This window comes from Lissotriton helveticus, chromosome 8, assembly GCF_964261635.1.
Source record: "Lissotriton helveticus chromosome 8, aLisHel1.1, whole genome shotgun sequence".
Taxonomy (NCBI): domain Eukaryota; kingdom Metazoa; phylum Chordata; class Amphibia; order Caudata; family Salamandridae; genus Lissotriton; species Lissotriton helveticus.
This window is the reverse complement of record NC_136069.1, coordinates 610,350,723-610,494,901: the sequence shown is the minus strand read 5'-3', so window position 1 is coordinate 610,494,901 and position 144,179 is coordinate 610,350,723.

The window sequence follows — 144,179 nt, the reverse complement described above, 5'->3', positions numbered from 1 at the left end:
AATACTTAACAGCAAGGGTATTAGGTGCGTGTAGTACTTGGGTCAATCACCTATCCAGAGGGCACTAAACCACATGCCAAGAAGCTCCTTGGGTCAGAAAAAAGATTGTGGACCAGAAGGAGTTTGTGTCATTCTACAGAACACCGGTACCTGTACTGGTGGTTCAAAGAACAAGAGCAGTACTCCTTCACCCGCTTGCGGCAAAAAACTAAAATAGATTTGTCTCCATTGATCTGACCAAACCATACTATGTGGCTGATTCTCAACAGCAGGCCATGTGGAATCCTGAGTAGCGGCATATCTCCTCTTGCTACTATACAGGAAGTTCAGACGTTTTAATACTCCTCTGCACAAGATGCAGGAGTATCAAATAACAGAGTAAGAATTACACCAGTTGAAGTTGAAAAACAACCAAATACAAATAAAACCCAAATTGCAATTCGACCCAAAAATTACATCTACATCAATGTGCCTTCACAAGAAACAACTGCCAGTTCTACAAACACTACTGAGCCACCAAAGATAGATCAAACTGCGTCTGGCTACTTCATCAACTTCAATGACTTTTCTTTAGATCCAAGTGAACCTGAGCAAAAGCCACCCATTTCTAAAAAAAGAAAAATTACAATAATTCTATCTGTGACTGAAAACGACTTACTTTGTGTCCCCTTGATTGCATCTGTGGTTTGCATTAGGGATCCTGTTCCTGTTATTTGGATTGGTTTAGTAACTGTCTTTTTCCTACTACTGGATGGACATTACCTCCCACAACTCTCTGCAGTAAAGCCTGTGAACGTGGTCTCGAAACCGCACACGTCATCACACTCTGAACAGAGAGACCTGTCCCTAGTGAACATTACAGCAGTTTCAGTACTGGATTGTATAGTTTGGGACAGAGTTTCATGTGATGTATTTGGTCCTACTAAACATTTGAAAATTCCACATGTATTTAAAATTTCATTGAATGATTTCATTACCCCAAGTACACCCTCTGATGATTGGGACATTGAGACTGTAAATACTATGCTCTTAGATTCAGAAAAATCTGCTGCATTTTCTTACCGGGAATTGTATGAAGATACACCTGACTAGACAGTATGCATTGTTACGAGCAATTATGGTAATCACTTTTTGCACAGAGTTAGTGTCCCCCGAACTGTTAACACTTACCATTATTGGGAACATTGCCCAACACCAACTAAAAGGTAGTTCTGCCACCTGCACACAGAAATTTGAATATTTTTCAGGTTCAATATATCGTACCCAATGTCATAATACTATAAGTTAGTACAAACAAATGCAACTGCGAACAAAATGATGCTGTCAAACCCAAGATCATATATTTAGCACCTTTTATCTCCCAACTGTCTATACAAGGTTTTGCCTATTGGAGGGACAGGATAGACACAAAATACATCTGGGGGTTGAAGATTGACTGGTACAGGGAACGAAGGCTTTATATAGAGCTTGCCTCACACCATTATGGATAATATTCCTGAACAGCACAGTGCAACAGACTACCTGCTACGGGTTTGCAAAAATAAGATACCTGAAAACACCACACATCCCCGTACACACACCTATTGAAGGTTTTTAAATGACACACTGATAAATGAGGAGATGCTGGGTGCAATGCAGAATGGTACATACCATTCATCAGCTCTCAATTGGAAGGGATGGTTGGTTTGGCCTATTGACACAAATAGGTGCCAGTAAAGATTCAGGAGTACCACCGAAGGGTTTAGTATCCATAGGCCTGACCCACGCTATGTACCCAATGGTAGTGACTTCTTATAGTTTTGAGAAGTTGTGCCTAGAGTGGCTAAAAACCTCAACACTATTACAGGCGAAACAACACTTATCCCTTCTAGATGACAACATGGGATTTCTTGCTAGGTCCCAAGCAACTGCATAAAAAACGCTTCTTATATGCCACCTACCATGAACTGTGGAAAGTCTCCTAACAGGATGCTTCTAATAGATTACATTAGATTGTTAGACTTAACCTAGAAAAGGCCGTGGTTGTGGTAGACAATGGTATGGCCACACTTTCTTCGCATGTTTATTCACTGGGCAACATTGTGCGTGTGTGAGCAATCAACATAATGGAACACGGTTTGTCTATTCTACAACATGGGCGATCTCAATTGCTCTCCATTTTGCTTTTAAGCTGGGTGCTACAATCATTGCATTCTGGCCACGTGCCATGGTGGTACATTAACAGCTCAAATTTGTTTTCGGCTTATGATCTGACCGACAGACAATTGACCATGGCATGCAGAGATGCAAAGTACACCATGCTGCTCATTGAAAAATTAGAGAAGTCACCTTTTACAGTAGCAGAGTCACCGTCTACAGAATGGTTAATTCATGGCTATATCACACTGCCAATCATGACATTCCAGTTCCAATACTGCCTTAGATACAGCCAAGCAGACAGGTATAAAGGGTTAGATGATGGGTACATACAGGAAACCGGAAAGTTACTGTACAGATATAGGTGTAGAAATAAGGACACTGAAGTCTTCTTAAGTCGACTAGACTGTAAGAAGGTTTTAAGTGGATCTTTAGTGTGTAAGGAAGTCTTACTTAATGGAGTGTGTAATGCTTCAAAAGTGAACTTATCTGGCTACTTGAAGGGCTCCCCAGCTGTAGTGGTTCATCCAGTTTTCAAGTTTTTCTTGAATGGGAGTTATTTAATGCTGAAGGATCAAGGCTGTTGTGGGATGGTGCCAGGCATTGTATATCTTGTCACAGTAAGATTCAGGGTTGTTTGTTGTAAGCAAGTATTGTTTCCCCCGGCTCGAACAGTTAGGGAGGCACCACTGTGGCCTTCATCGAATGTTTATATATAAGGTGATATTTGCTGTGCCGACTGAAAACCATGTTGTTTCAACAAAATGTGGCCTTAACTTCAGCCCGAGAGACTCATGATCTCCAGGTTGCAAGGTCCTCAGCAGAGATACAGGCCCTGGTCCGTATGCACTACCCGATCCATTTTGGAGAAATGATTCATCGTATCCTTATCATGTCTTATATGAGTGGAATCTAACACCTATTAAAGCGTCTTGGATCAGGTCTCTTAGCAACCTTTCAGACAATTTTCGGAGTAATTCCGAATTTCATACACTACGTACTTGGAAGCGTTTTTAGAGGGCTTATTTTGGTTCTGCTATGTGTAGCGGGCATCCTGATTTGAATGCTATTGCCTCGCAATGGATGTCTCAATCTCTCAAGACTTTATTTGATTTATTGGATTCCATCCATCACGGTCGCTCCCCCAGCTCTCCACTCGCTTCACAGAAGCCCTGTGCCAGTTGCCTGCCTTGCCTGCCCGGATTCCTGCTGAGTGCCATCCTGCTACAGCGCTTTCATCATCTAACTGCGCTTGGTATCGTTTCTACCCGCATTGCTTTTCAGACCTAATAACATTAAGTTAGAGCGCTCGTTATCACTAGTGTTCGCATTGCTACATTGTATCTAATTGTGTAAAGCGGCGATTGTGTTTGCCGGTAGAGCGTCTCTTTAGTTCCTTAGTAAAAAGAATCTTTTAGTGAAGCTCCGGCTGTGCCCCACTTTCAATTTCATTCTGGGCGGCCATTTCGACTTGTTTGTAGTTTCACCCGTGTCTCCTCCCAGACCACGCCTCCCAGCTGACCCTCCCACACACTGATACACCACACCAGTCCCGTCCTCTCTTTCCCTGTGACCGTCTGGATTCCATCCATCACGGTCGCTCCCCCAGCTCTCCACTCGCTTCACAGAAGCCCTGTGCCAGTTGCCTGCCTTGCCTGCCCGGATTCCTGCTGAGTGCCATCCTGCTACAGCGCTTTCATCATCTAACTGCGCTTGGTATCGTTTCTACCCGCATTGCTTTTCAGACCTAATAACATTAAGTTAGAGCGCTCGTTATCGCTAGTGTTCGCATTGCTACATTGTATCTAATTGTGTAAAGCGGCGATTGTGTTTGCCGGTAGAGCGTCTCTTTAGTTCCTTAGTAAAAAGAATCTTTTAGTGAAGCTCCGGCTGTGCCCCACTTTCAATTTCATTCTGGGCGGCCATTTCGACTTGTTTGTAGTTTCACCCTTGTCTCCTCCCAGACCACGCCTCCCAGCTGACCCTCCCACGCTCCGCCCCCTCCACACTTCATTTATGCCTGATGCTCCAACGCGCAGCGTCCACGCGCTACGTACACGCCGAAGGTGCGCCAAAGGTAAGCCCGTCTACGCCCGTCCGCGCCTGGACCGCGCCCCGCGCCATACCCCCTGGTCCTCGCTTTGCCCAGCCCTCCCGCATTACCTACGATGCCACCACCCTCCTAGCCCTTAACCCCGGCCGCTCCCCCAACTGCGTCCAAGCCGCTCCTGGACACACCCATGGACCTTTCTCATGCTACTCCTGCAAATTCATCGGTACCGTCACCAACTCCGCTACGATCACACCTCAGATTCCCGACACCAACCACCTACAATGCATCCTTCTCAACACCCGATCGGTCCACAGGCACGCCATTGACCTATGGAATCTACTAGACACCATCTCACCAGACGTCGCCTTCCTAACAGAAACATGGATGAACGCTTCCTCCGCCCCAGACATCACCATTGCCATCCCTGAAGAATATAAGATCACACGCAAGGACCGTACCGGCCACACAGGAGGAGGAATCGCTATCGTCCATAAAAAATCAATCCACATCTCAACCAGCTCTGACGTCAATCTCGCCAACTCTGAACACCTTCACTTCCAGATCCACATCGACCCCAAGACCACACTCAGAGGCACCCTCCTCTACAGACCACCAGGACCCCGCGCAAAATTCAGTGAAGACATCACGGACTTCATCACTCCACACGCGCTCCCCTCCAAAGATTACATCCTTCTGGGAGACCTCAACTTTCACCTCGAAAAGAACAACGACCGCAACACCACCACCCTCTTGGACAACCTCGCCAACCTCGGACTTAAACAACTGGTCACTTCCCCCACCCACATCGCAGGTCACACACTCGACCCTATCTTCACCTCCAGCAATCATATCGCCTTCAGCCACACTACGGATCTCCTCTGGACTGACCACAGCTGCGTTCACTTCACCTACAACAAGCCGAAACCCATCAACCACCCCCAACCAACTCTGCAAAGAAACTGGAACAAAATCACCATCGACCAGATCTCCTCATCGCTCCTTCTAAACACCCCAGCCCACTACTCTAACCCAGACCAAGCCGCCACCAACTTCACCCTATGGTTATCCAACACCGCCGACATCCTAGCACCACTGAAAAAACGTCAACGCAAACCTGGCAGCAAGAAGGCCTCATGGTTCAATGATGATCTTAAGAAGTCCAAGAAACTCTGCCGCTCCCTTGAAAAGGCCTGAAAAAAAGACCCAACCACTAGCTCCAAAGACGCCTTCAAAATCGCCACCCGCACACACCACCAACTAATCCGAAAGGCCAAGAAAACAGCATTCAAGGATCGACTAGACAACAACGCCCACAACAGCAAGGAACTTTTCAACATCGTCAAGGAATTTACCAATCCCTCGGCCAACTCCAATGACATCACCCCCTCTCAAGCCCTCTGCGACTCCCTGGCTTTATTCTTCCACAACAAAATTGCAGACATCCACAACAGCTTCGACAACCAACCCGGAGACCAACCCACCCAACCATATGCTGAACATTCTCCCCCCTTGAACACCCTTAACGACTGGAACCCAATCTCCACTGAGGACACCATCCGCCTGATGAACTCCATCCACTCAGGATCCCCCACAGACCCATGTCCTCACCACATCTTCAACAAAGCAGACTCCGCCATAGCACCGCACCTCCGAGACGTCATCAACTGCTCCTTCAACTCCGCCACCTTCCCGGAAAGCTGGAAACACGCTGAACTCACCGCCCTTCTGAAAAAACCCACTGCGGACCCCACCGAACTCAAAAATTACCGCCCCATCTCGCTCCTTCCTTTCCCGGCCAAAGTCATCGAGAAAGCTGTCAACAACCAGCTCGCCGCCTTCCTCGAAGCCAACAAATCCCTCGACTCCTCACAGTCCGGCTTCCGAGCAAAACACAGCACTGAGACCGCCCTCATCGCAGCAACAGACGACATTCGAACTCTACTGGACAATGGAGACACAGTCGCCCTCATCCTCCTCGACCTCTCTGCAGCCTTCGACACAGTCTGCCACAGCACCCTTTTACAACGCCTCAGAAACATCGGAATACAAGGAAAAGCACTTGAATGGATCACCTCGTTCCTCACCGGAAGAACCCAGAGAGTCCGCCTTCCACCATTCAAGTCCGAGGCCACTGAAGTCATCTGTGGCGTTCCACAGGGATCCTCACTCAGTCCCACCCTCTTCAACGTATACATGAGCCCCCTCGCGGCCATCGCCTGCCAACACAACCTCAACATCATCTCTTACGCGGATGACACGCAACTGATCCTTTCTCTCACCAATGACCCCAGCACAGCCAAAACTAATCTACACGAAGGAATGAAAGAAGTTGCCGAATGGATGAAACACAGCCGTCTGAAACTGAACTCAGATAAAACAGAAGTCCTCATCCTAGGTACATCCCCCTCTGCATGGGACGACTCTTGGTGGCCGGAAGCCCTTGGAAAAGCACCCATCCCGAAAGACCACGCACGGAACCTAGGCGTTATCCTGGATTCTTCACTTTCAATGAACAGACAAGTCAGCGCCGTCTCCTCATCCTGCTTCAACATTCTTCGCATGCTCAAAAAAACATTTCGCTGGATCCCCACCGAAACCAGAAAAACAGTCACCCACGCTCTGGTCACGAGCCGACTGGACTATGGAAACACCCTCTACGCAGGTACTACCGCTAAACTCCAGAAGAAACTCCAACGAATCCAAAACGCCTCAGCCAGGATCATATTAGACATCCCGCGTAACGAACACATCTCTGGTCACCTGAAAGACCTCCACTGGCTACCCGTCAATAAGAGGATCACTTTCCGACTGCTAACCCACGCACACAAATCACTCTACGACATCGGACCAGAATGCCTCAACTCACGACTGTCCTTCTACACCCCCTCCCGCCAACTACGTTCTTCCAGCCAAGCCCTCGCCACTGTACCTCGCATCAACAAGACCACCATGGGAGGCAGATCCTTCTCATACCTGGCAGCTAAAACATGGAACTCACTCCCCACTTACCTTCGCCTTACCCAGAACCACCTAGCATTCAGAAAGCAACTTAAAACGTGGATATTTGACAAATAATCCTCCTCCCCTCCCTAAGCGCCTTGAGACCCTCTGGGTATGTAGTGCGCTATATAAATTCTTTGACTTGACTTGACTTGACTATTTTGAGCATATAGTGTTCTACATGGGTACGCCTCCGTTTCGACAGCTTAGTGAGCATTGGTTCCTGTCTTTTAGACTGGTCTGGCTAGACTGTATCATGTCTGTGTTCTGTTGCCTCTTCTATGGATTTGGCTGCGAGTTGGACCTGTGTCTACACTTCCATCGGTTGCACCGCCGGACATAAAAGTGCTCCTAGAGCCCTTGCATGTCCATGGGTACAGTTGACCATAGCGTATTCCCATGTTGATGACACCATTTTTAGAGCCTCCAAGGGATGCTTCCACTCCTGTTGGAAGGGAATTCGGTTCTGCTTCAGAGGTACAGGCATCCGTTCCAGGGCTGCAGGCATCTAATTCTTCCCCGATGGCTGCTGTAGGGACCAGAGATGACCATCTTTGCTCACTCGACATGATACTGGAAGTTCTGGAGGGATTGCCACTTGCAGATACAATGTTCAGTGATGTTGAGTCTTCAGCGCAGGATTCGTAAACAATCTGGCCTCTCCTGTGCGGGGAACTATTTGGCAACTTTTTAAACATTTACCAAATTGAAGGGCGAACAATGACTTTGTTTTATTTTTCATTCTCTGCTCTAACTAAGCATAGTGACTTTCAAGGTGCTCAGTGAAATAATAACCTCATATATTAGTCTAGAGGACCTTTGTACGCATAAATAGTTTTGTTATGGATATTTTTTAGCAGCTTTTAAGGATTTTAATTATAAAGGATTTTTATGCTTTTCATTGTTTTAGCTTTATTATTATTTAGCTGACCCTGTTGACCTTTTGATGAGGAGTGGGTGTTATGTCCTTTAGGCTAGCCCTGTCATGTATACCCCTTTTTACATACATTGTCCCACCCACACAACACTAACAGTTCTGAACAGGTGTCCTTTTACCTAGTAGCTTGCTCCTGTCTCTTCGACACCAGGCTCTTAGTATTCTATCATAATAACTGTAACTGACATACATAAACAACCCTCAGGCAACACATAATTATTCACCACTATTTTCATCCTTGGCCAACCGCCAGCTGTGCGTGATTGCATTTGTTTGGTAAAACATTTATGATTATTTTCATAACAATAGTGACTGTTTTCAAAACATACTGATTCTAGAAGAAACCCCAGAGTGACCACTCTAGTATATAAGACCCTTATTCCCCCCTGCAAATTAGAGGAGAACTCCTTTGGAGCTGACAGGGGGTCCTGCATGCTGAATCTTCGACATGCAGCGGTCGGACATCCCTTGCGCGGTGTCATCCTCAGAGCAGAGATGGGCTCCTTTGCTCTTTACCATCAGGTGAGGGTGTTCGCTCTTCCCTAGGGGATTCTTGGCTATATACACATGTACAGGCTGCACCTACATACCTAGGTTAGGTACATTTAGGCAAAATATGTAAGGCGCACATTTTAGGAATGTGCAAATGCAACTGTTTTTATCTGAACTGCTTATGTTCATCTTCTTAGCACTATGGTAAAAATGTATCTACTGCTTACTATTTTAGTACTTGCGATTTCTTTCGTATGCTTCTCTATCCTGTTGTAGCAAATACGTTTTACACAAGACTGACGCTGGACAAATAAATACTTATTGAAATTTCTTAATCACAATCCTGTGTATTTTCTGATAATAATTTAGAACGAGTGACTGAGAGATAAGGGCTGTACTGTTTTCCACGATCCCTGAGGAATCAGGGTTGTCATGTTCAGTGATTGTCAGAAACTACTTACACCACTGTAAGATGGTGGTAGTGGCACTGTAGAGCTAGCTGGTATAATGGCTGACATATCCTGCGGGGGTGCTCGGAAGCGGTTGAGACACCAAGCCCTCAGTTTAGGGCATTCAAATCAAAACTCGCAGGTCATGGGGATTCCTAGGAACTACACGACAGTTGGTTGGTAAGCCAGACTCGGAATAGCTCAGTGCGGCCCGTCGGCACAAAGGTGGAGAGGCAGCAAAGCCCCACACAGCTAGCTGGCATGCTTCGGGGGATGGCAAGATCACGGCCAACACGAAGATCTTGGTGACATCGCTGTGAAACGGGCAGAAGGGCCAGTGGAGCCCGCCTTCCAGTCGGAATACAGGACTATGAGTCCTGCTTCGATCGAGAGGTGGGGGGCAAGGTACGCCCCCCCCCGGTAAGTTGGCACACATTCAGTCCATGCTCCCTGTGCAGGTACTGCCCACTTGGTGTAATAGTGGGAAGCTAGGGAATTTGGAGCAAACGGAGGACACTTGACTGGACTACGATCAAGGCAGTCATGAGGCAGGGCAGTTGAGAGATGATGACGAGAGCTAAGTGGATGTGCGTCACTGGTGACGGGAGGGTGCCGTGGGGAGGTTGTCTAACCCATCTGCACTTAATATGTTACAGGATAAAAGGGTTCAGAGGGACACAGGAGTTATGTTATGTTATGTTGTTGGTGTTTTATAAAGCGCATGAATCACCCGGGGGCATCTCCGAGCTACCTAGACCAATTGCCGACAACAACAAAGCCGGAAAGAGACATCAATATAAAAAGGGTTTCAGGTGTTTCTTGAAAACCAAATAAGATGGTGACTTACGCAAAACTTCTGGTAGTGAATTCCAATATTTGGGGCCTACAAAAGAAAAAGCTTTTCCGCCCAGACGAGTCAGTTGGAAGCGTGGAATCGCTAGAAGAGCCTTTCCATTAGATCTTAAGTTACAGTAAGAGGTTAATTTGCAGAGTTTATTTTGTAGGTACTTTGGGCCGGTTTCCCTCATAGCTTTAAAAACTAGACAACATGTCTTAAAGAAGGATCTCTTTTTGACTGAAAGCCAATGTAGTTCCCTCAGTAAAGGGAGAGATGGTGTGCCAGGGGGACGATTTAAGACCAAACCCGGGCGGCAGTGTTTTGGATAACTTGGAGCTTTACTAACTGCGTGTCCCCTATTTCTGCCAGCAAAGCATTACCATAGTCCATCCGGTTGTTTACTAAAGCCTGGACCACCGTCCTACGGTGGCTCTGGGGAAGGTATGGAATAATTTTTCGCAACAGCCGTAGGCTATAATAACAGGAACTAATTATGTTACTGACAATTTTCTTCATCGACAGATTCTGATCCAACTGTATTCCTAGGCTTTTTACTGAATCCGAGGGAGCTGGTGCACTGCCCAGCTCAAGCTGCCACCAGTCGTCCAATATCAGATCCTGTCTTTTCCCCAGGAACATTAGTTCTGTCTTTCCTGGGTTCAATTGGAGGCAGGAATCTGCCATCCACTTTGCAATAGCCAGCATTCCTTGTGAAAAGCGAATTTTTTCCTCCGCCAAATTCCTCCCAATAGGGAAAATCAGTTGAGTGTCGCCTGCATGAGACGACCTCAAACCCATAATGCCGTACTATTCTAGCTAGCGGGGCCATATAAACATTGAAGAGAGTAGGGCTTAGGCATGAGCCCTGTGGAACCCCCCTCTCCAACAAAGACTTGTTTGACCTGAAAGGGCCCATCATGACCTTTTGTGTCCTATCGGTCAAAAAATGGATCAGCCACTTCAGGGCCAGGTCACTGATCCCACAGTCCTGTAACCTCTCCGCAAGCAGTCGATGTGAAACAGTATCGAATGCTGCGGAGAGGTCCAGAATGATAAGCATCACCGATGAATTGACATGGAGACAGCAGGCGATGCCGAAGCGGCTGGCCCCCCAGAGGGCACTGACCTTGGCACCAGGTAAGATTCTGAAATATAGTTCTGACGCCCCCAGGCAGTTTGTGCAATAGGTGCAGTGAGTGAGGCGCAGGGGATCAGGGAGGCCCACAGGATGAGGCTATTGGAGGACCTCAGGGAGTCTCAAGCACCCGAGGGATGCGTGTCAAGCAGGGAGGCCTGCACAGCAATGGTGTCCATTGGGACTGAAGCATGGGTGCCCCAGGACAGCAGGGAGGCCCGCTTGAGGAACAAGAGGTACCTGCGCGACACCAGATTGGGCACGTAGGACCCCAGAGTGAACACTGGTGATTCCACACAGAAGCAGAGAGACAAGAAACGGGACGCATTAGAGCAGGGGGGTGACAGCGGGCAAGGAGGATGCCAAAGGGGTGGGGACCGGAGCTGGTGGGGAGGCAAAGAAGGACATACAGGACCTTACTCGGGACAAGTTAGAGATTAAAGAGGCCACATTTAAGTAGCTGCCTTACATGGGGACGGGTTAGCCTCTGGGGGTCCACCTGAGGCAGACGATGAAAGAGAAGATTTGGAAAGGTGAGTATGCTGAGATGATGAAATGCCTCCACAGAGAATTGAGATGTAAGGAAGGGTCCAAGGAAGAGGAGCTAGAACTCTTAAAACAGCCAAGAGTGCTGATGACTACAGAGAACTGGGCAGCAGCGTTCCTCATGCGAGTGCTTATTGTGAGAGATATCTGGAGAGGTCAGTTTCACTCTTCAAATATATGGATGTGATAAGAAAGGCCCAGTTAAACTACGGGGGGTACGTGTGGGTTCAGTACAATGAGGAGTTTAGGGCATGCATGGTGGTGGACTCAAGCTTACAATGGGGTGGGTTAGACACCGATCTATGGCAACAAACTATGGGCCCAGCAAAATGTGGCAAGACAATCTTTACAGCCAATGATCTGCGGATCATTTACAAGCCCTTTCGGGGGTTCCCCACCCGGAGAGGGTGGGGGATCAGGGAACACCCAAAGTAACCAAAGTGGGGCCTGTTGGGACATCAACAAAGTCCTGTGCACAAGAGAATTCTATAAATTTCGACATGTGTGCTTAAATTGCTCTGGCAGACACCCCATGGTGGCATGCTTTGTGGTGGGCGGGAGTGGTTATTCAACCGGGCAGCAACAGGGGACGTCAGGTTGACCGCAAGGGAACATGCAAGGGGAGACTAAGGCTTTCGGCAAGGAAGGGTAAGACGCCCCTCAGGTGGACAGATTGGTTTCCTGGTTCACCCATGACGACAAGACAGAAGATGCATGTCGCGAGAAGGGTTTATGACTGGGTTTAGACCGGGGTTACAACGGCCCGGGGACACGTTGCTGGGCAGCCAATTTGAAATCGGCAAGGGAGCATGCGCGAGTAATGAGGGCAAAACTGGACAAAAAGGTGCAAGAAGGCAGGACGGGCGTCCCTTCACAGACTGGCCTATGGAACACCTGATTGGAGTGGTACCTAAGAAGGAGATGGGCCAGCTCCATCTCATACAGCATCTTTCTTGTCCCAAAGGACAGTCAGTAAATGACTTAATTCCCCCAGAGCAAGTAGCAGTGACCTATTTTTACAGTGGATGTTGCCCTGGCGCTAGTAGAGTGGGTTGGTCAGGGGGTACTGATGGCCAAGAGCGACATTATTTCTGCCTTCCATCTGTTGCTGGTACACCCTGCTGATTTTCCACTGCTAGGCATTCAATTCAATGGGAGTACGTAGAAAAGCTCTACCCATGAGTTGTTCTATATCATGTGCCCTATTTGAATGCTTCAGCATTTTCCTGCAGTGGCTTTTCACATTGCATTTGGGGCATAAACACTATCTGGACGATTTCTTCTTTGTGGGTGACCCAGTTCAGAGGACTGCCAGTGTTTGCTGGGTAGTTTCCAAACGCTCATGGACAACACAGGAGTTCACTTATTGTCAGAGAAGACAGTAGGGCCAAGCACAACTTTATCCTTTCTGGGGATGGAGATTGATTCTGTAGCAATGATGGCGAGGTTACCGGGTGACAAAAAGCTTAACATGATGGAATTGCTGAACGTAATGGTAAGCAATTAGAAAGTGACTGTGAAAGAGGTGCAGGTGTTGCTGGGACATCTGAGCTTCAGCTGCAGGGTGGGGAGAGTGGGTGGACATTCTGTAGCACAGCTGGATCTGTCACTCACAGGCTTGCCTCTGCCACACCGTCATGTCAGGTTGTCAGCAGGAGTGAAGGAGGACCTGAAAATGTGGAGGACATGCTTGCTATCATTCAACGAACTCCCATTGGCAGCTCTGACAGATCCGGACTGGAGTGCACAGCTATTTTCAGATGCTGCAGGGGGTTCTGGCTTTGGCCAGACCAGTGAAAAGGGGGTAAGCAGAGCATCGCCTTCCTAGAATGTTTTCCTGTTGTAGTAGCAGTCGTGCTATGGGGGAAGCGGCTGGCCCATAAGAAGGTTCTGTTTTGAGTGAACAATATGTCAGTGGTGTACGTAGTCAACAAACAGTCAGCAAGGGAACATCAGTTATGGCAGCTATTAAGGGTGTTTGTTCTGCATTGCTTGAGTCTGGCCATCACGTTCAGAGCCAAACATGTCCCGGGGGTGGACAATGACATTGCTGATGCTTTGTCTCATTTGCAGTGGGAGAGGTTCCATGGCTGGCCACGGAGGCGGATCCAGTGAAGACTCGGATGGCACAAGAACTCTGGTCATTAGAAGAAAGAGGATGCTTCAATTAGTAGTCGGGTCTCTAGCGTTTTCCAAGAGAAAAGCATACCAGCAGGCATGGGCAGAATTCCTGGCTGGGGGGTCACAAAGAGGTTTCGGGAATGTGAAAGGGTGTAGGATGTGGTACAATTTCTACTCTCTCTCATAGAGAAAAGGCCGACAAAAGTTACAATAGCTGGAAAATTGTCCTGTATTGCATTCATGGGTAAGCTTCTTTGGGGCTGTGCTCCATCGGCAGAGGAGCTGGGGAGTAGGATTCTGGAGGGCTGAGTGAAGGAAACTGGCCAGGGGTTGCGTCAGCAAAAGTGCCTGACTTCAAAGTTGTTGACCGGAGTGATTCGGGCCCTTTTGAACGTTTGCTACGGATAAGAGGAAATGGTTATTTTTGGATCCCTCATGTCTTGGATGTTTTTTGGGGCGTTAAGAGTATCGGAGCTAATGGGGGACAAGGGGAGTAGGGGTCTACAGTGGGAGGAGGGTCATTACGGGGAAGAGGGTGTGCAGGTGTGGCTGTATAAGTCCAAGATTGAGCAGAGGATAGAAGGGAGAGCTGTTTTCATGAGAAGTTACCCAGAAAGAAGCATCTGCCCTGTGGGCGGGCTATGGCTTTGCAGCACCAGGGGCACAGGGTAGGCAAGGTATTTAAATTCACCGATGGCAGCCAAGTGACATATTTCCAGCTGTTTTCTGGTTTGCAAGCGGCCTTGAGGGTGGGGGGCTTGGACCCAGCTGGGTTTGGGACCCACTTTTTTGGATAAGGGCAGCGACGGAAGCGGGTCGGTGGGGTTGGTATCAGAAACACATTATGGATTTGGGTAGATGGTCGTCAAATTGCTTTCTCAGATATGTGTGGGGGAGGGCACTGGGGGGATTGAGGAGTAGTTTATCAACTTACTTAAATTGAATTTGATATTTGATTTCATTACCTGCCGGTTTTTACGCTGTGTCATTGTTTTAAACATTTGTGGTGCTGTTCTGTGCACTTCTGGCAAACCGAGCACTAGAGGCAGCTCTCCCCCCGAGGTAACGCCATCTTGGGTCGGGAGACGGACGAGCAGTCTAGTGCTCCGCCCCTCCCGCCCTTTCCTCCTTAAAACCCGAGCATTTCCATACTTGCCGCTGATTACTAGTGCGAGTGTGTAAACGTCCTGAGGCGGAAAGCCGGGACCGTGCATTTTTTAAACACTGCGACTGCTGCTTTGTTTTACTTAAATTGAATTTGATATTTGATTTCATTACCTGCCGGTTTTTACGCTGTGTCATTGTTTTAAACATTTGTGGTGCTGTTCTGTGCACTTCTGGCAAACCGAGCACTGGAGGCAGCTCTCCCCCGGAGGTAACGCCATCTTGGGTCGGGAGACGGACGAGCAGTCTAGTGCTCCGCCCCTCCCGCCCTTTCCTCCTTAAATGGCCCCCCTCACTAGGAAGCGCAGCGGACGAGCGCAGCGGGCGCGCCGGCGGCGCGCCGAAGGCTCGCCAAAGGCAAGCCCGTCTGCGCCCGTCCGCGCTGGACCCGCGCCTAGGGCCAGTCCCCCTGCTTCGCACAGCCTCCATCCTACCTCCAAACATCTATATGATAGAGAGACGCTGTGGGCTCTAAACAAAAAGCCCGCCACAGAGGGCTGCGAAGTAAGGAAACCAGGACTTAAAGCCCAATTTCATCTCTCGTATTGCGCTAACTGTCGTCAAACCCTGCCCAAATCTCTCTGGCAACCTATTGCATCCCAAGAGAACCAAAAAACCATCCCGCCTAAGGGAAAAAACCTCTCGGTCAAATGCCTGCTGCTCAACACGAGATCCCTGGTCAAACATAGTTTGGAGATAGCAGAGGCTGTCCAAGAGGAGGATATTAAGATAGCATTTATCACGGAGTCATGGACTGATGCAGCATCAGGGCCAGACATAGTCAAAGCAACCCCCCGGGACTATGTGTGCCACACCCAAAATAGGGACAAAAGAAGAGGGGGTGGTTTAGCGATCATTTATCATAGCAGCATCAGAGGCTCTTTTCAACCCGGTCCCGCCGGCCTTAATGAATCGCTGCTTTTCAACCTCACGCTCTCAGATCATCAATCCTTTAGTGGTGGTCTGATCTATAGACCCCCAGGTGGGAAAGCCCAATTTTTTACAGGATTAAATAGGGCACTTGAAGCTGCAGCATCTGTCCAAATGTTCACCCTTCTGGGCGATTTTAACTTTCATTTGGAATGTGACGCGGACACAAATTCCCGGGAGCTAATCGACCTACTGAGGGGGATTGATATGACGCAACGGGTATTTGACCCTACACAGAAAGCAGGGCATACCCTAGACGGGATTTTTACAAATCATCCCAACCTAAAAGTGATATCGGTTCTTCCAGTATCATGGTCGGACCACTCTGCAATTTACTTCACGATACCCCCCATCACCCCTAGGAAACCACTTAATACAAGAAACGCCCCGAGACAGGTCAGAAAATGGAAGAACATCAAAGGGGACAAGCTGGAAAATACGCTAGCAAACTCCCTGACCCCGCTCCCTGACAATGTAGAGGAAACGGCCATGTCCTATACAGCCTGGCTGGACCGTGCCTGCTCGCTCTTGGCCCCCCCTAAAATTACCTATTCCACCCGGGCTTCTCCGGCAGCTCCCTGGTTTACAGAACAAATCAGGGAACACAAAACACGGTGTAAAAAATTGGAGAGAATCTGGCGAACGAACTACAGCGAGGCAGACAAACAAACTCTTAATTTGGAACAAAGAAGCTATAGAGAAAGAATATTGCAAGCAAAAAAGGCTTTCCTTACTAAACAGATAAGGGAAGCCAGCAACACCTCCAAAAAATTATTTCAAACGGTTTCACTTCTAGCCAATCCCAAAGCTACAGAAATTCCCCCCAGTCTTCCGCTCTGTGAAAACCTGGCTAGCTTTTTTCGAGAAAAGGTAGAAAACATCTTCTTTTCACTAGACAGTCGAGTCATGACACCCCCCTCGAGGGAGGGCCTGGAGACTCTAGGCCCTTCAGCCAGACTTCAACAATTCCAGCCTATCACTGAAAAGGAAGTGGTAACGCGCCTTTTAAAAATAAAATCAGGCTCTCCTCATGACCCCTGTCCCACTGGTATAGCCAAACTAGCCCCAGATGTCATTGCAAGTGGACTTACTCCACTTTTCAATCGGATGCTGGAGAAAGGAGAATATCCCTCCATATGGAAGCGAGCATCCATCTTGCCACTACTAAAAAACCCAACCAAGACATTACCAATTTGAATAACTATCGGCCGATAGCTCGACTTCCTCTCCCCGCAAAAATTATCGAAGGCAGCCTTAATTCACAACTTAGCGCCTTTTTAAACACAGGGGATTACCTTGACCCTTCACAACACGGGTTTCGGGCGGAGCACAGTACGGACTCCGCCCTGATTAAAACAGTGGAAGACATCAGGCAGGTGATGGACGCAGGAGGCAGAGCAGCCCTGATCCTGCTGGATCTCTCCGCGGCCTTTGATACGGTCCACCACAAATTGTTGGTGGACCGGCTGAGGGCCTGTGGAATCCAGGGAAAGGCACTTAACATCTTACAGGCCTTCCTGGCCGATAGAACCCAGGTAGTGGCCCTAGGAGACTACGAATGCCACCCGTTTGCGCTGCCTTGTGGAGTCCTTCAGGGGTCTTCGCTCAGCCCTACCCTTTTTAATGTCTATGTTGCATCCCTAGCCCTGGTGATACGATCGTTTGGCTTTCACCTCACAGCATATGCAGACGACACTCAGATAGTGGTGTCACTCTTACCGGGAAATGTTCAAAATACAGCAGACAGATTTAAAAACTGCATGCGTGAGGTGGACTGCTGGATGGCACAAAACTGCCTAAAACTTAATTCCACGAAGACAGAAGTGTTGCTCTTCGGAGCCACGGATAACTTCTGGTCCCCGAGCTGGTGGCCAGATGAAATGGGTCCTCTCCCCTCCCCGGTGGAGAAAGTAAAAAACCTGGGCATTCTAGTGGACAATTCCCTGTCCTTTAAACCCCAGGTTAACGCACTCTCCTCCTCCTTGCATTATGTTCTTAAAACCATTAGAAAAATTCTTCCCTATGTGGAGAAGGAACATAGGAAAACCATTGTTACAGGTCTAGTCCTCTCCCGCTTAGACTATTGTAACAGCCTGATGCTAAACGCCCAGCAGAGCGTCCTCAATAAACTCCAACTATTACAGAACGCAGCTGCCCGCCTGATCACTGACACTCCCAAATTCGCATCTATCAGTCAGGACTTGGTGACTCTACACTGGCTACCTGTCCGCAAGCGAATTGTTTTTAAGGCGCTATGCATGGTCTTCAAAGCCCTACATGATATGGGCCCCAGGTATATGAAACTGCTCTTTCGATGGCATATACCGGCAAGAACACTGAGATCAGGGGAACAGGCCCTGGTCATGGTCCCCAGAACTAAAAGAGCTCGCTGGGGAGGCAGGAGTTTCTCCCTTGGGGCTGCCGAGGCCTGGAACAAACTTCCTCTCAGGCTTAGACAATCCCAGGACCTGATGGTGTTCAGGAGAGAGCTCAAAACCTGGCTCTTTACCCACTAAGCCCTTCTACTCATTCCAGCACTAGCAGTCAGCGCCAGGACACCTCCGGGTAACAGAGCGCTCTACAAATGTGAAAATAAAATAATAAAATAAACTTAATTTTGTTGCAGTTTCCGTTCCCGGACGCCTGGAAGCAGGGATGACCATCTGGATAGTCGATCATTTCTTTGTGAAGTGGGTGGAGCGTCAAGCCAGGGACAGCTGCCAAGGCAGGAATTTGGGTTTTGATAACTCTTTGTATACTGTTTCTTTTGTAGGAAAAGGGGGGGATGAGGTGGAATGAACTCAGTCACTCTCTCAATAGTCTGTTGGTGGGCGGGAAATATCTGGTTGTGCTACTGCTTCACCTTGGGGAAAATTGCCTGCTTGTACAGAGGGGGCTGGCCCTCATTAAGGTAATGAAAGAGAACCTCAAGGTCATGAGCCGGATGCTATACAATGTGGACTGAATTTATTCCCAGGAGATGCAGGCATGTGGCCACTAGGTCAGCAGCCACAGATAAAGTGAGGAGGAAGCTCAACAAAGAAATGAGGGAATTCTGCAGGGACTTGGGGATTGGGAGGGTGGAACATTCCGATCTCTGCTACGAGGATGGTGAATTTTTCAGGGTTGATAGGGAACACCTCTCTTTCATAGGCGCATATCTGCTGCAGATGAGGCTGGCTCTGGCTAAAGTGCTAGACACTTCATATGTGTGACATTTCCCTTGGGTCCTAGCGGTGTGCTTGTGGTGGGGTGGGGTGGGGGCAGAGAGGGGGCATGGGGAGGGAGGGGATCAGGTGGGCAAGAGAGAACAGTCAGTTCCCTCCCATCGCCCCTCCTTTCTCTGAGTGGTGGTCAGCTGAGAAGTTGCCATGATTTACGGAAGTTTATTGTTTGTCAGCAGCAGTTCAGGCTGAAAGGGAACAGTTAGGCAAATTCACGCCTGGACGACATAGGAAGTTCAAGTTTAGGTAGGACGTTCAATAGGGTTCCAAGGGTAAATGAGGTAGGAAAACGGAAGGGATCTTAGAAGTCCCAGTTACAGTTGATCAGCTCTGATGCAAGTTTTTATTGAGGTTTGAAGAGTGTTATGTGGTTAGGGGTATATATGGGGTGGATGTAGATTAGCATAGGTAATTAAAGATGTATAGTGAGGTTATAGTTTTTTAAGGCAAAGGTCTAGGTTATGTTGTAATGTGCACCTGTTTCAATAAAGCAGCCTTTTTCACACACAATCTGGTGTCGGTGGTCTGTGCTGCTCTCCTCTTCCCCAATTTTCACATTCTTTCTACAACATATTTTAGGAAATGTTTTTGTAGCAGCTGCATTTTACACATGTTTATGGCTGCATGTTGAATAAGGTCTTACTTTTTCCATGCTTATTAATAATGTAGTGCTAATGGAAAAAAAATACTAAATCTAAGAGCCTTGCCGTCCAAAGAAACCAGTGTTATAATGACTTTGGGTTAGGCGTCTTTATGTTGTTCAAAAATGAAGCATATTTCGCCATTTGAATCGAACCGAGGAGTTTGCAGTCTGAAGAAGGTTGATTTTTGTCACAAACAGCACGCAGACTCAGCCTTAGCCATCCCAGCTGTGATGGCCTGGCCCATGGAGGTGGGGATATTTTGGTGTCCCACCTCCTCAGACTCGCTCATTCCTTTAATTTAGTTACTGGTGATGTCAAACCTTGCCTGTATTTTACTGTTGGGAACCTTTACCTATAAATGTCGGTGTGCCATTAAAAAACACATATGCTACTTACAAGAACGAAAACAATCTTCACGTCTAGGCTAATTCTCTCTTTTATTCAGCATACCTGTATGTTTTTTAAACAAAGCTTCAAAGGCTTTACCCGCCTCCCACCATTCTAGACTTTTTGATTTGCTAATTTGATGCTGTGCGTGGATTAAAATATTTCTGCAGTTAACTTAAAAGGCAATTGTGTTTGTAAAAGCCTTTAGGCTATGTTTAACACGTCTGCACTTTGTGATAAGCTTTCACCCTATTTTTTTTTTAAAACATAAAGATGTCTGCAGTCCTGGGAGAAGGTTGCCTGCTTTGTACTTTGGATAAGAAATGCGAGAACTAAGAACTACACTATATAAAAGGACATTAGCCTAATTAAGAACGCTATCCAGCGGCAGCCCCTCTATGTGGGCGGAGGAGCATCGCCCCACTGCTTTCTCGCAGTTCGAGAAGCAGAAACAGAAAATGGTATTATAAATACCATTTTATGTTTCTGCTTCTCGCACTGTGAGAAAGCAGAAGGGTTTAGTTGGGGGCGGGCGGGTCTGCTTGAGGCAGGGGAGCAGTAGCTAGACCAATGCTGGGGGCCCTGACTGTTTGGTCGGCCCTCTGGGGCTGACCAAACCAGTCACTCACTCTTTCCCTTTTTGCCATGTAGGCTGCATGCAGCCTACATGGAGAAAATGGCCTCCCCATAGACGCCTGTGGGGTCGACATCCCAACTAATCACAGCACTGCCCTTGCAGCATTGTGATTGGCTTAGGGGAGGGGAGGGAGGCTGCCTGCTTCCTGTTCGTGCGGAGGCAGGAAAGCAGGAGCAGACCCAGCAGTGAAGACGCAGGACTTGGGAAAGGTACATTAAAAGATTTTTATTATTATTTGAAACACCCCTCCCCGCATAACCCCTCCTTCCCTCATGAACACTTGCCCATCCTCCTCCATCCCGCGCGACCCCGCGCCCACCCTCCCACCCGTAAACCATGCCGACGGCGACTGATGCTATCACAGTTAAAGTTAGCGAATGTGTATGTTTTTTCACGTAAACATGGTGCTATTTGCCCAATCTCAACGTCAGGCAAGCTTTGCACAGAGACTCTGTTTTCCTTCCTTAAATGCAAATGCTTTTGCTAAAAATGGGCTACACTGGTTTTATGCCTTATTTGAATGAGTGAATGTGCGGAGTGGTGGTGGGTTCGTTTTTGTGGAGTGGTGGTGTGTGATTATTACAGTGTGTAGGTTCAAAGAGTGCTTTTTATTAGTCTAGTGAACACTGTTTGGCATTAAGAGAGTTTTAATTTATTAACATTTTAGTTGGAATTTACTTAATTTTGGGTGGGGAAAACACAAATAAAACTGAAGCTTCTACGAACAAATAGCAACCATAAAGGGTGTGTATGCGTGGATACACACGCGCACACACACATTGTAGAAAATGCGTACAACAGCTTTTACATTGTGTGGAGAGTACATTTGTGTATTTCCCAAAGAGGACAACCAGGCCTTCTCTCTTAGGAGGTTATTTAAAAAGCCCCCTGCGCCGCAGGAACATCACTTTTCCCATGTTAAAAGTGACGCACTGGAGGCGCAAGGGGCTTGTAAATAAGCCTCTTAATTTTAATGGTTGAGCATTTGAGACCCATTGTATGTACTTTAGTATATACTTATATATGTGTGTGCTTTTTGGGCTCTGGAGATCAGCCCTAGGGCATGTCTGCTTCTGCTGGGACTTTTTTCTGTTAAACTGCCTCTATTAAACTGTCTTGATAGAAAACGACCAGTAGCGGTCAATAAAATACCAGCATTGCTTTCTGCTTGTTCAACTGGCTCTATTTAACTGTCTTGATATAAAACGACCAGTAGAGGTCAGTAAAATAATAGAATTGCTTTCTGCTGAGGGACTTTGTTTTTTTTAATTTTTCAGGCAACTGCCTCTATTTAACTTTCTTGATAGAAAACAACCAGCAGAGGTCAGTAAAATACCAGAATCACATTAGCACTCTCTAGATTCCAGTCCATGGAAATTGTCTTCCACGAGCACCTGTAGGCAATAATATTTTTTTCAAATCTTGTATTTTCAATGATATGACCACCGAAGACCCTGATTTCATATTAAAAAACGAAGCTTTGGACTATACCATTTCCTGCTGAAAGGCAATATTTCTCTCCATGTGTTCCCATACCTGGTGCGTTGCACAGTTTGATGCAAACATTTCCCTCCATGTTAAAGAATAGTAGATGTTTCAGCACCCAGGCTAATGTGTTGCATAGCTAAATACATACAAGGTCCCAAATGCGAGACTGATTGCATTGCAAATGCTTGTTAATTTGACAGTGGCTATGATCTTCAGGTCACCAGTTTAACTAATAATATGGACGTTTTAGCCTTCCATCCTTCCACAGACAATATATGGTGTTTACTAAATAAACAACACTACCACTTACTGAACGAATTAATGAATGAATGAATCTTTATTCAATTATACAATAAAATCATAAAATAAATTACCACTTGCTATTTAAACTCCTCAGAAAAGAAAGAAGCCATGCGTGATTTAACATTTTTTTAATCACCATCATGAGGCGTGTTACATATAGGGTGGTGTAAATTCAGAATCTCAAGGTTCGAGAGAGAGGCAGTTTGTCTTTGAGTAAGGAAGGAAGGGCTGTACATAACTCCCCATCCACTCCTTTGGAACCAAGTTGCTTCGGAGGGGAACAAAGCGGACTATCAGTACGTCCTAGAGTAGGCTTCTTGCACGCAGAAGCTTTCTGTGTTTTCGAACATGAGCACAGAAATGCTGATGTGCCATGGCTTCGAGTCTGCTAATCGACGGTCCCTTCCTTCTACTTGAGTGACGGTTTGTATAGCCTTCCTTCTGCGGAGCCCGCACGTCCTTATCCAAAACTCTTTTGTAACTAATATCTGTGACTTTCATGCAAATGACCCTGAGCTTCACTCTTCTGGTATTCACATGATGTCTCATATTTTTGTTCAGTTTTCCAATTAGGGAAGAGCAAATTACAAGATAGTTTGCTTATACGAGCATGTCCTCAAGAAAGCATAAAACCCATGCCTCCCAAAGTTCCTTCGCGATAAAAATAGATAAATAAAATATCCGCTGTCCTCCACTTTGTATATTTTGTCAGTCGATTACCAGAAAAGTGCGCTTGTATAATGTTAACTGCATAAAAACAAGAAATTCAGTAGAGAAAACAGTAATGTTATCTTTCTAAGCTGGAAGCGGTTCGTTTGAACTCTGCAGGGCTTGTGTTGCTCATCATGATGAAATATTCCATCCCTCCTGGTGTTTCTCTAAAGTGGGCCTTCCTTGCCCTCTTGTGGCAGGTCTACGTCCCTTCAATCTCTGGACTGTTGCAGGGCGCACAGTGCAGCCTAAACATCTTGTCGGTCCAGAGCAGGGAGGTTGGACATTTGGTCTCCCCTGGCACAGCAGTGTGCAGGAGCAGGGTACAGGGTGCAGAGATGTAAGGAGGCAGCACTTCTGACTCCAAGGAAAGATGAGACCACCTACTCTTTCCTATAATGAAATTACCCCTTACTAGGATCACTGCTAATGGGGGCGTGGCTTGCAGGCTGATGGAGGCAGACGTGTGAGCTCCGAGCTCTGCACCGGCCCCTTGATTTATCCCTGTTAACGGCGGTCCTGACCCCGGGAGGACATTGTGGAATGCTCCCACCGCAGTATGAAGCCCTGAGGAGGTGATTGCAGCCCCTGCCTGGCCTGATTGAGGTGCGTAACTGTGGTGGCGGCCTTGAGGGATTACCGGCCGCGGCAGGCAAGATGGCGCCACAGTGTTGAGCAAGTACGGACTGTCCCGCCGCTCGAGGATCCTGCTCAGGATGCCCTGGGAGCCTTGGGAGCAGGGCTCGAGTTGGGGTACCACGCGGGTGGACGGCGTCCCCCCACTTATTTTACAGGGTGGACGCCGTCCCCCCTGCCAAACAGCTGTACTTCACCTTTTTGGCCTCTCTGGGACGAGATCGGAGCCATCTTTCGCGACGTCACTTCCTGTTGTGACGTCACTTCCAGTGACCGCGTCCCCCCACTTCTTTTTTTAGGACTTGTGCCCTGCTTGGGAGTGCCCGAAAATATCCCTATAGCGGCAGTGACATGGCTTGAGACAGTCAGAGATCCTGCTCTGCTGTCCTCAGTAGTGGACCCCTGGCGAGATCGGACGAGAAATGCGGCAGTAATTAGGCCGTGGGACGCCGATCGACACCACCATATGGCGGAGCTTCCTGGAGTGACCTGAGGCGACCTGATTGCTGCACGGGAGGCCCCTACTTAAGGCCCGGCAGTATCGCTGGCGCTTGCGGGTGAGTGCTATCCCACGCACTTTTTATAGAACTGCGCACTGGGGCTGGAGGGGGGCTCCCGCATTACCTCTCCTGTGGACCGCCCATTACAGTTACAGTCTTGGGGCCTTTCACGGACCCGCACTGCTATGGCTAGCCTATTGCGCACTTGGCCCGGACTGCCTGGTAATAGTGCGGGGTGCCCGGCGACCCCCGGGACGCCTGGACTTGGGCCTGGGCGGCCGCTGCTTGCCTGCTTGAGACAGCCTCTGCGCTGAGGTCAGTGCTGGACCTCTTGCTGAGTGGGCGACCAGGGAACTCCTGCGGATCGGATACTGTGGGCACTATAGCGCTTTGTTGGACACTGGCAGGGTGTTGGATTGGGGATTGACGTGGAGAGCACAACACTGCCGGTTGAGTGTGCCATGGCCTGCAGAGATTGATCCGCTCCACGACTGCGTGATAGGGAAACCCAGAGGGAAGCAACAGATGGCCCCACCGGATCAGGAAGACTTGGGGCAAGAGGAGAAACGACCAGCTTCCCCTGAGGTGCCAGGTGATGCAGGGGTGCAACAACAGTTGGCCCGAATACTCCAGGCCATCACGGATACGAGGGAGGCCCTGCATCAGGACATTGCTACAGTGTCAGTCGGACTGGGGCTGTTGCAGGCCGAACACACCAAGTTGGAAGATAGAGTGGAGCAGGCCGAAACCTCCCTGAAGGCCCTGGAGCCAGCGCAGAGGTCCATTGCTTACCAGGTAAGAGATGTCTCCTGTAGGCTTTTGGTGCCGGAGAAAAGAGCCGAAGAGGCTGAAGGATGAAATCGGAGGAATAGCAACCACGTTTTGGGCCTGCCGGGGGGGGGTGGAAGGGTCCAATATAGTGCAGTATTTGGAGGACTGGCTCCACGACAAGGTGGCACCGGAGGGGCTGACACAGTTCTTCACGTTGAAAAGGGCTCTACGAGTTCCAGCTCGCCTGCTGGTGCCGGGTCGCCCTCCACGCCCGGTGGTGGCCAGGCTCCTCCACTAGTAAGACAGAGACCTCCTCCTGCAGACAGCGCACACCTCTGGGCCTTATACTGTGGACAACAGCAAGGTTTCCATTTCCCCGGATTATACGCTGGAGGTCCAATGACGCTGTGTGTCTTTCCTAGCCATCAAAAGAGCCCTACGAGATGAGGGGCTTCAATATTTTTTGATGTTTCCAGCCCGACTTTGGATTATTCTCAATGGCACAACACACTTCTGTGAGGACCCATCGGAAGCATGGGACTGGCTGGAAACTTACAAGACAGGCCCTTGGCTGTCTGGGGAGACTGGGGCACTCGCACCCTTGGGGCTGCTGTCTCAGCGCCGGTGAAGGCCGCGGCGGCACCTTGTCACCCTGTCACCCTGAAGACACCCAGCTCTTCCCATATGGAGAGTAAGAGAAATGAAGCTCCACGAGCGGTGTCGGAACTGCTCCGGGACCATGAGAAGGGATCGGGGACTGGCACAGAGACAGATAAATCTACTGAGGGCACGGACATGGATGAGTCCCAGGCTAGTGGCATGCAGATGCCACATGTCACACCAGGCATGGCTGATGATATTGTTTGACATTGTTAATCTATACCTCATTGATTCGCTTCCTTTGCAGGCCTGCAAGACGAGGTATGTGCCATTTTGATGCTAGTATTGTACGACTATTGTTTTTATTGTGATATTGATTGTGGGTTGTAGCGAGGTGGAAGTTTATGGTGAGATACCTCTCGTGATGGGGTGGGGGCGGACTGTAAAATGTGGGGCACAGGTGTGGTCGATACTCCATAACTTACTGCTGATAATTGACTGACTGCCGCCACTCTTCCCCATTGTTCCTCTGTAGTTGCTAGAGGGTAGTCAGTTCTAGAGTAGTTTGGTTGGGCTCTAGTTTCTTAGTACCTGTCCTGGGGTGGGGTTATTGGGATAGTTTTATTTTTGTAAGGTAATGTTTCAGGGTATTTGGCGCAACCTTTTAAAACTAGCTGTGCAGGACCAGTGTGGAACAATACCATGGGTTTGATATCTGACTTTGAAATGTATATCTTGGAATGTCAGGGGTATGCACACCATGTTACAGAGACATAAAATACATGTGTACTTAGTCCGTAGGGTGGTCCAACTAGCTTTACTTCAGGAAACCCACATAGCACCTAAAGAGGGTGTGGCATTGCGGCGTAGGTGGAGAGAACAGGTTTTTTGTACGACTTACTCCGCCTTTGCATGGGGGCGTCTTGATTTGGGTCAGAGCGGGCATCCCTTTTCAGCCCACTCGTCAACTAAAAGATCCTGAGAGCTGCTATATATTGGTGGCGGGTCGGCTGAATGGTAGGGACGTGGTGCTGGGCAGTATATATGCACCAAACACAGGACAATCAGCCTTTTTTACACAAATGTCTGGGAAATTCACTCCATTCTTAACCGGGTCAGTACTCATGGGTGGGAATTTCAATTTAGTCACGGATGTCCTGTGGATAGATATTTATGGTCCAATAAATGGATGAGGAAATCGCACTCAAGTTTTAAAGATTGGTTGATCCAAATTTACAAGGTAGGTGGTGCCCTCGAGGTGAACCCCCTGTGCTGAGGGTGTATGAATCTAAGATAGCGCTAGATCCCTTGGGAGTAACGTCTCCTTGATGCACTCAGAAATATTTTCCTGTGTTTTTCAATGAAAAGTCAATATGTTTGATAGAAAAATGGTTGTCTTTATTCTTTATGAGTAGTATTTATACTTCATAATATTTTCATCATAATATTTTATGACATTTTCTTCATGTCTGCCCAATGCATTTCGGGCATCTGCCCTTCATCAGGGGACTTATTTCTGAAAGCAAATAAGTATAGCACATGTTTAGTGAATCATTAACAATAAATACATGTATTAACATCTCATGTTAGGATCGAGCGGTATCATGTGAACCAATCGTTAACTCATGAAAAGGGCGGATTTTAGGCAGAGGTTCGAAAACGGTAATTTGTGTGAAAACGAGCTGAAAAAGAACGGGTGCAAGTGCCCACGTGAATGCGGACAGTCATAACTCGGAAGTGTACATGTGTCTAGTTTTTTTTATTCGGGGTAAATCATAGTGTCTGAAAGTGCCCAAAAAGAATGGTGAAACGTCACTCGTGCAAACATGCAGAGTGTACAAAAGTGCGTTTCCGTCAACAAGATAATTCTCAACCTAACGTACGAATCCACGTGCGGGAATGTAGGATTCTGAACGATCATCTGTAAAAAATGCCCGTAATGATGACGTTAATGAATTGCAAATGACTACCGTACTGGGTAAACTATCTGTGAATATACTGTGGCGCGTGCGCTTACCGGGGTTATACAGTGAACGATATTAATCTCCGGTCCTCATGACGGGTTGAATTACAATCCCAGCCAATTACGTTTTTGTATTTTGGAGATGGTACCAGTTTTACCAGGGCGAGACAATGCCCAATATCTACTAAGACGAGAACTATACTGGATACATCGTCTGTCATCGGTACAGCTGAAAGGATTAAATGAACGTTTGGAATTCTGCTGCTATCTCTAAAGATCGCATTTAATTCCATGGTTGTTACCATTTATCTTACAGAGTATTTGTTATGTGTTTAACTTTACCTTTTTTCCTGTTCACTTTTTACGTTTCTTTACTGTCACATTTGCTTTTTATTACTCATTTGTGTACACACATATTCACTTCCAATTTTTTTTGGTTTACACGCCCGCCGTATCCATTTACACCCCATTGATAAAGTTTCTTATACAAAGCGAGCGCTCTAGTTGAATACGTCACGTCACGCGTCACACAATACTTTTCCACCTATCCACATGCGGTTCACACATTTCAGAGTCACATGATATTGACCTTCCAATCGGTATAGGCCGTCTTTAAAATACCGGCGTTCGAATGATGGCGCCGTTCACTTGGTGATAACCACTTCCACCCGTCATGAGGACCGGAGATTAAGATCGTTCACTGTATAACCCCGGTAAGCGCGCGTGCCACAGTATATTCACGGATAGTTCACCTAGTACGGTAGTCATTTGCAATTCATTAACGTCATCCTTATGGGCATTTTTTACAGATGATCGTTCAGAATCCTACATTCCCGCACGTGGATTCGTAAGTTTACTACACAGGTTAGGTTGAGAATTATCATCTAGTTTTCACACAAATCACCGTTTTCGGACCTCTGCCTAAAATCCGCCCTTTTCATGAGTTAACGATTGGTTCACATGACCGCTCGATCCTAACATGAGATGTTAATACATGTATTTATTGTTAATGATTCACTAAACATGTGCTATACTTGTTTGCTTTCAGAAATAAGTCCCCTGTTGAAGGGCAGATGCCCGAAATGCATTGGGCAGTCATGAAGAAAATGTCGTAAAATATTATGATGAAAATAATATGAAGTATAAATACTACTCGTAAAGGATAAAGACAACCACTTTTCTATCAAACATATTGACTTTTTAATGTCGTAAAATATTATGAAGAAAATAATATGAAGTATAAATACTGCTGGATAGATCTCACCTTCCACTCCCGGAAGCACCTATCCATACCCTTACAAGGATAATGCAGGAATGGCAGCATAGGTGGGGACTGATAGATACCTGGAGGGCGCACCATCCGACCAACTTGGATTATTCATTTTTCTCTGCTATGCATGACCTCCATGTTCGGCTTGATGCAATGCTTTGCTCTCCTGACATACATGCTGTAGTACAGCACAGCAAATATCTCACTATAACCTTATCTGATCATAACCCCTTATTTTTACGTATGAATCTGTTGCCTGATTGCCCTAAGATCCCGACATGGCGCTTAAACCCAGAATTGTTGGAGGATCAAGCATTTCGTGAGGTGGTGGGGACTGGCATCACTGATTATTTTCGGGAAAACACTGTTACTGCCTCATCGCTGGTGGTGGAGTGGGACACTTTAAAAGTGTGGTACGGGGCATTGCATAGCGTATAAGCTAGAAGTGTGTAGATTATTATTGCAAGAATTATAGAGGGCGGCTCATCAGTTGCAGGGCGTTGAAAGGGAGAGGCATGAACATCCGGATCGCCAACAAGACTTAATAGCAGCAAGGGAAGAGGTCGCGGTGCAGGTAGAGCAGTTGCACTGCTTTGATTAAAGAAAATATACTACGCGTGCGCCCGCAGAGGGCGATAAGACTGGGGCGTTATTGGCATGGATAGCTAATCCAGTGCGAAGAGGGACAGTCATTCTAGAACTCCATGCCCCAGATGGGGAGGTCCGTTTCACACAGCAGGAGATAAATGAACTGCTCTTTGCTTATTATAGTGATTTATGTCAAAGCAAGGTGGCCCCTGGCGAAAAGGCCATTCAGGAGTTTCTGGAGGCGGTAGATCTTCCGGCGCTAGATAGAGAGAGGGCTGAGCAGCTGGGTCATGACATCACCTTGGGAGAGGTCCCTGGCACGATTAAGTATATGGCCTGGAAAAAGACCCCTGGTGTGGATGGCCTCCTGTTGGAATTGTATAGTGCGTATGTCGACCTTTTGGCCCCTAGACTAGTAAAACTGTATAATACTGCAAGAAAGGAATGCCTCTTGCCTGCCACCACTCGAGAGGCGTGAATTGTACCGTCGCTAAAACAGGGGAAGCCTCCCCTTGACAGGACGGCCTATCGCCCGTTATCAATGCGGACCACAGATTATAAAATCCTAAGTCGGATTCTGACGACCCGGCTGCTCCCATATATGGTCCAATTGATACATAAAGTTCAACGGGGTTTATACCAACACGGAATACGGCCCAGAATGTGCGGCGCCTTCTTAGTATTTTAGAGGCTGACCTACCACAAAGCGTCTGCTCAGGGCCGTACTGACTACCGGGCGTTTTGGAATGCTGCAGAGCTGGGGGCTGATTTCACTGAGGTGGGGGCTGATTTCGTTGATGGAGACATGCATGTGCTTTGAAATAAACAAAGCAAAACGAATTTCGTTCAGCACTCACAGGTCCCCATCAACGAAATCAGCCCCCAGCTCAGCAACATTTCAAAACGCCTGGTAGCCAGTCCAGCCCTGCATCTGCTGGTATCTTGGCAAAAGATATTGAGATTGCTTTTGATAGCTTGGAGTGGCCATATTTATTCCAAGTCATGCGGCAATTTGGATTGGGAGATGGCCTTGTAGATTGGACATCTCTTATGTATTGTCAGGCCACAGCGCGTATGAAGACTGGAGGGCAGTGGCGGCTGGTGACATTTGAAAGTGGTAGGGCGTAAGTGTTGGATTTAAGTGTTATTTCGTGTTTGGGGAGAAAACCTTCAAGAAACCAGTGGCAAATGGTACATTTTAAAGAAAATTTGAGAAAGAGAGGTTTATTTAGCAATTGTGAAAATGCAGTACTGAAATATTTAAATACATCAAAACCTGCTCCATATCTTACTGCCTTAAATATATTAAACAGTTACTGTAGTGAGCCACTTGTACGATTGGACTTAAGTACTGTGCAAATGAAACGATAAATGTGTTGCACATAAGCAATATGAAGACTCAGCAGCTATAAATAATGAGATCACCATAGTGCAATATATGCCATTGAGAGCAGCTATGCCTCTGCAAAGAATGATTAACAATTAGTTATGGCCAGTGTCCAGGGAATTGAGTTCATTATTGTTGTTGAGTAATAAATGTGGAGTAGTCCTGCAGGAGTGTGTCGACAGAGTGGAAGTAAACATATACAATGAAACACAGCCCCGAAAAATGAAAATCTGGTCTTAAATAATAGATGGTGACATTTACATTAGAAATAATTACATTTGAGTTCCTTAGGATTATAATTGTCAATTAACAATTAAAAACGCACAAAAAGAAACCCCATTTGCTTCATATGTAAATGTCACCATGTAAAATTTAGATCAGCTTTCCGTCTTTTTTTATTTTCACTCGTCATGCTGCAGCAGGAAGCAGTCACCAGACAAACACATTCCAGCTCACAATTAAGGATGTCCACAGTCTTGCCCTTTTATTATCAGAAATGATAAATCGGTTACCAGTTCAAGCACATTTTGTCTAGAAGTGAAAGCATACCGGGGGGAACGGTGTAACTTCACTTCTGGCATGAAACGTCAGCTACCGCCTTAAAACAAACATTCAAGGAAAGGCGCGAGGCATTTTTACCAAGGACAAAAGTAATGTGCAAGGGCAGGAGTGCAAATAATAAATATGACGTGAAGACGGATGGTGGCAAAACACCAACACGGCAGCAATGAAACCAAGCGTAGTTGCCAGTGTATATAAGCAGAGCAGTGCAGGACGATATGACTTGGCACACCGCGAAATCCCTATCGCCTCAAAAGAGAGATAAAGATAGCTCCTAACAGAGAAAATATTTATACATCTGCCTTGAGCCGAACTAGTGTTCTAGGAAAAAAACCACTAAGTGCTGTACAAGTCTCGGCGACCGGCTCCAGTATATCCTGTGATTCTGTGCAAATCACTTATATTGCTGGTGCTTTAAACACATCTGATCTTGATTAATGTAGCCCGGGTACTCATGCAATGCGCGCCAATATATTTGGTTCACGTTTGCTAACTACAAACTCCTGCGTGAACACCATATGGATGCTTAACTGCACGTAAAAATTCCATAAAAAGGTATGTATATTAATGACAGCTTAAAGGGAAAATTCGGCACCTACCAGCCTGTATTCTTTTGGGCCTACGCTGTAACAACACCAATGAAACATGGCTCACTTTCGGCTCCATAACACTTTCAAAAGTGAAAGCACTGGTACCCTTGCTTATGTTCTTGTATTGGATGTAACGACCCAATTGACCAGCTGAAAGGGCAGCGAAAGGACAATGTAATATTTATTTACCGTCAGACTCCCGAGGCGAGCTGCGAGCACACAACGACGACGGTCAGGACGACTGGTGGTGGTCACGCGTTTTGTCTTCGTAACTATCCAGACTCTGCACTTTCACTTTCTTCACTTGAGACTTGAGCTGTTGTTGTGATCTGGCCGGGTTTCACCACGCACGGTGACGTCCCCGACAGCGTAGAAAATGGCCAATCACCTCGATATGGCTGGATAGCCATATGGTGATTGGCAAATTTACAGTGCAGCCGGCAGCCCCTCAGCAGAGCAACCAACGTGCGGACACATCCTGCTGCAGCAGCCAATCCTGGCGCAGCGTTAAAGCAACACTGCGCCAGGATTGGGCTACGAGCAGGATACTATCTGCCCATTTATGAGACCGGGGGCCCGGGTCCCTACCTGACTGTGCTTGTGTCTCGAGAAGGGGGGGGGGGGGAAGGTCTACTGTACGCATGCGCGGGCCAGTCGAAGTTTTCACTACTCCTGGATCCCACAAGCGCATTACTGATTTACTGTCCCAGCTATTCTCACTCTGCCTGTGCATGCGCTGCCTGTCACTCTCTCTGCTGCAGCCCCGCCCCCCGGCCACGGCCCACTTCCTACGATGCCCGGATTGTGTCAGGCTTGTCCCGGGGCCGGTAGCGCACAGTGCGCTCGGATTTATTTTTTCATCAGCTGCTGCTGAGCTGACAGCTGCAGACAGCACAGATCAGATCCTTGGCTTTCAATGCAAGTGCGGTCGTCCATGGCTAGTGGGGCAACGCCCCAACGCCCCCAATGGACGGACCGCAACTGCTGGAGGGATGATATCAAACACTTGCACTGTGGGTCGAGGAACGAGACAGGGCTGCCCCCTTTCACCTCTGCTGTTAGCCCTGGCCATGGAGCCGCTGGCAGCATGGGCTAGGACGGGCCTGCATTATTCAGGATTGCGAGTGCGCGAACAAATACATCTTATCGCAGTATATGCTGATGTTCACCTTATGTTTTTGGCTGATGTGGAGGGTGCCCTTTGTGGTGTGAAGGCTTTATTGGAGGACCTTGGCATGGTTGCCGGTCTTAAGGTAAATTGGACAAAGACTTGTCTGTTCACTGCAGTGCTGCAGACCGAGGGCTCAGTATCTACACAGGATGTACAATGGGAGCGTCAATGTATGACGTACCTTGGTACTCGCATTTATCATACCCAAACTGATCTATTGGAGGGGAATGTGGGCAGGGCCATCAGAGCGCCTAAGGGTTGTATTGAGTTTTGGGGCACGCTTTCATTTCGGTGGCTGGACGAGTGGCCATTCTCAAGATGATAGCGCTCCCCAGACTGCTGTACTATTTTAGGATGCTGCCTGTCTGGATCCCAGCTTCTGTTTTTAAGCAACTCCAGTCGATGGTGGTTGGATTCCTCTGGGCTGGGGGATGATGGAGATTGGCTCCTAATACATTAATGCGACCACAGTCGGAGGGTGGATTGGTGGTCCCTGATTTTGAAACAAATTATTTAGAGGTGCAGCTACAGTGGCTTACCCAACCAGTGCCACGGATGTTCCAAAGCGCTAATGATGAGGAGTGGGATCAGATGGAGAGGCAAACACTTTCCAAACTGCTATTGCAATTGCCACTCCCTCGAGAGACGGGGACGTTTAAACTCTTCTGGTACAGAAGTCAATGGCACGCACAAATAGTGCGACCATATGCCCCTGAGATCCCCTTGGCGGTGCGTACTGCTCTACCGCATGGTGGTAACTGGGCGGCACTGATTGACTGGACGGTAAGGGGGTTGACCACTATGGGAGACCTGTAGGAAGATGGCTTTGTGATTCCATTTGAGGTATTACAGGACAGATATGAACTGGCTCTGGGGGACTACCTGTTGCTTTTGGTGCTCATAACGGCCACCCAGGCGGATTGGAAAATGGGACTCAGGGAACCTCTCACTTCCATGGCTTGTCGATATGTAGTCCTAGTGGCTGGCACCATCAAGGCGGTTAACTGTTTACATCGCCGAATGACAAACGAGAGACTGACCCCATTAGTAATGCTCCGGTGGCGGTGGGAAGAGAACCTAGGCGATGAAATCCCTGAGAAGGCGTGTGCGGGACTGGTGGAACGTGCATGGAAAAGTACTAGGAATGTGCGCTTTCAATTGTTACGTTTCTTTAACTTCATCGGGCCTACATTACACCTGAGAAAATAATAAATATTTTAATGTGACTTCGGCAATGTGCCCGCGCTGTAGCATGGTGGGAGCAGATTTTTGTCACATGCTGTGGAATTGTCCTCAACTTGGAACATTTTGGGGGGAAGTGGTCACTCTTTTGCATGCTGTCACATACAGGGACATAGAAACCACTATAGGCCTCTGTTTCCTGCACTGGTTCCTCCATACCTCTCGGAATAAGGTAACGAGTATGTTTATAGACTGGGACTTCTGCTGTTGAAGAGGGAGATTACAATCCACTGGAAGGCCAAGAAGGGCCCTAGCTTTCAGAGATGGCGTACTTAATTTGTTAAATGGGCGGAATGTGAGGGATTCATGAGGCTGCAGCTGGCAGCCCGCACTAAATGCGAGAAGGCGTTAGAGTTGGCAAGGGCTTGGGAGGCACTAGTACACTTATTAAAAACCCTGCATACTAATTCTGACAAGGAATCGAGCGCATCAGGCTTGGAGAGGCCTCCTTGAGGGGGTATACCTCCCTAGGAGGACGACTGTACTGCTTTATCACATGGAAACTACCTCTGACAGCAAAGAATGATTCTCTTGTTTGCTGTTTTGTACTCATTCACTATCGACATAGCTATGACTTGCTACCATCATTGTTCACAGGGGGAGGGGTAAGAGGGAGGGAATAGGGATTGCATTTTGTGATATCAGATTCATGCTGAGTGGATAGTTGTAGTTGTAATACACTGGCAGGGCTGTTTATTTACAGGAAACTCGATTGAGATTACGATATTTTATGTTTGACACATTATTATGGACTGTATTTTCCATTGCTGCATATGCTTTATCGGCTGTGTGAGGTATTCTTTGATAACAATTTAATTTTATAACCTGCCACAGAGTATACAACTGCAGTTTGATATTAAATGCACTTGTTTTGTTTGGAATAAAATAATAAAAATATATATAAAAAATACAAAACTAGGATCACTGCTAATGAGTGCTGGTATTATATTTAATACCCCCCAAAGCATGAACACAATAATAACCAACTTGTTTTTGTATCTGGCAGGTGGTTGCAGCCTTGAAGTTCCATTGCACTCTAACTGGTGAACAACCCGAGTTGACATGCAGAAAAGCCAGATTTCCGACAGTATTACTTAATTCCATGTTAGCTTTTATCATTAAAAGATTGATAAAAAGGAGTATTCCTTTGGGATTCAAAACTGACTACTGACAAATGGCACAAAGAAAGTGCAGTTGGCCCATGAACGCATACAGCATTACTCCCTCAATGCAATACTAGGCTTTCTAAGAAATGTAAACATTATCGTAAAATTCATTTGAGACCATTCACAGCAATATATTTACAAACTCGCAAAACATGATATTACAACAATCTCCCTTTCCATGACAGAGCTGCATTACGAAAGCTAAAACTCGGATGCCCCAGGATGGCCCAATGCATGAGGATGCCCTGCCTTGAGGGAAAGGCTGGTGGGTTGTTTGGCTTTGCCAATCTCATGCCTACTCACGTCTGAGCCAGCACAGCTGCTCGCCTCGACTTCCGTCTGTTACTGTTAAAGTGGCAAGCTGCAGTCTCCCCAGCCATTTACTCGCCTGTGCAAAGCTTGCAGTCCATCTTGTCAACTAGCCCGTCATACTGATTCCTTGGAATTTTATCGATGAGTAACACTGCCACAGCAGAGGAATGGACATGAAGGTGAACTCAATCAAGAGGAGTAAGTGCTGATCAGTGGAGAATGGCTTAAAGATGGACAGAAAGGAAATAATCATATTCAGATAGTAAATGTCATTGCTTTGACTCTGGGAAGTTGTTTACCTTGCTCTTTCCAGCGTCTCCATGTTGACAGCCTACCAGTTTACATGTGATATTTTTCCTGTATTGCTGCCTTATTAACTTAAGAGGGTGAGCAGGTATGCTATAGGCCTTAGGTGTGCCACAGTTTTAATGCTGGAATTTCTCATGGCAGGTGAAAGGCTTGTTGGGATTGTGTAAGAGTACATGTTATTAAGCATGGGCGGATTTTGCGAATTGGCAATCCGCGAAATTGCGTATTTACGGATTCGCAATCCGCAAAATCCGCGAACTCTCGCGAATTTGCGGATTTTTTTTTTGTGTTCGCAAGGATTTCTGCCACTTCGCGAGGATTTTGTACCAGTTCGCAAACGCGAACTTACTTTTCGGGTAGCAACGGTCGCGAACGTGTTGTTTCTACATCTGGTTCATCACAGCACCCTCTGTTTCACCACTGCCACCCTCTGTTTCACCACTGCCACCCTCTGGCTCACCCATGCCACCCTCTGGCTCACCCATGCCACCCTCTAGTTCATCACTGTAGATTATGGGTGGAAAAGCACACCTGCCCTGCCTCAACTGACATAAATGAATTAGGGGCTGATAAATGTGTTACTGAATTTGAACTTCCTGGCTGGAACCTGCTTCCTTATCTGTAATTGCTTTCTCTGAGCCTGCTGTGAGGGTCAGAGCAGGGTCATAGAATAGTTGCAAGTAGGCAACTGAACTCTGAAGGGGCCCCTCAGGAAGCACTACAGGGAATGGTTACTAATGATAAGATTGAACTTTTGCACCTGCTGAGTGCTTTCAGTTATGTCTGTAATTGCTTTCTGTTGCAGTGTAATTTTTTTAACAGGACCTTTGTTGTATACTTGTAGCTATTCTCTGAGCCTGCTGTGAGGGTCAGAGCAGGGTCATAGAATAGTTGCAAGTAGGCAAATGAACTCTGAAGGGGCCCCTCAGGAAGCACTACAGGGAATGGTTACTAATGATAAGATTGAACTTTTGCACCTGCTGAGTGCTTTCAGTTTTGGAAAAATCCAAATATCCAGCAGCATCCACAAAAAGTAATCCTTCCAGGTCAAGATCCAAATCAAAGTGACCAGCACATGAAGAAAGCACTGAGAGGAGCCTGCTGGACAGGAACAGGAAGTTGGAGACTGTGGGGCACTTCCTCCCTCCCACCCCCCCCCCCAAAATGGACTCCTTGCAAAAAAAAAAGTGCAGGCAAATGTCAACCTGAGGAGGTATTCTGATAAAAATCATAATTTTCAAGGTTTATGCTGCCTGCTGGTGGATTTCTTGTGCGAAATTGCAAATTTTGCAATCTCGCAATTGCGAGATTGTCGCTGCCCGCCGCATCTATGTTTTCGCAAGTGTTTACTCCCGCGAAATTGTATAGTATTCTAGTTGGCAAGTGCGACCAAGCAAAAAAATCCGCTTCGCACGGATTTACGAATTTTCGGTAAGTTCGCGAGAGTTCGCGGATTGCGAATTTACCGAAAATCCGCAAAATCCGCGAGCGGAACGGATTTTACGCCCATGCTTACATGTTATAATTAAGGCTCCGAGTTTTCCATTTTTACTAATCTTTACAGATAAATACAGACAGAAAACAATGTGTTATTGTTAAAGGCTGAAAAATACAGAAATTCGTGCTTATTGTAAGTGACTCTCCATGCTGTCCTTCATAAATTCCAGGCCAACAGATGAGCAGATAGACATCATGGAGAGTTAAAAAAAACAGGATTACATTTCCTTAAATACAGGCACATGTTATAAAATATTTGTATATAATGCTGATATTTACCTGTGGGTGTTGTGTTTTGATATATTTGGCTGCTTTATTTGCTAAAACGCAACAGGCATCAAAGTATGAGTGCTTGTTTATCAGTTAAATAAATGCGGAAAAATACCATTTTATGTCTCCATTTATTCTCAAAACACAATATAAATATGGAAAATCACCAACAAAATGCTCCCAAAAAAAATGGGGAGAAATAAAGACGGAAATATTTTAAAAAAATCATAAAACCAGGAGCCCAATTTATAGTACATGCATTTTACAGTAGTGTCAGTATCGCTTTTGAGGACATTCCCAATTGTGGTAGACAATTGATTCTCACTGCTTTATAGCTATAGCAAATACTGCGTTGCACTGATCAGTAAATGTGTCCATTGCATGCTAGCTTTTAATTTTTTTAATTCTAGAGACAAATGCGTTAATACGCTTCTGTGTGCTGGCTTCAGGAAGAACTGACAGGCTGTATAGGAAATGTGTGCTGTGAAGTGTAGGTTTAGGGAAGAATATGCTTATCTCCCAATAATATTCTACTGACTCATTTAACTCACTCACCCTCCTCTTCAACTATTTATTTTAAACGGGTAATCATAGATGCGCAGCACATACAAAAAGTCACAGTTACAAACAACTGGAGATGCAGTAAACACCGTCAAACTGTTTATAAGTTTCAGTAACCTATATTGCACAACTATTCACAGAGCTACAACTCACAAAAAAAACAGCTTATTATTATTTGCATAAGAAAAACATAATTCATTTACCGAAGTTTGTTGTACTTATTACGCAGCAAAGTTCCTGCGATCATCCACTTTGTAATAACCCTAGAGGTTACTTTACAACTCAGCCAGTCCTCCCCTTTTCTTTAAACTCTAATTCAAATTACCTCCTATATAGCTGAAATGGGATGTACGTTACAATGCATGCTTTTACTACGCATGCCTTTACAACGCAGGTTTTTTCAACGCAAGTCGTTACAACGACTTGCGTTGGGGGGTGCTGGATAGTGAATAGTTTAATTTACTATTCCAACTCCAGTCCCCGTGGATAGTAGGGAAGGTGTTGGATAGTAAATGAAACTATTACCTATCCTAGAGCGCCCCCCAGCGCAATTCATTGTAATGACTTGCGTTGAAAAACCTGCGCTGTAAAGGCACTGCGTGGTAAAAGTTGAATCGTAAAGGATGTTTCCCGCTGAAATGTGTAGGACAGCTCACAATAATTTCATTGGGAACCTCACACTTATTTGGGCCATTTTCAGTTTCATCACATGATTAGCGGCCCGCGTTTCATGCTCTACAATACTTTAAGATAAACGTAAATAGTTACTGCATTTCAGACGAACCATCATGCTCTAACCTTTAAGCTACTTTACATTTCAATGAACACTAGTTACTCTAATTACTAATCTGACAATCCTAATATTCAACTTCTTATAGGCCACTGCATAACAACAACCAGATGTTTATCATTTACCGGGGCTTACCTAACCTCCAATTCCCAACTACAGAGGAGCATTTATAACTTCCTGCAAAGTATGAATAATGTCAGTGCATATTGGTCATAATCATTCTTTTCTGTATTTCTGTTAATTATTTAAAATACTACTTGATTAATATCTATTTCATTTTCTCGGCCAGAACAAACAACCTATTTTTAGGTGATATCCATATCACTGAACAGGTATTAGAGTCTGAAAACTCAAATCATGCTGACAAGTCATCCTTTGCTCTATACACACAATATACAATATGATGGTACATGCATTATCTCTTTCCTAAACTAACAATAAGAGCCTTACTACTTCCAAACAACCATCAAGTGTATAATATTCTCTCGACCTGAACATAATATGAATTTATACACTGGATTTCTTTTGACACATAATAATTTATGGTGCTTTGGGCTTTCCTCACAATATTGTTTTTTCTGTACATCTGTGGAACATTCACTTTCTATCTGTTTAGATAACCGATTTTGGGGCATATCATCAAGGCGCTGCGATAAAATTATCGCCGCTTTAGCATTCGTTTTCGGGCAAAAAGCAGTGATAATCTTATTGCACGATCAGCAAGGTCACACTATTGTGTGAAACCATGCCTCAGCGCCTGTTTCCTGAACGCCCAGCATCTCTACGCTAATGAGATGCATATGAGGTGTTCCTCACCAAAATAACGTGAGATATGTCGCTAACGGACATTTCTCCTATCAGCAAGATGGCCGCAAACCAGCATAGAGACAATAAATATATTGCTAACGGCGCTTATCGCTGCTTTGTTTACGCCTGCTTTGAAACTGACTAACCCATTATATCCAATGGGAGGTGGATTATAGGACTGAGAACACCCAGCACTATCAGCAAGGTATTGCCTATCGCTGTGCGATTATCGTTGGATTTCCAGCGATAATCGCACATTTGGCCGCTATCGCTTGAATTTATATCGCATTGGAGATAAGCGTTGTTAATAACGCGCTATCTCTGCAATATAAACCAGCGATAGCCGGTGATAATTATGCTTGTGCTAAGTGCGCGTATCGATAATTATCGCTGGCTGTTAATGATATGCCCCTATAACTCTCCTCATGGGAGTTTAAACCCTGTGCTTGTCAAGAAAAAAACATACCTTTTTTACTTTCTGATTTCATGGTGACCTTTTTGGTACTACTGTGATCTACTTTAACACTACTGTAACACTAAAATTGACCTGTGCCTTGGATTTCTACATAAGGACATCTGTTCTTTCATCCTTGACAAAGTACAGTCGGGGTAACAGGTGTTGGTTGTTTTTCCAGTAATGCTTTGTTATGACCAGTCAGAAAAAATCCCTGGGTAAACACTTTCATAAGAATTCACTATATTACCAAACCCTATCAATCTAGGCATTCATTCACTCTCACTCCCGCATGGATGGGCCAATCAACCGCAGAGATGGTGAATAGTTAATTTCCACACTAAAATTGAACGTTCACAGTCTTTAATAAAAAACATAAAAAAATCTACACAAAATAACAGTTTAAAATTTCAAAGAAAATCTTTGAACATGTATAATAAAAGAACAAGTATTCATAACAGTTCATTGTAAACATTAAGCAAGCACAATTACATTTATTCAAATTAATGCATCAAAAATGAGAACATGTTAAAAGTAAATATAACAGACAGAAGTGCTATTCAATCACAAAAGAACCCCCTACACAATATGGCCTTTAAATTCCTTTGCCACTCTAGTTTCTAGATCCAATGGTCCTTAGTTTATAGACAAGTGGTGCAGTCAACAGTACCATTAATACATGAGTATCTATTGCTCCCCAGACCCTACTTGGATTGTACACAAAAAAGTATAGCGTCGACGCGTTTCGGTGCTGTGGAAACTTGATACTGTAGCACCTTTCTTCAGGACTGCCGTTTCTTTGGGGTCACCGGCTTCAAAGACTATTATTTAATACCCTCTCTGTAGATATATAGGGAGAAAAACAAGGTATCACTATTGTGGAATGATTCGTGACACAAACATTAGTAGGACAGCACTAGCCGCCATTACAGGGTGTGTTTGTATTACAATCCAGTATCATATACTTTTATTTCACATTATTTCCATCTATTTAGTGTGTCTTTGACACCTCTCAATCTAAAAATGCTTTGTTATGAACCATAACTTGCCTGTTTTTTCTGGTGACACTATGGAGCCAAATATGATGACAGGAAAGCATTCCCAACTAATCGGGTTAGGAATGCTTTCAGAACGATTCATATTTGGGGAGTCCTACAGACCGATTAAGATGTGTCCAGATGCTTACGGACTCGGTTCAGTCAGACTCCCTATGTCTGCAATGGGAGACTGTGTCCCATAAGAGAACACAGACTTCTATCGAAAAAATAGGTGGGTGGGGAAAACCTTGCACCCTGAGGCAGGCACTCCATGGTGGCTGCCACGCTGTGCATGGTTGGGAAGGTGGGTCCCTTCGGCACCCCCACTGGCCCCATCCTGAGACCTACGGGTGACGGGGAGCCTGCTACGGGTCCCTGAAGTCCGATTCCCACAGGTGTTTCTTCTTGGCTAAACCGATTCGGAATGGCTGTTCAAATCAGTCGTCGTACTTGCTAGTTTGGAAATCGTCTCCATTGGGCTGTACGATTCGGGACCGAACAACTCGGGCTGTCTGAATCCCGTTCGAAACCGATTCGGACAGTCCGGACGGCTTCCTTGCATCATACTCAGTTGTACGGAACATAGGTCCCGAATCGGATTCGCAGAATCCGAATCCCGTTCGGAGCCTTTCTTGACGACATCGTAATAGACCCCTATGTTGTGTAGTGTAGGCTGCTTTTCCAATGATACTATGCTGTGAACTAAAAAAATGGCTGCCTCATTGTGGACTATATAACACTGTAATGTCTATGGCTGCCTTTCCAATGACACTATATTGTGAATTATAATTCTCTAGAATTAAAGTAAACTAAACACTATGCTCTTGTTAAGACATATATTGGGCTATATGCCAGAAAACCTGTGTGAGTGCCCCCACCAGCATTTTCACAAGCTAAATGACAGCTTGGGCTCTGAGAAACCGTATTGTTTTAGCTACACTTTTGCTGGGATGCATACTCACATTTCCATGAAGATGTGCCCAATGTACCATAGCCACATCCACAATTTCAATGGTTTCATTTACGCATGGCAGGGTCCCAGATTTACCAATTTCTGAAAGATGTAAGGCTGAGATTAAAACTTTATGGCCAGATGCACAAAGATTTTGTTGTGACATAATTGTGTTCTACCACTGGCTTATTCCTGAATTCAAGGACTTTGTAGGGAGTAAGCCAGGAGAATGCTTGCGTAGTAAATTATAGAGACAATTGTACAAATTGACAGTTTCTGCCAAAGTGTTGGCAGAAACTGTTTTGCTCACTAAACCAACCAGTCATTATAAGACAAGTGCGCTTTCATTGCAAAATATGAATGATCGTTTTCTCACAATCTGCTAAATTTACACTATTCTGTGTAGATGTGTGTGCTGGTGCTAGTCTGTCTACGCAGATGAATTTGAGAAGCCCCTAGAAATTGCAAAAATGGTGATTAGGCGTCTGTGGTAAGCCTCACTTTGGATGCCCTTGTCGGTATCTGGATGTTTTGGTTGTGTTGGTGTTGAGAATCAAATACATTGATGTCAGTTTAATTTGAAGTAAACACTAGCCATCCAGGTTAATGTGAGCTTCTTTATTCTATTGATGTCAATGATTCAAATATTTTCGTGCACTGTTGCGTGGTAATAACATTTGTTTCTTTAATGACAGGGGAGAGGCAGAATACTTTAAATATTGTGTGGGTGTCTTGCAGTTACTGAGAGCTTGTGGTTTCCTTCTGAACAAACTCATGTCAATCAGAAAGAAAATAGAAAAACTGGTAAGGTCAAAGGTCCACCATTTTCATGCATATGAGATTGACCAGGGCCTGTTAGACAATTGTATCTAATGCCACAAAATATTAAAGCTGGAATTCAGTTGTTGTAATTAACAATGACTGCACATTACCTGAGAAACATTAAACCACCACACTGCACCCCAAACACGTCACCACTCTCTAATGAAGTTCAGGCATAACAACTCATTGTACAGCACTGCTGAACCTGGCCCTTTCTTCAGAGTCACCCCCAAACCTTCTGCCTTCCTCTTTCTCTTTTTCTGACCCCATGTTTGCTGGTTTTAGGACTCTGTGCACCTTACCATTGCATGTACTGTCTCACTAAAACATGGTGAAAAAGGCTCATACCCAAATGGCATATTTAATTTACATATACGCCCCTAGTAAAGTGTACTACATGTGCCCTGGGCCTGCAAATTAAATGCTACTAGTGGAACTGAAACAACAACAATTGATGGACAGAATGCAGAACAATGTCCTACATTCACCCCAGTGCAGAGATCTGGGCCTAAATCCATCATTTTTTTGCTCACAATGCCATTCCAGTTTGGAGCCAGCCATATGCAAATCAGTCTTGACCCTGCACCCAATGATAACAGTCCAGCCCGAACTGCCAGGCCAGGTCCTCCCTGGACTGGCAACAAGCATCCTAGGGCCTGTTTTGGGCTTTCAGCCCACATCAGCCAGGATAGCTTGACTCCAGTGGTATGGAGAGCACGGGACCCACGTCTGGGCATACCCGTCCAACTCGGGGTCACAAATGCAAAAAGAAAATTTGATGGACAGAATGCAGAACAATCTCATACATTCACCTCAGTACAGAGATCTGGGCCAAAATCCATTGTTTGCTTGCTCACCATGACATTCCAGTTTGGACCCAGCCATATGCAAATCAGTCTTGTTGTGTGGCGTTATAGGCTCTGAATGAATTTTCCTGATTCATGCCCTTATATAGGTACAATTCACATTGCCCTAATATAGGCATAGAATGCAAGCCCTTATTTAGACATAGCCCATGCAGACCAAATACAGGCATGGCTACTTCCTCCTGTACCAAACGTCACAACAATTTCTTGGAAAATCGGCTTAAGCAGTTAGGGACCTTCCCTTGCTTGAATATTGATTTGTCCAAGAACTCATGTACTTTGCAAAGAATGACTTTTCCCTAGGGGTTCTTTCCTGACGTTATTATGCCAGACTTTACGTCAACCTATGGCATTCGTAGACACCTTCAAGGTATAAATATACCTTCCCTTGCTCTAGCAAGACACGGTGGTTCGGAGCAGTTCGACTATCTAATTGCCCGACGCAGCTCGCTACAGCAAGTGCCAAAGGAAGCCGACCCTCCAGCTGACGCACTGATCAAGAGGCTGCCTTTCTCTCGCCGAGAATCCAGCTCCAGTGTTTCCAAGCTCCCCTTGCGGGTGTTGGGAAATCGAGTCCAAGATAGAGATACCAGACCTCCTTCATTCTAACTAAGGTACAGAGCTGATTAGAACCTAGAGAAATCTTGGATAGATACTTGGCAAAAACAACTAAACCTATGCTACACAATACTTACTTCTTCCCGCGTACTAGACTTAGGTTAGGTACATTGGGGTAGGCGTATATAGAAGCACCAGTTGAATATTTTTAGTCATTGTTATTTATGTATGTATTTTTATGGTTTAAAAACCATGCAATGCTCTTACAGTATTATTTTATAATATTGTTCTCGCTAAACGCATTATACTTTGCAGTCTGCTTAACGATTGTAGCAGTTCACTTTTCTTGCATGAGAAAGAAGACGGTTCAATAAACCTTTTATTGAAAACACCCATCTCTCTATTTCTCTGCAAATCTGTAGAATGGAAGCATGCACAATTGACTGGGGGAAATACTTATCTATTGTTTCCGCGACTCTAGAAATATATTTCTTATTCTTGGGAAACAAAGTTGTCATGTTTAAGCGTTTGTCAGAAAATAATCCCTTCTTGTGAATTCGAGAAAGTTTCTAGTGTCTACTGAGCTAGCTGGCACTCACTATTAAATTTAATATATGCGATAGAGACCTAGTCGACCTCAGTCCTACGTCTAATCTATAGGATATGTTATTCCAATGCGCAGAGCCTATTGGGAATATAGGAACTACACTACAGTCTACCCTGCACCCAATGGGAACAGTCCTGCCTGAACTGCCAGACTAGGTTCTCCCTGGACTGGAAACAAGCATCCTAGGACTGGTTTGGGCTTTCAGCCCTCATCAGGCAGGATAGCTTGACTCCAGTGGCATGGAGAGCACGGGACCCATGTCTGGGCATACCTGTCCCACTCAGGATAACAAATGCAAAAAGAACAATTGATGGACAGAATGCAGAACAATGTCATACATTCACCCCAGTACAGAGATCTGGGCCTAAATCCATAGATTTTTTGCCCACCATGTCATTCCAGTTTGGAGCCAGCCATATGCAAATTATTCTTGACCCTGCACCCAATGGGAACAGTCCAGCCCAAACTGCCAAGCCAGGTCCTCCATGGACTGGAAACAAGCATCCTAGGACCAGTTGTGGGCTTTCAGCCCTCATCAGCCAGGATAACTTGACTACATTGCATGGAGACCACGGGACCCACGTCTGGGCATACCCATCCCACTCAGGGTGACAAATGCAAAAAGAACAATTGATGGACAGAATGCCGAACAATGTCATACGTTCACCCTAGTACAGAGATCTGGGTCTAAATCCATCATTTTTTTGCTCATCATTAACGCTGGCCGGTGAACTCCGATCGCTTGCGGAGTTTGCCCAGTTTCCCACACTCTGCATTATGCAGTCCTCATGCAGTTCCGAAAAACTCCGCTTCGCGCAGCGGAGCAAAGATTTTTTCCTCGCTCACGTTCACCAACGCCAAGTTGCCTAACGTGAGCAAGGAAAATCCACCTCCGGGTGAGATTTTTCCTAGTTCGCGATCGACAACATCAAGTTGGCGAGCGTGGAAAGTAAACTTCCTCCTGAGATTTCTCAAGGCGGGAGGGTGAGGTTTCTCATTGCGAGTGGTCACGTATGCTCGCGACCGCTCGCGTTGAGAAACTGCCCGTTCATGTTGAGAATGCTGCAGGTTGAGTAAAAATCTATCTACTCGAGTGGCAGAAAATGTAAGCTTGCACTGTGCATGGTGCTGTTCGCAATGATTGCACAGTGTGGACAAGCATCTGGCACTGTGCAATCACAGCGAATGGCATTTTTCTACCGTACTCCACCGCTTGTGGACCTCCACATAGTGCGGCAGAGGTTTTTTTGCACTCCGCGTAGCTCCGCGTAGTGCAACTCCGCAAACACCACCCAGGGTTACTCACCATGCCATTCCAGTTTGTACCTAGGCATATGCAAATCAGTCTTGACACTGCGCCCAATGGGAACAGTCCAGCCCGAACTGCCAGGCCAGGTCCTCATTGGACTGGAAATAAGCATTCTAGGTCCGGTTTCGGGCTTTCAGACCTCATCAGCCAGGATAGCTTGACTCCAGTGGCATGGAGAGCACGGGACCCACGTCTGGGCATACTTGTCCCACTCGGGATGACAAATGCAAAAAAAACTATTGATGGATAGAATGCAGAACAATGTCATACGTTCACTCCAGTACATAGATCTGGGCCTAAATCTATTGTTTTTTTGCTCACCATGCCATTCCAGTTTGGACCTAGCCATATGCAAATCAGTCTTGCCCCTGTGCCAAATGGGAGCAGTCCAGGTGGAACTGGCAGGCCAGGTTCTCCCTGGACTGGAAACAAGCATCCTAGGACCGGTTTCGGGCTAGTGGGCAGGCAGCACTGCTTATGCCACTCACTTAAGTAGCACTCTAACCAAGTCTCAGGCCTGTCACCGCAGGGCCTGTGTGTGCAGTTTACTTCCACTTCGACTTGGTATTTAAAACTTCTTGTTAATCCATAAACTCCTCTTTTACGACACCTATGTCAACCCTAATGTAAGCTTTAGGTAGCCCATATGTCAGGGTGGGTGTAACTAAAAGGTCTCTAATACAAGTCTGGACTGGGTGACACTTTGTCTCCAGACAGCCACAAACGTAGGGAGGCTAGGTATGGCTGAGTACCCATGTACATACATCTGCATTGGATGGACCTTCCTGGGGAGGAAGAAAGGAAGGGGTTCACACTTACACTTGTGGCCTGACCCCACACAAAGGACTGATTACCCCCCACAGATAGCCTGGAAGACAGGATTGTGTTGAAAGGGATACTGGTGCACGCTAAAGCCATTCTTTGAAGTTTCCCCTACTTCAGAGGCATATTTGGGTATAAGTACCAATCCCAGCAAATAAGATACTTTTGGACCTACACCTGAACCTCTGTCAGAAGAACTGTTGTGCTGCTAAAATGACTCAACTGGGCTGCTGATCTAGAAGGACTGCTTTTCTGTTTGTTGCCCTGCTGCCTGCTGCTCTCTGACTCTGCTGAAGGAGAGCTGGACTCTGCTTTTTGCCAAGTGATCTCCAAGTGCTTGTTGACTTGCCTCCTGTTGCTTGAGACTCAGGGACATCAAAATCTCTACCCCTGCTCCTGTGCCTGGCTCACTGGAAGTGGCCCATTTACTTGCAACACAGATTTTGATGCATCGCCTGTCTGAGTGTAGCAGAGCCGGAGCATCGACCGGGTTGCAGGAGTAAAATCGGCACATCGCTTCAGAACCAGCACTTTACCTCCAGAGATCGAAGCATCAGACAGCATATCTCCACTGCTGTCGCTTGACGCCTCTAGACTCCAGCACCATCTTCAAAACTGATGCTTCACCCTCACTGCGTGGAGAAGATCAATGCATCTTGCTGCTTGCGACCAGGAAAGGTACTTTGTTAAACGGGGACTGCCTGGGTCCTGTAGCCTACTGGCGCTCCATCACAGTCAACCCAAACTTTGACTTTGCTCAGGTCCAGTGCAACCAAAGTAAAGTTTTTAGCACTATTTCCTTCTAAAAACTATACTGCATCTATTTCTTTAAAATTCAATATCTCAGCTTCTGCACATTGGATTCTTGTTCTTTTGTTCTTGTTTTATTCATAAAATCACACTTTATTTTTCTAAACTGATGTGGAGTCTTTTGTGGTGTTTGCACTGTTACTGTATGAGTTATTGCACAAATACTTTACACATTGCCATCTAAGTTAAGCCTGCCTGCTCTGTGCCAATCTACCAGAGGGTGAGGACAGGATACTTTTGGCTGTGTTGTGCTTACCCTGACTAGGATTGAGATCCCTACTTGGACAGGGTGCATACCTGTGCTAATGAGAGACCCAATTTCTAAGAAGAATTATATGCCAGGTACACAAAACCACCATGCTACACTGCAATGTAACCTTGGAGCACAAACCCATCCCATTGTCAGCAACTAGGAACATTAACCCACCACAGCAAATTTCATTTTAGGACTACCAACCAAACATAATGCACTTATCCTTAGGGACCATACCCTCAATGTTGGTGCACATCCACCGATGAATTGCCTTTACTTGGTTTCAATGTTCTTATAAATAGTGGGAGAAAATCTAAATATCATTGATTTGAGTGACAAAGAAGAACTCCAAAAAGTCTCTCTGGTCTTAATTTACAAATAACTGCAATGCAGTAGAGCATTAGGAAGCCTGAAAGACATTACCTTAAACACATTACAGTTGCATCCCTCTTGGATCCAAACATGATAGTAAGCCCATCCAAATCCAGTTAAGTAAGACAATTTGTAATTCTTTACCTGATCAAGCAATAAATAAATTGTGGGAGGTAGTCCCTTATCTTAATATTGCTATGTAAATAATATAGGTCTATAGCTCTCTTTATTCTTCAGAACATAAAAACAAGGAAACAGAAACAAAACCTGAATGATGAATAAATCCAATAATCATGTTTTCTTCAACAAACTTCTTCAGATGTAATGTTTGGCATGTATAGTGTATATTTGGGTGAAGGATGGTGGACAGCAATTAACAATACCAGCCATCATCCATAGTTAACTTTGTTACAAATGTTAGTCAGATTTTAGTGATGGTAAATATTGCAATTCTTTTTTCAACATGTTCAATTTCATAAAGAAGAAAAGGCCTTTTAGTATGAGTAACTAGTAATGAGTTAGGCGCTTTGATTTGACTATATATTAGTGGCTGGGCTGGATGTCCCTTTACTTGTTGTCTTCTGTGGTGTGGGCTGGATATCTCTTTAATGGTTGTCTTTTGTCATAAATTGTATTTTTCAGGATTAGAATGGAAGCCAACTAAAACAGAACGCGGTAAAGAAGGTCAAGGTTCTGCTCTTTTCTTATGAATACTGAGTGCTCACTAGATGTAGCCACTGGGTCCTTTCAATTTTCTCTAGTTTCTCTCAATACATTTTCAACAGTGGATTCTGCAAGGCTACGATTCTTTTATCTCCAAAAGTAACGGTTATCTCTGTACAATTTAATCTAAATTTATTTAAACACATCTAGTACGTGCTCCGTTCTGTAATTCTTTCCCTACAGTAGAAATGTGCCACGTTAGACTGTAGTCTGTTTCACATTCCAAATCAGACATAAGCAACTTGCTCATTGTTCTCCAACATTTCTAGGTAATAAACTAATTTGAAAGAGAAATGAATACTTGATGAGCCTCCTAATGTTTTATGATGTGAAGGTACATTTTCAGAAAACAATTGTTAGTAGTATTTTATACCAGATATCAGTTTTCACTTTTGCAAATTGATAAGCAAGTCTTCGAGATGTTTTCTCCTTTTTTCATACCTATTTAAATTTAAAAAGAAAATAGAAAATAAAAAGGTTTTATGTGCATTATCTTTCCAATATACACGTGACTATTGTTAGATCCTTCTGAATTAACCTCACTAGATATACTGCTGATATTCTGGTATTATTCTAACTGATTTTTCACTTCATATAAGACCCCATCCTTCAGAACTGCCTTAAAGCAGAATTCAAACTTGCCACACACCGCAGGGGAGTCACAGGGGTGACAGCGGAGCCGTGTGCTCGTCCCCTCCACGCTGCAGCCTTCCTTCAACCGACGCTGCTGGGAGGTAGGTGACTACACCTCCCAGCAGGCACAGCGCTAGTCATTCCGCGCTGCATCCGGGACACGCTGGGAGGCACTTAAAGCCAGCTCTTGGCTCCCGCAGTGCGGGAGTCCGTCATTGCCGCACACCGCAGGGCAGCCACAGGGGTGACAGCGGAGTTGTGTGCTCGTCCCCTCTACTCTGCAGTCCTTCCTTCAACCGACGCTGCAGCAACAATTTGTGAAAAAAAGAAAAGGAAAGAAACTATGCGAACATAAATTCGCAATGCCCATGTACATAGATGATCTACAAAATTATATTTATTATAGATTCATTATGATACAAAAGAAAAACACAATAATAATAAGGGCGCTCAGACAGTTACACAAACAATAGCAAAATTGTGAACATTGACAAGTGTATTATTGGTTTATACTTTGCTGTTTTTGCTCATGAACCATTGTTTGGAGCATAGTTGTTACTGCCCCAGGTTCTTGCACTAGGGTCGCCCTTGTTGTTTGTAAAGCACCTACACCTCCCAGCAAGCACATCTCTAGACATGCCACACTGCATTTGGGACACACCAGGAGGCGCTTAAAGCCAGCTCAGGGTTCGCCCAGCGCAGGCATGCCCAGGCCATGCCCAGGCAAAGCCCAGGCCAAGGGCAGGCCCGTTTGTGCCCGTCCATGACGGATCGAGGCCAGGCTGGGCCACTTCCCTTGGTTTCGCTAGAGAAGCAAGCAGACTTTGTTACCGGACATTATTTGATCTAAAGTCAGTACCCCAAAATACTTATATATATTCTACTCTTCTGGCGGGCTCTCTGGTTCTACTTGGTTGTATTTGAATTCCATTGAATCCAATTGGTACACAGCTTAGACAAGAGCTGGTGCCCTATCGATATGTAGAATATAAGAGGTGATCCTGTAACACCATATTAATAGAGTAAGTTGAAAATAAGTAGAAAAAAATGGGCAATTTGTGCTGATATGAAACAAGCGGCACTCCCGAAACCAAAATCTAAAGCCCAACCCACCTCCATTGATAGGATGTTAGAGAGAGCAATAGGAGCGGTGGCAACAGAAATAGAATGGACCGAGAGATGGCTATCACTCACCCCAAATTTGGTCCTTCCCTTGATAGATCTGGACACATCACAAGCTCCAGGTCCCTCAATTAGTGACACCTCCAGGGCCCAGATAACTATTGAAGAAGCGCCCAATGCTGAACTACATACGGAGGTAGTACCAATGCGTCACATGAAGAGAGGAAAACCTAAAGTACCAGCGCAAACAGGGGTCGAAAAGAAGAAGGCAGCAGAAGAAATCATGGACGATACTGATAACGGGGAAGGATGTTTTTCCAATTGTACTGATAGGGTTAAGGATCAACCTGCATGGGTTACAAATTTAGTGGCAGACTTACAATTTGAAGTAAGGGCTATTGTAAAAGACAAACTAAAAATGTTGGTAGAAACGGTTGATTAGCTGACCATGTTATTTGAGGCCAAGGCAGGGGTCACAAATGGAAGTGAAGGGGTTAGCAGCGGTCAAGAAGCCCAGGCTGTGTCTAATATCAGCAAGGTAGCCACTCCATCAGGTCAGAGTTGCCCTCCCCCATTACCGCTATAGACCAAGCAAGACAGTGCCCGCAAGCTCTAGTAGGGCAAATTTAACACCTGCTCATCCACATAGCAGCAGACATTGGCAAGGAAGTCATCAGCAGGAGGGGGTAGGAAAATTAATAAAGAAAACAATCCCCTGCAGTGCATTAATCTACCACCATCCGCAACCCCTTACGTTGTTGTTTTGTCAGGTATCCCCGAGCTCGGAAGGGGGCAAAAGGAATCACACCAGGATCTAACAAATAAATGTATGTTTTGGTTAGCCAAAAACAAGCAATTTTATTATGAGGATGCAGGAGAAATTCTAACAACACGCCTAGTTGGCTGGGTGGGTTGTAGACCTAAGGTAATGCTGGGAGACTGCATAGTGGTAAACTTCAGACACACATTAGTTGCCCGAGCAATCCTAAGTAGGGATGACTGGAGACAGGAGGGGACCATAAAAGCCCTTCCGCTAGGCTATTTCTACCCCCCAGGGACACCCTAACACTGTAGAGGGCAAAACGGATGGGAGGGGATGCCTCTAAATCAAAATCATCAAATTGACAATTTGGATCACCAACAGCCTAGGCATCCACTTTTCAGTATTCCCACAACAAATAGATTTGGTGTCCTATAAGGAGTGGACTTATTTGAACCTAAGGGGTATGGGCTGAAGGAGTTTAATTACCAGGGAGAGTTAGAGGTGAATATTGTTCAAGCAAGGGTGATCATAGTCCAGCACATGACATCAGAAGAGGTTGAGTCCAGTGGGCGGTCGAGAGGGACATTAGGGGGTAATAAGGTTGATCCCAAAAAGGTTACAATTAACAACTAATATCGTATTTCAAACAGCGAGCCCTCCCAGAAGTAAGACTTGTATTCTGGCGTGATTCTTCAACCCCCATCCCCAGAACATACTGCCATAGATTGTAGACAAGATTCCTTGAGGTTGCAAGTTCTTTCTTGGAATGTAACCAGCCTTGCCCCCAAGAAGGACAATCCTGATTGGGGGAATTGTATTGAGCAATATGAAATCTGTATGTTCCAAGAAACATGGGCAAGGGGGGATATCCCTAAACTAGGCTATGCCACATATAGCATAGCAGCGTCATCGGGGAAAGGGGAGGCCGTCAGGGGTGATTTGCATCTTGGTGGGGACACATTGGGGCTGCACAGCTACCCAGAAACATCTTCAAATGATATTTTGTGTGTCCTACTTAACTCCCTTCAAGGATCACAGTTGCTCTAGTAAATGTCTATTCGAGACCAGTTAGCTACAGCCAAGAGTCAAAGACACTCGATGAGCTAACAAAATTAATTGCCACTATCCTGGGTAACTACTTGCTGATTGTAAGAGGGGACTTCAATTGCCAGTATGAGCCCCTAGACGGCATGACTAAGGAAAACCCGTGTGGAGAAGATTCTCACTGGGCTGTACCAGAAACCACTTGTCCGCTAGTAAGAGTCTGGGCCCCTTTGGTACTCCAGATTAATTATCTTGTATTAAAACACTCATTGAGGGCATGCCATGGTAATACTAAGTCTGATACCCCTGCTAAATATACTTGTAATAGAATTGGCCAAGGCTCCTAAATTAACTATATTGTGGTTGATAGAACATCATTGCACAGGGTAGCAGACTTTAAGATTGAGCTGTGTCATGATAGCGACCCCAACACCTTAGTTCTAGAGTTATTCACACCAAGCCTAAGGAGTACCATAGGCTTAGTTACACCAGCTGATGACAGGATGACCCTCACTAATTGTAGGAAGAGAGTCCGATGGGTTGAACTAAGTCAATCCCAAGAAAAGTTAGGTGCCCTTTACCAAACGGTTATTCCGATTCTCATGAATTCCATCCAATCTGTCTCAGCTGATAGTACCCACATTGAATTACTGAAGGTCGCCCTAAACCACACTAGGTTAACAGCCACTATAGTTTACTTTTTCTTCCCTATCAAAAAAGTTAGAAATAACAGGATACCCCGCCATCCCTGGTATAATGAAAGATGTCGAAAGGCCAAAAAAGCTCTGATTTTTGCCATTGAGGCTAAAGATAGATCTTTGATTAAAATCAATTGAGTGGCCTATCAAACTAGTATTGAGGAGGCAAAAAAGGGTGGGAAATTGACAAATGGGAAACCCTTAGAAGCTCCCTGGGCACCCGTGACATGAAGACATTCTGGAATGTGGTAAACACGGGTAGCTCTGAAGGACAGCCGGCGATAGAGTCAAATTTAGGGGCAAATGTGTTGAAGGACCACTTTGAGTCACTCTACTCGAGGACAAAGCCAGAGGTCGATGTAGGGGACAACGCATGTCACTCCCTACAGTGCGATTGCTCCAATGTAGTTATGATTACCCCTAGAGCAGCAGATGATACCTCGATGATAACACTCACAGAGGTAACTGGCACTTTCAGTCAAGTTGCACCCGGCAAGGCACCAGGGTAGGATAAGACTCCCGGGGATTTGTTCCGTAGTGAACCGACTATCTGGGCGCCATATGTTTGGATTTTATTTAACGCTGTCATGCAAGGCATGGAAATTCACATTAGTTGGGCCGGGGCTGAAATAATTCCTATTTACAAAAAAGGATTCCCAAAGTCACCCATAAACTATAGGCCCATGAGCCTTATTGACATAAGCCCACAAATCTTTGCACGCGTAAGTACACATGGAAAGTAATCAATATCTCCTTCAAGACAGCAACCTTCCGGGAAAGCTGGAAATACGCCGAGATCAACGCCTTACTCAAGAAGCCCAAGGCTGACCCCAAGGACCTCAAGAACTTCCGGCCCATCTCCCTGCTCCCATTCCCGGTGGAGGTCATAGAGAAAACCGTCAACAAACAACTCACCCGCTACCTCGAGGAGAACAGCATCCTGGACCCGTCCCAGTCCGGGTTCCGCAGCAACCATAGCACCCAAACCACCCTCATCGCCGCCACTGATGACATCAGGACCCTGCTAGACAACGGAGAAACAGCGGCCCTCATCCTCATGTACCTGTCAGCCGCCTTCGACATGGTCTGCCACCGCACACGCCTACACGACGCTGGGATCCAAGAGAAGGCCCTGGACTGGACCACTTCCTTGGTCTCCGGCAGGACACAGAGCGCAACCGCCCCCTTCCGCTCCAATGCCACCAAGATCATCTGCAGCGTATCCCAGGGTTCATCCCTCAGCCCAACGCTAATTCAACATCTACATGACATCCCTCGCCCACGTCATCCGACAGCACGACCTCAACATCATCTCCTCCGCTGATGACACCCAGCTGATCCTCTCCCTCACCAAAGACTCTCACACCGCCAAGACCAACCTCCACGAAGGAATGAAGGCCATCGCCAAATGGATGAGAAACAGTTGACTGAAATTGAACCCGGACAAGACAGAGGTCATCATCCTCGGATCCACCCCTTCAGCCTGGGACGACTCCTGGTGGCCGACCACACTGGGAAAAGCCCCTACACCCACCGACCACACAAGCAACCTAGGGGTCATCCTCAACTCCACCCTCGCCATGACTAAGCACGTCAACACTGTCTCCTCCTCCTGCTTAAACACCCTCTGCATGCTCCGCAGGTTCTACAAGTGGATCCCCACCGAAATGAGAAGAACGGTCACCCAGGCCCTCGTCACCAGCAGGTTGGACTACGGACCGCACTATACGCAGGAACTTTGGCCAAACTCCTGAGATGGCTGCAGCGCATCCAGAACGCCTCTGCGCGTCTGATCCTCGACATCCCCCACCGCAGCTACATCACACCCCACCTAAGAGACCTACATTGGCTCCCGGTCAACAAGAGGATAACCTTTAAGCTCCTGATCCACGCACACAAAGTACTCCACAACAGCGGACCAGCATACCTCAACAGACGACTCAGCTTCTACACCACCACCTGCCAGCTCCGCTCTGCCGGCCTCGCCCACGCCACAGTCCATCGCATCCAAAGAACGACTGCCGGTGGCAGATCTTTCTCCCACCTCCCCGCCAAGACCTGGAACACCCTACCCACCCACCTACGGCAGACCCAAGACCTACTGGCCTTCAGAAGACTCCTTAAGACCTGCCTCTTGGAACAGTAGCATCACCCCCCCAGCTCCTGGAGACCCTCACGGGTAAGTAGTGTGCTTTACATGTGACATGATTGATTGATTGATTGTTGCTATACCGCCTGCAGGGCTGGATGGAAGAGCATAAAGTTCCCAGTAAAGTTCCCAGCCCGTTCCAAGCATGGTTTAGAGAAAACATTTCTACATGGGACCTGATCTTCAGGCTACAATTATTACATTGAAAAACTATGTGAATAGAGGGTGGCAGATTCTATCTAATTTTTGTAGACCTGAAATCTGCATTTGATCTGGTCCCAAGAGATAAGGTGTGGGCAGGCCTGCTAGGGATGGGGGTCCCGTCATACTTGTGCCAAATCCTGAGGCGGTTACACAAATGAAATTACGCGCAAATAAGATTTGGCAAACACGGGGAACTCACCTCACCCATCCCTGTAGATATAAGTGTACGCCAGGGCAGGAATGCGTCCTTGCTCTGACCCTTTTTAGGGTTCGATTCTGATCTCAGTTGGAGAGCTCCCTGAGAGCTGCCCGTAGCCTTACCTTATGGTCGAATCATACCAGGAGCGGGACTGTCTGGGCGAGGAAGTACAAGGCGGAAAAGTGCCAAATTCCCGTATGACACGTACGCTCCGACTCCATCCACAATTTCCGTACGAGCCTGATCCGTAAACACACAATTCGAGTCACACAGCACCATAAACACTGCAATTTCCAGCCAGTCAAGTACGATGCATACTTCCTACGCGTCGGACGGGTCGCCACGTACAGCACGCACAGCATCCGGTAAAGCTGCATATCAGGTACGATTTGCGCCAGAACACAATACACGGCTACGAGACGGACCAGCTAGCAATGGGCACGAGACGGACCAACAAGCAGCATGTACGAGATGAAAGCATCATGAAACCCATTGCGCAGGTCATACCAGTACTGTAGGTCTATGACCGATCAGGAACAGACGCGGACGGCGCAGACGGTAAGTCGGACAGCCACCACACAAACAAATGACACGTGCCTGCCAAATGTCACACACCCCAGGGGGCCCAGACCCGGTCTACTAGCAACAGGCCACCATAGGGGTCGCATGGCTGTCACCACTGACACCCCCACTCATAGGGGCATGTTGCCCACCACTACTGCCCTCCCACTGATAGGGGCATGTTGCCCACCACTACTGCCACCCCCACCCATATGTGTCATGTCGCCTATCACTACTGCCCACCCCACTCATAGGGGCATGTTGCCCACCACTACTGTCACCCCCACCCATATGTGTCATGTTGCCTATCAGTACTGCCCCCCACCAATAGGGGCATGTTGCCCACCACTATTGCCCCCCCACTCATAGGGGTATGTTGCCTATCACTACGCCCCCCCCCCACTTATAGGGGCATGTTTCCTATCACTATTTCACCCCACCCATATGTGTCATGTTGTCTATCACTACTGCCCACCCCACTCATAGGGGCTTGTTGCCCGCTACTACTGCCATCCCCACCCATATGTGTCATGTTGCCTATCAGTACTGCCCCCCACTCATAGGGGCATGTTGCCCAACACTACTGCCCCCCTCACTGCTAGGGGCATGTTGCCCATCACTACTGCCCCCCACTCATAGGGGCATGTTGCCTATCACTACTGCCCACCCCACTCATAGGGGCATGTTGCCCACCACTCCTGTCACCCCCACCAATATGTGTCATTTTGCCTATCACTACTGCCCCACCACTCATAGGGGCATGTTGCCCATCACTACTGCCCCCCAATCATAGTGGCATGTTGCCCACAACTACTGCCACCCCCACCCATATGTGTCATGTTGCCTATCACTACTGCCCCCCCACTCATAAGGGCATGTTGCCCACCTCTACTGCCCCCCCACTCATATGTGTCATGTTGCCTATCACTACTGCTCCCCCACTCATAGGGGCATGTTGCCCATCACCACTGCCACCCCCACTCGTAGTGGGCTGTGTGACTATCAATATCAACACCTCCACACATAGGATGGGTGATACACCACATATCCATCACACAACAATATCAGGTATGCCATCAAAATACAGCCACCATAACATCATGACAACAGTGTGTAGTATTTGAAAAATAGCCCCAACAGTGAATATGAGTTAGAACATACAATGTAACTACCATCACATGTGTGACCATAAATTGTATGTGGACTACACAAGTCAAGCATCACAATATCACTTTGTCAATGTGCTCCAATCCCCCATCACTGTGTAGATCCAATGTCAATTGTGTTGTTCCAAACGGCATCAATAGTTTAGCATTGTGCTAATGGGCTAAAACCCCCATTATCACAGTGACCAAAAGGTAAGTGTCAGCATGGTAAAAGCAGCAAATGATAAACAGCATGTAATATTCCTGCTCTCAACACACGAAGCACTTGTGTGGCAAAGTAGTGGTTGTGTCACATGCCCACAGAGATGAGGTGAGGTAAACAGTGCTGTGACAATATAAAATACTCTTGGCCATGTGCAGACAAGCACCACCCATGGGGGCTGACATTGCATACAGTGTACAATGGGAAAAAAGCAGAACTGGCCATCATGATGCATACACACATCTCGAAAATAAACACACAAAGCAATACATCCTGTGTAGACTGTGAGTGTCAGGTCACAAAATCCCACTCCATGGCAGCAGTGGGACATAACAACCAGGAGCATTGTTTAGAATGATGGGATATGACTCACGGGGACAGCAGGGAAAATCGCCCAAACAACATCCAGATAATTGCCCACAACAGCAATACCAATGCACTGGTGCAGATGCACAAAGGCAAACAAGCAATCTTCACACTGCACATTTCACACACCATGTATATGTGTGTTTCTCAGTATCCCCAGGCAACTACACAACACATGAGGGGGGATGAACCACAATGACACAGATGTGGACACAGTGCCATACAAAAGTAACCCATCAATTGGCCACCCTTAATGGGCAATCAGGCATTGTAAGATGAGAGGGATCCCAAAAGACACATGTGACACAAGCTGGAATGAACAGCAACTAAAGCAGCAGGAGATAAACCCACAACAGCACTACCCTAAGGGACCATACATTGGGGTGACACAAGCCTGCATGAAACATCCACTGTGATGCCAAAGGTAGATGTTGTTCAAACTGGGAAACTCAGACATGTGTCCTGCGTCTCAAACTTACATCACACCTACACAAACACAAATCACTCAGCATGGCCCGTCAATCAGCGACAAAAGGGAGAAAGGGGCCCAGCCATGCAAACATTCACATCTGTCCACCCTCAACACCAAGCACCCTGCAGTGCACCAATGTGAATTAGTGAAGCCCACATGGACTGGTAACATTGCACAGGTGCTCATGATGAACACAGTGATGTTGGGAGGATCTAAGGTGCACACACTCATCACACAAGGACAGTGTACAACCATGGTGAATGACAGACATACTGAACAGTATGCGGTACATGGCCACGACGTCAAATCTCAAATAACCTTTGGAATCCCTGCCACAGTCCCAGGACAATGCAGAAGTCAAGGAGAAACACAAGGCACACATGCTGGAACCTACCAACATTGCACCTCTGAACCTAATGATTGGGAGCAGTCGCATACACATGTCTCAATCACTGAAAAGTATCACCTATGTACAAATACAGGATATTTTGAACAAACAAATTCCCTGGGTAGCCATAACTGTGTACCCCCTGTGTCTGACCACATCATCACCACTCACAACTGACAAATCCTAATGATGACACACACATGAACAGTAGTGTGTCATGCACCCACATATCTGGAATCCCCGGACATAGATGTGGGATGAACACAAGACAACTCCACAAGCATCACCAACACAAACATATCAAGGGAACACAGCCTGTGTAGAAAAAAAGGATGGGAACGCACACAGACATGCCCACACAACACACACCATGGGCCCAGGCAATTTCATGTAACAACACACTAACTTAAGGGGACTCAACTCCTGTGGAAGCACAGCGGTGCAAAACACAGTTCCAGCAGGTCACAGTCATGCCAGCACAACAGTTGTTCAGTCAACCATCATATACCACCCAATGTAGGCACTAGTCACATCAGGCTGGGTACGATAGTGTTTCTTAAGTCATTTGTACATACTCAATACATATGTCTAGCTAGTTGGACAGAGGACACAGTTGACTCCTACACCAATGATGCCCACACCTGCATGTCCCGTGGAGATGGGCCCACGGTCAGGGAAATAGACAAGTTGGACAATGGGAAGCACATCATATGTGCATGGGTGCAGCCACAGATGTGACCATGCCTATGAAATGTTGACATCACTGTGCAAAATTACTTAATCATGACACACCCGTTAGCTGCAAAGGATGACACGGATACCAAACAGAACAGCATACATAGCTCATGGGCCACATGGAGTACATCACATCAACACCTAAACATTAGAAACATTGGAAAACCAGCATCATAACAGCAAGTCAAGGCAAACATAATCAACATAATTTACAGCAAAATTAAATTCACAAGGATAACAAAAAAGGCGTTATTCGGCAAATTGAAAACTGAAACTGAAAGTCCATAATGAAATAAAGGCCAAAGTCCTGTCCATATAGAAAGTCCAAATTGGGTGTGAGTGACACCTGTCACCCGTTGCTTGCCTGCACTGCGAACGACAGGGGACATCCACTCTTAGGGGCATACATGGGGGCATGCCAGGCACTGCAGGGACAGGATCAGGGCTCAACAGAAGGAGGCAGTGAAGGGGTGATGGGTGCAGGAGAGTCACTGCCAACTGCAGTGGAGGTGTCTGTCATGGTGTGTGTCATCACAACTGTGGGGCACAAATCTGATGGGGTGGGTGCAGGAACAACTGCAGTGAGCAGGTCAGATGTAGTGGAGTCCACGTCCATCCAGTCTGACTTGGGCACTGCAGTGCCTAACTCCATGAGAGTGGAATGGGATTCAGGTGAGGTTGACAGGACCGAGGGGGTGGGCCACGGTCCCCACACCAGTTGCACATACAGGCTGACCGGGAGTGGTGGTGGTGGAAGAGCAATTGGTGGGGGGGGGGGGCCTGAGCATTTTCGGGGATGATGTATCTGTGGCTGGGGGAACCTGGGCAGGGTGTGGTAGGGGAACCTGTGGAGTGCTGACCTGGGGGATGGAGGAAGGAGACTGTGCAGTGGAGCTTTGGGGTGGGGGTGGGGTCTTGCTCTTCTGGGTACGGGGGACTTGCGGGTGGGGGCCTCAGTCTGCCTGCACCTGGGGGAGGGTGTCAGGGTGTGAGGGGCACTCCCCTCTGTATGTGGGGACTTCCTCTTCCCCCAGTAGTCTGGATCTGCTGGATCGGTGGGGAAGAGGCCAAGGTCACACAGGAAGAGCTTCTTGGGAGATGGGGTTGCAGATGATGCAAGGGAAGGGCTCTTGGAGGGAGAGGAATCATAGGACTGCTGAGTAGTTGTAGATGCCTGTGTGTGTGTGTTTGTAAACCATCCCCTATGAGGGTGTTAACAGTCCCTGACTTTGCTTGCGTGCACGTTTCGACTTTGATTTTGGTGTTTGTGTGCTGCCCATGTCAGTGTGTTTGGGTGACTGTGCTGGTGTGTGTGCTTGGGACAGGTAGGGTCTAGGAATTGTGGATGGGGCAGAGGCAGGAGGGGTGAGGGACTGTTGGAGGAGGAACACTGCTGCCATCAGGGAGGAGGCCATGGACTTATTGGTCCTCTGTAGGGCTGACATGCCAGATGAGATGCCCTCCATGAACAACACCAGTTGTGTAAACAGACTGGTGTGTGCATGGAGGACACTCAGCATTGATGTCTGCCCTACATGGATCTGTTTAAGCAAGTCCACAGACTCAACACTCAGGGCAGCAGTGACACAGGGGCAGGGGGTGCGGTCCCTGGCATGAAGGAGGCATGCTCCTGAACACAGGAGCCGCCACAGACCTCTGGGATGGAAGCCGATGGGAGGGTGGCGGTGGTGGCAGGAACAGCCTCACTAGCTGGGGTTTACTGTCTGTTGACACCCGCCCCAACAAGGAAGTCATCCTCTGGGCTTCTGTGGTCCTCAGCTGAGGTGGATGGTGATGAGGACTCCTTGGTGTGGGTCCCTCACCCTCCGTGCCTTTGGGTCCCTCCAACTCCCCGGTTGCTGGTCCAGTCTGGCTGTGCGGCTCATCCTATTCCGTGGTGCTGTCCCCTCCTGTGCCCGTGGATGTATCTGATAGGAAAACAAGACCCATATTAGTCGCCTGCACTGACTGCACACAACGCAGTGATTACAGCACATCGCAGGGCAAGCCCTGGCATCGTCAGCTGAGCATTGCTCAAACTGCCCACACTGGTTTACATAGGGTAATTGCCAGTCTGACCATCAACCTTGGCACCCATATCCCCCCAGGACTTTCACCCATATGTCTGTTGCATGTTGGCTGCTAATACCCCAATGTGCATACATGCACCACCTACACAGTTGTTGGACATGCAAGTGAACATGTAGAAGTTTGTTACTTTACACACACATCACATCTCATGACACTCACTCAGTACAGATGTCAGGATGAATGGATGCCCAGAGTCTCAGTTCACATGCTTGTGATGTCTAGCAGCACCACACACAATGATGTCCTCAGGTCCTGATAGTCAATGCCAAAATGGGGTGCATGAAGCACCTTTGATTCCAATGCAGGATCCCTCTTAGCAAGTTCAATGCCCTGGCACAGGCATTCATGGTAGGTCAGTCATCACTGCCCAATGTCACATGGGCAGGGCATCCGGACAACAACAGTCTGCACTGTGTCACAATCATAGGTCATGGCCAAAGCAAACTCTGCAGCTGACAAGTGTACTTGTCCGTCCCCTGCCAAAAACATATTCTGTACTATGAAGACCCCACATCACAAAAATCAGACATATGAGTGACTGCAAACACAACTCCCTGAACATGAGCACCTCACAGTCTGCTGCAAATTAAACACAACTGCCTGAAATTCACTACTGCATACAGCATTGTGCACAGTCAAGTGATCACACACCTATATGGTGCACAGGTTTCATCTCCTATAATCACATCTCAGATGTTCTGCTGACCCTAAAAATTATGGACACACCAGTTGTCCCAAAAAGGAAGCCACACCACAATGACATAGAGTCAGACACCTGATGGCACATTTCACTAAGCACAATCAGTAGGTTGATACAGAGAGTGTGAGTACAGAGTCTCCCAATGCCCTGGAGTGTGCATGACTGCCCAGGTAAACCTGAAACAGTGTATAGGCCTGGACAGTAGGCAGGTGTCTGGGCAAGTGTGACACACTTGATATACATACTCTTGAGGCCACTAAATTGACTCATCTGCTGCATGGGTGTGTTTTAAAAACCCCAAACACATGTGGTGAATCAGACCAGCAATTGGAACACATATCTGAGGCACACACAGATCACATGTCAGAGATCAGGCATTATGCAAACAATAGACCCACCCATGAAACACACATCAGAGTCCCAGTAACATATGCTGTCCAGAACCGCTGACTGCATGGACACAGTGCCCAAGTGATAAAATTCACAGACTGTAGGGGCCACACCTGTGGATCAGATGAGAAATGTGCATTACGCAATTGAGGGACATGAGTCCAGGACTACAAGACTAACGTAATGTGGAAGTATGACCAGGTCAAAAGACTGCAAATAGCATGTCAGACATAGTTCACAGATTGGGCATGAAATGACCCCCTTCTTGCTGCTGTCTGGCCTTCAGTTGCCCATTCTGGCCCAGGAAGACCACCACCAGAATCCGGAGCATGTGGGTGGTCAGGGTCTGGTGTCCGCCCCTATGGCGAGGAGGCGACAGCTTCAGCTGGACCCTTACAATCCTCCGGGTCTAGCCCTGAAGGTCCTGCCACCTCTTCTGACAGTTGCAGATTCGGCGCTTGTAGACCCCCACTGATCTTACTGCCCGGGCGATGGTCAGCCAGATCCCCTGCTTCTGGTGGGCATCAACCTGTGAGGATGACCAAGTGAAAAAGAACATTACCCCCACATGTCACGTATTTGTGCTGCACACAGTTGAAAATACATGTAGTCGGCACAAAGCTAAAAGATGGACACAGGTAGTGCACCCATGGAAATTGACATTTGTGCTGCTGGTCTGACATGGTAACATTCCCTGGGAAGTAAAACTTAGCACTACTGCACTTTTGCAGCAGGACACCTGTTCATCACATGTACCTACACACTTTGGTTGCTGAAAGTACACACTTCTGTTACTGCTAGGCAAACTACTTGCACAATTAGGTAGGCAGTGGACTGCACACTCACCTGCCCCCCTGGTTTCCCATACAGCTCGCAGTACTGTGGGAAGACCTCGTCCAGCAGGGCCTGGTTCTTAACCTCTGTAAAGGCTAGGCCCTCTCCAGAGTACTTGCCATTGCAGTAGCCAGATGATGCAGAGACAGCAGCAGTGGTAGCTGAGATGTGGTCCTGTAGCATGTAGTGCAGGCAAGTGAGCTCTCTGGGGGCCAGCCAACCTTATATCAGTGCTGCAGAGGTAGAATATGTGCCATGTCTCCTTAGTGATAGGTCCAACATGGTTGCATTCTATGATATGAATCTGTCCGATCCATGGAATTGTAAGACTCTTACACATCTTCCGCATCGTTCAAATGTTCACCTTCATGACAACCTAGGATTGTACCATTGTTGTAGGCATCCAACTGAATTTCCAACGCACGACTCGAACAAGTTTTGAATTAGCGTCCGACTCCATGACAGTCCATAGACAAGGAGAGTGCACGGCTCAGTCAACTGACTGTAAGACACGTTTTTAAAAATCCACTCCCACATACGATTCAATGGGCTATGCATGCGCACGTCTCGGTCCATGTCTGTACGACGCGTCTCCATTAAAGACACCCGAGTCGGTTCACATTGCCACGCGCATGGCTCGGTCCAGAACTGCACGACGTGTCTCTTTAGTAGTCAACCGCGTCGGTTCACATTGCATACGCGTCGTGCAGTTCTGGACCGAGCCGTGTGCACGGCTTAGCCATTGACTGCAATGTGAACCGTCGCAGGTGACTCACATGAATACGCGTCTAACAGGCATGGACGGAGCCGTAGGGCACGCCTTGGTCATTGACTCCTATGTGAACCGGTGCGGGTGACTCAAATGGATACGCGTCGTGCAGTTAAAGGCCAAGATGTGCGCACTGCTCGGTTCATGCCTGTACGGCGCGTATTCATTTGAGTCACCCACGTCGGTTCACATTGTAGTCAATGACCAAGCTGTGTGCACAGCTCGGACCACAACTGCATGATGCTTCTCTGTTGAAGTTACCCGTGTCGGTTAACATTGGTGTGACTTGCTGACAGATTCCACATAGAACTACTTGCCAGGGACTGAGGGGCACACCTACAACACCACAGCATGTGCCATACTTCATCCCATGGCATGTAAGGCTGCATTACCTGTGTGTGTATGGGGGGGCAACATTTGGTTTCTTGTGTGGCACGTTGGTGCAGCCACTCCCAGGCTGGGCACGCGTTCATGAGGACAGAATCCTTTGTAATGTGCAACTGTTCAGTTATGGACATGAGTCATGGACACAGTTGCATTTTGGATATATGTAAGACCTGTCACATACACCCTGAGTCCAAAGTGGAATGGTATGTACATCACAGCGAGACCCATAGCCATTCTGATGTACACCCACAGTCTGTGTGCATGTTGTGTCTCAGATGTCTCTGGTTCCATGTGCCCAATGGGAGTCAGTCTCCACATCCATGTGCTTTGTGCATTAACATTGATGGTGTGTGTGTCTCAGAGACATCCATGTATGGCAGCAGAGACCACAGGGGCCACTACCTGTCTAACTCATGCTTTTTTGTGGGGTGTACATGATACGCCATGTCATGCGAGTGTCCATGTGGCTGGCAATACAGGGACCATGGCTATCTTCCTGTCATGGAGCTGTAATGCCTGTGAAACATCAGTCTTCACTTGTCACTGTGGTGTGTGTTTTGTACGTGACAGCAGTACATCGGTACTATGACACAGCCCAATGATTTGCCATTGCACTCCATGGAACTTATGTACACATGTTTAATTTATATGTGAGATGATGGGCATGAAGGTGACATATGTGTCCATACCAAACAGCACACACCTCAGTTCATTTTTTATTGCTGCTGTGATGTATCATGTGATATTTTCCAAGGTCATTGCCACATGGGTAGAGGAATTTAACATCTTACTTTGCCCATCTCTGTAGTGCAGGGCACCAGCTGTCCATAGACTTTCCCAGACATTGAAAGCATGGTGGAACACAACTTCATCCGACAGTACCACTTCACCAGGCCACCGATTGAGGAGTTGGCAGAGCAGTTGGAGCCACATCTGCTACCTGGCCGGACATACCCTGCAGCACTGACCCCAAAGGTGAAGGTGATGGCAGCCCTGCACTTATTTGCTACCGGTACCTTCCAGTGCACTGTGGCTACTGCTGGTGGGATGTCACAAACTATGTTCAGCTATGTGCTTCGTGATGTCTTGGAGGGGATGTTGCATTTCCCTGACTTGTACATCAGGTTTCCTAGCCCTGGAGAACTCACTGACATAAAGGATGCATTTTATAGACTGGGGAGGATGCTGAACGTCATTGGATCAATTGATGGTACACATGTGGCCCTGGAACCATCACGGGCACATGAGCAGACATACCGGAACAGGAAACATTTCCACTCCATCAATGCTCTGGTGGTATGTCTAGCGGACATGCATATCAAACATGTGTGTGTACGTTTCCCTGGTTCTGCGCACGATGCCTACATCATGAGGAGTAGTCGCAATGCAGCGATGATGTCACAGATGCCAAACCAGCATACCTGGCTTGGTGGTGTGTACGGTTTACCATTGTGTGTGTTTGGCAATGTTGTATCCCACCCTCTTACAAGACTCAACTAATGTGCAATTCTTTGTATGTAGGTGACTCTGGATACCCCAACATGCTGTGGTTGCTGACACCCCTCAGGAACCCTGTGACAGCAGCCGAGATGTGCTACAATGAGGCACATGGTCAAACCAGGAGAGTGATTGAGCGGACCTTTGGTCTCCTGAAAAGCCGCTTCCGCTGCCTGGGCAAGACCGGAGGGGCCTTCGCATATGAGCCTGCAAAGGTGTGCAAAATCATCATAGTATGCTGCATGCTACACAACATGGCAGTGCGGAAGAAGCTGCCTCTCATACAGGATGACGATGACCTACATGGGCCACGATGCCAGTGATGATGATGATGAGGGTGATGTCTGCACACAGCTCATCAACAACTTCTTCAGCTGAATGTGAGTTTACAGGGTTGTTATGTCATTGAGGTAGCCTCAGATTTGTTGTTGCTGCTCAGTTGCTGTTTGAGTTTGTCCGTGTGCTACTTGACTGGATGCGTGTAGTGATGTGTCCTGTCAGATGGTCTGTAGTCCACAATAGTGTCAACATGCTAACTTGTTTCTGTGTAGGTTTCTTGTGACATGTTTTGTGCATGTCCATTGCATTTATATCCTGTTCTGGTGTGCTTCTGACTGTGACTTATGTCTGTCCTTCCTAGGGTAATTTGCCTGGTGCTTGGTCAACTCTGACACCCAACAACCAGAATCCAGTCCCAGGGTGGAATTTCTAGTATCCCATCAAGTGATGTACCATGCACCCCTGAAGCTCAATTCTCCAACACTTGGTGGCAGTGTGCCCACTGTCACGTGGAATTACCTTGCAACTCTTGTGTAATAAACGTGTTGCTGATGTGTAATGAACCTGTGCTTCACTTAGTTATGTGTGTGGTCTGTCTTCACACATCTGACTGACATTTGCTTTCCTCACCTGTGGGCTTGTTACCACTGACTGTGGATAGGTGTGGTGTCTGTGCATTCCACTGTATTTCTGGCCAACATCTTTGTAGGCAATGTGTCACATGGCCATGGTGAGTATGTGTTGTGGTGCCCTAGTGGTGTGTCTCCCTCATATGTGTCACATCAACATGAGTCACACAACGGTAATCACATTGCTGTAGTAGTTGGCATGCACTGTGTTCTTCAGCAGATCATCATCTCCATGACACATACCAAGTTTGAATCACAACATAGGCAAGTATAGTGCAATGGTGAGTTTATTTACATACATGCGTGGATATAGTGCACAGGATTGTGGGTGTTGTACATAAGGTTTGGAATCCAAAGTTCACAGATGAGTTTGAAGACTTGGTAGATGAAATATCCAGAGTAAAGTCCACATTCATCTGCTACATTAGAACAACATGAACCCCCCATGTCATGTTGGGGAGTTATGTCATGTGCAACAACGTGAATGCTTTGCACACAAAGGACAATATCCAAAACAGGTTCTGGGTTCCTGGGGGATGTGCATGGACATCTGTGTCTCATTTGTCCTTCTTCAGATGACCCCTCTTCTTCTTCTGGGGGAGATCCTCAAGTGCAGGCATCTGCGGTGCATCAGACTCTCCACCAGAATCATCCTCCCTCCCTATGGCATTTGGAGATCTTGCAGCAACAGATGTTGTGGGCACACAGGGAGGTGTGGACATATTGGTGCTGATCTCGCGGAGACATGTCAATATGTTCCTATGCACCGCAGTATGTTTGTCCCACTTGGCCTCCATGCGTGCACGATGGCCAGCCTGCTCCTGTTGAATGTCCTTTAGGATCCCCACTACCTGGCCGAATCCTACGGTGCTATCCTGGTACGCATCTAAGATGCGTAGCAGTTGGGGGTCATCATGCAGTCCAGGCCCCTCTGCAGGCCGTGACCTCTACCTACCACCCCTCCCACCACCCCTGGCCACATGGGCAGGACCTGCAGTGGCACACACAGGTGACCCTGGGCCCCCTTGGGTGTTGCTACTGGTGGTGTTGTCCGTAGCTTCCTGGGTGGCCGGTGGCCTTGTGCTGTTTGTATTCTGTGTCCTAGGTCTGTCCGTGTTGGCGGGGGTGCTCAGTCTTTTGCCATATTTTGTAGGCATGGGTGCAGGGGGTGCAGATGTTTGTGCTGCTGGGGCTGAATGATGACTCACACCGGAGGTGCCAGGTTGTTCTTCGTCATCTGAAGAGAACAGAGACCGATCCATACCTGAGAGCTCAGCCTCCACCAGAGTCTGGGACAGGGACTCCTCTTCATTTGCTGCTGTGTCCCCAGCACCACCTGTGTTTGGAAGAGACACACATTGTCAGTTATGTTACTACAAGCATCAATGGTTCACATATGTATTTAGCAACGGGGAGGTAGGAAGAAGTACTGATTCATTCAGCTTCCAATGGTTAGGACTAAAAATCAAGGAGGGGCGAATCGATCACTCGTCCTGTGCAACCAGGGCATTTACATATTTTGATTCCTTCCTTAAAACCCTCATATACGTATACAGGCATGGGTCGGTATATCTTGGTTCTCCGCCTCAGTGTACAGTAGCAGCATTATCGTTGGGTCTTCATTGTTGCAAATATGCTGTGCCTCCACCTGGAGGTAAACCGGTTGGTGAAACATTCAATAGGAAAGCTTACTGTAGGCTTTTTGGAAATTAAAGAGCAGTACATACTACAGCCGGTACTCAATGACATCAAGCCGGCTGCCGCAAGGAAATTCTATTTACTTAGGCATGGGGTATTACCACTGTGCTTTTTTATGAACAATTGGGTGGGTCGACAATCATTGGGGTACCCTGCCTGCAATGGCGCAGAAGAATCTGAATACCACATGTTTTTTTCTTCACTGGCTATAAGAAAGCAAGAAAACGATGGCTGATCCAGATATGCTGAAATTTGGGAACTAGGCAATATTCAGAGGCTTTCAGGTTACTGAAATATGATGCTAGTCTCCCCTTATCATTTTCAGTGGCAGGCTTCCTATTTTCTATGTGGTGTAGAGTCTTCCTAAAAATGTCCCCCAAAGATGGTAATTAAGTTTGTGTACATCCCCTTTTAACTGAAGGAATTGTATATGAATTATATGTGCATTTTAGTATTATTTTAACAATGCATTACTATCATGATGTACATTACTTCGGCGGGTAGAACTATTTAGAAATTGAATTGCTATCTAAAGGTCTACAACAATGTTTTTAGCCTTCTCTTTGATTGTAGTAAATTTTTAACACACCAACCCATCATTTACTAAATAAGGCATTGTAAATTGTTTATTATATACTGCACAAGCACGTTAATGTAACCAGTGATGTTGCTAATTATCTCCTCATTGACTGTTATAAACACTATATACAGCCAGATATTTTTATTTTAGTTGATTATTGGATCTGAGAGATAGAGCAAGACCGGGAAAAAAAAGAAAAACTCTGAAAATGTAAATTACACGTATGCACTTCATTCGCACTTAAATGTAGATTGTGGTCTCGGAATTGATTGTAATAAAGATTTCATCAGGTTACAATATGTATTTAATGTACAATGCCAAATGATGATTGTATATTTGTATTAGTTGACATAAATGAAATGTAAGATATTGCTCAATTGCTTTTATGGTCACACTGACCGAAATAAAGGGGCATATTACCAACGATTAGTGATATTTATTGCTAACGAGGCTTAGCAACGAATTTTTTAACGCTAAGCATCGCCGGAAATTATCGCAGAGATAACTTGCTATTAGCAAGGTTTGTCTCAGAAGTGATAAAAATCCTCGCGCTAACTGCCAAATGAGAGATTAGCAAATTTCCACTCACCTGCACCTCGTTTCAACCAGCACAGAGAGCGCAGAGACCCAGGAACAGGCACTGATGAGAGCCATTGGAAGGCTTGAAACACATCTGCCTTAGTGTTTCAAGGGGACTGCTAGCAACATGTGCATAATACTTTAATTATAACCCTTGCCCTTGAACTCCGGAGTGTGCCGTGCTTTTTCCGATGAGGAGGAGGTACTGGTTTTGTGTGTTGTCAGCAAGGGGGTCGCTGACTAACGTCACACCCTCTCGGTCTGGTGCACCGTGTTCAGACCAGCATTTCTCTTTGGACATTTGCATGAACTGCAAAATCACGTAGCCCCCCCTAGCAGTTTGGACAGCCACTATGGCATGATACACTGCATTGGGGAGAGAGGAGGCGACGCTGTTTGCCTGATTAAGGAGTTGGGGTGAGAGGCTTTCTGGTCATCCTGCTGGGCACTCAAACTGGAGTACAGCCTATATCCAGCAACTGAAGATATCACCTGATGTGAGGAGAGGTTCTGTCACTGCACAGGCACCCCTATGGACTGCATCTACCAGCATGCATTGCTTGGCAGGCTGAATGTGTGAGTGGTCAAGACACGGCCCATTGGAGGAGGAGCGTGATGACAGCATTAAGGAGCAAGTTTCCACTCACCTGCACCTCGTTTCAAGCAGCACAGAGAGCGCAGAGACCCAAGAACAGGCACTGATGAGAGCCATTTGAAAGGCTTGAAACGTGCCTGCTTTAGCATTTCAAGGGGACTGCTAGCACCACGCACATAATATTTTAATAAAACCCTTGCCCTTGAACTCCGGAGTGTGCCAGGCTTTTTCCGATGAGAAGGAGGTACTGGTTTTGTGTGTTGTCAGCAAGCGGGTCGCTGACTAACGGCACACCCTCTCGATCTGGTGCACCATGTTGAGACCAGCATTTCTTTTTGGACATTTGCATGAACTGCATAAACACATGGTGGAAATGGATTCTAAGTAGTCTGGGGTTTGCCTATTGAGCATTTTATATATGCCTCCGATACGAGGAGTGATGGTGTTACGCAAAGCGTGTAAAAGTTCAACTTCTGCGAACCCAGTGACTCCACCCACTTTCCTGGATAAAAAGCCATGGATGGACAGATATTTAAACGAATCTTGGTTTTTTAGGTTAAATTTAGATTGTAGGTTTGTAAAAGATTCAATCCCCTCAGCTGTGATCACGTCCCCGAGTTTCACTATTCCTGCCCTGTGCCAGTCAGAAAGGTAAGATGGGCTAAAAATAGCTGGTAGGTTGTTGTTGTTAATTATGGGAGAGTAAAAATTTAATCTAACGATTCCAAAGATTCTCCGGATGTTACGGAAGACTTTATATGAGTACATTAATGTCTTGAATTTTACACGATTGTAGTACCCATATGTTGTTTCACGGAGCAAACAGCCCCAATGTTGTTCCCCTAGTAAGAGTTGAAAGGGTGAGGATAGCCCGGTTGCTGTGACGTGAGTAGATTCTCTTACTAGTGCTGAGCTGTACTGTAGTACTGACGCTCAGTAGTATAGAGTGATATTAGGGAAGGACCAACCTCCTCTTTCTTTTGGAAGTGTGAGTTGTTTCAGGGCTCGTCTGGGCTGAGCATAAGCCCAGCTAAATTGAGTAAAGATTTGCTGAAATTTGAGGAGGCTGTTTTTGCTGAATTCTAGGGGTATGCTACGGAAAAAATAGAGTAGTTTCGGAAAGTATGTCATTTTGATGACGTTGCATCTGCCAACTAGCATTAAATGTAGGTTATCGATCTGCTTTAATGCCTTCTTGGTCTGGGCAGCGAGGGGTGCCAGGTTGTCTGTTACTATTTCCTCCAACTTGGGTGAGACAAGCACCCCCAAGTATTTAGCCTTAGCACCACCCTGTCGTTGGTCCAAGTAATTTTACTGTTCACTAAGATCTGTGTTTTGTTTTTATTGAGGGCATATTCAGATAATCTCCCAAATTTCTGGGCCTCCCATTCTAGTGCTAGTATGGTGTCAGCAGGGTCTGGGGAGATGATGGCAAGGTCGTCGGCATAGGCCAGGATTTTACAGTCGTTATGATAATAGGTTACTGGGGAGATGTTGTCATTGTTCTCTATCTGCTTGATGAAGGGATCTAAATAAAGGGCGAACAGTAGAGGCGAGCAGGAACAGCCCTGCCTGGTACCCCAAGAGATGTTAAAGGGGTCGGTAAGTTGTCCATCTATAGTGACACTGGCTGTTGGTTTAGAGTAGAGTGGCTGTGTTGCCAGCATGAGCTTGTCCCCAAACCCCATCCTGCACATGACACTCCACAGGAATCGCCAGGAGACTCGGTCAAAGGCCTTTTCGCTGTTGAGTAGCGTGAGTGACATCGGGTCTCCGGCAGCCTGTGCAGTGTCAAACAGGGTAATCACCCTCCTGACGTGTTCAGTGGTCCCTTTCTTGAGAATGAAACCATGGTGCCACTCCGAGACAAGAGATTCCACTACTTGAGAAATTCTGGAGGCTAGTACCTTAGAAAATATTTTAGAATCACAGTTGATGAGGGTTATGGGTCAGTAGGAGCTCGTGTCCAAAGGGGATTTGTCTTTTTTTGGGAAGATAGAGATTCTAGCACTTGACCAAGAAACCGGAGGGGAGGCCCAGTTGAAGATAGATGTTATTACCTCTGTAAATATAGCTTTAATTTGAGGGGCGAAGAGTTTAAAGAATTCGACGGGTATACCGTCAGGACCTGAAGCCTTCCCATCCGGGAGGCTAGTGAGGGCGTCCAGGATTTCTTCCCAGGTGGGGGTAAGGTCTAAAAGCTTGCTGTCTTCTGGACTAAGTTGCCTTAGTTCGATCTCACTGAGGTAACTGGAGATCTCCCTATCTAAGACATCCCCCGTGGAGCAGTTTTCTTCAGTGTATAATTTGGCATAATAGTCCTGGAATCCCTTCCGAATAAGACTAGGATCAGTGATCTCAACGCCGGAGGGAAGTCTGATTGCATGTATTTCGCTGCTAGTAGCCTGCTGTCTTGTCCTAACGGCTAGGTGGTGCCCAATGCTATCGCTACACTCATAGTTCTTTTCCCTTGCGGCTGCCCACTTTGCTGTGATTTTTTCCATGAAGACAGCTCCTATTTCGGCATTGGCCAGGACTGCTTCCTTTTGGGCAGGCTGGCAGTCTAGACCTGCATGAATCATTTGGGTTAACTTAATTTTGATTTTTCTTAGTTTTTCTTGTAATTCACTAATTAGAGTTTTTCCCCTTTGTTTTTCTGAATAGAGAATCTTAGGGTGTTACCTCTAATCCCCACCTTTAAAGTGTCCCAGACTGTCATTTGAGAGGCAGAGCCAATGTTTATCTCCAAAAACTCTTGGATCCATCCCTGCATGTGGGTTAAGTAACTGTTGTCATAAAACAGTGCTTTCTCGAAGCTCCACTTGGTAGCCTCCTTGGGTTGTCCGAGTCCCTTGATGGTAATGATAAGAGGGTTGTGATCAGATAAGAAGCGGGGTGCAATATCGATTGTATAATTGTTGGTAAATGAGGCTGAGATAAAAAAATAGTCCAGTCTGACTAGTACTTGGTGAGGGGCAGAATAGAAAGTATACCCAGGTTGTGTAGGATTTTTACTCGCCCAGCTATCTATTAGTCCGTGAGTCTGTATAAGATTAGTTAGAGCCTGAAAGACTAAGGGTTTCCTACCTTTATAGCTCCATGTTGTATTAGTAGCCCAGTTACAAGGTAGGTGTATATTAAAGTCCCCACAAAGCACAATGGGAGTGGGCCAGTGCACTAGCTCACCAGAAACCTGGTTAATAGCCCCAGGGTCATCGGCATTGCTCCCATATACTGAGCAAAGGGTAATAGATGAGTTGTTGGGGAGTAGAATCTGGATAATTACCCACCTCCCTAGCGGGTCAGATTTGGTTCGAGGGTTGCTGGTGACGAGTCTTCTATCGGCTAGGACTCCCACTCCCTTTGTTTTAGCCCCCTGCATGGTGGCGCCCACTACCTTAAACCCTAGAGTGTCTAGTAGGTGTTTTTGTGACTGTTCTGCATGGGTTTCTTGCAGGCATATCATGTTCCCCCCAAGTGTCCGTAAGCCCAGAGCCACTTTCTGTCTCTTAGAAGCGTCATTTAGTCCACATACGTTGACCGAAACAATTCATAATGAGTCTAGCCTAGCCATCTAGAAAGTGTCAGGGTGAAGGCGATAATATATGGTGCGTGCCCTGTTTTTTTTTCCTCTCCTTTCCTCTCCTTCCCTGATCGTTTCCTTGAGTGAACTGTTTGGAGTCGATGAGGTTGCTTTTAGAGATATGGTCGCGCTGCCAAGAAAGTATTGTGAGTGTTTTGCGCCTGAGTGTTCTTCCTGTGTCCCCTCCCGCCCCTCCCCCCATATCCCCCCACCCTCCCCACCCACAATCAGGCCAGGCCTGAATGATGGTGGTCAGTCATGAGCCTCTGCTGCTGGCCACGCCAGTCAAAAAAAAAGAAAAGAGAGTGAACAAACTCAATCTGTGATCGGCCATTGGTCCTTCCTTGTGCATGTGTGCAATTTGAGAGCAGAGTGCTAAATACAAGTGTGTAATACGTCATTTTCGTTCTTTCCCTCTCTTCCCCCTTTTCTTTTAAAAAACTCTCCCCCAGCTGTTCCCTTTTTAGTTCCTGATGAGAGAAGTAAAAAAGCGGAGAAAAGAGTCAAGATTCTTAGAAGGTAGCAAGACATATAGCAAAGGGTATAACACAGGAAGGACTGAATTTAGCAATGACTGCGCCCCCCCGGTTAGGATAAGTTAATTGTCATTGGGTTTGCAGTAGTTGCAGGAGGAGAGAGAAAGAGCGTTAATGAGTTTTTTTGCATAGAAAAACGTTCTTTTTTTTGTCATTATGTCCCTTCTTAGTCTTAGCTTCTTCCAAGTACTCTCTGGCTTTAATTTCAGACAGGAAGACCTTGGTATTGCCTCTGAGGATAACCTTCAGCCTGGCTGGGTTCATAAGGTATACCTCAGTGCCCAGTTGCTGGAAGGGGGAGATCAATTGCCTCAAGTTCCCCCTCCTCTCCACAGTCTGATGGCAAAAGTCCAGCTTGGCGAAAAAGATAATCCCGTTGGCCCCTTTCTTAGAATTAGGACGGGCCTGGTCGTACACCAGTTGTCTTAAAAGGAAATTGCCAAAGTACACAAGGAACACCCTTGGCTGTCCTCCGTTTGAGTTACCACTGTTATATTGCCACTTCAAGAAAAAAGGGAAACGGTGTGCTCGCTGCACTTCTCGGTTCCAGTCCCTGCCTGGATGTTCCGGAAAGGAGTCTTGTAGTAGCTTGACTATGAATTGTCTAGGATCTTCCCCCTCCTTCCCTTCCGGAATACCGAGCAGGCGGAGGTTGTTCCTGCGTTGTCGATTTTCTTGTTCTTCCATTTTGACCATCAGGTCTGTAAGGCAAGCGGAGTTGGTTTCAATCAGCTGTTTGGAGGCCACTGCTTCGGTTTCCAGGTGTTCTGTCCTGGCCTCAACCATACCCACCTGGTCGCTGATATCTGTACAAGTTTTATTCAATCTTCTCAGGCCGCCCTCTAATTTTTTAGCTGCGTTCTTGGCAGCCCGGTTATCAGCTCTAACCTCCTCTTGGAATTCCTTGATAGAAGTAAGTATAGCCGCCAGTGAGGGCTCCACTGTCTCGGTTGTTGTGGTTTGTAGGTTTCTCGGGCTGTGCCACTGTGGTTGGGTCAGTCCATCTTCCTCCAAAGGGTAGGACATCTGTGAGTCCGAATAGTCCCATTTGAGTTGACTACGCGGCTTGCTCTTATTTCTTGGCTTGTTGGGACGTACGACTGTGTCAGGGTTAACACGGGAGGCCTCGCTGTCCTCTTCGCTAGCACTGTCGGGGTCATCCTCATCTTCTGTCCCCCCTTCGCCAGAGGAGCTGGGGGTGCTATCCGAAACAGAGTAAAAGTCTACATGACCCGCTTCTGGGGTCCAGGGGTTTGGTATTCCGAAAGGGATTTCCAGGTTTTGAATGGTGAATTCCGGCCCCACTGGTTGCGCCCTAGCGTTGGTGGTAACTGAGGATGTGCAGGCACCTTCGCTGGTGATTCCTTCAGCTGGTTTCTGCTGTCCTAGTGAAGTGGGCAGGACTGGCGGCAAAGTGCCGGTAACACAGGAGGCTTGGAGGTACCGAGGGGCCCCTCGGTCAGGGGGTACACATGGTCATGACCCTTGATGGGAGTGTGTGTGGAGGAAGCGGGCTCTATCAGTCTGCAGGGGGAACAGGTAGGGCCCGGGCCGTCAGCAGTGTCCGTGCTGTTAATGATAGTTTCCCTTTGAGCTCTATTAACAGTAGCGCTGTCCTGCTGTGGGGGAGCATTAGATGGTGTAGTAGAGGGTTGTCTTCCTGCACTGTTTTTAACATTGGCGGCCTGGTTTTTAGCTACTGTGAAGATCTTGGGAGGGGGGGTTGTGTAGGACCTGAGTCTTTACAGTCTTTGTTAAGGCCCCCCCCTGTTTTCCCCAGGTTGATTTTTTTCACCCCACTAACCTGTTCAGGTTTGGTCTTTCCAGGACCGCCCCCCTGCCGAGGAGTCCTTCTCTTGAACAGGCGTCTTCTGCTTGAGCCCTTTCCTGGCCCCACGAATGCTCATCTCCAAGCGGGGGAGGGGTTTATGTCCGTGATAGCACTGAGCCTTGCCTTCTCCGAGGCTGAAGGGCGATCCAAGGGCCCGTGTGTGAGGATCAACGCTACTGCCGTGGTGATAGCCAGAGACAAACAAGAGCTCAAATTCCTGCACCAAGCCAGCGCCAAACCAGCACGGCGCCTGTCAGCGCTTCTGTCAGATGCCTCGTTCCTGTACACACAAGCCGCGTGTGAGCACCAAAGTTCGATTTCCGAGGCAAATGAGTTGTGGGCGTTGTTCCTGGATCTCCCGCTCTTCCCTGCAAGCCTGGTGTTGGACCCGTCTGCTTCTGAGAGTCCCCTCACCAATATGATTTCTTTTGTTCCCCTGAACCTCCCAAAATTTGCCGCTTTTTATTTGTCTACCAGGACCTTTTTTGTGTGTTGTTTTATGGGGCTAGGTGTTCCTTGACACCCAGTTGCTCACAAGGTTTCTGGCACCTATGTACAAGGCGCCTGGCGAAACCTGTGGACATGAAAACTGAGGTTGGCAACCTGTGTGTATTTAACCTTAAAATGGTGGACACATATTTCCCTCATGTGAGTGACTCCCATTGGAGCCTCCTTGAACCCTGACCTTTTGAGGTTTTGGCGCCCTTTCTGGTTGGCGCGCTTTCCTGACAGGAATTTCATAACTTTCCTCAGGTACACAAAATGGCTGCTCCAGAGCCCCAGTACGGTGGCTCTGAGTGACCAAAAGACACCTCAAAAGTGCCATGCCATTGACACAGCCAGGGAAGGTTCTAGAACCTTCTGGCTCGTGCAAGTACCTCAGGGCGCTGGCTATATAAAGCCCAGTCCCTGGCGGCCATTTTGAGATGTAATTCAGATTCCAGACTTGACTCCTGAGTGACACCTGCCCTGCTGACCCCTGAGGTGGCTGAGAGCACAGGCAGTAGAGTGGCAAGGGTTAATAGCCTGATTCCTGACTGGCGTTCCAGTCAGGCGTGTTCCAGTAACCTTGCGCCTACAGCGCCTGCCCAGCTAGTGCCTCATTGCCCCAAAAGACTGTGGCCAAGTTTATGTGCCTCCCCGCCCCCCCCCCCCGGTGGCGAAGTCGTGAAGAAAAGGCGAGTCGCGACCTTCCACAGTGCCCCCTTCGTGAATAGCGCCTATCGCGGGGGACTCGGACGTCTCCGAGCCCCACCGGCATTGCGCGCTTCCTGGTTGTGCAGTGATCGAAGGTGAGGTGGTGCGCCGGGGCGGGGAGAGGCCGGCCTTCATTGGGCGGGATTAGCGTCCCTACCCTTTCCCAGAGACCCGGGAAACTGTTGCCGTGGGCGGGACCAGCCCCCGTATGAGGAAGTCGGAGGGAGGTCCGTGAAGCCCCTGAGAACCCTGATGCTGGCGTAGGAAGTGCTGTGCCCCGACTGAATCGCTATTCGATTGCAGCCGTAGTGAGGTGGGTCGTTTCCCCTGGAGGGGTGCCGCGTTATCAAGGAACTGTGCACCGGCGTTGATTTGAGCGAGCGCTGAGACTGAGTGACCCCGCTGGCAGCCGTTCGTTCGTCTACTGACTTCGAACTGTGCTACCCTGGTGGCTGCGATATTGCCGTAGGCTCAAGTAAACCACCCGGCAAGCGGACATCCTTCCCCGATGGCAGCGGAGGACCAAATGTCATATTTACCGTGTTTCCTTGTCTTTAGGTACACGCGCATGGGCCCCGCGTGAACATAAAAGAGTCCCCAGTGCACCGTGAATCTAGAGAAACCCGCACGCATTCCCCATGATTCCACAAGTACTGTTATCCTTTTCAAAGTGGATTTATCTTGCAAATGTAAACTTCTTGATTTATTTAATTGAGCGATACCAGAATGAAAATGTGGTTATGCATTTAAATGAACCAGGCTTTATTATTCCATGTATTGGTGATATATAAACCTGATATGCATTTTATTTATTGATAGAGCTATTCCTAATATTTATGCAACACCAGTGTTCCTGAAGTCCTATTTACTGTATTTATTCTCAATCTTATTATTGGGTCAGAGCCGGCTTAGCACTACAGCCTTCACTGCCTTGACACTTGAGCCAAGCTACCCCCTTTGTGCTGGGCTTGCCCATCGCAGGTCCAACATAAAATTGGTGCTCAGCGGGTGGGATTGCGAGCCGTGCTTGTTCTGTACCCCATATTAATTCAGTGTGCGTCACAGGTACACACCCGGAGTTTTCTCCTAGCGGCCCTCGAATTCAACATTTTGCTTTTTCTAAATTCTTTCCTGGAGGCGGGTGGAGGTGACCCTCAGAGTTCCTATCCTGGTAACCTACTTCGGGGTGGTTGTCCACACTTTTCACTGGCAAGATGGAATTCGAAATGTCAGAGCTGGAGACCTATGCTGTGGCACAGCTCAAGGATTTCTGTCAGGAAAGGGGAGTGTTCGTTAGGCAAGGGGCCAAAAGAGAGGAGCTCCGTACTAGTCTGCGAGCCTGGGTGGAAGCGCACACGGAGGGAACGGTGGAGGAGGAGGAGTCAGACAGAGGTACTGTCATTGATGGGACTGCGGAATGTCTCCCGCGGGTGGGTGAAATGTCAATCAGCCCTAAGGTAACCTCACGGGAGGGCAGCAGTGTGTCATCGAGAGGGTTGTCAGAGACCGAGTTAGCCGACAGGAGAGAGGAAAGAAAGTTAAGGTGGGAAATAGCAAAAATGGAGATGGAAGAAAGGAGGGAGGGGAGGAGGATGGAACACGAGTTCAAGCTACGAGAACTCGACCTCCAGGCCCACAATATCACTCCGGAGGGTGTTGAGTCAAAGGAATTTGCCAGGGAGCCCAGGCCCCATTTACCCAAGGACGTTGTCGCCAGTTATACCGCTGGAGACGACATAGCCAAGTGGCTGGCAGCCTATGAGGTCTCCTTAAGAGCCCATGGGATCCATGAGAAGCATTGGGGTGGTGGATTATACCGGTACATGCCTCCGACAGGTAGGGATGCACTATTGGCCCTAGCTCGGGAGGAACAGGTAAACTACCCTGCCATGAAGGTGGCGCTCATCAGGAAGTTTGGGTTGACCCCCGAGAAATACCGGCAAAGGTTTAGGGGCAGCCACAAACTGAGCTCACAGAATTGGGTTGACTTCCTGGATTTTGCCAAGAAAGCCCTTGATGGGTGGGTCCAAGGTAATGAGGTGGAGGACTATCGAGGGTTGTACGACTAAATACTCAAGGAACATCTACTCGAGAAATGTCTTCCCGAGCTGAAGCAACACCTGGTAGACAGCAAACTTACTTGCCCCCGTAAGCTTGTTGAGGAGGCGGACATTTGGGCGAGTACCCGAGTGTCCACAAAGGGGACGGGAGGAGATTCTCAGAAGTCCGGACAGGGCGCTCCCCAGAAGAAAGAGGGGGGAGATAACAAGAAACAGGAGTTCTCCAAAGGCCCCCAAAATAACTTTAAGGGGAAAAGTTTATTTTCCAACTCTAAGGCTAACCCGCAGAAGAACCCTAATCCTGGCCAGAGTCAGCAGCCAAGGGTTGTCCATTGCTTTGAGTGCGGTGGTATTGGACATTATAGGGGAGACGTGAAATGCCCAAAGAGACCACCCCCTCCCACTGGAGGAAAGGCCCCGGGAGTCGCTAGTGTAGCGCTCGGGGAGGAGATGCCCTTAGTTAAGGGGAGGGAGTGGGCGGGAGTCACCTTAGTGTCCCTGGGTGATCGGGAGATGGTTCCAAAGATACAGGTGCGCTCAAATACTACCAAGTATGGGCAATGGGTCACCATCAATGGCAATAGAGGGGAAGCTCTGAGAGATACAGGAGCCAGTATGACTATGGTAAGGAGTCATCTGGTGTCTTCAGAGCAGGTTATTCCAGGCGTACTTCATCCAGCCGCGATAGCTGACGGCAGAATGGGCCACTATCCTGTGGCCGAGGTTCCCTTTGAGTGGGGAGGGGTTGCAGGTTCACTTCGAGTTGCCGTAAGCCCCGCCGTGCCAGTCGATTGTCTGCTGGGTAATGATATGGAGCACAATGCTTGGAAGGAGGTGGAATACCGGACTCACACTGAGATGCTGGGTACACCTGATTGGGCCTGTGTGAGTACCAGGTCTGCGGCTGCTCAGGAGGAGAAGTCGCGTGGGTTGGAGCCTGGAACAATGGCCCACCCAGCTGCTGATGAGGGAGCATCTCGAGGACAGGAAGAGCCTGCCTCGATGTCCGTGCCCCGTGAGACAGATAGGCCACCTGTGGAGGTGGACCCGGAGTCCGCGGAGGTGGACATGGTTCTGTTGGAGGATCTGCCTATCCCCGCTGAGTGGCGAGTGGAGGGAGGACCATCCAGGGAGGAGCTAAGCAAGGGACAGAGGGAATGTCCAACCCTCGAGGGTATGAGGCAACAGGCTGAAGCCCAGGCAGCAGGTAACGAGTCTGGGAACTATCGTGTTTACTGGGAGGATGGTCTCCTCTACAGTGAACCCAGGGCGCCAGTGCACGGACTGTCACGGGCCCTGGTAGTACCACAGTTGTACCGAGCCTTCCTATTAGAGTTGGCTCATGAGATTCCCTTGGCAGGACACTTGGGTCAGGACAAAACCTTTGCCCGGCTTGTCCCCCACTTTTATTGGCCTTGAATCAGGGTGGCGTCCGATACATACTGTTGGTCGTGTGTGTCATGCCAAGCCAGTGGGAAAACAGGGACGAAGCTGAAGGCTCCCCTGGAACCACTTCCCGTCGTTGGCACCCCCTTTGAAAGGGTGGGCATCGACATTGCTGGGCCCCTAGAACCACCGGCATCATCCGGTCACAGGTTTATCCTGGTACTGGTGGATCACGCCACAAGGTATCCAGAGGCAGTCCCTCTGAGAACCATTACTGCACCGGTAGTGGCGAAGGCCCTGATGGGGATCTTTACCCGAGTGGGATTCCCCAAAGAAGTTGTGTCTGACAGGGGGACCAACTTCATGTCAGCATATATGCGGGCAATGTGAAAGGAGTGTGGAGTGACCTACCGGTTCACCACTCCTTATCACCCACAGACCAATGGTCTCGTGGAAAGGTTCAACCAAACCTTGAAGGGTATGATCAGAAGTCTACCCGAAAGACTGCGGAGGAAATGGGACGTCCTCCTACCCTGTTTGCTCTTTTCCTACAGGGAAGTGCCACAGAAGGGAGTGGGCTTCAGCCCCTTCGAGCTTTTGTACGGGCACCCTGTACGTGGACCTCTCAGCCTGGTGAGGGACTCCTGGGAAAAGTCTCCCCGGAAAGTTCCCCAGGATGTGGTGAGCTACATGCTGGCCTTCCGAAGCCAAATGGCTAAGTTGTGGAAGCAAGCTTCTGACAACTTGGAAGCCAGTCAAGCAGTTATGAAAGCGGGGTATGACCACAATGCTCACCCAGTGGAGTTGGAGCCTGGACAGAAGGTGTGGGTGATGGAGCCGGGGGAGCTGAGTGCTCTCCAGGACCGTTGGACAGGCCCCTATGAGGTATTGGAGAAGATGGGCAAGTCTACCTATCTGGTGGACGTAAGGACCCCTCGGCATCCGCATCGGGTGTTACATACCAATCGCCTCAAGCCCCACTTCGAGAGGCCCGAAGTCATGTTGGTAATGGTGACTGACGGATCGGAGGAAGAGGACACAGAGCCTCTCCCCGACCTCCTTGAGTCTCAAAAAAAGGATGGGTCAGAGGAGGGAGTAAAACTCTCACCATCCCTGACTCCTGAGCAGCAGGAGGAATGTCGCCAGGTCCTGGGGACATTCGCTCCGCTGTTCTCCCTTGTCCCGGGTAAGACCCATCTGTGTACCCACGACGTGGACACAGGAGACAGCCCACCTGTGAAGTCAAAGTCTTACCGGCTGTCTGACAAGGTGAAGGCCAGCATCCGAAGCAAGGTAGCCAAGATGCTGGAGCTAGGAGTCATCGAACCTTCGAACAGCCCTTGGTCCAGCCCGGTGGTTTTGGTACCCAAAGCTGCCCCACCTGGCACCACACCAGAATTACGATTCTGTGTGGATTACCGAGGACTCAATTCGGTAACGAAAACCGATGCTCATCCGATCCCTTGGGCGGATGAATTGATTGACCGGTTGGGAGCTGCCCAATATCTCAGTACCATTGCCCTCACTGCAGGGTACTGGCAGATTCCCATGACTGATGGAGCCAAAGAAAGGTCAGCCTTCTCCACACCTGATGGACACTACCAGTTCTGCGTTACGCCTTTCGGGCTCAAGAACGCTCCTGCCACTTTCCAGCGGCTGGTGAACACGATCCTCACCGGGATGGAGTCATTCTCTGCTGCTTACTTGGATGACATAGCTGTCTTCAGTAGCAGTTGGGAGGATCACTTGCAGCACTTGCAAGCCGTTCTCCAGGCCCTGGAAAGGGCTGGCTTGACGATCAAGGCCAGCAAATGTCAGATTGGACAGGCGTCGGTAGTGTACTTAGGTCACTTGGTGGGCCGGGGAACGGTGCAGCCCCTTCAGGCGAAGATTGAGGCAATCATGGCCTGGAAACCCCGCAAGACCCAGACTGAGGTCCGAGCCTTCCTGGGCCTCACAGGTTACTACAGACAGTTCGTGAAGGGGTATGGCACTATCGTGGCACCCCTTACAGAACTCACGTCCAAAAAGCAACCCAGGAGAGTCATCTGGACGGAGGCTTGCCAGCGAGCCTTCGACACTCTGAAACAAGCAATGTGTAAAGCTCCAGTCCTGAAGGCTCCAGATGTTTCAAAAGAGTTCATTGTCCAGACAGATGCATCTGATATTGGCATTGGGGCGGTGTTATCGCAACTCAATGAAGAGGGTCTGGATCAACCCGTGGTCTTTTTGTCACGGAGACTGCTTCCCCCGGGAACAGAGGTGGAGTACCATTGAGCGGGAAGCCTTTGCGGTGGTCTGGGCACTGAAGAAGCTGCGACCATACTTGTTTGGTTCACACTTCCTTGTTCAGACAGACCACCGACCCCTTCGCTGGCTCATGCAGATGAAGGGGGAAAACCCCAAACTGTTGAGGTGGTCTATCTCCCTACAGGGAATGGACTTTCGTGTGGAACATCAGCCCGGAGTTGACCACGCCAATGCAGACGGTCTCTCCAGGTATTTCCGCCTTAGTGTTGAGGACTCCCAAGGGGTTGGGTAGTTCTCCCCACTTTCGGCTGGGGGGGACGCGTGTTGGACCCGTCTGCTTCTGAGAGTCCCCTCACCAATATGATTTCTTTTGTTCCCCTAAAACTCCCAAAATTTGCCGCTTTTTATTTGTCTACCAGGACCTTTTTTGTGTGTTGTTTCATGGGGCTAGGTGTTCCTTGACACCCAGTTGCTCACAAGGTTTCTGGCACCTATGTACAAGGCGCCTGGCGAAACCTGTGGACATGAAAACTGAGGTTGGCAACCTGTGTGTGTTTAACCTTAAAATGGTGGACACATATTTCCCTCATGTGAGTGACTCCCATTGGAGCCTCCGTGAACCCTGACCTTTTGAGGTTTTGGCGCCCTTTCTGGTTGGCGCGCTTTCCTGACAGGAATTTCATAACTTTCCTCAGGTACACAAAATGGCTGCTCCAGAGCCCCAGTACGGTGGCTCTGAGTGACCAAAAGACACCTCAAAAGTGCCATGCCATTGACACAGCCAGGGAAGGTTCTAGAACCTTCTGGCTCGTGCCAGTACCTCAGGGCACTGGCTATATAAAGCCCAGTCCCTGGCGGCCATTTTGAGATGTAATTCAGATTCCAGACTTGACACCAGAGTGACACCTGCCCTGCTGACCCCTGAGGTGGCTGAGAGCACAGGCAGTAGAGTGGCAAGGGTTAATAGCCTGATTCCTGACTGGCGTTCCAGTCAGGCGTGTTCCAGTAACCTTGCGCCTACAGCGCCTGCCCAGCTAGTGCCTCATTGCCCCAAAAGACTGTGGCCAAGTTTATGTGCCTCCCCGCCCCCCCCCGGTGGCAAAGTCGTGAAGAAAAGGCGAGTCGCGACCTTCCACAGTGCCCCCTTCGTGAATAGCGCCTATCGCGGGGGACTCGGACGTCTCCAAGCCCCACCGGCGTTGCGCGCTTCCTGGTTGTGCAGTGATCGAAGGTGAGGTGGTGCGCCGGGGCGGGGAGAGGCCGGCCTTCATTGGGCAGGATTAGCGTCCCTGCCCTTTCCCAGAGACCCGGGAAACTGTTGCCGTGGGCGGGACCAGTCCCCGTATGAGGAAGTCGGAGGGAGGTCCGTGAAGCCCCTGAGAACCCTGATGCTGGCGTAGGAAGTGCTGTGCCCCGACTGAATCGCTATTCGATTGCAGCCGTAGTGAGGTGGGTCGTTTCCCCTGGAGGGGTGCCGCGTTATCAAGGAACTGTGCACCGGCGTTGATTTGAGCGAGCGCTGAGACTGAGTGACCCCGCTGGCAGCCGTTCGTTCGTCTACTGACTTCGAACTGTGCTACCCTGGTGCCTGCGATATTGCCGTAGGCTCAAGTAAACCACACCGGCAAGCGGACATCCTTCCCCGGTGGCAGCGGAGGGCCAAATGTCATATTTACCGTGTTTCCTTGTCTTTAGGTACACGCGCATGGGCCCCGCGTGAACATAAAAGAGTCCCCAGTGCACCGTGAATCTAGAGAAGCCCGCACGCATTCCCCATGATTCCACAAGTACTGTTATCCTTTTCAAAGTGGGTTTATCTTGCAAACGTAAACTTCTTGATTTATTTAATTGGTGGCAGCGATACCAGAATGAAAATGTGGTTATGCATTTAAATGAACCAGGCTTTATTATTCCATTTATTGGTGATATATAAACCTGATATGCATTTTATTTATTGATAGAGCTATTCCTAATATTTATGCAACACCAGTGTTCCTGAAGTCCTATTTACTGTATTTATTCTCAACCTGAATCCCAGAGTGCTGTAACAAATGAAATGTGAATGTGCTTCCCCAATTGATCCCTATTTACAGCAGAGAACTTTTATATAAAGGAATCGTATTTTTCTACAGCAGTGGTGTGGTGTCCTTCTTTTTGGTGTGACTGTGCAGGGGGTTATTATTGGGTCAGAGCCGGCTTAGCACTACAGCCTTCACTGCCTTGACACTTGAGCCAAGCTACCCCCTTTGTGCTGGGCTTGCCCATCGCAGGTCCAACACCTGGTAATTGTGTTAAGCAGTCCCGCACCTCTGAGCGATATCCACGGCGTCCTCCGCTGTCTCGTGGTAGCTGACAGTCTGTGCGCCTGGCAGCCAAGCATCGCCGATAATCACGCAGGGCAGCTAGCCGATCATCTCCACATCTGGTGACTGGCGTGAGCAGCCGCGCAGCACGGAACTCACGCTGACTCCATCTTGCTCGTAGCACCTCAGAGGGGAGGTCGCCCCACCTGCAACATTTTCTATGGGAGTGTGTTGCAGTATCTGTGAAGGACCATATGAGGTGCTTGCCTTACTCTTATGCTGGGCTGGAGTACGTTTACCACTGTATGGCAATGTTAAGGCTGTAGTAACTTTTGAAGTGTAGTTTTGTAATATAAATGGGCTTACACTTTGAGCGGATGTTTATAGTCGTTTCTCACTCCCTAAAACCCTTTTTACTTTTCCATAAATTCTTCCCATTTAAAGTAATTAGTATTCTCCATGTTTGCACCACTCCCCCCCACATTTGATACTAAAACATCGACTTATGAGTGTGGAGATCTACAGCCATAGGTTAGTGAATAGCATTTTGTAGTGTATGATTAGGAATACTATATAGCACTTCTTCACATACTACAAAATTCAGTTTGTAAGTAGACCCCATAGTGTTAATTTTTGGGTAGGTGGTGCAATGACACTTGTGTCATTGGCAGAGTCCCTATAAGTGCTCTGTCAGGTCACAGCTCTCTTCAGGAGTGACAACTCAAGTACAATGTCACTCCTTACAAATTATTCCTAGTAGAATTACATGTAATGTAAATACATGTTGCTCACTTGCATATTTTGTTCTATTGTTCTATGGCTAAAATTTATATTTCACAATGGTATTTATTGGAATACCTATGTTTTATAGAATGTTAACCGTGTTAGAAGGCAGCCATGTGAAATATAAAGTAGAAAGGATCCATCACAAACCTACGGAATACTGATCTAGTTTATTTCTCTCGAGCGGTTAATAAAATTAATATTAGAAAGCAAAATAACTCATCAAGGATGCTTCCATGAAAAATAATTATGTGTTTTAGTGCCTCAAGTGGCAATGAAAAAATAGATTAAAATATTTACTTTGTGTTCTAAAAGTATGCATGGTTATAAAAGTGTGTGGAAAAGAACCATAATGTTTTGTTTGCTTGATAATGTCATACAAACAGATGCAATATAAGAAAACATGTTCATATTATTATTACTCTAACCAGGAGCTCTGTTGTGCCTATTTTCTTCCACTAAGGTGATGATCTAGTATCATGATTACACAATTAACTCAGGAACAAGTAGGTCTTTCAACACATCTTTCACAGCTCTATAAAGGAAAGACAGGTTTTCTTTCCTTAGACCAATTGTCTGTTGACTTCTGCTACAATTGAAAGGCTTTCAGGTCCTGATTTACAAATGGCTTACACTGACCCTTGCATTACACAAGGTGACGCAAAGCAGCGCAAGCCCTTTAGTTGGATTTACTAAGCCACTGAAAGATATTTTAAGTGGCTCCTCGTGGCTTAGTAAATCCAGAGTAATACAACGTAGTGCAAATCACTGCCTTGTGTTACTCTGCATTGCAAAGGTGTTTCATGGGTGTAGCATGGGGGTTCCCATGCATCCATCTATGGATTTTGAGGCTATCACAGATTTACTAAGGTTAGTAAACCTTGGGTTGTATCAAAATGGTACGTCTTCCCAGCAGATGCATAACATGGAGAAATATCAATTTATTCTCATTATTTCCTGTTTCTATATGTGCTGAGTTCTGCAGCACAGATGGAAAGAAGAAAATGCTTCAAAAGACTGTTTTTGTGCAGGAAGGTATCCCTTCCTGCAGAAAATCAATCCTGCCAGTAACAAAGGCAACTTCGTGCAATACTGCAAGGGTGCCTGCATTGGCGCTAGGCATCACTGAGTGCACCAGCGCAGGGAGAGAGCGGATATGCATCATATCTTAGTTGGTATGGCACATTTCTGCTCTCTCCCTGTCACGCACCGCAGCACAGCAAGTTATCCTGCTTTTTTGTGTCACTGTTTGATAAATCTGCCCCCAAGTATTTAAGGTAGGTCATGATTTTATTGTTGCAGTTTCTGCACCCATTGTAAGTAGATTGGATGAAAATGTGCCTTGCAAGCAGTGTCCACATTGTTCCTTGAAGGCTTGAATTATATATCGCAATGGGAAATCTCCTTCAATATCGGGGGCTCGATTAGGTTTCTAAATTTACCCAAGATATCATAAAACAGTATTAACTTTGGCTTTCCTTTAGTGGATCAATGGTGAGCTGCATATGAAAGCAATGCGTTTTCATTGCTGAAGATGGCAAAATTCTAGCTATCATCTAGGAAATAGTTTGGAGGAGCTAAAGGCACTGCACCTTGTGCCATCACCTACACCTTGGATTAGAAAGATCATAGAGAAACCACCAGCGCTCAATCAAATCCATAGCCTAGGGATGGAAGGTGACAGGACTAGAAATGGGTTTTGGGCATGGTTGTACAAGTGTATTTGACCCAGGTGCAGGTAAGTTCAAGGGGATACTTACCTATCTAAATTTGCATTGAATTAACTAAATATGTTAGAAAATCGTCTGCTTCCCTTGATGCTGGGGCTTGCTCCTTTACTAGTCCTGACTCTTCTTGGATAGATTGGAAGGTCCTATGTAGATCAGCCAGTTTGAAGGTTCACTGATAGAATATAGATGGTAAAAACATTGATGGTAAAAATATCGAAAAAAAATATATAAATAGTAAAAATATCGACTCCCAAAACTTAAACAGGTAAGTACAAAATATTGAATCAGAAATATCGAAGATAAAAATATAGATGTAAAAATATTGATTTAAAAATATAAATAAAATAAACTAATATAGAATAAAAATATAAAAGATTAATATTATCTTTAACAAAATAAATTACATTTAATATACAGTTCAACTAAATATAAAAATTACTTAATTAAAAAATATATAAACACACAAATATAATAATTTACTTTAAAATAATTTAAGAACTATTATATTTATTACATTTTTAAAATCTTAATTACATAAAAATAAAATCTATACATATATCAATACTTTAAAAATTAATTTTCTAATAATTAATTAGAACATTAAACTATCAAAACATACTTTTCACAACACAATAAATACAACAGTAGGGAAAATGTGGGATAGTGAAACAATTACATTTACTATTCCAACTGCAATAAGTGTAACAGTAGGAAAAGTGTTGGATAGCGGAGGGGTAACAATTACGATTCCCACACCATAGAGTGCAAAAGTAGGGAAAGTGTTGTATAGCGGAGGGGTCAGATTTACTATTCCCACTCCATTGAGGTCAGAAGTAGGGAAAATGTTGGATAGTAGAAGAATTGAATTTACTATTCCAACTCCAGTGATTGCAACAGTAGAGAAAGTATTGGATAGCGGAGGGGTAAAAATTACTATTCCCACTCCAGTAAGTCCAACAGTAGGGAAAGCACTGAATAGCGGAGGGGTAAAAATTACTATTTCCACTCCAGTGAGTGCAACAGTAGGGAAAGTGCTGGGTAGTGGAGGTTTAAAAATTACTATTCCCACTCCAGTGAGTGCAACAGTAGGGAAAGTATTGGATAGCGGAGGGGTACAAATTACTATTCCCACTCCAGTTAGTGCAACAGTAGGGAAAGTATTGGACAGCAGAGGGGAAACATTACTATTCCCACTCTAGTGAGTACAACAGTAAGGAAAGTGCTGGATAGCTAAGTGGAAAATTACTATTCCCACTCCAGTGAGTGCAACAGTAAGGAAAGTGCTGGGTAGCTGAGGGGTACAAATTACGGTTCGCACTCCAGTGAGTGCAACAGTAGAGAAGGTATTGGATAGCAGAAAAACAAAAATGACTAATAACATTTAAACAATAAAAAAATCTTAACAATAAATAAACAATATTATAAAAATATACAATGAAATCTATTAAACATATAAAAAAAACACATAATTTAATGTTAATTACATATAACAAATATGATATAAAAAATATATATTTATAAACAATATTTACCTAAACGGAATAGATATTCACAAACAAATACATTTATTTATTTTATTACCTACCCTAAAACACCACCCCAATAAAAAACGACATCAACATTTTTATTGAAAGTTATTTCTATAATGTACACAATTAATAATGAATTTAAAATATATTCTTAATAAAAAAGATAATAAACATTCATTGAGTACACATACTTTAACACTATAATATCCACAACACACACCTAACATTAATTACACAATTACGATTATCAATTACTAATTAATTAATTTAAATGAATTAACAACTAAATATTAATTCATCAATAAAAAATAAATTACTTCCCACCCTTCACACCATTTACACCTATAAACACCACAAAACACACCTACAATTAATTACACAATTACCATAACTAATTCCTAAATAATTAATTTAAATTAATTTACAGTTAATTATTAAACATTTATTCATAACTTAATTTACACATTTAACATTGTAACATCACCATTAAACAAATGTTAATAAATAAAAATGATTCAGTACATTTTATATAATTAAATAACTTCCCACCCTATTCCCCTATAAACCCACAACCGCTAGGGAACTAAAAACGCATAATTTAAATAAATGTTTTTTTATCAGCTACTAAAATTTTAACGCATATAATAAAAATACAAACATTCTTATACAAAGAAACAAACATCACACACATATAAAATATATACTAAAATACATACCATTAATAAACAAAATCGATATTTTTAACAGCTATATTTTTACAAATGATATTAAACTCTTTGATATCTTTTTAATCGATTTTAGTTACCTAAAATCGATATTCTTGATCCCAAGGATTTTACAGCCGCAATTCCTGACCCATGATATTTTTACCACAAAATGTGTGCAATTCGATATTTTTACCTCAATATTCTTTCTCTGCACCAAGTTTGACATTACTGAGGGCAAGTAATCTACAAGGACTTTACTCTGTCCAAATATCACACAATATTCATGATCTTTTCAAGAGTCCTTGCAGAGGTTATTTGAATATTGAATAATCCTTACTCATAGATGTCTTACTCCAGCCACACATAGACTCAGAAAGGAACAGAATGAAGATAGTTGAATAGCACAAGGTTTGATTTTGAGTTGAATCCCACTGAGGGTAGCTTCTTGTCTGTTATGCACATCAACAGCAACTTGGCTGTACATCTCTGGGACAGAAAAACAAGAGAATTAAAGAGTAACTTCTTGTCAGGTATGCATATTATCAACAGCAACCTGGTTGTACACTTATGGGACAGAAAAACAAGATAATTCAAGGGGAATACATTCATCAGCCTGTCTACAACCCATGCCAGTGAAAAGAACTGAAGCAATATGCCTCCATAGACTTAAAGTCTGCATACTCTTATTACTAGGAATGGGGATCATACACAGTGCTCCTCCAATTCAAGCTATGCTGATTAAGTGGTGATAACATGGGAAACAGTTAATATTCTCCAGAGACCCATAGTTACCTTCAAATACAAAAATATATGTCAATTAATATCCAACACATTAATGATTCGTGTTGTTCTCTAGGTGGACGGTCAATTAAATTCATCCACACTTTTTCACCAAAGATAATCTGCAGAACCACTTTACCACTGTGGACCTGCACAATAAGACACACAAAAAATAAGGCAAAAGTAATTGTCACTGTGAAAATGTTAAACTTAGTGGGCCTGATTCACAAAGGTAAACTTGCACTTTTGAGGAAGTTTGCTGTTATTTTGTTGTTCACAAACTAGCCTATCTATATATGTGCGGAGTCTCCTCAGTCGTAAAATTACTATTAGTAAAATTAAAATCACAGTTTGCGAATAGCAAAAATATAGTAAACCTACACAATAGTGGGTTCTCCTTTGTGAACTAGGCCTCTAGTGTAATAATTAATAACTATTCATAGCATTAGATGTCTACTATATACTTTCTCTATGCACAAAATGAGTGCTTCAGAGGTGTTGGCTATCGATAAAAGAAAACCTAAAGGTCATGTTGCCAATGAAATAATCCCGCGGGACATGTTTTCTGACATGTGGTTATATTAATGCCTGCGTTTTAGTATGTTGCACTAGTCTGAATAATCTGCTGCCAAACTCAATTGAGAAATGTGGTGAGCGTGGTTGCTGACTGCCTTAATTGTGTTTATCTTCCAATTAAGACTGCATAGATTACCCTGTTCTTGCAGTCTTGCTTGAATAATAGTGTGTGTGTGTACCATTTATTTTTGTTCATAAACTATGTTAATGAAGCCCATTCTTCAAAGTACTGCAATTAAGTACAGTCCCAATATGTACATTTAAAATTGTATTTGCTTTGTTGTGCTAAAATGATTTAAGTAAAAATTAGGTCGTATAAATGTGTGCTGCAAGGAGCTGGAATTCTTGCCCCTCTATGGCCTCGCCTGTGCACAGCTTCCTACAAAGACTTTAAAGCTTTTTTTGCAAAACATTTCAATCGTGATCTTCCTCGCAGTTCTTTTCTATCCGTGCCCTCATTTTTTTATAATCATCGCTTTTTCAGTTTCGTTTTAGAAAAAAGTCCTGATCCCAGCATAATATAAATAATATTCAATATGAAAAATAAGCCTAATTAAAATACAATTTGGGACACAAAACGCTTTTATTTCACATACAAATATGAAAAGCAACTTAAAGTGTGTTCTCAGCTTTTCTATAACTGACTTCGTTTGTAGGTCTCAAGGTGGAGCCTCCTATCCAAGCAGGATAGATTCCTTTCCCTGTGCAAGATTCGCGACAACTCCATCAAACCACAAGGAACTATGATGGCTCAAACTAAATGTCATTAACCACATGTGCATGAATAGATTCTGTAATTTAACCAAATAATGCAGGAGTGATAGTTAACTCAGCTGTTTCCTACTCTGTCCAATAAAGGCCGTCTATTAGGGCCAGAAAACCAAAATGTTCTTATATGTCACCCTTATTGGCAGCATAAAAATGTTTTGGGCACAATGGTTTAAAATAACTGGAATCACATATCATGTTTTTTAGATGTTAATGTAGTGGAAATATATGTAAATTAAATATCAACCGCCACCGCACCGCCAAAGCCGTGGTCATACCGCCCACCAGATTACGAGATATTCTCATGTCTAACTGGCTTTTTTTTTACCTTCCCACAGTGGTGCCCTGAAAATGGGCACCGCAATAGGAACACCAAAAACAGTTCCTGCACGGCATGGACTGAAAAGTCCATGCTGTGCAGGAACTGTTGGACATGCACACAGGGGGGAACATGTGGTGCCCCCTGTGCATCCACATGTGGAGGAGGTGCAGGGGGCCATGCATGACCCCCTTTTTTGCTCTCCGCCAGGGTGTTCATGGAGTAAGAACCTCCATGACACCTTCAGTGGAGAGGAATCTAGTAATATACTTGGTGGGACTTGCAAATACAATTTTGAATGTACATATTGGGACTGTACTTAATTACAGTACTTTGAAGAATGGGCTACATTAACATAGTTTAGGAACAAAAGAAAATGGCACACACACACACACTGTTATTCATGTAGGATTGCAAGAACAGGGTAATCCATACACGCTTAATTGGAAGATAAAGACAACTTAGGCAGTCAGCAGCCACGTTCACTACATTTCTCAATTGAGTTTGACAGCAGATTATTCAGACTAGTGCAACATACTAAAACGCAGGCATTAATATAACCACATGTCAGAAAACATGTCCTGCGGGAATATTTGATTGGCACCATGACCTTTAGGTTTTCTAGTATCGATAGCCAACACCTTTGGAGCACTCATTTTGTGGATAGAGAAAGTATATAGTAGACTCAGATACATGCACACATCTAATGCTATGAAAAGTTCTTAATTATCACATAGAGGTCCTGCCAAGCATATTGCAGCCTCCTGACCGCAGCAACAGTGCCAGGGAATGGTGGTTCCCTGGCAGTTGTGGCAGGTGGTTGTAATTGGGCAGTCGGGACACCACCAGGGAATGGCGGTTCCCTGGCGGCTGCGGCGGCTGGTCGAAATCGGTTGGTCAGGAGACCGCCACCACTAGGTCCCCACGAGTCTGGTGGTCCGTGGACTGCCAGACTCAAAGTCGGGCCTTAAGTAGCTTCTAGGAGTTGTAGCCAGCATGGCACAAATGCATGGGCAGGGGGCATAGAATTAGATCAAATGGACTTCACAGTGGTGTTGGTGCTGTTCAGTGCTCATACAAATAGTAGATAGGGGCATTTGTGACAAATGGTGCAATTGTAGGCCTGTTACATCATGTCGTAATTTGTTCAAGGGGCCACAGGGCAGGCAGGAGCTACTGTGGCCAACCTTTGTCGTTGAGATCCGTGGACACTTGTGTCCTTGGGTCCAACCTTCCATGGCTCTGCAAACTGTGACACTTTTTCTACTTCTGGTCCTCATTTTAGAGAGGGTGAGCCACTCAAGGCTTCTCAGAGAGGCTGAGCAGGGGACAAGAGCTCAGAACTCAATTTGTGTATCAACATAGTCTTTAAAATATTATCCTGCCCAGTGCTTAGCTGTGCATGACACAACTATGCTTCAGACTTCAAAGTCTTAGTGCAGCTGACAGCAAGAACTACTCAGGAAAACCGGTTGATCCCTGCAGTGTGCATGTCACTCCTGGCTTTGCTCCCTTTTAGCCACCCATTTGCTCTGGATTTTCCTAACTCCGTGTACACCCTGGGTTTCTCTTCTTGGAGAGCCTCTCCTTGTGTTTGGTTAGGCAGAACCCTTTCCTCTCTATGCAGGCAGGCAGTGATCTAGGCTCTACATAAAATTCAGACTTAAGACTATTTCCCATCACCCCATGGAGATTGGCTGCCATGCAGACATGAGCCCTTGGTACACAACAGTCCTTCTAGTACTCTGCTCTACGACCTTGCTTGGTCAAAAAGAACTTGGAACTAAACTAAAATGGGTGGTTTGGTTAACATGTTCATACTCATTTATCTGGAGAGGGGATGTGTATCCACAATAGACGTTTGGGTTGGTTTTTGTTAAAAGATCATTTTCTGACTGCTTCTAAAACACGGTCTTTATGCAATGTGATGACTCTGATACCAGGTAGCTATGGTGCTGGCTGCAAACAGAAGTACCCCAAACATGGGCTATCATCAGCCTTCCAAAAGCAATAATGAGGGACAAACAAAAATTCAGGTCTTTACTAGAAACATTCTCACCTTGAAAAATGTAAATAGTAGTCTCATGATACATCCCCATAGCTACTCAATGTCAGTGCTCAGGAAGAACTGACCATAATCTCTCTAAGGGTAACCATGTGTCCATCTTCCCTCACTTGAGTGTCTGGGTTTCCATCCTTCAGTCACAGCAATGCAGTCAATACACTTCCACTGTTTCCTGAAGCTGTATCCACTGTTCTGGGGTTCAACAGGGCCCATGCACAAAAGCGTTCATCTTGACTTACATGTTTAAAACTGACATAATTTTAGATGGTGACTTTTTACATACTTTGCACTACATGATAACATACCTCAGAATGTTCTGCTTGCAAGCACATTTCTTTGTAAGCATTTTATCATGACACTTCACTCTGTTCAAGGATAAAGTAGTAAACTGAGCACGCTGCCCCTGCATTTTGTTGTCCTTTAGAAGACAGCTCTGTATTGGAAAAATAAAGAATACCACCAGCAATAGACATCAGACACAGTGTGAATGGAACCCGTTTTTATTAAATAAACTGCTTCTGATCCTCACTCACCGGAGGAGCACTTCCATGGATTATCTTGGACATTCTCACATGACTGATATACAGTGTTTTTGATTCTCAGCACTATTCTGCACAGGACGCTGGCCTGTTCTAAACCAGACTGGCTTCCTGATACATCACACATAGGGAATAGGGAGTTGGGTTGCTCTTAGAAATCTGGCAGAACGCATTCTCACAATGCTCTCTATATTATAGGCAGTGTTAGTTAGGACTATCATTAAGATATATATTAATATATTCATATAATCAATGCAATAATTGTAAGTGTAATGCTGGCAACAATGCTTTGTTTCCTTCTACTAATATTTGCAGCTCATGTATTTTACACAACAATCAAAATGCTTCAATAAATGTTTGAAATGCCAATGTGTTTATTTCTTATGTCTCCCTTTGGGTATGCCTAAGGTAACAAGGAAAGGGTAGATCTGTTTCCACAAATTCCTTGGGAGTATTAGAATGGTTATGTTCTGAGGTTGAAGATTCAATCCGGTACACTGTCTGGTTTAGGGGTCCAGATGCTGACTGTAAGCTAGCCCATATATTCTGATTATATGAGTAGATTCAGTCTTCATATTTTGACGCATATGTTGTCCAAACGCACTGTCCTGCTTAATAAGTAGGAACCGTAGGACATGAAGCCACCAACATTCTCAGCCAGTTACTTATTTAATTGGTCTCCTGAGTAGTTCTTACATTTGCCCAAAGCCCCTAGTCACCTTACACAGAGATGTCCGTAGTGTTAGGGAATAATCCTCCTCAGCTAAATAGGGAACCCCATTTTTTGTCTCAAGGTTGTTCAAGCTTGAACCTTTAAAAGGATAACCCCAGTATAGTTTTTTCGCTTCTCTTTATTTCGTTCATTAAAATGGTGAATCCATTGCCAGCTGTTGTTCAGCTAAATTGCAGACCTTCAGCAACATAGATATTACAACACCTGAGGACTTCCTCTTACTGGCGATGTTACCTTCGTAGTAGAGGCCCACAAAGTGCATAAAACAGAGGCATTCTATTCATGTGTCACTTTTTCTGCAGCAGATGCCCACACCGGAGTATTTCATACATACACAAAAACAGTCATACCAGGCCAAAACAGAGCCTATGAAGATTTAGAAACATCAAAATGTTTCAGTAACACATGGATTGGTTTCAAGGTGACCTACCACATCCACTAGCGAAGGGCCCACTTGGTAATGACTGGGCAATATGGCTAGTCTTAGCCAGCTACACACCATATTGAGCTTTAGGAACACCCACAGTTGTAGAGCTTTGTGCACTTTACACAGGTCTAGTTAGATTATACAGACATTTAACACAGTTTGTTATGTGAACAATAACAACAAACCCAGTGAGGACATGCAAGTTAATCAGCCACATTTAGAAATTCCAGCATTTAATGCAGTTACTATTAACACAATTATGGGTAAGGGTCATTCCAGATGGTAGGACATTTTGTTCTGGATATCACAAAAAACAAACTAGCTTGAAACAGTATTTCTTCATACAGGACCCCAAGATAAACATAAATTCTCACAATGGGCCTAGCTTTAGGGATGGTTGAGCAACATGGGACACAGTTTTTGCTGCAATATACACCATCATGCATGGAACACCATTCATAGTTGTTTTGCCTGAAGTACTAAAGCTGATTCAAATTGAATATGGGGCTGCATCTGCCCTGGATTTGGGGATGAAACTTATTGGCAATTACGCTACAGTTGCCTCAATTATTTTAAGTAACATAAAAGGGAAAGCAAAGGCTTTGGCGATATACCAATGCCTCGTGAAGTTACAATTAGCGGACCAAGAGAACGAGCTAACACAAATTATTGCTGAAACCTATACATCTATAGGTCGGGATAATTTGGGAGCCAGACCAAATTAACCACATTTTAAGGGTAATTCCAATAAGGATAACTCAAAATAGCCACCAGAGTGTTCTAAAAAAAAAGCTGAGATAAACAAAAATGTTAAGAAAAAACAAAGTCACAGGGTGGATATCCACACCTGAATCTTCTGAACAATTATGTAATTTGTGTAACCATGAAATAATAAAACAGCCTGATAAGTATCAGTATACTGATACATGTACTTCTCCTTCCTTTCAGGAAACATCCAAAAAGTGCTCAGAGAGAGTAGGATGATCAGAGTTCAGATCAGAAGAGTGTGTGAAACCAAAAAAGGACTCAATGCTCAGGTGACTTGTTTCACATCTAACACTAGTCTGTGAAAAAACTCAGAGACACATCATAACATATTGCATGTCCCAAAAACACAAACACACATACACAAAAACACAGAGACATGCACAACACAATTGTAGGTGATGACCGGCTCGACAACATCTCACAAGCACAGGGGAAAGATGAGGTCTACTTATGTGTTTTCACAGGTAAAACTGTCAGGCATGTATTATGTTCCTCATGTGATGCCTGGTTCTTTATAGTTTTTATTTTGTAGTGTTATATATCTTAGATGGAGGTTTTCACAAATGCTATGTAGAGTTAAATGTAATTTGTTTATGTCTAAACAATGCCTGTTTATCTACCTTTATGGTCTTATTTTGAAGTGTACATGATCCACCCCCTCTTGTAAGAGGGTTGGTACATGTATCCCTTGTAAGAAAGTGGATTATTAGTTGAAAGAGGTGGAAGCCATACTCAAATAATATACCCTATCCTTGTCAGGGTGTGCCACAAAAAAATCACTAAATTAACCTGTGCTTGACCTTTTGGTAGCTTGGGACAAAAGAAGTCAGGTGTAATTTAGCTGCAGCTTGTAAAGTATTTATCTAGCACACAAACAGTAATAACATGAAAACACAACACAAGAAGAATCCCAAACCAATTTAGAAAAATAGTGTACATTTTAATAAATATAAATGGCAATAAAAATATTTTAATCCAATTAGTAGAACCAGATTTATCAATTTTTAAAGTTTTTGTGAAGTCTAGAGCCAAAAAGAGCTAAGCGCCAACAGCAGGAATCTGGTCTTATGAGACCAGGTCAAAGTCAAAACTTAAGGCTGACTCGATGGACCACGGTGAGATACAAAGGGTGGATTGGGCCCTGTCTCGGCTTTCCTTTGGACTTGGAAGACATTTCTGAAAAGCTCTTGAGAAGGTAAAGTCTCAGTGGGACAAGGTACCAGGCTGTATTCAAGGAGTCATTGATGGCATGGAGCCACTGGACGAGGTCTTGGTGGAGCTGTTGATGAGGGCTGGAAAAGGTCTGAGCGGGAGAAGTCCGGTATCCATGGTGAGGAGCTTGTTGTCAATAATAGGGGGCTGCTCGTCATCGAGGCCAGAGAAGATGTCTACCTTTGGATTTTTAAGAAATTTTGGAGCTTGGATTCCTCTAGCATGACAACAAAGCTGCAGGCAGTAACTGAAGAAGGCTGCAGAAGGCCAGATTCTGTTGGGAGGTCTGGTGGAAAAGCATTTGCTGCTGCATAGAAGAACGAAGTGGTAACTGCAGCAAAGTCAATCCTACCAGCAATGCAACTTTGCCGGATTACCTCTTGGGTTTTGGTAGGAGAAGATCACTTCAGCACCACACCAAGGGTCCAGGACCTTCAGGAGGTACACCTGGGGGCTAGGACTCACTCCAGCAGGGACCAGCAACAGCAGGCAGGCAGGTTGCAAGATTTATGAAACTTGTTTTGTCCCTGTACGTCACTCAAGAGGTCAGTCAGCTATCCCTTGGAGTCACTCTTGTGGTCCTGGGTTCAAGGAGCAGTTTCAATCTTCCTTTTTCAGGCAGTAGGAAAGCCAGGTAGTCCTTCCAGCAGCCAGGTTTTATCCCCAGTGCCAGCCGTTGGGTGGGTGGTAACACCTGGCCTACTTCCATGCCCTTCTTGGGCTTGACTTCCAAATGTTTGAGTTGACAAAAGTCTAGTGGCAGAAAGGCAAAATGGTTTAGGCACAGAAAATGTCGACTTTCTAAAAGGGGCATTTTTAGAATTGACTTAAAATCCAACTTTACCATTAAACAGTATTTTAAAATACAATTTTTTTAATTTAAACATAATTTTCCTATCTGCTTCCACACCTAAGTGTAATAGGGTAGCACAATGTTAGAATAGCTTGAATCCTATCCTAGGCGATTTTAGGGACTACCTTAGAGGTGACTTATAAGTATTAAAAAGGATGGTTTAGGTCTCACAATATATATATTTTCCAAGTTGAAATAACAGTTTAAAACTCCACTACAGACTATAGTGGCATGGTTTAAAGTGCTACTTTAGTGGGCAGCACAATGAGTGCTGCAGGCTAACTAGTAGCATTTATTTACAGACCCTGGGTACAGATATTACCATTTACTAGGAACTTACAAGTAAATTAGGTATGCCGATTGGGTGTTGGCTAAATTTACCATGTTTTAAGGAGAGGGTACAAGCACTTTAGCACTGGTTATCACTCGTAAAGTGTACATAGTCCTAAAGCCAACACAAATAAGTTCATCAAAACAGGAGGGTTGTAGGCAAAATGTTTGGGGTGACCCTGAAGAGATGGTCAGTTACAACACTTTCACTATTAGGGGTAAATCTCCACATGCTGTTGCTAAATTGGATCCAAGTGAAGATGTTTGCTCAAACATAGGAGTAATTCTATGTGAAGGAAGATCTCCAGCAGTAGATCTATCTTTCTGAATTGGTCCTCTTGTGTTTTTTCTGCTAAATGAAAAGGTTTATAATGATGTTTGATAACCTTTACATTATATGCACTCATCCAAAATATGAAAAAAGAAGTGAAGAGTATTGTGAGTTATTTCTATTTTGTTATATTTTAAAACTCTGTTGCGTTTCTGTGCGTTGCGCTGCATGTTTTGATGCCATTCATTGTTTGTGTGCACAGTGTGTTAATGCACCAATGTCAGTGTGATTTCAGATTTGCAAAGCATCATTTTTACAAAGGATTGTTGTGCGAATTCTCGGTACAGTGAAAGGAAGTATTTTTACACCTTTTGCAGGCACTTGTTGGCCAGGGGAGGGGCTGCAGAGGGTGTGGTGGGGATAACAGCCACTAGGTGGAGTCCTGCAGCTAATATTTTATTTCCCATATGGAAGCACAATCTCTTCTTTTAGAGTTACTCTAACATGCTCTCTGAATGTCAGCCTGCAGTGTCAGAGTGTACGCAATGCATTACGTGTTCTGCGCAACTAAGGCTGGTACTCAGTAAGGTTATGATCTGAAGGAGAGATTTGAAGAAACTGATGCACATGGTTTACTGCAGACAATAAAACTAATAAATGAATGCATCAATAATTAAGTATAATTTAGGGGACAGGACCCGCATACTGTGTAAAATATAGAGAATAAGCAGCATTTGTTCTAATGGGTCACAGATTTTTTACCATATGTGTTTTGTCTTCTACTCAGAATTTAGCACAAAGATGAACACTACAGCTATGCTTTTTTTTTTTTTTAAACCTTTTTATTTGTGGGTATCACAGGCAGATTTAAACAGAATAATCAGAATTTTGTTGTACATAACTTCCAGTGTCTACAGAAATATTACAAAAAATAGTTTACCAAAACTTGTAAATAATAAACAATGCTCAGACGGGCAAATAAATACAATACAGGAAGGATTTACACAAATAAATACAATTTTATCTAAATTAGAGTTAGACACAGCTTGTAATCAAGTTAGTTAGTTTTGGATGTATAAAACATGCCTCCCCATATTCTCTTTACTTTAATCATTGCTTTCGCTCCTCTTTTTCTGGCTAAAGATAGCTCCATATGATGTATCTCTTTAACCAAACACCACCATTCATTCGCATTAGGTGCTTGATCAGCTATCCAAGCTCTAGCCAGGACTAGCCTTGCACATGCCAGCACAATAAAAATTAAGGGGTCGATTAGGATGGCGGACGGACCTGCGTCCGTCCGCCACCCCAGAGTAGGAGGGACCGTCCGCACGGGCAGCGGCGGTCCCTCCTGTGCAATTAGGATGTGACCGCCACCCTGGCGGTCACATCCTGTATTTTTAACATTGCGGCGGGTGCTGCTTAAAAATGAAAGCAGTGCATTTGCATGCACAAAGCGGCAGGCACCTCATAGGTACCCCCCATGTGCACCCCCCACCCCCCCTTCACCCCTGGGGGCCCGCAACGGGCCCCCAAACAAAAGTCCGTATGCCTTTTCACGGCGGAAATGCCGCCGTGGAAAGGCATAGAAATGCTGACATCCTAATATGCCTGGCGGTGTCTGATAGACACCGCCAGACATGTTAGAGCTTTTCCGCCGCAGAAAGCTGCGGACGGTCTTCCTGACCCCCCAGCCATCCTAATCTGGTGGGGGTCTGTGAAGGCTCCGCAGCGGTTTTTCCGCATCCTCCGGGTCGGCGGACTCTTCCGCCGGCCCGGAGGATGCGGAAAAAACGCTATCCTAATGGGGGCCTAAATCTTGAAAAGGTGTAGGATTGGGCTGTATACCTAACAGAATCATTTCAGATGTTAAAGGTGCATCAATTAACATTTTCAATCTCAGTATCTTTCCTATACTGTCCCAGAACGAAACTAGCGCAGGACAAAGAACCAACATGTGTTCTAGATCAGCAGCCTGTAGGTGGCATTTTGGGCATTTGGTTCGATCATTAAAAACATTATTCGGGGACCATTTGCTTATTTGTAGAGGAGTGTGATAAAGTTGGCATATTGTTTTATATGCTTGCAGTTTTAAACTTGAAGAGTGGACTAACGTATCAATTTTCTTTAAAGAGTATGATATTTCATTCGAGGTGATACCTATGGGAAAGCATAAGGCCCATTTCTCTGCTATTTTTGGACACTCATCTTGTTTATTTTCAGTAAGGCACTTATATCCCTCGCTAATAGTTACTTTTTGTTTTTCCTCTCCCTTGTACAAGCATTGCCAGAAATACGAATCTAGAATCTCTTCCAGTTTTAATTTTCTTACAAGAAAATCACGAATTCGTACATATTTAAAATAAGTGTGTTCTGGTAGTTTATATAATAACCTTAATGTTTCGAACTCCATAAAACCTGAGGAGCCGTAAAGAGCCCCAAGTTTCAATAAACCTTGACTCGCCCATATTTTACACCCAGAGTCGAAAAAAATGCTAGGTAAACCTGGGTTGTTCCATAGACTTAAAAGAGGATGATAAAATGATAGCTTATTCTGATTCATAAGTATCCTCCAAATGTTAATCATGTCCTTTGCGGTCTTGAACCTCACTCTTTTGAAGTAGTTTGGGTCATTACTTCTAGCCAAAAACTGCAGGCAATCTGGCTCCAACATAAATTGATGAAAAAAGTATGGTTTGCTGGAATTAAACAAGCTCTGTAGCCGCCCCAAAAATGATGCAAAATAATATAATCGGAAATCTGGGAAATTAAGCCCTCCTTTTATAAATGGGAGTTTCAGAGAGGAGAGTGCTCTTCGGTTCTTTTTATAACCCCAAATGAAGCTGCCCAATATACCATCTAGTTTTCTGAAAAAGACTTTGTTTATTTTCAGCGGTATACATCTGAATAAGTATAGAAATTTTGGTAAGATGTTCATTTTAATATTTAAATAAGGTTGATTCTCCCGATAAGATTTAATGGTACCTTATGCCATTTTTTAAGGAGGGCCTCAGTTTCTTTTAATAAAGCATCATAGTTCAGTAAGATAATTTCCCTTATATTAGATGTTAGCTTAATGCCGAGGTAAGTAGCAGCATAGCATACTCCCATCACATGTATTGGCGGTTTATAGTTGGCTATAATTTGGGTTTTGTCTAGGTTTAGCTTATACCCCGAAACTTTTCCAAAGATTTCTGCCTCTTTAACTATACCTAACATGGATTCAGTCACATTGCTTGTATAGATTGCCAGATCATCGGCATACAGCTATGCATGCAAACAGTAGCTCTATATGAACAACAAAATGCCTAAGAAATACAAATTAAATGTTGTACTTAAAATATTTATGGAATTATAAACTTTAAGCAGCCTTTGAATGTTTTTATTTTCCCAAATGTGCTCATCATGTTAGCTTCTTTTTTCTTTCAGTAATGATATGCATAGTTTATCATTGGAACTGAAAAATGTGATATACCAATTGAGTAATTTAGGCAACGCCAATGAATGTATATAAAATAACATCTGTCATCGGCAACTACTGATGTAGTATGAAAAATGCCCCTGCAGGTGCTTCTCGGAGTCCAGTCCCTGCGGCGTCCCTTAGGTCAACCCTGCCAAGTACCTCGCGTCGCAGGTTACACTAACAGATTTTAATGCCTATTCTTGCATCACCTCAGTGGCATTAAAAGTCACGCATTAGTGCCCTTAATTGGTTATGGCGCGGCAGCACTTGCGTCCATGCAGCTTTAGTGCCCCACATTGAATAGCACTTCTGTATGTTGCACCGGCAGCCAGAGCATGAGCGTTGCCCAGGGTTGAAGAGGGGACTGTGGTTGTCATGGATACACAGTCATTTCTGCCTGGGTCCGGCCCTCACATTACGTGCAAACATTATTTTCTGAAGTTTAGACTGCACGGTGCATTGTGGTTTAACGCGTGGGTATTTGCTGCCTGTGTGTAGAGAGCCACCCGGTCCCTACCACACGTCACACCCTCCCTCTCACTCCCTGGGCCGGGTGTGACCCGAGTAGATAAATAAAGGGACGTAAGGTCGCTCAAGGCCTTCGTGGACACCGTACCACTGGGCACATGTCATGTTTGTGCAGCTCCACACTACTAACATACAAGCCTCTTGACCCAGTCTATTGTTGTGTGTTAGTCTCGAGCGCTGTTCGAGCCACTCTTGGTGTTCTAGATCATAACATGGGAATGTATTGAATGTGCGGGCATTGTAGAGGAAGAGCTGCCTGCTGATAGTTGTGCCTACTTCTCCTTGCTGTCTGAAGAGGGTTTAAGTCAAGAATAAACCTAAGAAGAATACTACTTGTGTACGGCTATTCTTTGCAACAATAGCGACTTACGGCCACATGCATCAAACGATTTTGGAGTCGCAAATGGTGCGAATCGGAAAAAGTTATTGTGAAGTTTGCAGGCTGTTCCAGTGCTGTAAGGAAACCGCCACCAGCCGCATCATTTGACTGTCAAAACCGTTCTGCACCCGAGCTTCGGACTGTGCTGGTGTATCCTAGCAACTTCCTGTCACTTGACGTGAGAGGGATGGCCACAGACTATGTTCCAAAGCGTAAGGCGTCATCATGCGAGGTCACGTTTAACTGACCTACGTGCTACCGTCCGTTTTATTTTTATTTTCAACCTGACAGGAAGGAACGCACGGAGTGCACTAGTGTGCGTGTTTATTCCTCACCATTAGTGATATAAGTTTCCGAATTTTATCATCTACTACACAACCCTCTACGGTGATATAGACATTGTGTATACACAACGTGGCACACATTTTGAGATGATTCGGTGATACGCACACCGCTTATCGATTAAGGTACTGGTATCTTTCTTCTCTTCTCTATCTCCACAGCTTGCTCAATCGGTGATACACACACTGTGTATCATTAGCGTGCCACCTACGCTTGGATATTCTTACTGACTCCTTTTGATTTTTTGCACCAGTTGTTAATTGCTCCTCAAATTGTTTATTTGGGTTCAGATTATATATTTTTTTAGTTCTAACCCACAGTTCATTCTGCAATTAAATGTAATTGTACTTTATTATTCAACTGAATCAGTCAATATGGTTAGGGCAACAATGAGCTTACCTTCTCCTCAACCATTTATGGTCAAAGATTGTGAAGAATCTAGTCAAAGATTGGGAGAGTGGAGAGATTACCTCATTAATTATTTAGACACCTTTAAAAGCAAAGAGTTTCCACCTGAGAAGAAAAAGAAAATTCTTCTACATTGTTCGGGTCCTGGAGGTTTAAGAGCTTATAACCGCATTGAAACGAAAACCCTTGTCAGGAAGCGAAGTTAATGTTTTCACCCAAGCAATTGCAGATTTAAATGCATACTTTGCACCCACCGTATGCAAAGCTGTGCATAGATTTAATTTTTATCACGGGAAACAAGAGCCATGTGAAAAAGTTGAAGATTATATTGCTTCTCGTAGAAGGCTTGCATTATCGTGTAAGTTTGGTATACTTGAGGAGGAATTCATTCGTGATCAATTGGTTATGCATAAACTGTGGATTAATGGAGATGCCATCTTACAAGAAATCAGTGCTATCATCAGCAAAGCTGAACTAACATCTAAGTGTACTAAAACTGTTATTGCTAAAAGCAAGCTAGATAACAGTGAGGACAGTGTAAAAGTTATCAAAGCTAATGTGCCACGTTCTATTGACAAATTTAAAAAGAAAAATGACAGACCAATAGGTAAAGAAAAAGTCATGGCAAAATCTACTGATACTTATACTGTCAAAGGAAAGGAAAGTGTTATCGCTGTGGCCATTCTTCCCTTTTAGCTAATGATAGAAAATGTCTAGCTTTAAGCCAAAGATGCGCATATTGTAAAATGTCTGGTCATTTTGTATGCAAATCTAAATCTGTGAAGTATGTCGTTCAGGAATGTGAACAAGAAGAACAAAATTGTGACTCTGAAAATGATGCTAATATCATATGTTGTCTACATGAAAAGAATGATAATGCTACTGGTAGTAAGCATAGGAAAAAAACAGTTTGTGAGATCATGGCTGGGGGTGTTCAAGTTACTCTTATGGCAGACTCTGGTTCCCCTTATTCTATAATTAACAGGGACAAATGGGAAAACTTATTCTGTTCAGTAATAGGTCCTGAATTAGAAAGTCCTGATATACACCCAGTAAGTTATACTGGGGAACCCATCGAGCTTTTAGGCTTTCGCAAACTTATGTTTGAATTCAAAGGTAGACAAGCTGTGTGCTAGCTATATTTCTCCCTCTCTGGTCCTTGCGTTTTATGATGGTGGGATCAAGGTGAATTAGGAATACGTTTGGACCCCAATTGTGCTGACCCGGTGTTGAGTGTGAAGTTGGAAGATGATGAAGTAATTGAGGTTTTAACTTCCACACTCCCTAAAGTTTTTTCTGGGGGTGTTGGTGAACTTAAGGGCTTTTCGCACGAGATCATTTTAAAAGAAAATGCAGCTCCTTGCAGTCACAGAGTCAGAAATATCCCACTTGGTATCAAAGAGGAGGTCATAATTGAAATTCAAAAATTGGCTGATAATGGCATTATTGAACGAGTGGAGCCGTCTGACTGGGTCGCCCTCCTTGTCGTGGCCCACACGGCCAATGGCCGGGTCCGTCTATATGTAGACTTAAGAGAACTTAACAAAAATGTTTTTATTGATGTTTTTCCCCTCTCAAAGATATCTGAATTATTGTCTGCCACGAAGGACATGGAGTGGTTCTCCACCATAGAATTAACGTCTGCGTACCACCAAGTTTCCCTCCATAAAAAGAGTAAACATCTCACTGCATTTGTTACTCTAATTGGCACATTCCAATTCCTTTCGGATTAGCAGCAGCAGCTGCGATGTTCCAACGTATAATGCACTTAATTTTTAAGGATATTAAGAATGTGCTGTTTTTCCAGGCTGATATCCTTGTCATGGGGAAGGATAAAGAGGAACATGATAAAGTCTTGTTTAAAGTAATGCAAACGTTGGATAACAAGGGTTTAATGGCAGAAAAATCTAATGGTAAAATTGATAAAAGAAGTGTTACTTACCTAGGTTATGAAATTAGCGCCTGTGGTATTCGCCCTAAATCTGATCTTTTGAATGCTATCAAAAATGCTCCTGCACCCCAAAATAAAGAAGAAGTTAGGTTCTTTTTAGGCCTGGCAGAATTCTATGCCAAATTTGTGCACAATTTTGCAAGTAAAATGTTTTGCATCAAGCAGTTACTTAAAAAAGGTTCTGTTTTCAATTGGTCCACAGAGTGTCAGTCATGCACGGATGGCATTAGGAGTGACACTTGTTCCGCTCCTGCACTTCAGGGATTTGACCCCAAATTAAAAAGTTTCATAACAACAGATGCTAGTGGGAGAGGGTTAGGAGCTGTAATATCCCAATTGCAATGCAATGGTACCGAGTGTGTAATAGCATTTGCCTCAAGAGCACTTGAAACCCACAGAGGAAAAATACTCTGTTATCGAAAGAGAGACCCTTGGGTGTGTTTGGGGTCTAAAACATTTTAGACTATTTGTGTGGGGCACGAGGGTCACTGTGAGGACAGACCATAAACCACTCACCAAGGTACTCATGTCTCACGGTTTGAACAATGTGTCACCTAGGATTTCTCGTTTTTCAGTGCAGTTACTAGACTTTGTGTATGACACAGTATTTGTACCAGAGATCAGGAATAGAATTGCAGATTTTCTGAGTAGGTGCCCTTTACCCATTTGTGAGAGTCTAATGTGTGAATTGGATGATTGGTTAGTGGCAGGTATCTTTAGCAGTGTAGCCAAGGATGAAATTGTACTTGCTGTGAGTGATTACACCCTTAAGGGTTGGCCTGGTGAGTTGATATCATTTTGGGAAGTTAGAAATGAGCTCTCATTTGAAGAAGGACTTTTGCTTAGGGGTGGTAAACTAGTTCCCCCGAGAACTTTCCGTGAGTGTCTCATCAATCTATGTCATGAGGGTCATCTCGGAATTGCTAACACTATGGCCCACATGCATCATTGTTACATTTTGCACTTCCTAATTTGCGAAAAATAAGGAATCGCAAATTAAGAAGTGCAAAATGCTATGCATCATTATTTTCGGTATTCATTTGTGATTCGGTAAAAATCGCAATTTTTACCGAATCCCAAATGAATACCGAATTCTTAAGTTAATTTTCGCAATTCCCATTGATTCCTATGGGCCAAAAGGCCCATAGGAGTAAATGGGAAGGCACCAGCAAATTGCGAGTGGCACTTTGAAAATGTCATGGGTGCAGGGGGGGGTCCAAAGGACCCCCCCCATGCACCCCTGAAATGTATTTTTCGCATCATGTTTCACACACACATGTCCTAAGGACACGTGTGTGTGAAACATGAATGTTGAAAAAAAAACATTTTCAACATTTTAAACACTTTTTCCAAATTTACCGAGTGGTTCAACGACTCGGTAAATTTGGCACCCTAATTGCTAATTTGCACTTCTAAAAGTAATGATGCATTGCTTTTAAGAAATCGCACATCTGCGACTTCTTAAAAGCACCCGCAATTTTAGAACTCGCAAAAATGTTACGAATTCTAAAATTGCTTCATGCATCCCAAAAAGCACTTTTGCATTCGCAAACGGCCGATTTTAAGGAATCGCACCGTTTGTGACTACAAAAATGCTTGATGCATGTGGGCCTATATGTAGAATGAAACAGTCATATTGGTGGCCTGGAGTTGACAGAGACATAGAAAGACTAGTTTGTGACTGCGTAGAGTGTATCAATTCAGATAAGAGTTTGGTCACATTTAAACACACTTTGCATCCTATTGTGGTTCCCGGTATGCCTTGTGAGAGGAAAGGAGTAGACATTTTTGGTCCTGTCAGATCTGTGGATGGTATACCCAAATACATTTTTGTTATAATAGACCATTAATCAAAAATGACCTGAGTATAACATTGTGGAGAGAGCAGATTCCTACAATTCTTAGGTGATGTTTTTGCAAGAGAAGGTCTTCCGAAGGACTTAATTTCCGACAATGGAGGACAGTTTGTGGGTGAACAATTTAAAACATTCACCAAGGAGACTGGCATTGAAAATAGAACCATTTCTCTTTATCATCCCAAATGGAATGGAAGTGTTGAGCGCTTCAACAGAGTGATTAAAACATCATAGAATTAGCTCACAGTAATAATTATTATTGGGAAGATGAGTTAAGGAAAATGGTGGGTGTGTATCAACTAATCACTCTCCTTTTGAACTTATGAGGGGGAGATCAGCTCGCACAGAAGACAACATGGGTTGGTTGAAGTGTACGATAATTATTTCATGGCCAGTCAAACGTTAAACAATTGTTAGAGAATAAACAAAATATGTTGATGGAAAAAAGAACTGACACATGTAAAAGGAGTAAAATTAAGTTACAAATAGGTGATATTGTCAAAGTAAAGAGAGGGAGGCTTTTGCGTAAGGGTAAAAGTAAATATTCTGCTCCCCTTAAGATAATTAAAATATTGTAAAACTCTGCACTTTTGAGTGATGGAAAAGTGTGGAATGCAAACAGAATTGCTTTATATAGAGGACACATTGATGAATTTGTTACCAAAGACAAGCAAGAGCATAGTTATGACTGGGTTGATGATGATACAAAAGAATTATGTCCATCTAATGATGCTGCTAATATTCCTATTTAATCGCCTAGTACTCGTAGTTGTGACATTAGTCCCAGAAGTTCTGTTCAGAGTGATTCCAAAAGTGTTGGTGGGGGGGAAGTGTCTCGAGCTAAACATGTGTGTACCAAGCCTAAAGAATTTGAGGATTATATTACACACATCTACAACTAAATTCAGTACTGTATATTAGTGCTGCAGTTTCTACTTTTAAAATGTGTATCACTGAATGTTTTCTCATTGTTTATTATAAAGTATTATTCTGTTTTTTTAAATTATTAATTTACTATTTTTTGCTGTTGTTTTTTTTCATTATTTGGAGAAAGGGGGAAGTGTTTTGTGTTTGTCTCGAGCGCTGCTCGAGCCACTCTTGGTGTTCTAGATCATAACATGGGAATATATGGAATGTGTGAGAATTGTAGAGGTAGAGCGGCCTGCTGATGGTTGTGCCTGCCAACTTCGCCTTGCTGTCAGAAGAGGGTTTAAATCAAGAGTAAAACTAAGAAGAATGCTTCTTGTGTACGGCTATTCTTTGCAAGATCTATCCAGGCCTCTACACTGGTGATTATCCCACCCAACCCTGAGCCAGGAACTTAGCAGCTGCCTGCACCTTGTGTCACACTCCCTGATGGCTATTAATGCATCTGGGTTGCATTCGCTTCACCACCCTAGGAGCCCCCCCAGTGACACGGCACGTGCCTGCAGTGCCTTCTCTGGCAGACCCAGCTGAATACTGGCTGTTCTGCTTGCGGATAGGTGTGCTGTCCATAGGCTGAGCATGGTTTCCTGCAAGGCATGCAGCAACCCTGGTGAGCGGACCCTGAGAAAGCGCACCTGTTGGAATTCCCGCAGACAAAACAGCAAGTGGACCGACAGTTGTTTACTGTGGGCATGCCTGGATCCTGCACGTTGTCCTGCCAAAGGCATCTACCTCTGACAACACTTCACAAACCGTAATTTTCTGACTTTGAGCCTGAGAGGGCTGTCTGAACTGTGGTAATACAGAACAAACTAGAGGATATCACTGCCTGCAATATGCACACAGAGAATAAACGCATGGTGAAAGCAGTGTGAGTAGCTTTTGGGACACCCTTCTCCTCAGGCATCTAACTGGATGCAACTGAGCAGGGACACGGTTCTCCACTGTCCTGCAGCTATGGCTCCCTGCTATTAATATAAAGACTGCATAAAGGGGGAGGGGAGCAACTTCCAGTAATAGAAATCAGGTTTTGGCGCACCCGAACCATGCCTTGGTGACACCACTCCCTCCCATCAGTGAACTTGCTGCTCCTGCCACCCAGGTGGCATTCCAGGGGCGACTAAACCACTACTTTTGTGGCACTAGGCAAACTGATGGTGCAGTGAAAAGGTCCCTACTCATGCATTTCGGAGGCACTGATTTGTACAAAATGTTTGAAACATTGCCATATACTGGAGACAATGCAGATTTTGATGCTGTGGTCATGGCACTAAACAAACACTTCGATCCTCAAATCAACCCAGATTTTGAAAGATTCAAACTGCAGCAAGCTACACAATCGGATACTAAATGCATGGACATGTTCTAGGGAGGAAATCATGGTGCAAAACATTCAGGGGTGTTGATCTACTGTACTCAGGCACCTGTTGCTATGGCAGCTAGGAATCCCTCTTGATGACATCCTAGTGCTAGCCCATTCTCATGAACTAACCTCCCACTGTGCCTGACCCTTCGAGGACACCACATGTCAAAACTTTAAAAGTTGTGGTTATTCAGTAACGACTAGACCTTCCCCGCCAATCCACACCTGCTAGATCAAGGAGGAGCTGTGGCAACTAAGATCTTGAGCATAAAACCCCTTGGATGTGCCCCACAAAAGGAAAGATGTGTTCTAAATTCAGCAAAGCTAACCACTACGCAATAGTGTGCCACAGCAGAAGACCACATGTCTACATCAATAGCCCTAGGAAGATGACAGTCGCCCTCCATCAAATGCCGTTAGAGGAAGCTATGGGAGAGGAAGAGCGGGGGTGCCATGAACAGAACACCCATGCCGGAGTGAACGACGCAGAGGTTTTTTTGTATCATTCACAGGGAGAGCTGATCTTAAGAGGAGACCTGTAAGTCTCTCCTGGTGTTTTCCGCAGGAGCGAGATGCAAAGCCTGAGGCTGGATCACAACTTCCTACACCCACCAAAGTCACCCCAACCAGGTCAAAGCCAACAAGGTGGAGATGGGGGAAGAGGGGAAACAAAACAAGGAAAGGAAAATGGAGGTGAGTCACAGTGATACGTCTTGCACGGCTTTTGGAAGGGGATGGATGCATACACCTCCTGGCATGAAGGAAACCCAGGGAAGCAAACATCTATCTTAGCTGAGACCCGAAAGAGGAGCTCAGTCAGAGCTGAGACCCGGAAGCAGAAGATGTCAGAAATCCTGAGCTAAGAACTCGAAGGTCCGACAAGCAAAGGAGCAGAGAACCCCCGTCAAGCAAAAGGACAAAGCATGAATTGGGTAAGTTAGTGAGGGGGCATGGCGAGGCAGGGCAAATCTGTAACTGACTGCAAAGCATGCTCTTGCTACAGACTGTCCCTTTTATTCTCATGTGGTTCTGCCCCTGCTCGCCCGTGTGATACGGAGCGGGGTGGATGGAGCCTGAAAAGACTACTCCCAAGGTGCACAATGTGCATTTCCAATACCACAGTAAAGATGCTGATTGACACCGGGACATCTGTCAACGTAATGGACTCTGATCATTATTAAAACCTGTCTGCAAGTCCCGAACTGGTCCCCAACAAGGCAAAATGTATACCTACAGAGGTACCAAGCCACTATGCCTTCAGGGAGTCATGAAAGTTATGGTTATTCACGGAGAACATGCCATACACACCAAATTTCATGTCAATGAAAGGGTATGCTGCTGAGCTGCCATACTGCAGAAGACTTAAAACTGGTGTTCTTTGCTGACCAAGTGCACACATCCCATGCCAATGGCATACTGGTGGAATTTCCACAACTATTTCATGGCTTGGGAAAGCTCAAAGACAAACAAGTAGAGCTACATAAAGATGGCTCTGTAAAGCCCACCCCATTGAGGCATCAAAGAGTCCCTTTTAACCTAAGACCCCAAGTTGAGCGAAAACTGCAGGCGCTCACAGATCTTGATGTGATCGAAAAGGTAACGGGTCCCACATGGCAGGTTTCGCTGCTAGGGATTGTACCCAAGCCGAAGCAACCTGGTGCCATAAGACAATGAGTGGATATGAGGCTCCCCAACCAGGCCATTTTACGAGAACGCATATAACTCCTACAATGGCTGAAATAATAGTGGATTTAAATGGAGCCAAGTGGTACTCAAACCTGGATCTCAAAGTTGGATATCACCAGTTAGAGCTTGGTAGATAACAAAGTTTTCGACTCACATTGGGCTCAGTCGCTACAAGAGACTAAGCTGTAGTGTTCCTCCGCAGCAGAATAATTCCAGAATGCAATACGAGAGACGTTGATGGGACTTCTTGTGGTCATCAATTTGAGTGATGCTATACTGATATATTTAAACACCCTTGAAGAGCACCACATTCACCTGCGGAGCACTCTGTAGTGCCTGGCCAACAGTGGCTTAACACTTCACAAAAATAAATGCTCTTTTTATTGAGACTCAATAGAATTCTTTGGATAAATATTTTCCCATGAAGGTCTACGCTTTGCCCCAAGGAAAGCCACAGCCATCAGAAAGGCACCAATCCCTCATAATCCAACAGAAATTTGCAGTTTCTTTAGCATGGGAACATATTGTGGAAGATTCATCCCTAACTTTGCCACTCAGTCCAAGCCTTTGCATCTCCTCACCAGATTGGCAGTGTCGTGGAAATGGAACCAGGATGCCGACAAAGCTTTCAAAATGCACTCCTAGACAAAGTCACAATGGCATAATTCCATCCCCAGAGAAAAACAGATCTGAACGTGGACCCAAGGCCTTTGGGGCTGGATGATGTGCTCATGCAGAAAGGTACCCAACAGGAGTGGGTAGCCGTGGCATAGGCTAGCCAAGCTCTGTCAGACATACAAACATACTATTGCTATGCACAGATAGAATGGGAAGCTTTGGCAAACAGATGGGCCTGCCAACATTTCCACTGATGAGATCCGCGAAGCGACTGAGTATTGTGAGAACCTGGTGTGAGCCATAGAGGCTGTAGCTCAGAGGCAATGCTGAATTTCCTCCATGGGTCCCAGTCTCTGACTTCTGAAGATCAATCAGCATGACAGCAAGTATGGAGAGACAGAAATGAGCTCAGTGAAAGCCTGGATGGCCTTCTGCTATGGGGCCAGCTGACTGTAGTACTAAAAGATCTCTGGAGCCGAGTCGTTAATCTGGTGCACCTAGGGCATCAAGGAACAGCAAAGATGAAGGCTCGTCTGCACAGCAAGGTGTGGTTCCCCAGAAAGAATGCCCTCATTGATGAGACCGTGCTAACTTGTCACTCTTGCACCATTACATGCAGAGATTCACTACCAGCACCAGTACTAACAGAGAACCTGAGCTGGGAGCCCTAGTACAAAATCAGCATTGACTTTGGGAGTTTTCCAGTTAACCGGAGTACTGTGGTCATAATAGACTCCCACACCAAGTTCCCAGTAGTGGAGGTGGTATCATCCACAGCATTTATGTTCTACCAGTTTGTAATAACATGCATAGGATTTTAACTCTGTTCTTCTTTTTATAATGACAGTATATTGCAACGATTTTAAGTAATTGAACAATAAAACCTAATACTAATAATACTTCACATCATTTACATGTGTCATAACAGTGCTGGACAAGAACTATGTGGTGTTTGGACTACCCAATGAAGTGAAGTCGGACAATAGGCAACTCTTCCAGGGGTATGAGTTGCAGGACTACCTGACCTCCCTCAAGATCAAACACTGAAATATCACCCCACAGTGGCCACAGGGTAACAGGGAGGTAGAGTGATTCACGAGAACTCTGAACTGAGCCCTCTGGATTGGGGTGGAGCAGACATGCATGCAGACATGCATGCACCAATTCTTGAATGGCTACCGCCAGAATCCACACAGCAGAACCAAATGTGCCCCACTCATCTTCTTTTCCAAAGACCTTCATGAGACTGCATCTCGCCCGATCCAGAGTGGCATCCAGGGGACATTGACATCTAAGCCACCCAGGCCAAGCAAGAGGTCATTAACCACAAAGCTAGCCTCAGTCAGAGAGCATGCAGCTGCACACTACAAGTGGGGTTATCAGTCATCATCAAGGACAGATACCCAAGCTGGAAATTTCGGACCCCGTATGAACCCATGGTCTGGACATCAATTCTGATGAAAGGCACCATGGTGAGGGCACAGAGGGGTCATTTTACTGTCACAAGAAACATCTCATGGTTCATGGAAGTGAAGGATGGCCCGATGATGTACACAGCATGGCCAAAGATATAACTGAGCACTGGACACCTTACTCCCAACACTCATTTTTCAAAAAAGGTGAAGAACATGCCAAATCACTAGAAAATGGGCACTCATCAAGAAGCAGTCGAAGTATGATGAACACCCCTCAGGCCACACCTAGGCGGAGAGGCAGGGAGAATCTGGGTCCAGAAACATCTCACGAAGCCAGAAGTATGGTCTCCTGCCAAACCCTGCCACTAGCGAAAGATTGTGAGACTTCTTGTGCCATGCACAGCCTCACTGAACTATGTCATTTTGGAACTTTATAAAGAATGGGAGGGATGAAGGGAGTCACCCAGTCTCTACCACACATCACACCCATCCTCTCAATCCCTGGGCCGGTGCAGCCTGAGGAGATAAATAAAGGGGCGCAAGGTCGTTCCAAGCCTTCGCTGAAACCATATAACTGGGTGCACATCTCGTTTGTGCAGCTAAGCCTTTTAACCCCATCTATCCAGGCTTCTACACTGTGGAGCCTGGAAAAGGTGGTCCACAGATTTTCAGTACCAACACCTGACCTGTTGGATGACCCAACCATCAGTGCACAACAAAGCGGACGGTCCTGGGATTATCCAAAGCTTATGGATCAGCCCTCTGGCTGGTTAAATGAGCTCTCTACAGGTGGGCAAGATGCTATGAAATAAAACTGTTTATGTAATCTGTATTAGTTGTGAAGCGCTCTTTTGTAACTAAACATGGTTTGCGCTATTAAAACTGCTGAGAAATAAGCTGGTAAAGACTGCAATTATATTGTTTAAATAGCACAAACATTGCATAGTGAAAGGTAAAAAAGAGAGCTTCATTACTTTTAAAGACTATTGGCCAGATGTATGAAAGAGTTTTATCCATTCTGCATCTATGGGAAAATGTGTTCATACATATGGCCCTATATTACCAATGTTATATTCCCAGGTTAGGCCCATGTAGCAAAGCAGCTTATTTCTTACATTGTCCTCACAAATAACATTTTCAGCAGCTATGGCCTTTTGCACATATTTGCGTGCATGACAATGTTGGATTAGTTTTTCTGAAACTAAACTTGTTTACCCATCTATCTTCGCACAACATTATCACAACGCCCTGAATGTCATTTACAAGGTCTCATTTCATACTATGTACAAATGTCATCAATGTCTTCATTCACTGGGTAACAGGGCAACAGGGCTATCTACTTATCCATAATATCACTAATATATATGCACATCACAAGGCTGCTTTCTATTATAAAAAAAATGAGCATCCCGATAGATTCAGAGAGGAGGCACTTCAACTGACACCGAAGATCCTTGTATGCTGAGAAATCACCACGCAGAAGTCTGACATCTTGTGAGGGGTGTCCAGTTTGTGACCAAGATTGGGTCCTTCAATCTATCTCATCAGGCAATGGGGGGGATCGTCCCTGGGGGGATTTTTGGCTTTAAACCTGCACACACTCTAGGAATACTTAGAGTAGGGTCCACCTAGTAGGAGTAATCTTGATACTTCTTATGTTATATGCCTGCATATATACATTGTTTTAGCACCATGGTAAAACTATATCTACTATTTACACTATTGGTGCTTGTAATCACGTTTATCTGCTTCTGTCTACTAATCATTGCAACACACCAATTTTATGCAAGAATTATGTTGGTTCAATAAATATTATTGAAAACATTCCACTCTGTATTCTCTGTATATTTCTCTGAGAATAAGTGAGCACGAGTGACTGAGCAAAAAGTTTTGTACTGTTTCCACAATCCCTGAGGGGACAGTGTTGTCATGTTCAGTGGTTGCCAGAAACCATTCGCTCTTTGGTAAGTTAAGGGGGCTTTCGGTGGCACTGTAAGCTAGTTGGTCTATGGGGCAACATATCCAGCGGGGGTGCCTGGAATCAGTCTTGGCGTCAAGCCCCTAGTTTATTTTGCCCAAACAATGCGCAGATCCAATGAATTAGCAGGAACTACACAACACTAAGGTAGTCTGTATTAGTTGTGAGGCATTCCTTTTTACGTTTGCAAAGTTCGCAGTCTTTAAACTGCTGAAAATAAACACGTAATCATTGCACATTTATTTTTCGCAGGAACCCAAGAGTGTGTCCGGGCCTGGTTAATACCACTTCGTTGTCTGTCTGATACTTGGGCCATTGCTCTCTGTTGAATCCCCTCCCATATCTCATTTATAAATCAATTAGTCTCCACAAGATGTGCAAAATGTACAACCCGGTTAACAAAGGGTCACAGTCACTAGTGCTTTTCAAAGAAAGAGCCCCCACCCAAAAAGGTAGGAAGATCATCTTTTCCATGAAGATGTGTGCAGCGCTTAACTTTGAGGACAGAGCCCTCATCTGTGCTCCACCTCTGCAGTAACTTTGCCCAGTGATCTTCATTTCCCATGTACAGAACTTCTTTGTTCCGGTCTTCCATTGATAGAAGAGGATTGGCGTGCTACACCAATCATCATAACTTTAATTGTGGCATGATTAGTGGCTCATTCCATCAAGTCTATTCTTTTGCATTTTCCTCTATAAGGCACACTATTTTCTCTCATTGGGTGTTGGATCAGCATGTGCAGCAGTGGACTGGCCCATGGGGCAAACAGGCAGTTCCCGATGGGCTGGTCTGACAATCCAGTGTATGGGCTGTTATTTTTAGCCTTTTTGTGGGCGTGTTTTATGGTATGCTGGGATGGTTTTTACTGTTGAATCCTCCCACATCCTTTTTCAGTTTGGTTACAGTTGAGTCCCACGTTGAGAACCTGGACAGATTCCCATTTGTGCCCTTTCATTTCTGGTGCTTTGGTCTTACACTCTTCCTAGAGTTTCTTGTTGCTCAACTGGGTGTAGTTTCTTATATTTATATGTTTTCCTTGTCTTCATCGCTTGCTTTATTCTTGTGAGAAAGTGTCTCTCATAGTCTTTAAATGTCACTCATGATTACACTGAAGTTATGGAAATGTCACAAATAAACAACCTGAACCCTTGGCATCTTTTTAGGGGGCAAAGCACCAGCAGAAATATTTAAAAAAAACGTTCAACAGCTTCATCAATAAGTTTCCTGGATGCATCAGAGAAGGCTTGTCCTGTCTTTTATCTGCTACCTAGTTTAAAGCCTGACAATGACATATTGATCTTGCTTGCTAAATAAGATTTTGTTTCGACAACAGGAGCAAAAACCCGTCAGCATTGTGGAGGGAAGGCACAGCCCTATTCAGGTCCCAGGTGCAACTCCTCCCTCCCATCTACATGCAGATCTCCCTATTCACCACCGGGCAGACCCGTTCTGACTCCGGGAGCCACCCACATCATCCCAAACCTGTCAATCACAAGCCAGACAGGCAATTCACATCAGGCAGGCAGACACACTGCACACAGCAATGCCAACTTCTAAAAGTGGCATTTCTCCACCAGTCACCATAAATCTGCGCACACCATTGCACAGCATCTTTTCTCACGAGTTCGCACATACTAAACTCGCCCCTGCACTCCTCTCATATCAGGAATTACCATGGACACACATCCCCCCATGCATTCCTATGAGAGGGCAGGCCAGTCTCACCACACATACCCAGAGAGCGCACGCACTTTTCACTGGACCACATTGTAAGTAAGTAAATGTTTTATTTGTATATGATTAATTAAAATCTTTACAAAATTGTAAAAACGTCCATAGTTATTGTTATTTAAACATAATAAAAATAGGATGCATTAAAATTACAGAGTTATTAACAGTTTTATGGTTACCCTCGAGGGATTTAAAAAGTTCATCTAGCATGGTTAAGTCTCTTTCTTATTAGGTCAAAAAACTTCACCACTTGACAGTTCAATTTGATGTCGCTAGTAGAGAAGCACAGTTTGGCTGCCTGTCTGCAGGTCCGGACGGCATGTAGGTTAAAAAAAGGACGTAAGAGATTGAACCTCAAGTCCTTTACGCTAGGGCAGATGCAAATCACATGAACTATGTCCTCCTTGCCGGTTTTGCACATGCGACACTGTTGTGAAGGATTGTTTCTCTCCCAAGGTGGAAGATGTGGAAGTATGGGAATTACCCCGAGGCGTAATTTTAAGAATTTTTCTTTAACATTTATTTTCATGCCGATGCTGAAGTATGTTTGTGGCCGCAGTTTTTCATAGCCACCCACCGTTAGCCATCCGTGTGCTCTGTTTGCTAGGTCTTTCTTGTCTTCTATCGCTGAGATGATGCTAGCTGATTTTTTAGCTACTTTTTTAAAAGACAAGAGATCTATTGATGTTTCCCAGGTATCAGTCAGGCCTAGAACTCACTGGACCACATTGCTAAAGTGCGCAGAGGCCTAAAATCACCAACACCAGGTAACAGAAAACAGCTAAGAGGACGCAAAAAGTTTTGGGGTGAACCTGCCAAAAGGGCCAAGTCCAACACTTTACTTGTAGTTCCCTAGTAAAATGGCACTGCTTGTGCCCAGGGCCTGTAAATTAAATGCTACTAATGGGACTGTAGCACTAATTGTGCGACCCAACTGAGTACCACTTTAAACATGTCTCATGCCTGCCATTGCTGCCTGTGTGTGCATTTTCAAACTGCCATTTTGACTTGGCCAAAATAAATATTTTGCCAGGCCAAAATCTTCCTTTTTAATAAATATAAGTCAACCTTAGGGTAGACCCTCGGCAGGGTGCAATGTATTTAAAATGTAAGACATACTTGTAAGTCTTACTTGTCCTGGTAGTGAAAAACTCCTAGATTCGTTTTTCACCACTGCAAGGCCTACCTCTCCTATAGGATAACATTGGATACCTTATTAAATTTTATAAACTGTAACTTCCAAATATGAACAGATGATGACTCATTCATGTTTGGTGTCTTTGGAATTCTTATAAAAAATCCTAAGTTATGGTGAAGTTTGATTTTAAATTACAATTTTAAAAATGCCACCTTTAGAAAGTTAAAAGACCAAAAAGAACAAATGATCAACAGAATACTGAACAAATCAATCATTCACCCCCAGTCACAGATATGGGTTTAATCCATAGTTTAAATGCTCAGCAAGCCACCCCAGTGTTGATAGACCCATATGCAAATCAGTCTTGACCCTGCTCCCCATGGGAACAGTCCAGCCCAAACTGCCAGGCCAGGTCCTCCCTAGACCAGAAATAAGCACTGTGGGACCAGTTTCGGGGTATCACCCCTCATCAGCCAGGTTGGTTTGAAAATGCAACTTGCATTGCACAAAGTTGGGGCATAAGCATCACCTCCTACACTGTTATGTGCCCGGGTTAAGCCCATGTTGCATGCAGCTCATTTCTTACATTGTCCTATTTTCACAATACCATTTCTGCCATGATCTTTTGCACATATTTGCATGCACAACAATGTTGGAATAGTTTCCCTGAAACTTCTTCGTTTACACATCTAGCTTCGCACAACATTTTCACTATGCCTCAAACATCATGTACAAGGTCCTTCTATGTTGTAATGATCTTCATCCACAAGGCCACAGGACTATCTACATTTCCATAACATCACTAATGTATACTCACATCGCAAGACTGCTTTCTATTATACATAAAGAGCATCCCAATAACTTAGCAGAGGAGGCACTTCAACTGCCACTGAGGGTCCCTGCATGCTGAGACTTCACCATGCAGAGGTCTGATATCTCGTGAGGGGTGTCCAGTTCATGACCAAAACGAGGTCCTACTTTCTTTCCTGCCAGGTAATGGGTTGGATCACTCCTTGGGGGGATTCTTGGCTACACACCTACACACACTGTAAGTACACTCAGAGTAGGGTTTGCATAGTAGGAGTATGCCTGATTACTGCCTTGTATCATATGCCTACATTTATACACTTTTTTAGCACCATGTAAGAACTGTATCGACTATTTACTCTTTTGGTGCTGGTAATCACTTTTATCTGCTTCTGTCTACTGATGTATTCTATACAAGAATATTGTTGGTTCAATGAATACATTGAACATATCCCACTGTGTATTCTGTATAATTCTCTGAGCACAAATAAGCATGAGTGACTGAGCGAGAGGTTCGGATCTGTTTCCAAGATCCCTGAGCGGTCAGGGTTGCCATGTTCAGTGGTTGCCAAAGGTTATATGCTCCCTGGAAAGGTTAGGTGGGCTTATGGTGGCACTGTGAGCTAGCTGGTCTCTAGGTCCACATATCCTGCGGGGGCACACTCTAGGCATGTCACCCAAAGTTTATGTTGTCCAACAAATGTGCAGGTCCTACGGATTAGTGGGAACTACACGACAGCTCACAATACACAACATATTCTAGCCTTTCATCAGCTAAATGAAACTGTAATCTGGGATTTTCAGGGCTGTCTTGTATCCATTGCTCAATGGATGCATAACAGCTGTCTACAATTCAACTTGGACAAATCAAATATTTTGATGTTTTGTTCTTGCTCCTCCCTTGACGTGATGTGACTCTGGCCTTCTGAGTTAGGGCTTGCATCTACTCCTTCCACAGTGGTCAGCAATCTGGGGGTCTTGATGAATATGCCTCTATCCTTCACTCCCCACATTAAGGCCACTTCCGCTACCTGCTTCAATCTGCTAAAATCCTTAAGGAAAGTTGTACAGTATCTTCCCTTAGATATTCGCAACAGGATTGTATGTCTGTTAATCACCTCCAGGTTGGATTACACCAACATGCTTTATCTAGGTGCTCACCAAAATTGGCTTTCTAGACATCAGCATGTACAAAATGCAACAGCTAGGCTCATTTTGAATATCACCAAAAATCACTCCATCAAACAAGTGTGTCCTGGTTGATTCTGTACTTGTCTGAGTCAGTTGCTGTTGGGTTCATGCTCCAACTACTACTTATGCTGTGGGCTCCATTGTTATATACTACTATTTCTACACAACAAATAAATAGTAGTTGTCGGATATACCAGCGTGTCCAGTGATTCTTGGCGTTCTCCACCTCCACATATTGGTACCGGGAGTTGGGTTAAAAAAAATCTCCTTTCTTCTGCACTTTCCTGCATTTGCTGGAGCCTACGGGACTGCTGGAGCCTACGGGACTGCTGTCACCGATTACCAGACGTTGTGACCACCTTTTGGAACATTATTAATGTCGGCCTTAAAATATTGCCAATTTCTCCCTCTTTGGAGCTTTCTTTCCATTGCTGCACGCGACCATTTCAAAAGTCCCTTACCTGGCTCGCTCCTGCTGCTTGGAGGCGTCTCATGACTGCCTGAGTTGCCCCTAGATAGAGGACATTACCACAGTCTAAACGGGAGGTAATTAGTGCGTTGATCACCGTATTTTGAGTGTCGTCCGGGAGCATCCATATGATTTTTCTGAGCCATCTCAAGATTGTGAAGCAGGTAGCTGTAAGATTGTTAACCTGAGGCTCCATAGTTAGGCTATTGTCAATGGTAATGCCTAGATTGCGGACTGGTTGCGATGGAGTTGGCAGGGGGCCCATTTCAGGTGGCCAATGTCTGGAGTTCCAGAGGTCTTGGTTAGGACCTACTACCAAGACCTCTGTTTTGCTTCCGTTTAGTTTTAGCAAATTTTTGCTCATCCAGGTGGAGATGCACCTAAGGCCTGTCTGTAGGCGCGAAGGGAAGTCGAGATTGTCGTTAGAGAGTGAGAATACGATTTGTGAATCGTCAGCGTATGTAAACATGTTAAGACCAACTGATTCAGCGATCTGGGCAAGCGGGGCTACATAAAGGTTAAAAAGCAGGGGGCTCAAAACCGATCCCTGTGGCACTTCGTACGGGCAGAAATGGACACTAGATGCCGCAGTACTGGAGGAGATTTGAAATGTCCGGAGAGTCAGGAAAGATGCAATCCAGTCTAGTGCCTTTCCTTTTATGCCCATGTTGGAGAGAGAGGCAAGTAGTATGTTGTGGGAGATGGTGTCAAACGCCGCGCTGAGGTCGAGTAGTATCAGAGCAGCTGAGGCCCCCTTGTCGACCAGAAGGCGAAGATTTTCCACAACTCCGAGTAGTGTAGTCTCCGTCGAGAATCCGATGGGGAAACCCGATTGGGAAGAGTGCATGATGGCGTTTGCCTCTGCGAAACTTGCGAGGTGTTCATGGACATGCTTCTCTAAAATTTTGGAGAGAACAGGCAGGAGGGATATTGGACGGAAGTTTGATAGGATTTTTGGGTCAGCCGATGTTTTTTTAAGAAGGGGTGAGACCATGGCATGTTTCCAGGATTGTGGAACCTTAGCTATGGAAAGGGATACATTTAAGGTTTGACATATCACGGCAAGTAGAGGAGTGTCCAGGAGTCTGAGTATTGAGATCGGGAGGGGGTCAGCAGGTGAACCAGATTTAATCTTCCCTAAGATGTCACGCAGACCTTGGACATCGATCCCGGGCCAAGAGGTAAGTGGCGCGTAGGACAGATGAGGTTGGACAGAAATGTCATCTGTATTGGGGCCGGAGTCTTGTGCACTTTTGGATTGAGCTTGTTGTTGTAATGCTATATCCTGGTAGATTATCTCAATCTTAGATGTAAAATATTTCGCCAGTTCCTCACACTGGAGGCTGTTAAGAGGAAGAGGTTTGGCTGATGTATTGGCGCCTGCTAGCTCTTTAACGAGATTAAAGAGAGTTTTCGACTTGTTGGTGGCTTCAGAGATAGATTTGGCTACATAGTTGGCCCTTGCTGTGTTGCAGGCTTTATGATAGGGTTTGAGCTCGCTGTTATAGTGTGAGCTTGCAGCCGGGGAATAATCTTTCCTCCAAAGGCATTCTAAGCGCTTACATTTGGATTTGGAAGACTTCAGTTGTTTGTTGTACCATAGGGCAGGAGAGTTATGGGGAGTGGTTTTTTTGTGAGCTTTGGGCAGACAAGTGTCCAAAGCACCTAGGAGCCATTTGTTGATATTGGTGGCTACAGTCTCACTGTCTCCGGTGTCAAATAGTTCTTCCAGCGGGGTAGCGCTTAGGATGGACGCTAGGTGGTTAATGTCCAGATTCTTCCAGTTTCTCTTGAAGGACACGCTTGTCCCGCTGGGAGGGCTGAGGGCAGTATGGTCTTCCAAAAAGAATTTTGTTAGAAAATGGTCTGACCATTCTAGGGGCAGAGCCTGCTGGCACTGTATCTGGGGAAGGCTGGAAAAAATAGGGTCCAAGAGGTGGCCCCTTTTCTGTGTTGGGCCCGAGTTCCATAGAATGAGATTCATGGCAGCCAGATCAAGTACAAAATTGTTACCTGGTTTGTTTGTAGGGTCGTCGAAATGAATGTTCAGGTCACCTACAATAGAAAGATTGTTGTGATTCACCCTTACTGAGGCGATCCAGTCCACTAGTTGGGTGGCCCAAGGAAGTGTAGGGCCAGGCGGACGATAGATCAGAAGACCTGTGAAGGTGAAGGACAGGTGGAGTTGAAGTTTAAAAAGGACCGCCTCACAGGCAGGTAAGGGAATGGGTTCTAATATACACTGATGAAACTCACAAAAAGGTGAAGGTTTTCATTAAGAGTAAAAGGCCTGCTAATAAAGGTTTGAGTAACGATGTGAAGCACTTTGCACAACTTAGTGAAGAACTGTCTTTCAAAAATGGAGTTTGCGTGAGGAATGGTTTGTTTGTACCTCCCACTTCTCTCAGAGAGAAAATCATCAATATTGGCCATGAAGGCCATTTAGGCATTCATGCAACCTGCAAAAGATTAAAAGACATTTACTGGTGGCCAGGCCTAGACAAACAAGTAGCTCTTTTTATAGACAATTGCCCTAGTTGTGTTGTTTCTGACAAGCATTGGAAAGCCAACAAGAAGCCTTTGCTTCCTGTTCCATTCCCTGATCCTCCTTGGGACAAAATTGCTTTGGACTTTTCAGGACCTTTTACTTTATTACCCTCAGACAAAAGGTACCGTTAGTTGCTATTGACTATCACTCTAAATGGATATATTATACATTTGTACAGGCAGCCAACTCCTCCACTGTTGTTTCATTTCTTCAAAGTATTTTAAAGTTTGAAGGTACTCCCAATTGTATTGTCACTGACAATGGCCAACCTTTCCTTTCTCATCAAGTCACCAGATTCATGGAGAGTTCTGAGATAAAGCATTGTCAAGTTGCATTGTATAGTCCTTATTCTAATGGACTCGTTGAGATTGGTTCTGCTTTACATCACAAGAGAAATATTTTGACAGATCCTCAAATGATTAAAACTAGAGTTGCTGCTAAACAATCACTGCAAAAGAAATCCTACGATGGTCTCTCCACATTACTTGGCCCTGATCTCAAAACTAATGATTGGGTTCTCATCAAAAAAGCCTACAAAGTTTGCAATGGCCAATCTAAGTTTACATCACCTGTTTGGGTTGTCAGGGTCACCAAACCTTCTGTTCTTTTAGAAAACAGAGGTTGGTGGAATAAGAACAATGTTGTAAAACTTATTGACAATCAAGTTAGTATATTTAACAAAGTTTATGCCAACAGGTTTAATGAAGACAATACTGATTTTACTTTTGGACCTGGATTTGACATCATACATTTCTCTAATGCAACTAATGTTAACACTGATTCTACATTTTCTTCTCCAAATTGTTGTTTCACCTACTTATTCTTGTACTTCACCAGTTATGACATCTGCACGTGATCAGCGGGTTTGCTGAATGCCTGTCAAATGTCATGACTATGTAATGTATTGAAGTTTTTTTGTATTATGGGGGGCAGGTATGTGGTATTATATTCTTACTGTTTCTTTAATTCTATAGAATCTTATGCTTTAGAACTTTGTTATGTCATGGTTGATTCTGTACTTGTCTGAGTCAATTGCTGTTGGGTTGCTGCTCCTGCTGCTACTTATGCCGTGGGCTCCGTTGTTATATACTACTATTTCTACACTACAAATAAATAGTAGTTTTTTGGATATACCAGCGTTTCCAGTGATTCTTGGCGTTCCCCTCCTCTACAGTCCTTGCAGCACACAAGTAAACAAGGCAAGGCAAGGGCTTAAGTGAGATTTATAAAGCAAAAACAATAAATATGTGTGTGGCCTTCAGTCAATTTCTCCCTGAAAAGTAATGAAACTCAGCAAATAGCGCTGCCTTGCGTTACCTTGTAGTGTGTAGGCTTTACATAGGTGGAGGCGTTGCAGTGCATCTACTCGTGCATTTTGTTGCAAACCCAGATTTAATCAAGTCTTTGAAGTGGTGGTTTAGACTAAAAGGGAGCACATACCAAATGTGGTGTAGAGACAAGCATTATCTTCAGTTGTCCTTCATACTTTCTCTTTGCATGTGTGCTGCAGTCAAAGAAAAACAAGTCTGCTAAAGATTGATAATGTGCAGGATGGTATCCTTTGATGCACAAAAACAAATATGACTGCTACACAACCATGACGTAAGGTGTCTGTGTTGCAAGAGTAACAAGAGGGCTAAAGTGTGACTATCTTAGAATATATGTTGTGTTTATGATTTCTCCCTTTCATGCAACACAGCGCTGCAAGTACACTTGCTGCGTAGCTCTGTGTGAAAGGTGAGTCCAACTGTGCCTTTACCTACGTTGCGGAGCCACAACTACATTATTTATTATGCATAGAAAGTTAGAGAACAGAACTGACTTTTAATGTAATTATGCTGTTCATCTTTGCTTTTTCATAACACTGGCAAATCTGGTGCTCCCTAGGGGCAACTGATGAACACTTGTGATATGCTGGAAGATTGCATGTGTTTCTTACTTCATATGTGTACTGCTGTCATGATTTATTGCATCCAACTATATTATCCTCTGAGGCTATTTTCATTTAGTATGTATGCAGAAAAATCCTTCACACATGCAAAGAGGACATGCCAATGACTAATTACCGTTATACTTCATACTTTATACTTTACGTTAACATAGCCTCAGGTTCGAGCACCATTTAATTGCATACACGTTTACAAGTCTGGATGAGTAAATCGGTTGACAAAAGTCCTTAAGGAAATACAAATGAATCGCCCATACAAGACAAACAAAGCACATAGCTGATACAAGATAAAGCAATGCAGCAATATGCACAGTGTTGCCAAACATTTGTGAATCAAAGACATGCAAATTCACTGCTTTTTACATTGGAAATTATGTATTTGTGAAAATGTAAAAAGTGATTTTTCCAATCAAGTAATATTTAACACAAGCTCAATACAAAATATTTATAAGTCAGGGACAACATTTTGATAACTCATCATTATCCATCAGGACAACACTGCATCCAGGTCCTATCCTCAGTCTTACAGGGTCCTATGTAGTTATCAATAGAACAGATGCTGCTCCTCCTTTTAATATAACAATGAATGTGTTGTTACACTATACAGCAGTAAGAGTTACACTTCAAGGGTTCCTGTTGTGCTCAGTATGCCCAGAAGCTAATATGAGTTTAGCAAATATGATCTAGACACACATTTTGACAGTTTAGCTTTCATAAACCAATTAACTAAGAAATGGCAAAGGAAGCCAGAAATTAAAAATGAAAATTGATTAACACTCTCATTTGAAGTGTGCAGTCCTCTGTCTGGTCCCTACTTTTGATGGTAGTTTGTGGAGGCCTCTGCTAATAACAGCTTAATAGGCACCCAACACAGACTATTTGAGTATTGAGACCCTCACATAACAATTTTCAGGTTAAATGATACGTCAACATTCATATTCCAAATTGGATTTAGAATGAGTTTTTTGTTTTTAATAGGCTCTCTGTAGCAGAGTTGTGCCATATATTTAATAATGTGGCCATGATCCACTTACCTTCATGAAATGTTTATTTGATCAACAAATTTATGAGCTGAATCACCCTTTCTATATTTTGTGACAATTCTTTTTTTTTTTTAAACGTATAAAAGTCGAAGTGATAGTGGGCCCGATTCACAGAATGAACTTAAGACTCAACCCTAAACTTACTACTATTTTGGTATTCACAGAAGGCACTTACTACTTTTGGCATTCACAAAAGGAACTTACTACTTTTGGTATTCACAGAAGTTAGGATTTTGTCTTAAGTCTGTCTTAAGTCTGTCTTAAGTTTGTCTTAAGTTTCTCTTAAGACCAACTTAAGACAAAATCCTAACTTCTGTGAATACCAAAAGTAGTAAGTTCATTCTGTGAATGCCAAAAGTAGTAAGTGTATTCTGTGAATACCAAAATAGTAGTAAGTTTAGGATTGAGTCTTAAGTTCATTCTGTGAATCGGACCCAGAGAGTCTAGAAAGGCTAAACTCATTACTGTTTTTCATGTATTATTTAAAGTGACCTAATATATTTCTATCTCTCAAAGTTAATGGGCCTGATTCACAAATGTAAACTTACGCTTTTGTGTAAGGTTATGATTTTTTTGCAATTCAGAAATAAATTTTACCAGTAGTATCTTTACGACGCGGAAGAGAGCCCACACATAAAAAGATAGGCAGTTGTAAAGACACTACTCGTAAAATTGCTTTGTGAATTGAAATAAAACTTAAACTTACATTAAATTATATGTTTACCTTTGTGAATCAGGCCCTATGGGACACTACAGATTACAGTATTAAATGAGGTAAAGATTTTATTTTCACAAAATTCCATTCTAACTTAGAATCTGGCATTAATATTCACTCTACTTTTAAATCTCTAGCTCACATGAATGATCAAGAAAAAGAAAATATGGCATTCGAAAGGCATGGTTCCATAGACTGCAAGCTATTGAGGAAGGATTTTATGAAATAGGAGAACATTATGATGAAATTAAAGCTGAACAACGCACTGCTAGACACGCACAAGTCACCATTAGCCTGAAATGTCAGCATACAAAACTGTAGCAGAAAGAAGATAGCAAAAAAATAATTTGTTGAAATTATTAAAGAAAAAAAGAAACGATTAACAATACTTAAAAAATCTTCAACATACCTAAACAGCCAGATGACTGAACTAACCAAGATATTTTAAAGGTGCCAGCAGTCACTGTACTAAGTATCACTGCAAATTTTTTAATTAAATTGCGGCGTTTACATATGGTCTGATATATATATATATATCTATATATATATATATATATATTCCAACATAGTTGCCTGTAAAACAGAAGGGAGCCTCCCACGGAGATAAACATCGCCACCTTTATTCAGTGAAGAAAGCAGCATGTAGAAAAACGAGTCTGACACCAAATTGTAGTCCTGCCTGACGCGTTTCATGCGAGCAGCATTTCATCAGAGGCACTGGACTTGTTCAGGATAGCTCGGCGATTTCTGGCACCAGTTTTAACCTCCTAAAGTGCACGCACATGGGCGCGCCCCCTCCAGTGGTTTGATGGAACTTGTAGTGCTGTCCTTCGCTAGTGCGCTGCCGTGACTAAATCTGATTATTTCAAATTTAAACCCCAGTGGGTAGTGCAGCAAAGTACACTTGCATGCTGCTCTTTTCAATCTTCAAAGAATCGGCTTCTCCTTTCCTTGGCAAAGCGTCATTGGGCGTCTCTGCAGGAGGGCTGTGAACAGCCCCGGTGCTTCACATCGCGGCTCAGGCATGCCGCAAATTATTCCAACATAGTTGCCTGTAAAACAGATGGGAGCCTCTCACGGAGATAAACATCACCACCTTTATTCAGTGAAGAAAGCAGCATGTAGAAAAACGAGTCTGACACCAAATTGTAGTCCTGCCTGACGCGTTTCATGCGAGCAGCATTTCATCAGAGGCACTGGACTTGTTCAGGATAGCTCGGCGATTTCTGGCACCACTTTTAACCTCCTAAAGTGCACGCCCATGGGCGCGCCCCCTCCAGTGGTTTGATGGAACTTGTAGTGCTGTCCTTCGCTAGTGCGCTGCCGTGACTAAACCTGATTATTTCAAATTTAAACCCCAGTGGGTAGTGCAGCAAAGTTCACTTGCATGCTGCTCTTTTCAATCTTCAAAGAATCGGCTTCTCCTTTCCTTGGCAAAGCGTCATTGGGCGTCTCTGCAGGAGGGCTGTGAACAGCCCCGGTGCTCCACATCGCGGCTCAGGCATGCCGCAAATTATACCAACATAGTTGCCTGTAAAACAGAAGGGAGCCTCTCACGGAGATAAACATCGCCACCTTTATTCAGTGAAGAAAGCAGCATGTAGAAAAACGAGTCTGACACCAAATTGTAGTCCTGCCTGACGCGTTTCATGCAAGCAGCATTTCATCAGAGGCACTGGACTTGTACAGGATAGCTCGGCAATTTCTGGCACCACTTTTAACCTCCTAAAGTGCACGCCCATGGGCGCGCCCCCTCCAGTGGTTTGATGGAACTTGTAGTGCTGTCCTTCGCTAGTGCGCTGCCGTGACTAAACCTGATTATTTCAAATTTAAACCCCAGTGAGTAGTGCAGCAAAGTACACTTGCATGCTGCTCTTTTCAATCTTCAAAGAATCGGCTTCTCCTTTCCTTGGCAAAGCGTCATTGGGCGTCTCTGCAGAAGGGCTGTGAACAGCCCCGGTGCCCCACATCGCGGCTCAGGCATGCCGCAAATTATTCCAACATAGTTGCCTGTAAAACAGAAGGGAGCCTCTCACGGAGATAAACATCACCACCTTTATTTAGTGAAGAAAGCAGCATGTAGAAAAACGAGTCTGACACCAAATTGTAGTCCTGCCTGACGCGTTTCATGCGAGCAGCATTTCATCAGAGGCACTGGACTTGTTCAGGATAGCTCGGCGATTTCTGGCACCACTTTTAACCTCCTAAAGTGCACGCCCATGGGCGCGCCCCCTCCAGTGGTTTGATGGAACTTGTAGTGCTGTCCTTCGCTAGTGCGCTGCCGTGACTAAACCTGATTATTTCAAATTTAAACCCCAGTGGGTAGTGCAGCAAAGTTCACTTGCATGCTGCTCTTTTCAATCTTCAAAGAATTGGCTTCTCCTTTCCTTGGCAAAGCGTCATTGGGCTTCTCTGCAGGAGGGCTGTGAACAGCCCCGGTGCTCCACATCGCGGCTCAGGCATGCCGCAAATTATACCAACATAGTTGCCTGTAAAACAGAAGGGAGCCTCTCACGGAGATAAACATCGCCACCTTTATTCAGTGAAGAAAGCAGCATGTAGAAAAACGAGTCTGACACCAAATTGTAGTCCTGCCTGACGCGTTTCATGCGAGCAGCATTTCATCAGAGGCACTGGACTTGTTCAGGATAGCTCGGCGATTTCTGGCACCACTTTTAACCTCCTAAAGTGCACGCCCATGGGCGCGCCCCCTCCAGTGGTTTGATGGAACTTGTAGTGCTGTCCTTCGCTAGTGCGCTGCCGTGACTAAACCTGATTATTTCAAATTTAAACCCCAGTGGGTAGTGCAGCAAAGTTCACTTGCATGCTGCTCTTTTCAATCTTCAAAGAATCGGCTTCTCCTTTCCTTGGCAAAGCGTCATTGGGCGTCTCTGCAGGAGGGCTGTGAACAGCCCGGGTGCTCCACATCGCGGCTCAGGCATGCAGCAAATTATTCCAACATAGTTGCCTGTAAAACAGAAGGGAGCCTCTCACGGAGATAAACATCGCCACCTTTATTCAGTGAAGAAAGCAGCATGTAGAAAAACGAGTCTGACACCAAATTGTAGTCCTGCCTGACACGTTTCATGCGAGCAGCATTTCATCAGAGGCACTGGACTTGTTCAGGATAGCTCGGCGATTTCTGGCACCACTTTTAACCTCCTAAAGTGCACGCCCATGGGCGCGCCCCCTCCAGTGGTTTGATGGAACTTGTAGTGCTGTCCTTCGCTAGTGCGCTGCCGTGACTAAACCTGATTATTTCAAATTTAAACCCCAGTGGGTAGTGCAGCAAAGTTCACTTGCATGCTGCTCTTTTCAATCTTCAAAGAATCGGCTTCTCCTTTCCTTGGCAAAGCGTCATTGGGCGTCTCTGCAGGAGGGCTGTGAACAGCCCCGGTGCTCCACATCGCGGCTCAGGCATGCCGCAAATTATTCCAACATAGTTGCCTGTAAAACAGAAGGGAGCCTCTCACGGAGATAAACATCGCCACCTTTATTCAGTGAAGAAAGCAGCATGTAGAAAAACGAGTCTGACACCAAATTGTAGTCCTGCCTGACGCGTTTCATGCGAGCAGCATTTCATCAGAGGCACTGGACTTGTTCAGGATAGCTCGGCGATTTCTGGCACCACTTTTAACCTCCTAAAGTGCACGCCCATGGGCGCGCCCCCTCCAGTGGTTTGATGGAACTTGTAGTGCTGTCCTTCGCTAGTGCGCTGCCGTGACTAAACCTGATTATTTCAAATTTAAACCCCAGTGGGTAGTGCAGCAAAGTTCACTTGCATGCTGCTCTTTTCAATCTTCAAAGAATCGGCTTCTCCTTTCCTTGGCAAAGCGTCATTGGGCGTCTCTGCAGGAGGGCTGTGAACAGCCCCGGTGCTCCACATCGCGGCTCAGGCATGCCGCAAATTATTCCAACATAGTTGCCTGTAAAACAGAAGGGAGCCTCTCACGGAGATAAACATCGCCACCTTTATTCAGTGAAGAAAGCAGCATGTAGAAAAACGAGTCTGACACCAAATTGTAGTCCTGCCTGACGCGTTTCATGCGAGCAGCATTTCATCAGAGGCACTGGACTTGTTCAGGATAGCTCGGCGATTTCTGGCACCACTTTTAACCTCCTAAAGTGCACGCCCATGGGCGCGCCCCCTCCAGTGGTTTGATGGAACTTGTAGTGCTGTCCTTCGCTAGTGCGCTGCCGTGACTAAACCTGATTATTTCAAATTTAAACCCCAGTGGGTAGTGCAGCAAAGTTCACTTGCATGCTGCTCTTTTCAATCTTCAAAGAATCGGCTTCTCCTTTCCTTGGCAAAGCGTCATTGGGCGTCTCTGCAGGAGGGCTGTGAACAGCCTCGGTGCTCCACATCACGGCTCAGGCATGCCGCAAATTATTCCAACATAGTTGCCTGTAAAACAAAAGGGAGCCTCTCACGGAGATAAACATCGCCACCTTTATTCAGTGAAGAAAGCAGCATGTAGAAAAACGAGTCTGACACCAAATTGTAGTCCTGCCTGACGCGTTTCATGCGAGCAGCATTTCATCAGAGGCACTGGACTTGTTCAGGATAGCTCGGTGATTTCTGGCACCACTTTTATCCTCCTAAAGTGCACGCCCATGTGCGCGCCCCTTCCAGTGGTTTGATGGAACTTGTAGTGCTGTCCTTCGCTAGTGCGCTGCCGTGACTAAACGTGATTATTTCAAATTTAAACCCCAGTGGGTAGTGCAGCAAAGTTAGCTTGCATGCTGCTCTTTTCAATCTTCAAAGAATCGGTTTCTCCTTTCCTTGGCAAAGCGTCATTGGGCGTCTCTGCAGGAGGGCTGTGAACATCCCCGGTGCTCCACATCGCGGCTCAGGAAAGGAGAAGCCGATTCTTTGAAGATTGAAAAGAGCAGCATGCAAGTGAACTTTGCTGCACTACCCACTGGGGTTTAAATTTGAAATAATCAGGTTTAGTCACGGCAGCGCACTAGCGAAGGACAGCACTACAAGTTCCATCAAACCACTGGAGGGGGCGCGCCCATGGGCGTGCACTTTAGGAGGTTAAAAGTGGTGCCAGAAATCGCCGAGCTATCCTGAACAAGTCCAGTGCCTCTGATGAAATGCTGCTCGCATGAAACGCGTCAGGCAGGACTACAATTTGGTGTCAGACTCGTTTTTCTACATGCTGCTTTCTTCATTGAATAAAGGTGGCGATGTTTATCTCCGTGAGAGGCTCCCTTCTGTTTTACAGGCAACTATGTTGGAATAATTTGCGGCATGCCTGAGCCGCGATGTGGAGCACCGGGGCTGTCCACAGCCCTCCTGCAGAGACGCCCAATGATGCTTTGCGAAGGAAAGGAGAAGCCGATTCTTTGAAGATTGAAAAGAGCAGTATGCAAGTGAACTTTGCTGCACTACCCACTGGGGTTTAAATTTGAAATAATCAGGTTTAGTCACGGCAGCGCACTAGCGAAGGACAGCACTACAAGTTCCATCAAATCACTGGAGGGGGCGCGCCCATGGGCGTGCACTTTAGGAGGTTAAAAGTGGTGCCAGAAATCGCCGAGCTATCCTGAACAAGTCCAGTGCCTCTGATGAAATGCTGCTCGCATGAAACGCGTCAGGCAGGACTACAATTTGGTGTCAGACTCGTTTTTCTACATGCTGCTTTCTTCATTGAATAAAGGTGGCGATGTTTATCTCCGTGAGAGGCTCCCTTCTGTTTTACAGGCAACTATGTTGGAATAATTTGCGGCATGCCTGAGCTGCGATGTGGAGCACCGGGGCTGTTTACAGCCCTCCTGCAGAGACGCCCAATGACGCTTTGCCAAGGAAAGGAGAAGCCGCTTCTTTGAAGATTAAGAAGAGCAGCATGCAAGTGAACTTTGCTGCACTACCCACTGGGGTTTAAATTTGAAATATTCAGGTTTAGTCACGGCAGCGCACTAGCGAAGGACAGCACTACAAGTTCCATCAAACCACTGGAGGGAGCGCGCCTATGGGCGTGCACTTTAGGAGGTTAAAAGTGGTGCCAGAAATCGCCGAGCTATCCTGAACAAGTCCAGTGCCTCTGATGAAATGCTGCTCGCATGAAACGCGTCAGGCAGGACTACAATTTGGTGTCAGACTCGTTTTTCTACATGCTGCTTTCTACACTGAATAAAGGTGGCGATGTTTATCTCCGTGAGAGGCTCCCTTCTGTTTTACAGGCAACTATGTTGGAATAATTTGCGGCATGCCTGAGCCGCGATGTGGAGCACCGGGGCTGTTCACAGCCCTCCTGCAGAGACGCCCAATGACGCTTTGCCAAGGAAAGGAGAAGCCGATTCTTTGAAGATTGAAAAGAGCAGCATGCAAGTGAACTTTGCTGCACTACCCACTGGGGTTTAAATTTGAAATAATCAGGTTTAGTCACGGCAGCGCACTAGCGAAGGACAGCACTACAAGTTCCATCAAACCACTGGAGGGGGCGGGCCCATGGGCGTGCACTTTAGGAGGTTAAAAGTGGTGCCAGAAATCGCCGAGCTATCCTGAACAAGTCCAGTGCCTCTGATGAAATGCTGCTCGCTTGAAACGCGTCAGGCAGGACTACAATTTGGTGTCAGACTCGTTTTTCTACATGCTGCTTTCTTCATTGAATAAAGGTGGCGATGTTTATCTCCGTGAGAGGCTCCCTTCTGTTTTACAGGCAACTATGTTGGAATATACATATATATATATATATATATATATATATATATATATATATATATATATATATATATATTACCTACTGGCGGTCGCCAGTAGGTATATATAGTTAGGATTTTTTCTCTATGGGATTTTTGAAAATTCTATGTCTAATAACTTTGGCGTTCGTGGACGGAATTGGCTGAAATTTTCAGGAAAATGGAAAATTTTGTTTCTGAGCAGCCCCTGAAAATTTGGGGGGGGTTCGTCAAGGGGAGGCCGAGAAAAAATGGGGGTCCCAAAACGCGTTTTTCCCATGTTAATTTCCATAGGGCGGTTGGCCTCACTTTTAGCCCGAACGGCTGAATGGATTTGCACGAAACTTGGCAAAATTGTAGGGACTGGTAGCCCGATGTGCCTTTGCTAGGTCTCAATATATGTGCTCCAGTGGATTTTGAGAAATTAACGTTCCAAAAAATATATATATCTGTAAGCGCGCTCCGGGCAGCGCCCCGGTTCGCGTACCTGACGCGTAACGGAACTTCGCGAAGCGAAGCTGATTGGCTCTCCGGTGTCTGTCAACATTCTAAACAGTCCGGAGCGGCCGCCATCTTGTCTCTCGGTAGGATCGAGAGACAAGAGGAGGCCAAAACAAAGGGGTAAATGACCATTAGGGGGCATAGTAGATCCTTCCTGACCCCCTAGGTTTGATGTGGAGGCTTTAAAAGGGCCCCGCGGGGCAAAAAAAAAAAAAAAATGTTTATTTTTTTGTGTGGGTAGCGCTCGGTACGCGCACCGGGAAGCGGTCTGGGGAGCGTACTATAAGGAAAAAAGAATGATAGACTATGATATTTTGAAATATTGTATGTTTATTGATTGTTCTTTTAGTTGTTTTTTTTTGTTTTTTTGCTATTTAAGTAGCAGTATTTATGATTATTAAATATAAATTTATTTTTGGAATTGTGCACAGTATACTATAAGTCTGACTTTACATTATAATCAATTTGGTACTAGTTTATGAATTACATATAAAAATGATTAAAGACTCAAAAAAAATTTAATATTAAATATAATTTTATTTTTCTGATTCTTTTTCAAAATTTAATAGAACGTCTAACATTTGACTGTCCGATATGTCCTCTTGTTGAGTGAACATAACTTCCCACATTTGACCGTCATCATAATGAAGTAAATGATCCACAGATTCTACACATTGTAGAAGTTCATGGTCTCGTGATTCATCCATGAATTCCAAGTCAATGGGTTCAATTATTTCCTCATTATTCATGTCTAGGACAATTTCAAAGGAAACGTTCTGTTCTCCTTGCATTTTTGTGCTGAAATTTGAATAAAAAATAAATATATCAGTAGAGATAGGGCACTGTTGGGTTTAAGTTCAGACAGGTACTTTTGAGGCATGAAGTAGTACTATTAAAAAGTGCCTGTGAGAAAGCCTATGTAAATTCATAATAATACCACAGAAACCTAAATCAATCCATAATTATAATAAACAAGCCTTTCTCAATGTCTAACTCTTACAGAGGGATAGTATATAACTATCTGAAAATGTTTTCAAATTTATAAAATAATATCTTACCTTTTAAAAACAAGTTTAAGTTGTGAGTGAAAATGATCTTGCAATATAGTTCATGAAGTAGGAGTCAAAATGGCTGTGTTTCTCTCTCTTTTTTTATATATATATTCAGGTACATAACTAATCAAATGTCAGGTAAAAAAAGTAGAAAATGAAAGTAACATTTTAATTGGTTGTCAATTCCAACACTTCAGATGTGTTTTGTGAAGTAATTTAACTCAGGGTATTTAGAGAGGTCTACAGGCTAAATGGCTAAATGGAATTCCAACCAAATGTGTGAAAATGGTAGGGATTGGTATGTAGTATGAGCTAATCTATATTTGGTGAAAGTGTCTCCAGAGTTTCTTCTGTAAATTATTTTCCCACCTTTTTTAATGGAGCGCTTCCCGGTGAGCGCCCCGGTACGCGAACCGGCAGCGTTACGGGAGTCCACCATTTTGTGTTTCTGTCGAGTTAAGATACAAGATGGATTGCAAATAATGTTCAGAATGGGTAGAAGGGGGCACGGTAGACGTATTTTGACCCCCTAGGTTTTCTGAGGGTGGCTGAGGAGGCCCATATGTGTTAAAAAAAATCATTTTTTTAAAAAATTTCGCGCGGTTAGCTTCCGGTTCGCGTACCGGGTAGCGCTCCGGGGAGCGTACTTTGTTGAAAATTTGTGAAAAAAGTTAGAGTAAAATAATAATTGTGAGTGATCAGATGTAGGGTAGCTCTGAGAAGAGCTTTTGGGTTTATGGTACATTTAGGTACTTATAAGTAGGTACCAATGCACAGTTTTAAATTCAGAATGAAAATTCTGTTCCCTTCATCTGAGAAGTGAACTCCATCTCCTCTGTAGATATCTTGCATGTAGTAACGTAAGTTATTGTTGTAGATGGAGCCCATTCCATGGTCTCTCATGTAAGCTGAAACAGATTTGTTTACATGCTTCCTCGATTTCTCAATTTGTGGACAAAATTGGTTCGACCACCTCCATTTCTGTCTTTGGCATATATTTGAATATACCAAGGCAGTTTGAGGAAAAAGTGCCATCAATTGCTCAAAGGTGTCCTTTAAAAGCATTTCCAGACCTACCCCAGTCAAAGTGCCCAAGTCATTTCCTCCACAGTGCACAATTAACAGGTCAGGTTTAGGCAAATGCATAAAGGTTTTCACCAATGGTATCAATTGGTGACATTTTAATCCTCTGTGTCCAAACCACTTAATTTCCACATCTTGTAAATTGAGGTTATGTAAATTTCTGTTATCAGCATACCTCTGAGCCCAGTAGATGTAACTATGTCCAACAATCCAGACAGAAAACATGGTGAGAGGAGGTTCTGCTGCAGTCAGATGAAGTGTGGCAATGAAATGGGAGTTGAAAAAATAAGAGTTTAAAATAAAAAACTGTGGAGTTTCTGTGTTAATGAAGCAGTAGCAGTGATTGGTGGATTTTGATTGCTGAAAACAGAAAGTGAGGGTGCATGGATGAGTTCTTTGAAAGATGTAATTTGAATGGTCAAAAAAAATCATTTTATGAAAGATTGCACTGGATATGCAGGTGTACTGAGAGTTCAGAGTTCAATTGAAACATTGTTGTGTGAACTTGCAAACATGAGAGGTCTTTCAGGAGGTGGTTGCTATGCAAAAAAGGCAGAAAGGGTAGAGGGGGGAAGGGTGTTGATTTGAAAAAAGTGAGGGAAGAGTTTTGATTGGGTGACATGAGAGATATGTGTGATGAATTACAGCTTTTCTGTGCTTTTTATAGCTGCAGACCCTGGAGTGCATACCTTTTGCTCTGCTAAAGACAATTTGGTGTGTTTCTGAGACTGTTTTGAAACTCATAAAGTATTTGCTAAGGTGAGAAAAGATTCATTTAATTTAGATAGAGAATAGTATGGTTTAGGGAGAACATTATGAAGAAAGTTGTGTATTTAAAATTCTGATTTGTGTCAAGTGTTTTACAAATAGATTTTGTTTCTTTGTGTTACATAGCCATGTTAAAAGTGACACTAAAATAGTGCAAGGGTCTTACAAAAATGCTTTCATGTGTCTTAGGGTATTTTAACTCACTTCCTCATGAATGTAGGTATATAATTGATTTAGATGTTGTGTTTAAAAACGATTTAAGAAAACAATTAGGTTTCTGGATATGTAGTGCTAGAGATTCATAGGTTGCTTGGGGCATATTTATAAGGCCTTTGAGTCTCTCTGATGTTATTTTTCACATTTTTATTTAAGACCTTTCTCTGTGGTGCAAGGTCCTTGTAAATATGCCCCCATGTGTGCTTGGCAAATTTTGATTTTGATTTTTTGACTAACATAGCCATGTTAAAAGTGACCCAAAAATGTTGCAAGGGCCTTAAAAAAACGATTTCATGTGTCTTAGGCCATTTTAAGTCATTTCCCCTTGAATGTAGGTATATAATTGATTTAGATGATGTGTTTAAAAACGATTTATGAAAACAATTAGGTTTCTTGATATGTACTGCTAGAGATTCATAGGTTGCTTGAGGCATATTTATAAGGCCTTTGTGTCTCTCTGATGTTATTTTTCCCATTTTAATTTAAGACCTTTCCCTGTGGTGCAAGGTCCTTGTAAATACGCCCCCATCTGTGCTTGGCAAATTTAGATCTTGATTATTTGACTTACATAGCCATGTTAAAAGTGATCTAAAAATGGAGCAAGGGCTTAAAAAAACGCTTTCATGTGTATTAGGGCATTTTAAGTCACTTCCCGATGAATGTAGGTATATAATTGATTTAGATGATGTGTTTAAAAACGATTTTTGAAATCAATTAGGTTTCTTGATATGTAATGCTAGAGCTTCATAGGTTGCTTGGGGCATATTTATAAGGGCTTTGTGTCTCTCTGATGTTATTTTTCCCATTTTAATTTAAGACCTTTCCCTGTGGTGCAAGGTCCTTGTAAATACGCCCCCATCTGTGTTTGGCAAATTTAGATCTTGATTATTTGACTTACATAGCCATGTTAAAAGTGATCTAAAAATGGAGCAAGGGCTTAAAAAAAACGCTTTCATGTGTCTTAGGGCATTTTAAGTCACTTCCCGATGAATGTAGGTATATAATTGATTTAGATGATGTGTTTAAAAACGATCTTTGAAATCAATTAGCTTTCTTGATATGTAATGCTAGAGCTTCATAGGTGGCTTGGGGCATATTTATAAGGCCTTTGAGTCTCTCTGATATTATTTTTCCCATTTTAATTTAAGACCTTTCCCTGTGGTGCAAGGTCCTTGTAAATACGCCCCCATGTGTGCTTGGCAAATTTAGATTTTGATTATTTGACTTACATAGCCATGTTCCATACAGTTCTCACCTTCTGCGTAGACTTTGGAATGCTAGACTCCATCTGCACTATGAGATACCTAAGCAAAGGAAACACAGGTGATGTGATTGTGAAATGAGGAAAAGAAACTCCACATTTTTCAATTACATCACCTGTGTTTTCTAAGTTTACGAATGACATTGTGCAGATGAGGTTTAGGTCTGTCCACGGACACAGAAGAGGTCTGGACTTTGTTCAAGAGTGAAGTGGACATGACTTACTTCATTGGTAGGCTTTCACATGTATTATCTCCTCTGTACTCTTCAACAAGCGTAAATTTCATCTGCAACCCTGAGTAGGCCTCACCTTAAACAAACCTCTGGATAGGCCACACCTTATCGTCATCCTGAATCAATCATTTAAAATGTTAGGGACAGATTTATGATAGGTGTATGACTCTTTTGCGTCACTGTGCGTCACTTTTGTGACGCAGCAGCGGTGCAAAAGATTTGCTATGTGGCGACATATTTACAACTTGATGCATCTAGGCAGATGTGTCATGCTGTAAAGTCCCATGCCACATGAAACCGATGCAGCAGTGATGCAAAAGATGCACCATGTTGCAAGACAGGCCTCATTTCATCTCCAACAAGATAAGAAGCTGAATCTTCTGTAAATGTCAAAATTGTTGTATACACTGCTCAACTTATGTGTACTCTTTAATATGCTGGAGTCCATCTGCACTATGAGATACCTAAGCAAAGGAAACACAGGTGATGTGATTGTGAAATGAGGAAAAGAAACTCCACATTTTTCAATTACATCACCTGTGTTTTCTAAGTTTACGAATGACATTGTGCAGATGAGGTTTAGGTCTGTCCACGGACACAGAAGAGGTCTGGCCTTTGTTCAAGAGTGAAGTGGACATGACTTACTTCATTGGTAGGCTTTCACATGTATTATCTCCTCTGTACTCTTCAACAAGCGTAAATTTCATCTGCAACCCTGAGTAGGCCTCACCTTAAACAAACCTCTGGATAGGCCACACCTTATCGTCATCCTGAATCAATCATTTAAAATGTTAGGGACAGATTTATGATAGGTGTATGACTCTTTTGCGTCACTGTGCGTCACTTTTGTGACGCAGCAGCGGTGCAAAAGATTTGCTATGTGGCGACATATTTACAACTTGATGCATCTAGGCAGATGTGTCATGCTGTAAAGTCCCATGCCACATGAAACCGATGCAGCAGTGATGCAAAAGATGCACCATGTTGCAAGACAGGCCTCATTTCATCTCCAACAAGATAAGAAGCTGAATCTTCTGTAAATGTCAAAATTGTTGTATACACTGCTCAACTTATGTGTACTCTTTGATATGCTAGAGTCCATCTGCACTATGAGATACCTAAGCAAAGGAAACACAGGTGATGTGATTGTGAAATGAGGAAAAGAAACTCCACATTTTTCAATTACATCACCTGTGTTTCCTAAGTTTACGAATGACATTGTGCAGATGAGGTTTAGGCCTGTCCACGGACACAGAAGAGGTCTGGCCTTTGTTCAAGAGTGAAGTGGACATGACTTACTTCATTGGTAGGCTTTCACATGTATTATCTCCTCTGTACTCTTCAACAAGCGTAAATTTCATCTGCAAACCTGAGTAGGCCTCACCTTAAACAAACCTCTGGATAGGCCACACCTTATCGTCATCCTGAATCAATCATTTAAAATGTTAGGGACAGATTTATGATAGGTGTATGCCTCTTTTGCGTCACTGTGCGTCACTTTTGTGACGCAGCGTCGGTGCAAAAGATTTGCTATGTGGCGACATATTTACAACTTGATGCATCTAGGCAGATGTGTCATGCTGTAAAGTCCCGTGCCACATGAAACCGATGCAGCAGTGATGCAAAAGATGCCCCATGTTGCAAGACAGGCCTCATTTCATCTCCAACAAGATAAGAAGCTGAATCTTCTGTAAATGTCAAAATTGTTGTATACACTGCTCAACTTATGTGTACTCTTTGATATGCTAGAGTCCATCTGCACTATGAGATACCTAAGCAAAGGAAACACAGGTGATGTGATTGTGAAATGAGGAAAAGAAACTCCACATTTTTCAATTACATCACCTGTGTTTCCTAAGTTTACGAATGATATTGTGCAGATGAGGTTTAGGTCTGTCCACGGACACAGAAAAGGTCTGGCCTTTGTTCAAGAGTGAAGTGGATATGACTTACTTCATTGGTAGGCCTTCACATATATTATCTCCTCTGTACTCTTCAACAAGCGTAAATTTCGTCTGCAACCCTGAGTAGGCCTCACCTCAAACAAACCTCTGGATAGGCCACACTTTATCGTAATCTTGAATCAATCATTTAAAATGTTAGGGACAGATTTATGATAGGTATATGTCTCTTTTGCGTCACTGTGCGTCACTTTTGTGACGCAGCGGCGGTGCAAAAGATTTGCTATGTGGCGACATATTTACAACTTGATGCATCTAGGCAGATGTGTCATGCTGTAAAATCCTGTGCCACATGAAACCTGCGTCAGTTTTCATATAGGTGTTTTGTTGCAAGGTATGCATTAATTTGCATGAAAGCCCTGTAAAACTAACACAGTGAAATTTAGAAGATTTCACTGAGTCAGCTTTATAGCATTGCTGAATCAAATCCTTACGCCTGTTTGAAACAGGCATAAGAAGTGATGCACCATGCAATGTGAGGCTTCCTCCTGTGCATTGCAGTAGACATGTCGCGCTTATGACGTGATTCCTGCAATGTGCTGCTTTTGCGGCACAGATGCGTGACGCATCTGTGCTGTTTTTGCTCAATGGTGCTCCACATTGTAAATGCGGCACACTATGGGTGGCAGAGCAGCGGTGCACATTAACTGGTGCATCCGTGGGGATGCGCCACTTAGCATAAATCTGCCCCTTTACATTTAAGTATGAGCAGGGGACACAGAGTCGGTGAGGCTTATCCAAGGTTAAGAAGAGATGAGTCCTGTTCACTGAAAACTTGGACATAGGCCTCACCTCCTCAGCATCGCTGGACATGGCTAAATAATAGCTGCAAAATTTTACTCTTGTTAAACAATTTTACTATTATAATCTCTGAG